This window comes from Bombus vancouverensis, unplaced genomic scaffold, assembly GCF_051014615.1.
Source record: "Bombus vancouverensis nearcticus unplaced genomic scaffold, iyBomVanc1_principal scaffold0066, whole genome shotgun sequence".
Classification (NCBI taxonomy): Eukaryota; Metazoa; Arthropoda; class Insecta; order Hymenoptera; family Apidae; genus Bombus; species Bombus vancouverensis.
In genome coordinates this window covers 233,804-374,091 of record NW_027468957.1, presented here as the reverse complement: position 1 = coordinate 374,091, position 140,288 = coordinate 233,804, and the positions used below count along the sequence as shown (strand labels likewise).

Below are 140,288 nucleotides of genomic sequence, written 5' to 3'. Positions count from 1 at the left end.
AGCTTTTAGCTTGTTCTAGCCTTCCGGCTAGATGACAGTTGTGGAGCAGGAGATTCTCCACAAATCCTCTCATATCCTTAAAGTAACGCATTATCGTTGCGGTTTGCCCTTGTTAACTTTGTTGCTCGGGTCGTGGCAGAATGGTAGGACCCTCTTTTCCATATCGCTAGCTCGTTCCCTTATGTCGGGTATTGGCCGCGATTCTTCTTTAGTATCCTCCTTCTCTTCATCAGACCGCTTCTTGATTTCTGGACTGTTTTGCTTTATCGGTGCAGCGCTTATATTAATATCTTTAGGGGTTGACCACTCTGCTCCTTTTTCAGGCTTTTGCGTTTTCAAGGGTTGCAAAACCATGCTTGCATTCGTGGCGGGTGGCGGGTGGCGGGTGGCGTCTGCCCACGTGAAGACATCTGGATTACATTCGTGGCGTACTGTTTGTACACACGGACAGTGTACGAAGCGACGCGAACACAACCTATCTGCATGCCGTCATCTTGGGTCAACGCATGCTGTCAGGAGATCTTTAAAATGTGTCCAAGGATGTTGGCCGATGTAATTGTTAACAATGACTTGGCTTACTTAGAACCAGGCAGGCAACCGCCAGAGGCAAGCGAGGTGAAGAGGCTCTACAAGCATTTCTGGGGTAGAACTGCACCTCCAAATCCTATAATCCTAGGAAGTAGAGCCTCGGAGTTGTCATTATGTGAATACTTTCTTGTTTCACATGATCTAATAAACCAACACTTCTTTCAACTTTTTTTAAGAAACTGTTTTGAATCGTGCAACATTTTCGATCGATTGCGATATCTCTGGTAATTGCATAGTTTTATTTGTCAATTTTACACAAGTAAATATTTCGTTTTTTCGTTCAGATAAACTGCAACGTGATATTATTTTATATCACTGTTGCTTGATCATATTGCACAATTTTTATGCCAAGAGAAATATGCTAAAATTCTACATGTAATTTCTTGAGAGATAGTTGTACATTCAAATCATACAAATATATTCGTCTATAAAGTGATGAAAATTTCCATAATTAGGAGGTTGGCGTATGCTGCGTTTTATATCGCGCAGGAATAATTAACTCCATTTCTTCCAATGACGTTATTACAGAAATTCATACTAACCACATGATCATCTGATTTAAGTGCACGAACGAAAGAATCCATCCGTTATTATTTTTTTCCTTCCATATATCTATAAGTGTCATTTCTCCACTACCCAACATGTTCATATTCTAAACGTATCATGCGCATCTTCTTTCCGTTTCCGTCCCAAAGTTCGCAACGCAAGTATATCATTTCTAATCTTTCCACTTTTCTTCTCCTTTTCTTTTATCTGAATAATGGTTTAGTACTGCATGATTCTTAGGAACATCTAACGCATTCGAGTCAAATTATTTTCCATCACTAAATACATCCTTTCTTCGATACTTCCTACACTGCATACGTACTTTCGTAATTTCTATAGCTTTTCTCTACGGCGAGAGGCGAGAAATATCCAGCGTTTCAATGTTGGATGTTTCAAATGTTTACATCGTTGCAAAAGCGTCGATCGTTTAATAAAAGATCGTTTAATAAGACCTACTATTTTGGCATATCCTTTGGCATTCGTTGATACCGGCGATTGCTCTCTGCTCACCCTTGTGTTATATTTCACAGACCTTTCTAAGGATTATGTTACCATGTTTCAATATCCATTAATGAATTTTGTAATTTTTTAGACGTTACAGTTATTTGTAATGTATATATAGTCTTACTTTGATTGACTAACTGATTTACTTGCATAATTCAATGAGAAGTAAAACAATAAAATATTGCGTATAAGCTATCATTTTGCATTCAAAACACCTTAATAGTAATCAATAAAAAATATAACAAGATTCTATTTAGATTTCCTTCTATAACTTTCATATCTTTTCTGCATGTATATAATTTATAAAATATAACATTTAAAAAATATAAACTGGTAAAACATATAATATTCTCATGGGAGAATGTTCTCATTTCTCCTTGTACCGTACATCAATTAATGTCAAATTATACTACAATCAATAAAAATATAGCAGCAGAAATGGAAAATGTAAATAACCCATGGGAGAAAGCAGGGTATCTCTTGTGAAGACACCACAACTCCCATGATCTATTGTCGCAATCATAATTAACTAGAAGTGGTTAGAATGAAATAATTACGTAACTGTAACGCTGACCGTATGTTATGCCAACAATGGGAGCCGAGGCAGTAAAACTCGATAGCGACACATATACCCGTACGGCAACACGTGCTTGCGTGGCGATTACGAAAAACCGACGGCCAGTAGATGAAAGAAGGCCACATGCAGTCGAATGAAATCAAATATTAAAAACAGGGCCTAGGCTAATTAAGATTCTCTTAAGATGTTCACTACCAGCATCACACTATTATGATGCGTCGATTTTCATTCAGAGGTAAGAATCATAGATATGAGAAGACAGTCTCACGTACGACTTCAGGAAACCCAAACTGCAACATCCCGATTCCCACGGAAGTGAAGCCCCAGTGGACCACCACTCCGTGGGGGATGGCATTATAAATAAGCGTAGCAACATAGCGCAGCGCTCATTATTATTTTAATCATTCTTTGTGCTCATTATAATTTACGTACCATATTGTGCTCATTATTTTTGTATTCATTCTTAGTGATCATTGTTATTACGGTTCATTATTATTTTGTTCACTCTTTGTGTTCATTGTTACTACGTTCGTTATTGCGCTCATCATTGCGTTTAAAAATTTTGTATAGTATTTTGCGTTTCGGGGTCTTTAGTTTTTCGGCCAAGAAAAGAGAGCCGCGACTAAGTAAAAAGAAAATTTTATCTTTGAAGTCCTCATTTCATCGCTTAGACAGAAACGGCCATTGTAATTGCGGTATTAATCCAGTTAGTAAATTGTTCAGTCTGTATCGAAATGGATAAATAAAGTAAAAGTTGATAGTAAACTATATTCGAGTTCAAGTAATAAACCCAACAAAAACATCGACGACCACCGGAGCAGCTGAGGTAATGGCGCCAGACAGCACCTACTCCTCAAGGTAAGAAAATTAATTTTGAAAATTTCCTTCTTCTCTGATAATTTCGTTGCCCTCGAGAATCGAATTAGAACTTCCTATCATCGATCTCGTTTTATTTTCGTGAACGGTTTTGAAGATAGAATCATTGTTTAAACTTTAAACAAAGGGGTTGTCCGCTGTGTCGGCTTGTGCGAACGGTGTTTTCAGCTACTCAAACACCCACTGATCTTCGCATTCCTCCTCCCACTGTTGTCAAAATATTGCCCGTCTTTGGGCAAGGCTTGCGAAACCACACGAACCCCACACAGAGAGGATCGTTGGAATCATCCTCGATTATTAAACTCGAAGGGCAAGAAAATTGTGGCAATAGAAACCATCGTAGTAAATGAACTGAGCTTTGGTTCTAACGACAAACTACTATAGCGAAATTAAAAGAGAAGAAGAAGGCAAACGTAGGAATAAATTTATATCAAACAACGAAAATTCACATTCTTATCCAATCCATCAACGCGAAAATTCTTGTTCTACCTCCTCTAACTAACTAATATACACATATATATACACACACACACACACACACACACACACACACATATATATATATATATATGTATATATATATATATCAACTATACTAACATCGATACTAAGTGCACACAAAATTCTCTAAAGCATATGACGACAAAATGGACAATTACATAAACTCGCTTGCCAAAAATAGTAATCCTTACTTGGGCTTTCGGTTCGGTTCGGGCCGAGGGTAACACAAGGACGGAGATCTCTGGGGAAAAAGTGAAGTGTGAAGGGAAAAAGGAACAGGAAGCATAAAGAGGCATGAAGAAGGGAAAATAAAGAGTGAGCATACAAGGAGAAGGCAAAAGAAAAGCGAAAAAGGAGACAAGAACGAGAGAAAGCTACAAATAAGAAAAACTAGAAAAGAAGAGGTTAGGAGGCTAGAAGCGCGGCAAAACAAAGTAAGGTAGGGAAACGGCAGATGGCGACAAACAGGGGAAGACCAAGGAGTACTTACCAGTACCAGCAGTCTTCAAAAATACACTGGACAAATACAGTTCGACAGAAAAAGAGACACCAGCCAGAGAGAAAGTAATGGAGGCAGTGGTGGAAAAAATAGAGAAAATGGAAAGAGGATTGGAGGCAATGATCGAGGAAATAAAATATATATATATTGGAAAAGCAAGTGGAGGAGCTGAAGAGAGAAATGAAAGAGGAAAGGGAAAGAAGGGAAAGAAGGGAAAGAGAGACAGACAGAGAGAAAGGAGAGTGGGAATGGGAAAAGAAAGAATTATTGGGTAGAATCAGAAGAATTGGAGAGGATCAGGACAGGGCAGAGAGAGAGAGGAAAGAAGAAGAAACATAGTAATCAAGGGAGTGGACTGGAACGAAGGAAGCAATGAAGAGACAGTAAAGGAGTTCATAAACGAAAAAATGAGGATAGGGGCAGAAGTAGAAAAAGCACATATGATAAAGGTGGGGTGGGGGGGGGCAAGAACACAATAATAGTGGCAACGATGAAATCAATGGAGGAAAAAATAAGGATAATGAAGGAGAAAAGCAAATGGGAAAAGGGTGTATACATGGACGATGATCTGACAAAAAAAGAAAGGGATGGGAAGCAACACATAAGAAGGGTAGCCAGAGAAAGAATGGAACAAGGCGAATATGTAAGGACAGGATACAAGAAACTAACAATAGAAAACAAATGGTACAGGTGGAACGAAAACGAAGAGAGGCTGGAGGAAGAAAGAAAGAGAGGAGAAGGAAAATGAAAAAAGAGGAACAGGAGGGGGGACTACAATGGGGATGAAAACGTGCTTCTGAAATGTAGCAGGGCTAATAAGTAAGGACAAAAGAGAAAAGTTAAAATATAGACTACCCAAAGAATTCGACTGGAAATGCAGGGCAGCAATGACAGTAAGGAAAAAAGCAAGAGCAAAGGGAAGAATAACAACGGGTATAAATAAAAACCTAAGAGAAATAGGATATAAAGGAATTAGTGATAATATAGTTGGAAGAAAAATAATATACAATTACAAGACGTATAGGATAATGATGGTTTATAATCAAGATACATAAGGGACATGGAAAAAAATAGAGGAAAGAGTAGACGGAAGAGAAGAGGAAGTGGTGATCATCGGCGGAGACTGGAACGCAAGAACGGGAGAAGAGGGAGGGTCGATAAACGAGGACGTAGGGAAAGAAAAAAACAGACGATCAAAAGACAAGACAATAAACGTGGAAGGAAGAACACTGCTAAAGATAATCAATGGCAGCGATAAAGGAGAGGAGCGGACCTATATTGGCGAGAGAGGAAACTCAGTAATAGACTATGTGATTGGCAATCAGGAGGCGACAGAAGAAATAATTTACATGAAAATAGGAAAAAGAACAGAGTCAGGCCACATGCCGTTAGAAATAGAAATAGGGGGGGGGCGCGGAATTACAAAAAAATGAGGAAAAGGAAGAAGAAGAGAAGGAGAAGAAAAAATACTTGGACGAATGTAAAGACTGGACCTGCAACGGAAGAACAGTAGCGGAAATGTGGACAGAAATCAACCAGAAGATAAACGAAGCAATGCAAAAGAAGAAAGTAAAGATAAGGAATAGAAAGAGAGGAAAAGAGAGTAAAAGAGAGATGAGAAGGAAGGTGACAAAGTTTATGAAAGGAAAATACAGTAGAGAAGCTCTTATGGAGGAAAAAGGCATTCAAATAGAGATGCAAACAAAGAAAGGAAAGATACGAAGAAGAAGAAATTGTGAAAATCAAGAAGATCAAAACAGAACAAGAAGCGTGGAAATACATAAATAAATACAGAAGAAGAAGAGAGAATATAGATGAAGATTATATGAAATAAGCGAGGAAGAGTGGAAAAATCATTTTATGGAAATTTTAGAAGGAACGGAGCACAAAGAGGGCAGGAAAAAAGAGGAGCATCGAGCAGAAGAGAAAATAATGGAGGAGAGAGAAGATAATATATAGAGAAGGAAGAGGTGATATACAAACTAAGAAACTTGAAGGAGAAGTATGCACCGAAGGAAGTGGGTGAAGCGTTATGGGCTCTGTTAAGGAAAATATGGAATGGGGTGGGGATACCAGAAGATTGGAAAAAAGGAGCAAATATGTCCGATATATAAAAAGAGGGACAAGAGAGTAGGGAAGGGTTACAGAAAAGTAACATTAATGGATACAGCATACAAGATCTGTGCAGGGATACTGCACGAACGACTGAAGGCAGAGATTGAAAACAAACTGAAAGAGAGCCAATTCGGATTCAGAAAAGAAAGACGCGGTATTTGTGATAAACCATATCATAGACAAACAGTTGAGTAGAGAAAAAGAAAAACTACATGCCTGCTTTGCGGACTTAAAAGCGGCGTTCGACAGGCTAAACAGAAAGAAATTGGAGGAGAAAATGAGAAAAATGGGGATTAACGAAAACTTAACCAGAAGGAATAAAGAGATATACGCAGAAACAAAGAATGTGGTAAGAATCAAGAATAACAACACAAAAGAATTTTGGACAGTGAGGGGAGTCAGACAAGGATGCCCGTTGAGCCCTATTTAACATCTACGTGGCGGGGCTGGAAGAAGAATTAAGGAAAGGACAAGTCGGGGGGGTGGGCACAGTGGCAGGAGAAAGAAAGGTATGGTCATTGACATATGCAGACGATATTGTGCTGATGGCTGATAGAGAGGAGAAGCTAAAGGAAATGCTAAAGAGATTCGAAATATTTTTAAAGGAAACCGAATTGGAACTGTGCACGAAAAAGGCCAAGAGTGTAGTTTTCGAAAAAAACGAAAGAACAAGAGGAGACAAAGAAAATGGAAATGGGGAGAACGAGAATTAGAAGAAGTGGACGAGATAAGATACCTAGGGTACATACTACTGATAAAACGGCAGTGATGAGAAACACATAGAAGACAGGAAAAAGAGAGCAAGAATAGCAATGAAGAAAACATGGAGCGTGGAAGAAAAAATTTCCAAACAGGACAACAAGAGGAGAATGAAGATGTTTGGAACGCTGGTAGAGAACGTGGCGCTGTTTGGAGCATAGGTATGAGGCTGGAACATGGAAGAAAGGCTGGATAGAATACAAAGAAGATATGTGAAATGGAGCTTAGGTTTAGATATGACAACACCGAATTATATATCGATAGAAGAATGTAAGCTAACAGAAATCAAAGAAACAGTATTAGGAAGAGCAGCAAGGTATGAAGGGAAAGCCATAGGGTCAAAAAAGGAACTAGTAAAGAAGTGCATAAAGGAAAGAGAGAGAAACTGGGGAAATGGCGAAAGAGAGAGAAACTGGGGAAATGGCCAATAACGGAAAAGAGCAAGAGAGAGAAAGAAGGGACTAGAAAGGATGAGAAATGGAGGGACACAGATGGAAGTAAGAGAAGAGCAAGAAAAGATGACACTAGACCAAATTATAGAAGAAAGGAGAAAGAGAGAAGCAGAAGAGAGGGGGGAAAGGATAAGGGGATCAAAATATGACAAACATTATAGAAAAATCGCCAAAGAAGAGTTAGCAAAATACTTAGAAGGGAGGATGAAGTGGAAGGACAGAAAAATATTAGCAAGATTCAGATGTGGAAACGAGACTAAATCAAGGGAATACTGGAAAGAAGAGGGAGAAAAAAGATGCAAGCTATGTAAAAAGAAAGAAGAAGACCTGAGACACGTAATAGAAGAATGAGAAATAACAGGAGAACCAAGGGACACAGAAAATAATAATAATAATAATAATAATAATAATAATGATGATGATGATGATGATGATGATGATGATGATGATGATGATGATGATGATGATGATGATGATGATGATGATGATGATGATGATGATGATGATGATGATGATGATGATGATGATGATGATGATGATGATGATGATGATGATGATGATGATGATGATGATGATGATGATGATGATGATGATGATGATGATGATGATGATGATGATGATGATGATGATGATGATGATGATGATGATGATGATGATGATGATGATGATGATGATGATGATGATGATGATGATGATGATGATGATGATGATGATGATGATGATGATGATGATGATGATGATGATGATGATGATGATGATGATGATGATGATGATGATGATGATGATGATGATGATGATGATGATGATGATGATGATGATGATGATGATGATGATGATGATGATGATGATGATGATGATGATGATGATGATGATGATGATGATGATGATGATGATGATGATGATGATGATGATGATGATGATGATGATGATGATGATGATGATGATGATGATGATGATGATGATGATGATGATGATGATGATGATGATGATGATGATGATGATGATGATGATGATGATGATGATGATGATGATGATGATGATGATGATGATGATGATGATGATGATGATGATGATGATGATGATGATGATGATGATGATGATGATGATGATGATGATGATGATGATGATGATGATGATGATGATGATGATGATGATGATGATGATGATGATGATGATGATGATGATGATGATGATGATGATGATGATGATGATGATGATGATGATGATGATGATGATGATGATGATGATGATGATGATGATGATGATGATGATGATGATGATGATGATGATGATGATGATGATGATGATGATGATGATGATGATGATGATGATGATGATGATGATGATGATGATGATGATGATGATGATGATGATGATGATGATGATGATGATGATGATGATGATGATGATGATGATGATGATGATGATGATGATGATGATGATGATGATGATGATGATGATGATAATAGTTATCCCTACTCATCCTCAATTATTAACAAATCACACACCCATACATTCTAATTAAAACGTTAAAAACCTTCCTTGTTTTATTTTGTTTTTTTTTATTATGGGTAATAGCACAGAAATCCCCATGCTATAGTAATTAGCAAATGATACAAAAATGTAAGTATTTGTAGAAACAAATAAGAACGTTTAATAAAGGAAAAATTAAAAAGAAAATGATAGATACTTCTACCTCTCAGAGGGATCAAGCAAAAGGACCAAACGCATCGAGATCTACAGTAAGACACGGTAAACCGGCCTATCCTGTTCAATATCCATGTTTAGTGTCCTGTTATAAATGTATGGCATGAACAAGAACGGCAATCAAAATAATAAATCAGCAATAGCATTCGTAAATGATATGTTAATAAACAATAAAACAAGAAACAATAAACCGTGACAAATAAAAATCCAGTTGCAAGACCTAGTCAAGAAAGTAGAAAATTACGCTTTCCAACACGGAAGCTAAGAATCTACACCCATAAATGTGAAACAATCTCGTTCAGTCCATATATTTCAAAAACTTCAAAAGCAAAGTACGACGTGAGAATAAATTCGAAAATGTTCTTCCATACAACAGAAAATATCAACGGAAAATTTTCCGATGCAAACAAAGTTAGATGCTTCGGAGTCCATCTAAACTTCGGGTTAAATCACAACGACAACATAAAGACACAGTTATAGAAAGCAGATAAATTCTTCTTATACCTCATAAGACTACCTTACTCGAAAGATTCGCACAGATCAATAAAACTTCACTGCTACAAAACACTAATTAGACCAACCATTCTAATGTATGGTCGTTAAATCTGTTTCAATTTAAGTGTCAACGCCACGGAAAAATTAAGAATCATTGAAAGAAAATACATCACAGCATGTTTAGGAATATATAGATTGCCAGAATTGAAATTTAGTAAATATAGCAAATCACAAGCTATACGAAGAGCCCAAATTAATCCATATCGATTCTTCATTCTTAAATTAGTCAGACCACTGGTCAAAGATACACAAAATAATCATAAACTTCATCGTCGCCCACAATCTATAGTCAAACCCGTTATACCATAAACACGTTCAAAAAACAGGTTATTTCCCCCCGGAATCCTTCACCTGTTTAGATAGCGTGAAATTAATCCAAAACAATAATAACTTAACATTATTCTATCACTACAGCAGAAACGTAATAATAAAAAATGCTGTACGATAGCGACATAGACCATAAGGATAGCAATATAAGACTTATGTATAAATTGTCAACCGTAGATTTAAGTGAGACACTCAAAGACAATAAAGATAAATATTGGTGGCTAACCACCGTAGAAAATTAAATTATAGCAATAAGAAAACCGTATGTTTAGTTAGTAAATGAACCAAAGATTGTAAGCAAAGATCACAAAAGAACAATGCAAATGTCACGTAAACTTGAGGGTTAGACGATAAAATAAAATAGCTGAGTCGTAACACAACTATTAATTTTGTTTTCATTAATCTTTATTATGAATTCAGCAACCACAATGAAATACACACTGAATTAACACACACAAATCACAATTCACTCCAATCACCTTATGTAAAACCTAGTTACACTGATACGTTAAGTACGCGACTGTTATAAGGATAGAGACCGGTAAAGATATGTTGACTATTCTAAGGATACGGAATAAGTGAAGTTTTACTGACGATACTGTGTCTGGGGAAAGCTAGGGATGGGTGTGTCTAAGGACACGGGACTATCGGACTTGTTGATGATAATTTTTGTTAAGGAAGTGAGGGTAGTAGACATCTTTCTCCGATTGGATAATAAGACGGTTGGTGGACCAGGAAGGGTTTTAGCCGCCCTCGTGAGAAAGTTGCTAACGCAACATAGCAGACGCGAGGAAAACCTACTTTCCCTGTTAACCCGTAGTAAACAATAAACGTAAAAGGAAATGTAAGACAAGAGATACTCGCTTGGCCTGAAGGACCTTAACTATGAAAATTCCAAGACCCCTGGTGGGTACTTAGGACTACTGAGGGCACGCGCCAAGGATGTGCAGACATCTGGGCGCCATCCTGCCCGCGGTGTGTGGCCTGGTCTCTGATGTGAATTGACAAACACAGTTATACAAACACAGTTAAATTAAGAAAATGTTCCCTGCAATTGTGTAATCATATATACGTAATTATATATCTCATACGTTTATTCTCTTTCTTCCTCCTCCTAAAATGTCAGCGATCCATAATACAATATCGGGCCTCCCTATACTAGTTTGTAAGTTCATAGTCTAAGGAATGGTTACATTGTAAGTCAATAAATGGTAGTATGAAGTGCAACGTTTATGTGAGCACCTATACTAGGCGTACATTACGCAAACATTAAAAACTTCCCACAAGCTGAGACCCTCAACTCATAAATCAAATTCTTTTTATTTTTGATTCATTGTAGTAAATGAAATCATTTACCAACATATTTGTCACACTTTTCTCATTCAGATAAGACCAAGCACGATATAATTTGGAGCATATTTGCTTACTGAGTAAATGATAATTAAATACATATCAATAAGTAAATCTAACATCACAAATATATTAGTAAAAGTTTAATTTTGGAGAAATTAGAAATAAAAAAGTTTTACTTTTGATTCAGCACATAGATACATTGTCTCCGCGCTATCTGCCACTTGTGGTTTAATTTGATAATCCACGATAAGATAAACTTAAGTAGATGTTTATGTATTGTTGTATATTATTATATAAAATTAATTTTAATAAAAATTTAATAAAAAATTTTAATTCAAATCAAAATGTAGTATATTTAAGAATTTATGAGTTATAATAAATTTAATTTTTTAATAATTATATTTTAATATTAATTTGAAAGAGGATTCAAAAGTAAAATTAATAAATTAATTAATTTGAAAATAGTTTTGAAAAGTGTACAAATTGCCCGTCAATTTCATTTGTAGAATAAGTCGTAACATAGTAAAAATATTGGAAAATGTTTTTAGATAAAAAATTAGTTTTTATAATATTTCATTTTTAATGAAAATTATTTAAATTGAATTTTTTTTAAATAATAAATTTAATATTTTAGTTTAAAATTTATTAAATTACATTTTTGTAAAGTTGTATAATAAATAATTGTTAAAGTAATAATTTATGAAATAATATAATGATTTATAGATTTAGTAATGTGAATGAAATTTTAAAGAATTAAATAAGTAAAATAAATTTTGTACCTTTTGTATCAGCGTTAATTAATATAATTTAATAATTTTATTATTCTCGAAAGAAAAAGAGTTAAATATATAATTATGTTTTTGTTGAATAAAAAATTATAATATATATTTAGAAATTAAATGTTAATCGATTTTTTTTATATCTAGTTTTTTTTTAAATGAATTTAATTTATATATAAAAAATATAAAAAATTTATTTTATAATTTTTTTTATTTTTATATAAAAAATTTATGGGATAATCTATAAATTTAAATATATAATTAAATTATTATTATTATTTAAAAATTTATATTATAATTATATTGATTTAGTAATAATTTTTATTAATAAATACTTAATAATTTAATGATTTTATTTCAAAAATTTAAGAAATTTATATAAAATTGAATAATATATATTTATTAAAAAAAATAATTTATAATTTATTTAAATTAAGTATAATGATTATATTAGTAATATTTTATGTTTAAAATTTTTATTTTTTAATAAATTTTGAAATATATATATATATAAGGAATTAGGCAAATTAAATATATTCACCTGTTTATCAAAAACATGGCTTATTGATTTTAATTTTAAGTCTATCTGCCCAATGATTTAATTATTTAATGGCTGCAGTATAATTGACTGTACAAAGGTAGCATAATCAATTGTTTTTTAATTAAAAACTAGAATGAAAGAATTAATGAGATATATACTGTCTCATATATATATAATTAATTTAAATTTTTAGTAAAAATGCTAAAATATATTTATGGGACGATAAGACCCTATAGAATTTTATATTTATATATATTAGATTTTAAATTTTTTAAATATAAATATTTAATTGGGAGGATTAGTAAATTTATAAAACTTTATTTTAAATATAAACTTTAATTAAAGAATAATTAATGATCTTGTATTATAAATTAAAAGAATAAATTACCTTAGGGATAACAGCGTAATATCTTTTTAAAGATCATATTAATAAAGATGATTGCGACCTCGATGTTGAATTAAGATAAATTTTAAATGCAGAAGTTTAATAATTAAGTCTGTTCGACTTTTAAAATCTTACATGATTTGAGTTCAAATCGACGTGAGTCAGATTGGTTTCTATCTATAAAAAATAAATAAATTATTTGTACGAAAGGACTATAATTTTTAATTAAATTATATTATTAACTTTAATTAATAATTTTGATTCTATTAGCAAATTAGTGCATTAAATTTAGAATTTAAATAAATTATAATAAAATTATAATATATAATAATTTTTTTTTAATTTTTTATTAATAATATTTATAATTTTGATTAGAGTGGCTTTCTTAACTTTATTTGAGCGTAAAATATTACGTTATATTCAATTACGAAAAGGTCCAAATAAATTAATAATTAAAGGTTTATTTCAACCTTTTAGAGATGCTTTAAAATTGATATCAAAGGAATTTTTTTTTTAATTTTAATAATTTATATTTATATAGTCCAATAATTATATTTTTTTATCATTAATATTATGATTTATTTATCCTTGAATATATTCTTTTCTTTTTATTGATTATAGAATTATTTTTTTAACATTAATTTTGAGATTAATGGTTTATCCAATTATAATAATTGGTTGAGTGTCTTTATGTAATTATTCAATTTTAGGTTCATTACGTTCAGTTTCTCAAATAATTTCATTTGAAATTTTATTATTTTTGGTTTTTTTTTTACTAATAATTTTAATTGAGAATTATTCTTTATTTATATTTATAAAATTTCAATATAATATATATTTTTTTATATATCCTTTATATATTATTTTTATAATTAGAGCATTAATTGATTTAAATCGAGTTCCATTTGATTTGATAGAAGGTGAATCAGAATTAGTTTCTGGATTTAATGTTGAATATTATAGAAGATTATTTGTATTAATTTTTTTTATCTGAATATTTAAATGTTATATTTATAAGATTATTATTAACAATAATGTTTTTTGGATTAAATTGATGATCATTTAGTTTTATTTTAGTTTATTTATTTCATTTAATTTTATTAATTATAATTCGTGGTGTATTACCTCGTATTCGATATGATAAATTAATAATAATATGTTGGGTTGAATTATTAGTGTTAATTTTAATATATTTGATATTAGTTTATTTAATAAAAGAATTTATTGTTTTGATAGTATTTTAATTTGTATTTTAAAAAATATTTAATTTTTAATAAATTTTTTTTATAATAAATTATTATGAATTTAAAAATTATAAAAATTTATATGTATGTATATATATATAGATTAAGTTTTTAATTATTATATTTAAATATATAAAAGTTTGTTTATATAAATTTAATTAATTAAAAAATTAATTTTTATTAAATTTATATATATACATATAAATAAATTATTTAATATTTATTTATTGATTTTTAATTAGTATTATTAATTTAAAAATTAATTTTATTTTAAAAATTATATTTAAATATGTGTGTGTGTGTGTATTTTATATATATATTTAAATATGTGTGTATATTAATAAATTTGTATGTATTTATATAAATATATTAATATTATTAGTAAGTTTGTGTTTATATATATATATAAATATAAATAAGTAAATTTGTGTGTGTATTTAAATATATTAAATATGTATATATAAATTTATGTGTATTTAAATTTTAAAATATTTATATATATATATATTTATAGATATATATATATATAAATTAAATTTTTCATTTTTTATATTTAATTTATTTATAGGTTTTATTAAATAAATTATAAATTTATTAGATAAATTTAAAATTAAAAAAAATGTAAATATAATTAATTTTGATTTAAATTAAATAAATTATTTATGTTTAATAATTATAATAATTTAATTATATAATTAAATTTTAATTTATAGTTAGATAATTGTTTATTTAAAGTTAATAGAATATTTTATTTCTATAATATGATTTCAAGTCATATACTTATTCAAGTTCATTAACTAATTATTTTTTTTAATAATATATCTCAAATATTATTTATAAAAAATGATAAAATTAAATATATAAAATATAATGATGTAAATAATATATTTAAATTTGTATATGGATATTCAATTATTTGTTTTCCTAATCAAGTAAGTATAATAATCGTTAAGAATCAGCCGACGTTATTTGCAAATTGTCAGTTGTTGTTATCTGTTTAATAAACATTATTGGTTAAATATCACCTAGTGTACTTCAGTACCTATTACACCATTCCACCTCATATTCAAGAGATAAAAACAAAACACCATTAAAAGCTGTAACAGTTATACTTTCAGACCAGAAGAATAAGATGAGAGTATAAGTAAATGAAAAGATATGGAACATTTAAGGACACTAGATATAGCATTGCAAAGAAAGGACAAGATCATACATGATCTATCACAAACGCTATCATACTTTGAGAAAAATATATTTTTCATCTTTCTTAAAATCCTTTTTAAGAAGGAAAAATGATTTGAAACAAGAACAAAAGAAACTTTCAATCATTTTTCTTGCCTTAAATCGCAGTGTAAAAATAAAGATGAAAAAAATGTTATAGCGGATTGTAAAGAAAATACAATGAACGAACATACCTTGTTGTCGCGAATTGAAACGTTGCTCGTCACCGTGTGTGTCTGATTTGGCGTGCAAGACATTTCCTTGCGGAAGTTGACCCTCTAGTTGTTGGCGCGAGGTTCGCCGCTAACGGTTGCTGCGATGCTGATGATGATGTGATCATGTGGCACTGTATGATTTACTGCTGTATCTCTGTTCACTTGATCGTCCAATGCTCGTGATCCGGCTCGAAGGACCAAATGTTACGACCGTTCGCGTAGAGACGCGATCGCGAGGGAAACGTGTGAGCGGGAGACGTAAATTTTTGCTACGATTATGATAATCGACGCCGCGAATTAGTCGTTCCCCTGTTTCGTTTAGAATAACAGAGATAGTTCAAATGATTTTAACTTTGAATTAACACGGTTAATATAAACGTGTATATTTAACGATATTTAAAGTTATAATGAATACGTCACAAATGATTCAACGATGATACAATTAGTTTGTTACAGTAATTTGACCCGATTTTATGATATTTCTCGATGTATTCGTTAGACTAAGCGACTTTGATTTTATTCGTCTGAACCTTTCGATGCATCCCGTTTGAATTCTCATTTGCCACTGACTGCCCTTCCATTTTGTCCTTTGTCTTCTCTGAGATACGACCCCCACTACGCTCGGATCACGCCACCGTTCGCGCCTATGATCACGTATACCAGCTCCTCTCTTTATGCGGATAAAATAACGCACCGAAGGCGAATAGATGTTTCTGGAACTCGCTGCTTGACGACAACTATGCGTTTATCGCTACTTTGTGTATATCTCGACGGTCATGTAAGACGATCTGTTTGCGACGGTTAGGAACACGGCCTACAGTAAGCCTTGGGGCGTAATAAACGGAGAGAATAGAATAATCTACAGGATTATCAACGGTGAAGTATATAAATATACTAACGACTCAGAAAACATAATTGAAGTGAGTTGCTTAGATATGAAATTATTGTTAATAACTAAAAGAATAATAGTACAAGTTCGATTAGCAGAGAGACAAACGTGATTGTGCAGTGAGTCTAGGAAACAGGATAAAATATAGAACAAATAAAAATGGAATATGCAATACGTCCTATCCAAGAAGATTGGATACCAACTAATGCATAATAAAAGAATGTCCGCAATATTTGGAATTAAGAACAAAATTCTTAAAATAAACAACCACCATCTTTATGAACAGAGAAAATTGATTATTGAGACTAAAGAATTTTATTAAGAAACAACATGACGTTCAGAGCATAATAACTGAAGTTATTATAACCTGAGCACAACTCAAAAACTTAGCTATGACCCTTTTGTAATAACTAACAAACAAACATTTCAAACTTAATTAATTATAAACAAGCTACAGATAATTTGAAGTTGGATATGAAGAAGCTTAATAACAAAATTAAATAAATAGAATTTTTCTTATTTAAATGCGACAGTTCGTAGTACAAAACAAATTTTGTTCAGGAATAAGGTTTTCTGAAAATTTCCAGCGAAAATTTTTGCAAAAATTTCCTAAAGGAATTATAACCTATGAGATAAATGAAATAAAAATACAAAAACCAACTGATATTAAAAGAAGAATGATTATTTTACAAGATAATATGAAACTGTGTAAGGGATTACATATGTAACATATTGTCCCGATGTACACATATCTGCGAAGCGACTTATTACCCTGTATATTCCAGAAACTTCTTAGTTTGCCCCAGCCTTAGCAATTTGAAACTATTTTATTAAAATTAAGAATTTTCCACATTAGATCGAACGCACTTCTAATAGGTACCAAACAGTATATATATATAGCAAGATTTTACATATCTCTAAATTATTCACAGAAAATTAATACGGCACATAAATTAGACTTCGGATTGTAAATATTAAGAATAAATAACCGATACAGTCTCACAAAAATAGAAGGATAAAGATAGAGATAAGGGATCAAAAACAACAGTTATTTTTCAAATTTGTATGAAAAAACAAATTTGTATTTGTTTTTATGACTCACTTTTACATGTAGTATAGTTTCCACTGCTATTTTAGCACAGAACAAATTTTTAGGTTAAAATTATTCATACAAAGCTAGTACGTAGTTGAATATTTTTTCATTTTATAAACATTCGTGTAAAATATTTACCTCACTAAACTAATCGTTCTTTATAGAAATTTCAGAAATCAACCTTCTAATAATCAAATTGTGTTCTTCACTCATCAGATATTACCAATTAATGCTTGGTAGGCAAAAGAATTGTTTCAGTAAATGTCTATACAATGTGTATCACGTATCCGAAAGACGACTCAACTCAGACGATAACTGATTCCGCGACACTGTGAATCTGACGACAACAGACTAATGCTGTATAAATACAAATGACACTGTTATTTTGCGGCATGCTTGTAAAGTCTAGACGTGATTCTATTGTTAGCTTTTCATGATTGTACTACAAATTTTAGACTGATTAAATAAATATCTAATAACGGTTTTAACGCGTTGACTGTCACGCGTGTTTTCAAAGAAATCTCTGTCAGGCCACGCGTACAGCAGTACCGAGCGTTTTCTGCTAGGTGCTCCCCATCGATGTTTTAGTAATACGAGTCGCTCAAGTGGTGATCTCAAGAATGATCTTTCGTTTCATTTGTTCGCAACATTAAAACCACTATCTATCGTTGAATATAATGAAGGAAAGTGTGGTATAGATTATTCCGACCAAATGGTTTCTTATGCCACCACAATTAGAAAAGGAATCAAATGGTACAGAAAACTTGGCATTCAATTCCTTCTGAGAATTTCTGTTGTAAACGCTTTGACGGTTTAGAAAATTGCAACAAGGAAAAATATAAATATTAGAATATTTAGACAATTATTAGTTGCAAAATTATTAAGGTTGTCTGAAAATACAAAAAATCCTTGTCTTCGACGGAGTCAGCATAATATCGCCATTCGCAAAAATTATTCCGGAAGAAGCATTAGACGCGCATGCAAACTATCTATGTTATGCAAATAAAAGACGTCGAGTGGACCGAACAATGGCACAAAAGAATTTGAAGAAAACAACAACTTATTGACCAAATTGTCCCGACCAACCTCAGCTACGTATAGAATGCTTTAAGGTTTTACATTCTAAATAATTTTTTAATGAACCATTTTCGTATTTTTATTTTATAACAATTCAACAGTTTTATTATTATGGAATATCTTTTCAAATACCTACGACGATCCTTCGCAAGTAGTCAAATAAGCGACACCCGAATATGGGTTACGCGGCCAGGTCAGAAACTTTGCTGACACCCGAATACAGGAGTCGTGGCAGTCAACGTGTTAATACTTAAAAATAATGATTATTATACTACGAATTTTTATATGGATAATAATATAATAAAATTTGTAAAATATGTATATGTCGGTCCAACCATCGCAGCTGTTACGACCGTTCGCGTAGAGACGCGATCGCGAGGGAAACGTGTGAGCGGGAGACGTAAATTTTTGCTACGATTATGATAATCGACGCCGCGAATTAGTCGTTCCCCTGTTTCGGTTAAGATAACAGAGGTGGTTAAATGAATGTAACACTGTATAGTAAGTTACATATCACCGTTTATTCTAACAACTTGTAAAGAAGACAGTTACGCTGATGCGTATGTATAAGATGAGTGAGTGACTGATCTACGGGTGTATTCCCGGTCAAGGATGTTGACTGTTCGAAGGATGGAAAATCAGTGCTGTTCGGAGACGATGCTGCGGCGGAGGAAAGCTAAGGATCGGTGTGTCTAGCGCACGGGACCATCGGATTTGTTGGTGACGATTTTGGCTAAGAGAGTGAGGGAAATAGGCTTCGTTGTTAATTGGTTAAACGAAGGTTGGTGGACTAGGAAGGGTCTTAGCCGCCCTCGATAGAAAGTTGCTAGTGGGAAGCATCGTACGTGAGAAAAACTAACTTTCCCGTGTCAAGCCGTAGTATACAATACTCTTAAAAATAGCGATTTAGAAAAAAGATATTTGTTGGGTCTGAAGGGCCTTAGCTAGAAAATTCCTTAGATTTACGATGGGTCCTTAAGACTATTGAGGGTACGCAGCAAGGATGAGCGGACATCTGGTTTCTGTCTGGCCCGCGGTATATGGCCTGGTCTAGGTAGAGAGTCGCTCGACGTAACAGCCTCAAACGAAAAATTTTTATTATATATTTCCGACTTCTTTTTTCATAATGTACATGATAGTTTTGGAGAAATATTAAATATTAAAAATTGCAAAAATTTTAAACGGTACAACCCGAAGAGACGAATCGTGTGTATTCATTTGTTGTACGAATCGGATAATTTGGAATAATTTCCTGTCTTATTTATGATAAGTCTTGGTGTTTGGAACAGGAACCGGGAAACCGTTCTATTTGCCGATCGGCAATCTCCAGACAGTTGTTGGCCTTTTACAGACAGTTCTTTAAACTAGCAAAGAGCGTCGGCCGTTAATTTTTTAAACTTCCGCGTCTGGCTTTAACTTTCTATATAACAATCCTTTAAACGGTTTAAACGTTTGCGTATTCCGAAAAATTTAGAGGAATCAACGAAAAAGGAGCACGCAGGGGCATAAATCGGCGAGCCGTGCTCGGTTCGCGTCATTGCAAAGTATTCGGTCATTGCCGAATCATCTGTCATCTGCGGTTGAACAATTAGAAAAGTTCTAAATGCCTATTTGCCTTCACTCCTTGTAATCCTTGACTAGATTTCATAGACGCGCTCGGTATATCTGATTATAATCATTTCTCGTGTATTGTTTCATTATTGAATTTTGTTTTAAATAAATTTTGATTATGAAATTGCGACGTCGTGAGTGGCGAGATCATTTCTCGCCAGTTTTAACTCTCCGTTTAGCGTATCGTCGGAGCTCTGACGTGTCCGTCCACGAAAAAATTTCTAACATGTACTATAAAAAACATGCATTCTTTGAATAGAAAATAGTATAGTACCTGATTACTGTTTCCGAACGAGTGGCCTTTTTGCGCATGTAACACAAACACCAAACGATTGGTCCAAACACCTAGAGACAGCGCAGAGGTACTTGAACGCATCTCCCAGCAAAAGTACGAATGTTACTCCGTTCCAGCTGTTGTTTGGAACGCGGATGAGAATGCGGGATGATCCGCAGATCAGGCAGCTGATCGAAGACGAGTGGGCCGCGATGTTCCAGGAGAAGCGAGATCAGTTGCGCGTATCAGCAAAGAAACGGATCGAGGAGATTCAAGCTGAAAACAGGCGGACGTTTAACCAGAGACGTAATGAGGCGACAACATACAAGACGGGAGAACTAGTGGCCATCGAGAGGACGCAGGGCGGTTCTGAGCTAAAGCTGCAGTCGAAGTTCCTTGGGCCGTACCGCGTGGTGAAAGTTTTGGGGAATGACCGTTACATGGCACAAAGAGAAGGCGAACACGAAGGGCCGCGAACGACCTCCACGGCGGCTGATCACATGAAATGGTGGGACGCTGTTGTAACCTCAATGCACATCAGAGACCAGGCCACACACCGCGGGCAGGATGGCGCCCAGATGTCTGCACATCCTTGGCGCGTGCCCTCAGTAGTCCTAGGTACCCACCAGGTCTTGGAATTTTCATAGTTAAGGTCCTTCAGGCCAAGCGAGTATCTCTTGTCTTAGATTTCCTTTTACGTTTATTGTTTACTACGGGTTAACAGGGAAAGTAGGTTTTCCTCGCGTCTGCTATGTTGCGTTAGCAACTTTCTCACGAGGGCGGCTAAACCCCTTCCTGGTCCACCAACCGTCTTATTATCCAATCGGAGACGGTGTCTACTGCCCTCACTTCCTTAACCAAAATTGTCATCAACGAATCCGATAGTCCTGTGTCCTTAGACACACTCACCCCTAGCCTTTCTCAGACATAGTATCGCCAGAAAAACTCACTTATTCTGTATCCTTAGAATAGTCAATATATCTATACCGGTCTCTATCCTTATAACAATCGCGTACTTAACGTATTGTTGTAACTAAATCTTACATAACGTGGTTGGAGTGAGTTGTGATTTATGTTAATTCAGTGTGTGTTACATTGTGATTGCTGAATTAATAATAAAGTTTAATTAAAACAAAGTTAATAGTTGTGTTACGACTCAGCTATTTTATTTTCACTAATCAACCCCAAAAATTACGTGACACTGTCGTAGTCAACGACGCGAGTGAAACTAGCGAAGATCAGCACATCTGAGGGCAGATGTGATTGCCAGTACGGCAGAGTGTAGTATCGTGGACGAAGGGTCTAGCGAGAGGGGGGGGCGTGCGAATTATAAACAAGCGGTTGCTGAGCATGTGCGTGGTGCGGCTAAAACAAAAGATATAAGGTTAAGACAAAAGACAGGGGGTTGCTAAGGGACGATAAACGAATTAACAGCAATATGAATTGAGAGGCCAGAGAGTGTGGGTTGCGTTGTTGAGATAGTGTTGTTAGCGTTGTGAAGAGAGAGTTGAATCTGTGTTGACGAGAGTTGTTAATTAATTATCTAGTTGTCTTAATTATAATACGTTTTTGCGATTAGTTCATGTTAAATAATCATTGTTTTCTGTTTAATTAACATCTGTTTAATCAATTTATTATTAATAAACTAATTATAATAGTTTACGATACTACAATATATTTAAATCAATGACTTTATGTACATCTGTATCAAAAAACTGTATCAAAATCATTCACGTATATAGTGAAATCATTGACGTTGATGTTTGTATTAAAAATCATCTTATATAGACATATAAAGTGATTCGGATAATATGGGAAGTACGGAGGCCAATTCACCACACTAAAACGAGGAGAAAGGTCTATATAAACATTTACCCAATATAACCGGGGTTTCGAATGACAGCTTATTTTGTGTTGTAGCATGTAATTTTTCACAGAAATGCGACGGAATTGGTGGTTGGTTTAGCGCTTTTTTACGTTGTTTGAGTATCATGTAAACATTGTGTTATGTTAACGTACAAGCTACATTCACTGAATCAGAGTCTGTATGGGAAACGATTTTCGAATCGCCGTTTGCTTGAGAGGAAAATGTTACAAATAATAAACGAGCGTTTCCGAAATACCCGTTCTTAGAGGAAGCTTACAACAAAAGGAAATGCGCGTGTCGGTAAAAGTGTTAAACAAGAACGAGGTTAAGCAGTACGTCGGGGGGGGGCGGGAGAAAAAGAGGAAAGTAAAAAGTGATATGCAGCTTGGTAGAGGTTCAGAAGAAAAGTCTGAGGAAATTGTGAAACGAAAATGTCTGACATAAAATGTGATGATTAAGAAAAGAGTGGGGCATGAAACATGTTATATAAAATATATCTTATATGTTCTATTTTGGTTCATATATATGTCGGAGATAAAAGAACATCGGTGCCTTCCCTTTGGAACTTCAGGAAAATCCCTTAACACCGTAACCTAGATTCTATCATAGGCATAATTAAACAATTGTCGTCTTTTAATCCGATTGTATTTGTTCGAGATTTGTAATAATGAGCTTGGGCTCGAGGCGACAGCTAGTCGCCGAACGTAGCTGCGATCACGGGATGAACGCTTTGTCTAACAAAGGTATGGAGTAATTCTATAGCTCTCCTTAAAAGAAATATTTGTGGCGGCACGCGACAGTAAGCATTCCAACGGTTTCTGTCCCCTGACTCGCCACACGCAGACCCTATTCTTCGAGTAAGATGATTGCCAGATGTCGATGCGTCTCCGCAGTACATGTTCAGCTAGCCTGAGGAGCCGCTATAAATCTTAGGATTTAGTTAACTAAAGTCCTTCAAACAAACAGTCTTTGTCCCAGCTACGGGAAGATAGGAGAGACCTATTTTTCAACGAACGGCGTCTCCGACTAGCAACATTCCCTCGAGGGCGGCTAGCATCTTTTTCTAACCACCAATATGGAAATTGACCAATTAGCAGCAACGTCAATTTCCCTTACTTTCTGAACGAAGGCTATCCTCGACGAATCCGATGATCTCGTGTCCTTAGACACACCCCATCATAGTTTTTCTCTGTGGCATCATCGGGACGGAAATTCATTCTTTCTTGGGATCTCATCGACGAAAAGAGTAACCCCATACGACCAGTGAATATTACGCGTTTTATTAACAAAGAGTCCGACTTAGATTTTGTGAGCCCGTACATCTACTATCCCGTTGACCACGGATTCGTTATTGCACTTAGGATCATTGTCATTAGTTTCTCGAGTATCTAATTACCACGGTTACTTGTCCGATTCTATAATAATCGCAGTTGCACTAATCAATGTCTTCCCTATTGCACAACGACAATGTGTAATCCAAATGAAGATTCGTTTCACGCCCCTAACCCTAATTCTAATGTAAACCCGACATTTATAATGTAAAAAATGTATATGTAATACAAAAAGAATGTAGAATATAGGTACTAATGTTTAATCTGATTTTCTGTAATTTTGACAGTTTTGTAATCTTTTATTTTTATATTTTTATATTTTCTATATCTTTGTGCTCTTGTATTTTTTATATAATTCTATATTCAAGTAACAGTATAAAAAGGATACGAAAAGTATGGAATGGCAATGCATGTAACGGTACGTGAATGTTACGCGTGCGCAAGATAACCAGGAGAGGTTGTATAGGAATCAAGAGGTCGTTGGACAAAGAGAACGTTTTTTAGCATTACCTTATGTTTAATACATTCATATATTCTGCAGATATTAGTTCCTATCAGTATACCCACGTCGTTATTAACAAGATGTTTATGTATTTCCATTATCTTTGTTTTAAAATTCACTGTTATTTTGGGAATTTGTTAAAAAATCTCTTAATCCTTTTAGGAGATGTATCACTCTAAACTGAGATCTAAACTCAGATCACAGGTTTTTTTTTATTTTATAGATTAGATTCACAATTTGTCCAGTTTGGACATTTGGTAGAATTTTTTAGCTGTTAGATTATTATGTGGGTAGCTACCCCCAGTGGGATACCATCTTCGTGTTTGTTTGGTTGTGTCCTTTGTGAGGTCTGCTGGGTATTTCCCTTTCAGCCTTCTATCCATGTTTGAGGTGTTGATCGTTTCCGCAGCTAGCCAGTTTGGCTGTGTTCCTATTCTTTCTTTGTATTTTTCTGCGTGTCTGCTAATTTTCTCTTTGACCATTGGTATTCCCAGGTCCTTCCGTATGCCTTCGCTTCTAACGTACCATGGGGCGTTTACTATTGTTCTAAGAATTTTAGCTTGTACTGTCTCTATTTTGTTTATATGGCTCATTGCCGCTGCCCCCCATAGTGGTATTCCGTACGTCCAGATTGGTTGTATGATCGTTTTGTATATTTTTAATTTATTTTCTATGCTTAATTTGGATTTTCGACTTGTTAGCCAATGCATTTGTCTCCCTGTTGTCTGTATTTTGTCTATTATTGATTTAGTATGCTGTTTCTATGTGAGTTGTGTTTCTAGGTGGTCTAGTCCTAGGTATTTGACTTGCCTTGTTTGCGGTATGTGCGTGCCGTTCAGTAGGATGTTTGGTGGTGTCTGTTTTCGCAGTGTGAGTGTAATATGGTTGCATTTATCGGGGTTTGCTTTTATTTGTTTATCTTGCAGCCACTTTTCTATTTTTGTGATATGTTCTTGTAGTAATTTGACTGCTGTTTCTGGGTTAGTGTGCCTGACTAGTACAGCTGTGTCGTCCGTGAGTGTCAGTATTTTGCTATTGGTAGTTGTTGGTATGTTTCGTGTATAGTATTGATCCTAAGACGCTTCCTCGCGGAACCCCTGCCTTTATGTCTTTAACTTCAGAGTATGTGTCCTTAATTTTTATTACGAAGGTTCTGCTGCTTAAGTAAGATTTTATTAATTGGTATATTTGCTCCGGAAATTGTTTCCTGATTGTTTGTAGTAGGCTTTCGTGGTTTATTTTGTCAAATGCTTTATCTATGTCCATAGAGAGGGCTGTACAGTATTGTTTGTTTTCTAATGCTAGTATTATTTCTTTAATGAGCCTGTGCATTTGCTCTATAGTGGAGTGTATGTTTCTGAATCGAAATTGGTGATCTGGTATTAATTTTTCCTTCTATATTATTGGTTTTATGCGGTTGCATATTATTTCCTCTAGTATTTTGGAAAACACAGGAAGTAGTGATATTGGTCTGTAAGATGCAGTTTGGTGTGGTTCTTTGCCTGGTTTAGGTAACATTATGTCCTGTGCTAGTTTCCACAGTTTAGGAAAGTATTGGATTCTTAGTATTGCATTGAATATTATTGTCATTAGTGTTATCGCTTTTGGCGGAAGGTTTTTCAAGATTTTACCATTGATTAGGTCGATTCGTGGTGCTTTATTGTTTTTTGTTTTCTCGATTATGTTTCTAATTTCTTGTGCTGTTGTTTTAGGTATGGTATAGTGGTTGTCAGTTGAGGTACTAGTGGTAAACGCATCCTCGTCCGTATGACATTTGGGGTTGCTGTTGTTGATATTATGTGGTATAAATGTGTTTCAAAGGTGGTTGGAAAATTCTTCAGCTTGCTCTTCGTTGCTTCTTGCCCATGTGTTGTCTGCCGTCCTGATTGCTGGGACTAGTTTTATTGGTTTCTTTTTTTTCGTGGCTTTCCATAGGGAGTAGTTGGAGTTCTCGTGAGCAGAGAGTGACTCTATGAATTTTGTGAACTCGTTATTGTTGTGCACTTTTATTTTGTTTTTATTTCCTTTGCAAGTTTGTTTAGGTGTTTTTTGTTTTCTCGTGTTCTATGTTTTTGCCATTTTGCTTTCGCTTTTCTTTTTTCTCTAATTTTTTCAAGTATGTCTGATGGAATTATTTTTGTTTGTCTGTTGGTTGGTTCAGGTATAGTGGTTGTCCATGATGCTTCTTGGATAATTTCTGTCAATGGTGTTACTGCCTGTTCGACGTGTTCGGGTGTTTCCAATGGGATGCTGCAACTGGTTTTGCTCTCGATTATTTCTTTAAAAATTTGCCATTTGGTTGTTCTGTTGCATAGTGTCCCTGGATTGCTATAAAGTATTAATTTGTTTCTGTAAGCAATTGGGCTGTATGCAATGAGGCTGGGTGTTATTTTTAGTTTATTTGCGTTTAGTCCCTTTGTAACTGCAAAATCGAGTAGGCCAGGTATTTTGCTCAGGTCTGTCGGCCAGTATGTCTTCCTGTGGATAATATATTGAGGTTGTTGTTAATGTATTTTTCCAGGGTTCTACCTCGAGGTGTGGTAATTCTTGATCCCCATAGCGTGGGTTTGCATTGTAGTCTCCCGTTGCGATATACTTGTCACCTAAGTGTTGAAAGTACTCTTCCCACGTTTGTGATGTCATTTTGTGTCGCGGTAGTACATATACTGCTGACAACTGTAAATGGTTGCTGCTAGTTTGTACAGTAACGGTGGTTGCTTGTATATATTCCTTACTAGCTTGGCTGTGTTAGTGGTGTTTAATGTCGTTTCTTATTATTACTGCGGTCCCTCCGTGTGATTTTCCTGAGGGATGCTTGGTATCATATATTGTGTAGTACGGTATTTTTATGTAACTTTTTATAGTAAAGTGTGTTTCCGATACGAGTAGTATGTCGATATTATTATTATACAGGAATGTTTTAGTTTCTAGGGCCCTTTGTTGTAGTACGTTAGAGTTCCAGGCTGCTATTTTAAGCATGTCCATTTTTATTTTTTACTTAGCAAGTTTGTGAGTAGTTGTAACATGACTGTTGTTTGTTGTACTTGTTGCCTTAGTATTGTGTTTTTCTCACTTACCATTTTTCTTAATATCTCTGTACCTTTAATGGATTGTCTGAGCATTTCTTTGATTTCTGTATCGTCTTCGGTGTTGTTGCTTTGATTCTGTTTGTTTGTGGGCGTTGTTTGTCTAATGTTTTGGGTTACTTGCGCGTAGCTGCGGTTTCCTTGGGGATCGGTGTTTCCGTTTATAGCTTTTGGTTCATTTTGTGCTTTCAATGTTGCTTAATTATCCGTTATACTTTGTTGTGGTTAGTAGTTGTTGATTGATCTATTGCCAAGTGGTGGAAACTGTTTACGTTGTGATTGTTTTCTGATTTCGCATCCTTTATAGCTGGCTGGGTGGTTTCCATTACAGTTGTAACATTTTACTTCATTTATTTTCCCTGCGTATGGACAATGTGTTGTTAAATGCTTCGTATCGTATCTTGTCATATTGTTTATTGCTCTTGTTTGATGACCAATTTTTGCTAATTCGTCACTTAATTTTTTTGTGTTAGTTTTTGAATGTAGTCCTCTTATAACTATTTCGTAGCTCCTTTCCGTTTTCAGCTGGTATGTGTGGTACACAGCGTTTTTTCTTTTAATTCTTTTATCACTTTCCTATAATTTTCTGGGGTGTTTATTTGAATTTTTACTTGTTCTAATTTTGTTTGTTTTATTGTGTAGTTTTCCTTCCCAACTATATCGTTTAGTCGATCAATAAGCGGGTCTATTATCTGGGCGTCGACAAATATTGGTGGTGGTTTTGTAGTTTGCGTTGATTTAGTTGTGTTTTTGGTTGTTGGGTCGTCTATTTCTTCCGTAAGTGAGCTGAAGGAGTTTCTTAATGGTAATCCTTGCAGCCATTGCTGCTTTTCTGTATCTGAATTTCCTGTTATTTTTCGTTTCTTGTTATAACTTGCCACCTTCCAGCTTTCATCCTGTTGGGTTAATTCGTTATTGGTAATATTCTCTTCATTGTTTGGTATTGTTTCCATATCAACTTCGTTTGTAGCTGAGCATTCCTGTTCTTCGTTTATTGGTTGGCTTGGTTTTGATATGTTTGTTGTTTTATTTATGTAGTATTGTTCGTCTTTGTTAATTATTTTTATCGGTGGGATGTGCTTTTTCATTTTAGTTTTGCTTGTAGTCTTCTTAGTAGAAGACACGAGTTTCCACCATTTAGCTATGGGCGTTGCCGTTCGTAACTTTCTCTTCCCCACTTGCCGCACTTTTTCTGAAGCACTGTTTTACACGTCCGTTTGGCTCGGTTGCTCTGGCAGAACTCGATTTACAACATTGAGAACATTTATATCGAAAATTCTTTCTCGCATGAAGCTTCTGTATTAATACAAAAGGCACGAATTAAGATATATGATTGTTCACAAGTATTAGAGCACTTGCTGATCTTATAGATTTTATAGAAAATGTGATACATGATTGACCAATATTATTAAGAAAATGAAGTTTACATCCGTATGAGATTAACGATCCGAAATACACACTTTGTGAAAATTCGTGACAGTTGGAGGAAAAGTAATGAATTAACGATTATGTGACAGCAATTAAAATCCATCGATCTAAGGTCTTTATTAAATTAAATAGTTCAAAATCGTTTACATATTAGGTGATCCCATAAGTTTTTGTGTATATATTTATACACTTTTGTGTATATATTTCATGTGTCGATTTCTAAACATACGGCCATACGGGACCAATGCACTTGAGCTTAGCTGATCGAGAACAGGCTAGAGTAGATCTTCGTGGGCATAAGATCGTAATATAGTGAACACAGTGACTTCTAACAGTAAAAAATCACAAGTGAAGTGCGTATCCATTTTCGACATCTCATGTTATATGAATTTCGGAAAGAAAGTTCGGTAACAATTGCCAGGAAAAACATATGTGCTGTTTACGGAGAAAATACGCTTTCATCTCGCACCTGTAGGAAGTGGTTCCAACGTTTTAGAGCTGGGAATTTCTGTTTAGAAGAGGAGGTACGCTCTGGGCGTCCTCCTCAGACAGACGGAGATAAAATTCGGGATCTTGTTGAAAAATCACCAAGTTTGACAGTTCAAGAGATGTCAAATGTCCTGAAAATACCTAAGACAACGATTCATAGGTGTTTAAAAAAATGGGGATGGTGTCAAAGTTGAACGTTTGGGTGCCCCATGAACTTACGGAACGGAACCGTCTTGAACGAACGACAGCGTGCATATCATTAATTGCACGTAATAAACGTGAACCATTCCTTAAACGCCCCTGGTAACTGGTGATGAAAAGTGGATACTTTTCGAAAACCCTGAACGGAAACGTAGCTGATCTCAACGAAATCAGCCACCTGAACGCTGTGCAAAACCAGGGTTACATCCACGTAAAGTTCTTTTGTGTGTATGGTGGGATTATAAAGGAATACTCTATTTTGAACTTTTATCTAGTGGTGATACCATTAATTCAAACAAATATTGCGCTCAGTTAGAAAAATTAAGGGAAGCACTAGCTGAAAAACGGCCAGGTTTAGTGAATAGGAGCAACGTTATCTTCCATCACGACAATGCTAAACCGCATGTCGCGAAAAGCGTTACAAAAAAATTGTCTGAATTTAATTGAAAAATTTTACCACATCCCCCATATTCCCCAGACATTGCCTCATCTGATTACCACCTGTTCAGAGCATTACAACACTTTTTAGTAGCTAAAAAATTTGAAAATATTGACACTCTCAAAAATAGCATAGAAAATTATTTTAAAGAAAAACAAGAGAACTTTTATCGAGACGGAACCTACCAGAAAAATGGGAAGAATTTGTACAACGAGAGGGGGATTATATTTTTTCATGAAACTGAAAGGTATGTAAACGATCTTAACATATATAACCTCTCGAAAAACGGCACGAACTTATGGGATGACCTAATAATTAAACAACTATAAATATATCAAAAGATTATAATAAAAGAATGTAATAGAATATCTAATGTCCGTACTTGTAAATACAACGAAAAACGTAACGTGTAGATTGCAGATGTTTATGAATGTAAAATTTGCGAAAAGCATATGAAAGTTATACACATAAAATATACAAATATTGATATATGCACGAAAACTATGCGTATATGCACAAAGATATGTACAATTTATGAGTAATATGTCTAATATTGATTTATTAACGTTATGTGAATTGATACAAAAGGATATTTAACAATTTCGTTTTAAATAAAAATCTATTTATGACGACGCGCCAAAATTCGCATTACGATAAATTACGATAAATTATAAATTGCTTTTCCGTATCTGCAGCACTCGAATTGTACAAGTAATGTGTGCGTTTGAGGGCCCGACCTTTTGGTCGACCGCGCCATACCTGCAGTAAAAATGCATACTGGCTTCGCATTTAGATGTTCGCGTTCGACTTGGGAATGGCGCGCATAGATGGTCGGCGCGCGACTTGCCCTCTCCTTGCGGATCATTGGACAAGTTAAACCTACCCTTTCGGGCGGCAGCTCGCTTAGCTGGCGCCACGCGATACCTGCCACCATATAGCTCGGTCCCAGCAGGTTGGCTCTCCAGCCGATTATTCCTGCTCGGCAACCATTTTGTAGGCTTACCGCTTGCACCGACGGTCACAGGTTTCCTCTCCAGCTCGCACGCTTCGTGCTTTTTTCTGCGCCTCGGTTCTTCGTTACTGTTGTTTTCTTGGTTCTATCTTGTTTATTGTTCTATCTTCGATCCAGTGTTCTGTTTGTTGTATCCGTTTATTTCTTCGTTGCGATTCTTTGTTTGGTTGTTGTTGTTGTCTCTATAAACTTGAAATATAAATGCAATTTCCTTTTAAATACAGTAACGAGGTTTATTCAATTTCGATAACATTGTATTAGTAAGATATCGAAGCTAGCAACTTTTCGTTGAAGTTTATTTTATATTTCTTAAATTATTCGGGTAAAGATAACTCCACACTGACGGCCTATTGTCCACAGACAGATGTCGTAGTAATCGGCGGACAATGTCTGTCAGTGAAACTTAAGGCGCGTACGGGCAGACTACAGGCGTCTGTAGACATTGCCTGCCGACAACACATGCCAAAACATGTATATAAACTGCCTGCAAGCAACGTCGCTTGTCCACTAGAAGTTTGCCGGGTATCACTGCGTATCGATGAGTCGAAGATGCCTTGGAGATGCAACACACAGATCGTTTAAATCTACCTGTAATCCAATCAAGCTAGCCTAAAAAAAGACAAATTCAACATTAAATTGTATCGGACATTTTGCTACAACGCTCAACTGATAGAAATCATGCTCAGGAACAAATATATGTCTTTGCTAACTTTCTAAATATATGTAGACGACGTTTTAAATTGCTAGTAGTTGAAACAAACAATATGATATATTTTTGAGTGATCTATAAGGATTTACAGGCCCACTGGGAAATCTTATTAGTGTTCTCTTGCACTATGTATTAAAGCGCATCAACACCGATAGAAGCACTGTACACGCGATATCGTCGCGTCGTGTCTCCTGAAAATCGCCGATAGGTCGCTCGAAACTTTACTGGAAACATTTCTCCATGTTCTACTGACAATCACATAGCATGTGTCATTGCTGGAATTTGATAAATTTGGTTGAGAACACGAAAGAATTTTCCGTTTACAGTAAAGCAAGGGACTATCGAGTTGGAACAATTCGTGTTTGAAAATAGCGTTCTATGCTAAAATAGCGGTGGAAATTATACTACATGTAAAAGTGAGTCATAAAAACAAATACAATTTTCTTATTTTCTATCTTTTTTACTTTTATCGCAAGTTTGATTTCTATACATATAACTGTTTTCAATTTAAGGAGGAACTTATTTTCTTAAGGGCTTTTCATACAAATTTGAAAAATAACTGTTGTTTTTGATCCCTTATCTCTATCTTTATCCTTCTATTTTTGTGAGACTGTATCAGTTATTTATTCTTAATTTTTACAATCCGAAGTCTAATTTATGTGCCGTATTAATTTTCTGTGAATAATTTAGAGATATGTGAAATCTTGCTATATATATATACTGTTTGGTACCTATTAGAAGTGCGTTCGATCTAATGTGGAAAATTCTTAATTTTAATAAAATAGTTTCAAATTGCTAAGGCTGGGGCAAACTAAGAAGTTTCTGGAATATACAGGGTAGTAAGTCGCTTCGCAGATATGTGTACATCGGGATAATATGTTACATATGTAATCCCTTACACAGTTTCATATTATGGTGTAAAATAATCATTCTTCTTTTAATATCAGTTGGTTTTTGTATTTTTATTTCATTTATCTCATAGATTATAATTCCTTTAGGAAATTTTTGCGAAAATTTTCGCGCGTATTCCAAGTTGGCCCGTTGACTAGTTGGCAAAAAGAATTCCGCCGGCAGACGTACGCCGGTGCCGTAAATCATTTCGGCCGCCGTTGCGTTTAGGTCCTCCTTTATCGCGGTTCTTATACCTAATAAGACGATCGGGAGAATTCCGACCCAGTTGCTCGTGTCGTGGCATTTGATCGCCGCCTTTAATTGTCTGTGTAGGCGTTCTACCATCCCGTTAGACGCTGGATGGTAGGCCGTTGTACGCAAGCCGCGCTGGAAACACTCGTTCCCGGCCGATCACGAAAGTTAAGCAGCAGCGGTCACGGAGCGGTCTAGGATGGGTGACCGCTCCGTGAGGCGTTGACGAAAGAAGGAAGGAGGCGCACCGAAGCCATTTTTCTGGGACCATCCAAGGAGCACGAGGCAGGCAGAAGCCCCCGGGACACAGGACTACCCTGGGAAAACACCGATGGATCTGATATTTCTTATAGTCGGGTGGCGGCTGGCCGGTGCCCGCGACACTAGCCAGTTCACCGATCCGGTGCGGAAATTTCGGAGAAGTTGGTGGCCCCCACGGAGGAGTCCTGTGAGCATCCCGACGGATCTGATATTCTCTCATAGACGGATGGCAGCTGGCGGTGTCCGCGGCACCTGCCAGTGCGCCGATCCGGTGCGGAGAATTTTCGGAGAAGTTAGTGGGCCCCACGCCTGCCAGGACCACGTCGAACCAGGAAGAGGCGTCAGGGGACGGGGTCCCAGGATGACGCAGCAGGAGCGAGGCGCTGGGGGGCGTGGTTCCCCCCCAGCGGTCCAAGAAGAGAAGGACGCCTCCCTTCGACAAAGAAGGAGAGGTAGACGCCCGGGGGCAACCGGAGTAATTCGGGAGAGATCCCGGGTGCATCTCGACTCAGGCGTCAGGACAGGCCACCGTGGAGGTTTTAGCCGGTAAGAATCCGGCACTACCCAGCGCCCTCTCCCCGGAGGGGCGCGGGTGCCTATGAAGGTTTCCTCCACGAAAAAAAAAAAAAAAAAAAAAAAAAAGGCCGTTGTACGCAAATGTTTGACGCCGAGCAACCGGCATAATTCCTCGAATAAACGCGATTCGAATTGACGTCCTTGATCAGTCGTAATTTTCAAGGGTACGCCGAAACGAGATATCCAGGTAGAAAGGAGGGCCGAAGCCACGGTTGACGCTTCCATATCGGCGATAGGTATGGCTTCAGGCCAACGCGAAAAACGATCGATACACGTAAGGCAATAACGGTATCCTTGCGAATATTGCATTGTGATGATATCTACGTGTATATGCTCGAACCGGCCCGCTAGCGTTCCGAACGTTCCGACGGGCGAGGATACGTGTCTGGTGACTTTGTTGCGCTGACACGGTATGCATTGTCGTGTCCACGTTCGGCAATCTTTATTTACCGACGGCCAGACGAAGCGCGTCGCTACCAATTTTCGCGTAGCTCGCATCCCCGGGTGGGAAAGTCCATGTAGCGCTTGGAATACGGTGCGGCGTAACGGTTCCGGTACGTACGGTCGCACGGTCTCGGTTTTAATATCGCAGTATAACTCGACGTTGTGATCGGGAAATCGTACTTTTCTCAGTTGCAACGCGCTCGAGCCAGCGTTAATAATTCTGCGTAGCTCGCTATCCTTTTCTTGCGCTGCAGCTAGCGTATGGTGATCTATTGGTTTTCCGATCGCTTCGATGCGAGATAGAGTATCGGCTACGTTATTTTCTACCCCTTTTATGTGACGGATATCCGTCGTAAACTGTCCGACGTAGTCCAGATGTCGAAACTGTCTCGGCGAACACTTATCGAGGTTCTACAAACATTGTGGCCTTTTTCCTACTTAGTTCGGTAATTTTCAATTTTAGGGTGTTGAACAATTTCGTTTCGTTGTAATTTAAGATTTGTTAACGAGCACTTTTCACAAACTGACCGCTGTTACTTGTCTTTGGATCGTTGTTTTGTGAATACGGTGAATGTAGGAATAAGAAAGAAGAGAAGCAATTGAGATACAACGAGATACCTTACAGATTTTATATCTAGACAAATAAAGTCAAAAGAAATGTAATTTAACCAGTGTCTGGATCCATTTGGACTAGTCAGCAAATAACGGAAGTTGTTTAACTTAGTGTCATAAGAAGCCAAGGTATCTCTAAACGACGGATTTAGTATCAACATTCATTGTAACTTCAAAGAATTGTGTCGGACTTAGGCATGGTCTTCTGTGCAGTTGACCGAACGTTGCGCATTTCCAGAGTTTAGCTATCGTCCAATATCATTTTGATCGTGAGATTCTCGAAAATCCAATTAAATCGTTTTATAACAATGAAATAAAAAATATGAAAACTTCGTTTTTCTTATTTTGGCAATTTATGAGTAATTGCGTTATCGCTGGAGCAGACAAAGAAAACACCGGAAACTACTTGCAGTGATCAGTTCCGCGAAGTAGTGGGGATAACTCGTATCCGCTTAAAATTTGAAGAGACAAATTTTCGACTCTCTGAGCGACGTTTATTTCGTCAGGACTATCAATTGTCGTTTGAACGTTGTGTTTCGATCGTTCGCGGAGAGACGCGATCGCGAGATAGCACGTCAACGAGAGTTGTAAGTTCCCGTTACGATTAAATAATCAACGCCACGAACTGATCGATTCCCTTATTTCGATTAGGATAATAAGGGTAGTTCAATGAATTCCACAGAATTAACACAAATAAATTAACGTTTATTTTAACAAATTATCAACTAGGAAGACATAAAGAGAACAACAAAAAGAAATGTAACTGCGTTTTGCTTGATAAGTAATGCGCGATATAAGAGATGTGTTGACGGTTCGGCTTCTCTAAAAGTTCTGCACGCCTTTCGATATTTTCCGTTTTTTCTGGAAGGCGACCCCCACTACGTTCAGATCACGCCACATTCTTTTACGCGAGGTAAAATAACGGCCACGAATCGACGTTTCTGGAGGTCGCCCTGCTTAATGAACCATGCGCTTGCCACTACAATGTTTGTTTGCCGGGCAGCCGCGACGATCCGTCTGCGACATTATAGTGCCGCGATCGACAGTTAAGAATATGACCTATGGTAAGCCGCATGGCGTAACACGTTGCATTAATTTCTCTAATGTAATTTCGCGTACCTTTAACTGTAACTCAGTTCTTTCGGTACTTAACGAGAGAGCCGAAAATTTCGTCGTTTTAAAGTTTGACGATCTCGATAATTGTTAATTATGTAATTTCGTGCTCCTGATAAGGATCGATAACTTACAATTAATATGCATAAAAATAATTACAAATATTGTTAAATATGCCCGCCTTGATATTCAGTACATTTATTATTTCTTCGTAACATGTTTTTAAAGACGCTTAATAATATCTCTTCACTTATTTGTGACATTCGCCTTTCGATATTCTCCTCAGCGGTTTCGATTTGTACACATCAGTCTCTAACATCCCACAGAGAAAGAAGATTATTCTATTCTCTCCGTTTATTACGCCCCAAGGCTTACTATAGGCCGTGTTCCTAACCGTCGCAAACAGATCGTCTTACATGACCGTCGAGATATACACAAAGTAGCGATAAACGGATAGTTGTCGTCAAGCAGCGAGTTCCAGAAACATCTATTCGCCTTCGGTGCGTTATTTTATCCGCATAAAGAAACTGGTATACGCGATCATAGGCGCGAACGGTGGCGTGATCCGAGCGTAGTGGGGGTCGTCTTCCAGAGAAGACAACGAAAAGGATCGAAGAGTAATCGGTCCCTTCTGAAGAGTCAAACGTTATAAATTGCTTAGTCTAACGAATTCATTGAGAGATATCGCAATGTCGGGTCGAATTCCTATAACATATCAACTGTATTTATCGCTAAATAATTTGTGACGTTCTTATTATTACATTCATTATTTTTAAATATACAAGCTATATTAACCTGTTAATACAGTGTTAAATTCATTGAACCACCCCTATTATCGTAACAGAAATCAGGGGATCGATCAGTTCGTGGCGTCGGTTATCTAATTGCAACGGGAATTTACTACTCCCGTTGACGTGCTTTCTCGCGATTGCGTCTCTCCGCGAATGCTCGAATAAACACGGATTGCTTTTTAACTAAACGTATGCATACCCTGTTTTCTCAAAATCGAAAGCTTAAAACATCCGTTCTTACTGATGTTATTTCAATTATATTTATATCGCGTTATTTCAATTATCTAATATATTTTTTACTTTTTTCATGTAAAATCATCATTTTACCAATTGTACCATAATTATTAGGAAGCTCTGTTAGAATTTAATCTTGGAATTAAGATTAATAATCTGTGGAAGACACAATGTTTGTGTTGAAACAATATAATGTGATATTTATTAAACAATTATTACAGGAATTATAAGTGTGTGTGTTCTGGAATGTAGACAGTTGGCTAGTTATTCACAGATTGACTGGCTTAGTGACCCATGGCCCTTGAAAAGGTTTTGAACCCCACTCTCTATGCAGTAATGAGTGTGACCTGTGTGGGTGTCTGTGTGGCGTCACATGTGCCACAGAACCTTCTAGTAGCTTCTCGACGTGCCCATCGGGAATGTTCCATCCATATTCCTACGCTTCTTCCGCCGAATTCTCGAAAGAGCATGCACGTGCTAGCCGCCGTGGTACATCTCACGAACGCACGCTAATGAGGATATCGCTGAACAACGAAGGAAAGAATCCGTTCGATCAATCACCTCATCTGTATGCGATTAATATCGTTGTATTCCAACAAACTCTGAACAATAACTTAAACACGAAACTGTAATTTGTGTCTTTATAATTTGCAACGTTGTTAAAATTTTGTATCTCCCTTTGCAAATGCAAATAATTTAAATGAAAAAATACATGGTTTTTAAATCGTTTCTCTTATATTCGTAATAATAATTTCGTTCTACAGTGAATGCATTTATTATTCAACGACGTGATTTTCGGTTGTTTATTGGAAAGTTATAATGCTGCTGATCTATAGAATTAGTACTGACTGTTATAGTAATATGCACAGCGAGTCATTTGTAATAAATTGTAATTACTTGTAATGTATATCGATTGTCATTACTTGTAAACCACTCAATTCATAAATGCATACATATGTGGCGGCACTCGACAGCACAAATACGACAACTCGACACTAACTAATACCAGACAACGGCAGCGCAGTGGTTAGCGCCTCAAGTTACGAACGTTCGGGATCTGGGTTCTTAAATCCCGGCGACCGTAGTCCGATTTTTCTTCCACGATTCTTAAATGAAAAGAAAATACAGCAGTACCCTAGCAGCGACATCTACAGCCAGCAGCTACAATTATCATTTGTGTCTTTGTTCTCTCCTAAAGGCCGTCCAAGGGACTTGAGAATGCAAAGAAGAAGTGCTGCAAGAACATAACAAATATATTTACAAACCAAAACCAATTCATTACAACGCTCATCCTTCAATTACATCCTCCGTCGCGAAAATCCTCCGCTTCCTTTCTGTCAATCCATCTTGCCCATATGTGGTTCCATAGCTGCTGAATCGTATATAGACAAACAACAACTTGAGTAAGTAAGGGGGATGGATGTAGAGCCGACAAATAAAGGAAAAGGAGAGAGAAGTGTTTCGTCCTTGAGTTTATCATATTGTGTGGGCCGGGGTATTCAACGCTATGTCCTCGATTCGCTCTAAGTACTCAGGTTCGAGACACCCTTGGAGGGCGGTAGATTTTTCTTCATCGCCCGCGATGCGCGCCGCCGCGAGCTATCTCTCTAGTAAGGAGAACCATAGCACTATCTTCTAGGGCATTGTCACGGTGGTCGTGAGAACGCAGCGAAAGGATAATTATATCTCACATACCTTAGCTAGTAAAATAGTAACTAAGCAGTAATAGAAACCCTATGTGACCGGCATCCAGCGATAACCCCTCTACAGGAACCAAGTCCTTGATATAAAAAAATACCTCTCAAGTCAGTACTCGACATTCTTTTCTGTGCTGTTTACCATTCTGTATCGTTACTCTGTCAGTGTTTAATAAATTTTCTAATAACAATCAAAATTGAAGTACGAATCTATCACCTTGCGTGCGGAACGTGAAATTACCCCGAATCGACGTGACAGCATCGTCAAAGGCACGCGGACTCTTCACTGCTCGTAACTGTCTTATTCTTGTTTGACATATCGTTAGCGCGCCCGGAATCACGATCATTGAAATCTCATTAGCTCGATCACGTCAGGGTCACTTACACCTCACATATTTCAAATAAAATCTGCATAATTCTGAAGGAAACACAACTACATTTGGGTTATCTTGTTTTCACAGAAACCTGAGAATTGCTCAGAGTATTTTAATAAAATATTCAACTACTTTAAAACGCAAAAAATAGTTTATTGTATGGAATATATAGAGTGGTTCACGCAATTGTTTCGGCATAATTGGAAAATTCGAAATGTGTAGCTTTAAAAATATTGCAGAGGAAAAATCGAATTCGTCGAGGACAACCTACGTTCAGAAAGTAAGGGAAATTGGCATTGCTGCTAATTGGTCAATTTGTATATCGGTGGTTAGAAAAGGATGCTAGCCGCTCTCGAGAGAAAGTCTCTAGTCGTTCGGGAGACGTCGTTCGTTAAAAAATAGGCGTTTCGACCGTTCGCGGAGAGACGCGATCGCGAGATAACACGTCAACGAGAGTTGTAAGTTCCCGTTACGATTAAATAATCGACGCCACGAACTGATCGATCCCCTTATTTCGATTATGATAATAAGGGTAGTTCAATGAAATTCCACAGAATGAACACAAATAAATTAATGTTTATTTCAACAACTTATTAACTAGAAAGATATAAATGGAACAAAAAAAATGTAACTGCGTTTTGGTTGATAAGTAATGCGCGACATACCACATGTGTTGACGGTTCGACTTCTCGAAAAGTTCTGAACGCCTTTCGATTTTTTTCGTTTTTTCTGGAAGTTCGTTCTACTAACGAACTACGTTCGGATCACGCCACATTCTTTTACGCGAGGTAAAATACGGGCCACGAGTCGACGTTTCTGGAAGTCACGCTGCTTAATGAACCATGCGCTTGCCACTATAATGTTTGTTTGCCGGGCAGACGCGACGATCCGTCTGCGACATTATAGTGCCGCGATCGATAGTTAAGAATATGACCTATGGTAAGCCGCATGGCGTAACATTCTCCCCCCGTTGAGAGGGGACAGATCAAACTAGCGAGGTGTGGTTGAAGTTCCCATCTTATTTCGTCTCGGTGGCTAGTTGTTCGGGTTTCTCGAGATCGGGTTGAATTGGCAGTGGGACAAGCCTTTTGACGCCCCGATCCAAAATGCTCTTTACCGTCTGAACTGTAGCTGTCCGGATGACACCATCGGCGCCTGGATGAACCTTGATAACTCGGCCCAGAGGCCAATGCATGGAGGGAACGTTGTCCTCTCTGAGGATGACGATTGTGCCCTTTTGGATGCTGTGTCCACCCTTGCTCCATTTATTGCGGTTGGTTAGCTCGTTCAAATACTCCTTATGCCAGCGGTTCCAAAAATGTTGTTTAAGCTGTTGGATATGCTGCCATTTGGAGAGTCGGTTCGATGGAATGTCCCTGAAATCTCGATCACGTAAGCACATTAATGAATCGCCAATAAGGAAATGTCCGGGAGTGAGGGCTAGGAGATCATTTGGATCGGTGGAGATAGAAGTTAGCGGGCGGGAATTGAGGACTGCTTCTATTTCTATGATAACAGTATTACGGTGTTGAGCTCATATGTTTCTGTTTCTCCACTCGCGCTGCGCCATAATATCCTTTGATATTTTCGATCCTCTGGTCGTACGAGGAATTGCCGATACATTTTCTCGATGTCGCCAGTGAGTACGTACTGATGAGCGCGGAATCTAATTAATATACAAAATAAATTGTGAATTGAGTCGAGAATATAGGATTTCCCCATTTTCATGATTATCGTGATTTTTGTATAAATATATTTTTTAAGATACTAATAATTAGGTACTTATAAATTAGTATTATCAATTATTTTGCATTTATAATTCCGCCTCTAGTATAAGTGTTAATTGAAAACTAACTTTATGTTTCAAAAAGTACTAGCAAAGTCGTTGAGTAACAAGCCACTGATGCTAACACAAATAGCATTGTCGTAATTAAATATTTCTAAATATTCATTTTTCATTTTGAACCTGTAGAAACAATTTATTATATATACTATTAGCTAAGTAATTGCATATTTAATTAAGTCGAAATATAAAACTTAGTTACTTTGATAATTTAGAAAATAAAAAACTGACAAACATTTCAATTTAATTTATGGTTGGAACAAAAGACAGTTATTTTTCATTAATTGAAATATTGCAATGCAGAGTACTTTCCAAAATACGCCGAGAGTATTCCTGATGGTGAAACGAGCGTTGCTTCATCGAACGCAGCTAAAGAAAACAACATCTATGTAGTTGGTGGTACGATGCCTGAAATAGAGGGCAATAAATTGTACAATACCTGTACTATTTGGGGTCCCGATGGAACTTTGATAGCAAAACACCGAAAGGTAAGTAATATATTCCTTTATGGCTTTGAATTTGAAAATATTGGGGTGAAGAAAGTGACTCTATCTAGGAATAATTTAGGAATATACATATGTACATACGTATACTATAACCAATTCTATAATTTACGGTTTATAAAATACGTTATGATACGGGAAACGCCCATTTTTGTTGTAATGTGTTTGTTGTTGTATAAATTTTTCACATACGAAAATACTTATTTTTTCTCCTTTTTAAACATTATTAAATGATAAGATTTTTTAATAAAAGAAAGTGATAAAAACGCTGGCAGTTATTAAATAAAAAATAATTAAAGTTTAGGAGTTGGTAACTTTGATATTAATTTACAAAAGTTGCAGCAATAGAATTAGCGATTACATTTTTATGTTATTAGGTACATCTATTCGTGTTAAGGAAATTCGAGGATTTGGGAATACAAATAATTGACTATATTTCCCACACAACGGTTATATATCTATATTACACTCTGAAGAACGTCTTGCACGCACGCTTGTCGCCAACCGACTATCCTAGATTCTTCTAACATCTGGCAACAGTCTTTTGTCTCAACTAAGCCCTTGACGCCCTCTGACCCTTACACACACACTCTCATGTACAGTGTAAATGTACCACTTCCCTAACAATTTTTATGATTAGATTTAAATTATTAATATTTGTATTTTTAGTAATATTAATTAGTTCTTTTATTTAATTATATAGAATTAGATATATAAATTTAAATAATAAATATTTAATTAATCGTTTTTATTATTTAATATTAATGTTTTTAATATCAATAATTTTTTAAATTTTGAGACCTAATATATTAACTTTATTATTAGGATGAGATGGTCTGGGTTTAATTTCTTATTGTTTAATTATTTATTATCAAAAATTTTTATCATTTAATTCAGGAATAATTATAGTAATTTTAAGTCGTGTAGGAGATTCTAGTTTATTAATAATTATTTCTTTTTTAGTCATTTTTGGTACATGAAATTTAATTTTATATAAAATAGATTTATTAATTTTATTAATGTTCTTTTTAAATGTATTTACAAAAAGTGCACAATTAATATTTATGATGTGATTACCAGCTGCAATAATTACTCCTACTTCTGTGTCTTCATTAGTTCATTCATCAACTTTAGTTACTGCTGGAATTTATTTATTAATCAATTATGAGATAATAATTGATTTTAAATATAAAAGATTTATTTTAATAATTTCAAGAATAACAATATTAGTTTCAGGAGTTATAGCTAATTTTGAAATAGATTTTAAAAAGATTATTGCTTTATCAACATCAAGTCAATTAGGTCTTATAATAAGAATTTATTCTTTAGGAATAACAGATTTAACATTTTTACATTTATTTATTCATGCATTTTTTAAATCTATAATATTTATGTGTGTTGGAAGATTTATTCATTATATAAATGGTATTCAGAATTTTCGTTTTTATTCTGGTATATTTTATTTATATCCAACAAAAGGATTATTAATAATATTTTCATTATTAATATTATGTGGATTTCCGTTTTTAGTAGGATTTTATTCTAAAGATTTAATTGTTGAATATTATTTTTTAAATATGAAAAGAATTTTTAGTACAATAAATTTAATTTTTGGAACAATTTTTACAGTATCATATTCTTTTCATACAATATTTATAATAATGGGAAATAATTATATAATAAATTTAATTTATTTAAATGAAGATTGTATTATAGCTGGAATTATATCAGTAATTTTAATAATTATATCAATTTTAAGAAAATTTATTTTCAATTTTTTCTTTTATCAATTAAATATTAATTTAATTTATAGTTATAAATATCTTGTATTTAAAATAATATTATTAGGATTAATATTTTTAGTATTAATATTAAATATTTATTTGAAAAAAATTAATATTTATCAAAAGATTTTTTATAATAGAATTTTTTTATAAGTTTATAATGAGTTATTTAACAAATAAAATAATTTATTATGAATTTTATTTTGAAAAATGTTTAGTTGAAACATTTACAGGAAAGATTATAGGATATGTTTGTGATTTATTAGAAATACATTTTAGATTAAAAATTTCTTATTTATTATTAATATATATTTATTTATTAATATTAATAATAATAATTTGATTATAAATATATTTATAATTAATTATTTAATTATTATTACTAATTTATATTTAAATTAAATAAAGAGAAAGATGAACTTGTTTAATTGAAATAGCTTATACATTTGGAGCATAATATTGAAAATATTAGGGAAATTTAAAAAATTTTGAATATTAAAAAAAAAATATTTAAAAATATTAATATGTATGTCGGATTAGCACTGGCAGTAGGGTTGTGGGCGTCAAATGAATCTTCACGGGAATTAACCATTGGTACGGTACACGCAGGTGTAGTTTATTACAATAATAGAGTTATTACAGTCTTGACAATTGATCACGACAATTGGCACTCGCGACACTAGTGACGATGGTCTCAGGCCCGATAACGAATCCGCGGCCAACGGGATCACACAAGAACGTGTCGGAGATGAAAGGAAAACCGAAGCCTTCCCTTTGCAATTTTGCGAGAGTCTTCTGGTGCTTTAGCCTGGATTTTGTCATAGCTGTAATTAAGCAATTGTTGTCATTTGTAATTGTTCGATATATGTGATGGCGAGGGTGGGTTCGAGGTGGCAGCTGGTCGCCGAGCGTAGCCGCGATCACGGGATAAACGTTTTGCCTGACGAAGGTGTGGATCGGTTGTATTGTTCTCCCTAGAAATCACATAGAATTGTACTTTGGAGATGCTGATATAATGGGACACACGTTGTATTAGGAATCAATCTCCAGACAGAAACTGCCTAGTATCGGCGTTTGGATCTTTCTCGATGTTTCCAAAAAGTATACAACAAACTTTTGACAGAAATTGCCTAGCAACAACGATTGGAACCTTCTCGATGTCTCCAGCGAGCATATAACAAACAAATGCAGTCGTACAGCGAAAAAGATTTTCATCAGATATTCATTCGTGTGATCGCCTTGGAAAGTGATACATCGAGCAATTTACCGAGTGCCTCAGCAATCGTATTTTTTTTTGTGTTTAAATTATTCTACGCATAGTAAAGAGTTATCCCGTTGACCGTGGATTCGTTTGGAATCATTAGTTAAACTTATCATTTGTTAATCTTATCATTTGTTAATCTTATCATTCATTAAACTCAATACTCATAATATTTTGTAAAATCTTGTATATTCGCGTAAATATAATCTCTGTTTCATAAAACGATGGCTAATTCAAACGAAGAATCGTTACACGCCTTAAATTCTAATGTTAACCCGACATATATATATATATATATAAATATTATATTATTTATATATATATATATAAATAATATAATAATAAATCAAACTTGCTCGAGCCTGCTTGAATCTCTGTATCATTGTATCATAATGTGAGAACTTTCACAAGCCTAAATCCTGGCAGTCTGACGATCGAGAATATTGCTATCGGAAGAATCGCTCTCATCCGTAAACAAGATATTTCCAAGGATTGCGTTATAATTTTCTTAGCGGCTAACCATCGAATATTCGTCAAACGACATAATTTCGCACACGGCGAACCTTATAACGTACACCTTTTTGGCGTATTATTTTTCCCACTTTTTTTTTTTTTTTTTTTTTTATTAACGTGGAGGAAATCCGCACGGACACCAGGTCGCTTCTGGGAAAAAGCGGCGTGGTAGTGGCAGACGCCAACGGACTAAAGCCTCCACGATGACCGTCCCGGCAGCGATCTAGAGGGGCCCGGGAACTGGTGTGAGGGATACACCCCCTCCGCGCTCAATACACCCCCTAATGGAGCGATATGCGGCCACGTCACACCGCGCCTCGTCGCCGGAGCCGCCGTGCCAGACAGTCCGGTTCCCCTGCCGGGCTGATTTGCTGCCCCGGGGCGCTGAGTTGCCAGCGCCTAAGTTTGCACCCCACCGGGGGGCGCGACGGACCTAGCGCGCCTCACCGAAGCGCTTCCATGGCCTCTGCCGCGCCCTCGCCGGTCAATTCTCTCAGGGTGAGAGTATTATTTTTCCCACTGCTGCGTGTGAAACCCCTATTGGACAAACTGTTCTTTGCAATACATCGATGGATAAATACGCGCACAAACACGCAATACGTGCAATAGAATGCTCGAGGTCAATTTTGTGATCCTCTTTTTCAACAGATCTTCGCAAATCCGAAGGTGTAGAATTACCTCCCAAAGACATAAGATGACAACAAACACTTTCTTGACACACTGTATAACATTGAGGTATCCAGTTTTGCCACATACAATTTTGTCATTGTCACGTTTGACTTTGTTCATTGTAAAGTCAAATTTGCACACTCCATCTGTGAAATAGTACGAAGAAATCATAGTGACTTGTATTCCTTATGATATCATGATGCCACATAATTTATAATACAATACAATAATTCGCGAACAGATCGCGAACAGTTAGGTTATTAAACTTATGTTCTTTCATTGAAGACATCGATGGACGCTGTGTTCCAGAAATCGCCAATCACACTTGGCGAAGCATAATAGTAATTTACAATAACAAATACTTAGGAATGCCTAATTTTGTTAAACATAGGGTTCAATTTACAATTATGTAAATATTACTTCTTGAAAGTAACTTCTTAATCAATTTTAACAAATTTTGTAAAAATAAATCGCGTAAAATTTTGTAAAAATTTGTATTAAGCTAATTGCCAACCGAACATGTTCAAACTGTATTTTTTTCAAAACGGGACCTTAAGCTAAAAAGCTTTATTTCACATATTCGACTTGTTCTTGTATGTGGTATCAGCACCTAGTCGGATGCCCGCGTTATGCAGGACACCCTGATGGCGTTGAACGCAACGATTCAAATTGAACTGAAAAGTCGTTATGTTTTCAGAGGACTTGTGTGTAGAGGATGGTTGATCGTGAGATTTATTGGACAAGATTGCTCGTTGTTGAAACCTTCAAGTATATTTTCAAATGATTAAATAAATAATTATAGATAATGTTCGCAAAGACGGTAGATACTCGTAGATACTGATCCATAACTCTCGTGAACTCTTTACGATTGCGTCCGTTTAAACTGGTATAGTATAAACAGATCGGGGGAGAGTCGGAGAATTCAAATTCGTCTTTGTTCGACGGTTCGACGGTAACGTAACGGCGACATATATATGTCGTTTTGCCCGGAGTTTATTTATTAATATATTATGTATGTCCTCACGATCTTGATACTCCGAAGCAAAAAAACAACAACATGATTTGAAATGTTCTCTAGCTCATGTACCGCTACGTGTACTTTCAAGGAGCAAAACTGACACAGTTCCGCTTGTGACGCGATATGGAGATTATCGTTTCACTTCCTTTAACGCATTTTTGCCATTGAAAGACACTAATTTCTGTGACTTGCTTTATCTCTGTTATAAATCTCTCTTTATATTTAAAATTTTATAGTTTTTCTGCAAACGTAAAAGGTAAGTAAATATTAATAAATATTATAATAATATAATATAATGCTATATAATAATATTAATAAATACTTTGCTATTTACTTATTTTATTTCCATTAAGGTATATTGTATTTTTCATTGCATTACTTTCATTTTTATTTAGTGTAATAATAAACGCATACGTTAATATTCATTGGCATTAGTGTAATTGTAAGCTTCACTGTAAATTTAATAAAATTTATAAGAACGGAATTATTAAAAGGGTATATATGTGTAATTAAACTAGATTCTATTCACAATGTTACTTCATTATTTTATTATTGTTTCATATATATATATATATTTTTTTAATTTACATGTGCTTCTAAGTTAATAGAACTAAACACATGTGTATGTATTAATTGCTATATACGTCATAATTTCAACCATAATATTAAATTATGGTATGTATTATTAAAAAGTATAGTTTAATGTATATATTAAATATATATCATTTATTCGTAGATTTTAAATATGGATACTGGATCAAAGAAGGAGATTAAAGAAATGATTACCAAAGATATATCGAATATACATAATTATTCCTTGGATGTTAAAAAATATATTAACAACCAGCTTGAAGACACTCTGGATTATTTACATGGTTTAATTGCTGAAATACCACAATCAGTCCCTGGCCCTTCAACTACAAAGAGGCCCAAAAGTTTTGAAGAAAAAAGGTTATCGCCGTAAAGAGACTATCCCAGAAAATGATATTATCAATATTGACAATACAGTAACAGATTCAGCAGTACATGATAAAACAGAAAATAAAGATGTAAAAACTGGGGATGTGTTGGAAACAACAATTGACCGAACAAAAAGAAAGGCTGCAATAAAAGCTGCAATTAATATTAAAAAGCAGCAGTCAATGTCACTTGTTACAAAATTACGAAGGCTAACTCTTGATGATGACAGTAATGTAAATGTTTGTGTCATATTATGATGAAATTTAATACTTTCAATCTTACCCCATATCTTATGTTACTAATCAATACTAACCCTTATATGTAGTACCCAATAATGTTTGATATCGGTTAATTAATACGTCAAAATATAATTGCTTATACAATTGTATGTACATTGTGTATATAAATACTACTATAACGTTGTTAAATATATTCTAAATTTTTAGAGGAAACGTGGAGGCCGACCTAAAAAAAAGGAAAGTGCTAGAAGTAGTTCAGATGAAAAAAACACAAAAGGTCCTACAAAACATAGTAAGACAAAAAAGAATGTTTTAAGCGAAACAATTTCAAAAGAAGATGCAGTACAGCCAGAAAGGATTGAACCATTAAAGTCTTCAATGACAACAAGAGATAGTAATATAAAGAGAACTTTTTCACGGAGTGAAAACACGAAGGGTAAATATTCTAATATTATTGATGATACAGTAATTCCATCAGCAAGAAATGATATTGAAGATCCTTCAATGTGCGAGGATGCACTTGAGAAATTTACTCCTCTTATGAATTCCACGATGGACATCAATTCTACTTATACGCAGAAGATGATGGACGCTACCGCAATTGTAGAACCTTTATCACCAATAAAATCAAACGAAATGGTAGTAATTAATAAAAACTTGGCTAGTAGTATAGGAAAAAATAATGAACCTAAATTTACATCACGGTCGCCAATAAGTCTGCAGGAGGAGGTTCAGCAGCTGAATCAAGCGATTGGACTCACCGAGTTCGAAGAATTATTCGCAGAAGATGAGCCATCCCGTGAAAGGGAAATGTCTAATAGAAACATGACGAAACAGGACATTCAAAATGAAATGAAGAAAAATGTGCCCGTAAGAAGGAGAATCGAGGCCTTTGAAAAAGAAAAAATTTCAGAAAAAGCCATTGTTCAAAAACTGGCACGAAGATCTGTCGAAAAAGCAAAAAAAATCTTATTAGCGAAACAAAAGAAGGAGACTCAGATGATGACATCGCAGGTAACATTACAAACAGTATCAAAGTATTCTTCTGTTATAAAAACACAAGCTATTATTCATTCGATATTTTATCCAAAATATAGCTCCAAACAGTAAGGTCCACTTCTGTTTTGCACAGTAAACCTGACGACGACACATCGGACGATGAAGCCAGACCAAGGCGTACAATTCCACATTAGGCGCAATGTAAGTGTTGTTTTACTTAATGAGTTAATAAACATTATAATGCATGGAGTACTCGAATTTTTATCAATTTTAGCGTACATACGCGAAAATGAACTTGCAATGCAACGATAAATTCCGAAGAAAGCAGTCTATAAATTCTTTGATAGAAAAATGTGCACACCAGATTTAACTGAAATGTTTGAAAATATAGATAGGAGTAGATTACAACGCACGTCCAGTGCAATATGGAAGACACCACCGCGTTATTCCATGATGGAAAACGAATAGAAGTTATAATTTGTTAAACTGAATGTTGTTGATTTCAAATTGTGCCTTAGAGCAGGAATACTTGCCATACCTTGCGTGTAATATAAAAATGATGTTACATTGCAACTATCGTTAAAAGATGTATGTGTTCTTAAAATATACCAATGAACGTAAGACTATTTCACTTTTTATATTTTAGAATGATCATAGGCATATATTACTTTTATTATACTAATCAAATTTTACCATTTTTTCTTATTTATATGTATCTTCTTAAGAATTAATAAATAAACCAATTAATAAATAATTGTTTTGGTACGACTTTTTAATGAGAAGTAAATTTTATTAGATTTGCCTTATTATCACCGTCGTGTAATAATTCGCGAGATACGCGTGATATAATTCGCACGATTAAATAGCACTGGTGATTTCGTCTCTTCGTGTAACGAGGAGGGTCTGGTAAATGGGTCGACCGTGGACGTTCAATCTTGTAAGAGAACAAACGGCGGCACCGTATCGTCGAGCATTTTTCTTTCGGTCAACAGCCATCCATTTTATATTTAGCACATTCGGTTGCGACGCTAAATTTTCGTTACACCACCAGTTGTTTCGTCTGAAATTCGCATGACGTAAGTGCATTACACTCTCGCACCCGTCAGCCATTCCTGCGACCACTTCGCGTGCGTTAACTCGATAATATTTCGTCTCTGTTACCTTGTCGCCGTTGCTGCTTGACACATCTCACTTGCTGGACGACTGATCGATGAAAATTAAAACGGGACGCTGATTTACCGTATCGTTATTTTTGTGTCAGGTATTCTCTTTTTGCCGTTTCGGCGAATTATTTTCATTTCGAACTTTTTTAGTCTTATTGTTACGTCGATTCTTATATTTCAAGATCTAGTCTTGTATGTACGCTGGGGAGCACTTTTATTTATTGATTCAACAAAGAATATCGTTGTAGGTGTCATACATGCGAGTAAAAGTAACGAAGTACGAACAGTTTCACTGTAACATACTTCCTGATAATTTCTCGTTATTTATACCATAAGAAAGTATCAAAGAGGAACTCTTATCTCGAACGTGGATCTATTTGTCGATAATGCATGCGTGTAATACTCGAGTGTCGTTCATACAGCGTAAATATACGTGCAGATACGTAAACCTTTTATGATTTTTGTATCAAAGGCAGACCTGCTATAATACTCGCAAGTGAAATATAATTCTACGAAAGAAAATGGAGCAAAAGAGTTTCGTTCGTAATATATTCTTCCTTTTTCATCACAAGTTTCCTCTTTGTTGTGCTTCTGTTACATTATAATCCTGTTAGATTTACGCGCGTAAAATTTCACTTTGTTGCACTATATCTCATCATCGCCATCTGCCGAACACCTGTGAGAAACGCGGTTTACTTTGTCTCAAAGCGAGCAAACGTCTAATTTCACAAATTGGATTTTCATCAACAGCGAGAAGGGCATATGCGATGTAAAGGAGGCTGTAAGGGCGTCCTAGGGCTTACGGTGGTTGTCACGATGCCGGAAGTGGCGCCGAGCAGACACGTCAAGGGAGAATCAGAATCGCTATTGGGAAAACCATCACGAACATTTGTCCTTCGCGCCACCAAAATTCTATCTTTTGAGATATTTTTCGCGTTTCCGAGGTCATCGCCACTCTCCTTAACTTTGCCTTACGATGTATAATATCTCGATGTTACGGTAGTTAGAAATTTGTATTAATTTGGAGAACCTTGCAAAAGTACGCAAATCTGCTACGATAGTCGGATAGAGAGTATCGGCAGAGATCTGTTCCTTTATCGTGAAACTCTCTCGGACAACTTAGATGCTACCAGATGTCGATTCTCGCATCCAACCATTTCGTAATAAACGTAGATCACCCAAGAAATTTCTCAATTGTCATCCGTTAATTTCGCGCAACTTTTGCTTTATTTTAGCTACGTGGGAACCTATTAGTGCGCAAATGTTACCCCGAAAATGTTACTCCTCTGTGCCAAATATCGTTCACGTGTATAATCAAAGTTGCATAAAACCGCGTACAATTGCATCAGCAAATTTCTAATAATTTGCTCGTCTCGCAGGACGAAAACAGGCTCACGAAGGATCCCTCTGTTCTGGCTATCGAATGTACCGCACGTAGTTTCAAGTGTCCGTTCTCTAGAAAATTCGAAACAATTTATGGTCGATGGTCGAGTGAACGGTGCAACGGTCGAGTCGGAAAGATCAGAAAGACAAATCGTCATAGTTCGAACAGACCGGGAAGCAGAAACGCACTTCCATGATCATTTGTATCGTTGCTCGATCTGTTGCTGCGCAATGACCGAGCAAGCTGTTGATTTTTCTTTTTCTGCGATGCTACTATACTCTACACTCTATGCTTTATACCGTTCTTTTGCCCGCTATTTACCTTGTACGCGAACTTTTTATCGCTAGTGGATTGCAAAAATCCTTTTTTATCACGAATTTTACGTGACAATGCGTAGGTCAAGGTGGACGTAAGACAAAGGAAGGTGTAGATAAATAAGACAGGATGTATTTAAAAATAATAAGTTATTTATTACAGTTTATTTAATATGTATACAGGCTATTCGTATTATAGCAGCGATAGCTAGTGTTAAATTAACAATGACAGTTTCTATCGTAGTTAATATTATATTGGTTATTGGCCATGACGAAGGCGAATTTTGATAGCCCTGGTCGAGGTCGGTGGTCTGGATCTATAACAAATAATACTATATTAATATAGCAAAGAAATGTCGTAAATATCGATATCATTTGCAAGGCGATTCTTTTTGGGCATAGTGAAATTATGTTGATCAGTTTGTGGATATTAGGTTGAAATTAGATAATAAAGTTATAGATTTACCCGTCTTAAGGGATTGTTCAGGCGCCGTTAATTCACTGGATATGTCGCCCTGAAGCAGGATGTTTAAATTTTAGATCATATATTGTACTGATAGGAAGTATTTTATCGATACAATTATGAGTTTATTTGATTAAAATATCTAACGTAGTGTCTAGTCACCAAACGAATTAGTAGATCAGCCGTGAACAATGGCAGTAATTTGTATAATAACAAAGGATAAGCCAAATATAGCAGAATGACTCATCGGCTAGCGGGAGGTTGTGTCTAATTATCAAAAGCGAAAGAAATATGAAAGATCCTAGTTTGTAGGACTTGTTGACAATCAATGTCAACAATTTTTTCGTTTGGTCCATAGAATGTTTTGAGTGGGCTGTATTTCGACACACGACAAAATTGATAACGTAAATAAATCTTATATATTTGTTTCAAGAAATGATAGCTTGTTTGTGAGCGGTATCTTTAGACAGGTTGTTGAAAACTGGATGTTAATTCGGATTTTATATTTTCAATAACTTCGCATGAGTATTTTAGTCAAATCTAGCACGAATCGAACAGGTGAAAACAATCTATACGGCGTTCGTGCTGAGGTGGTATGGTGATAGGTGCGTAAGGAACTACTCTTGGTGGTTTTAACGAACAATAGTTTATTTAGAACTAATCAACAATCAGAGTTAACAATTAACAATTAACAATTACACTTAACAGACAACTGGTAACAACTAACAAATAACGATAGACACCGAGAGATCATACGACGCGTTGCTATGCAAATAATACCGAGGAGTAATGGCGTAAGACAGACTTCCTGTGCTTTTGTTTCGGATCGCGCAGATTCTTCCCTTCGTAGCCCATCGATATCGTAGCCCAGTGCTGGCACGTGTATGCTCTTCCGAGAATTCGGCGGAAAGAGTGTGAAGATATCGATGGTACATTGGGCACGTCGGTGTTGCGCTTTGGCGGCGTCGCGCTTTGCATCCGGAGCCGTTGAAAAGTTCCGTGGCCCGTGCCGCCACAGTGCTTGGCAGGCTTTTATTTTGTTTACCTAGTGGATCGGTATGATAGAGTTCGAGACATGTGGAAAGTACGGCTTCCAGGCAAGCAGGGGCTGATTCAGCGTATTAAAATAAGAAGAAAATTTCGTATAAACGTTTTCGAGTAGACGCTTGCTTTGTGTCACAGTACTTTCTTACCTATCTTTAGAAAAATTACTCGAATCGACCAGTTCCAGTTTCTACGGAAACGCGAATGCGTCGCGTCATAGATCGTCCATCTTGTTCGAACAGCTTACACGAATTTGTCGAAAATTTTGATCGTCACGTCAACTAACGTTTTATAAGTAAGAGATTTTAAACGTCCCCGTATTTAATAATCGAACGGATTCGGATCCGAAGAGCGTATTGGTCCGGAAATAAGGCCAGCACGATTTATCTATTTTCCAAGAAATCGTTCATCTGTGTAATGTTTAGCATCGCAAAATAAGCTATAAGCGGAACGTATGGTCATATTAGGCATATTATGTTATATAAAATTTTCTTCTTATTTCAGTATTCAGAATCAACCTCTGCCATATTTTCCACGTGTTCTGATTCACCTTGTATAATATATAAGAATGATAATTGCAAATATATTTGTATAATAACTCTATGATAAGCGCTTAATAATACATACAGTGAACTTGTACAGAGTAACGTTTGCTGACTGTCGGAGGCACATTGTTGCTGTCTATGCAAAGACAAGTGCCCATTTCTTGTCGAAGAACTCCAGTCAATTCTAGCGTTTCACCCACATAAGTTTTCAACGCTGAAACATGAAAATATATAGTCGTTATTTTTTAGCTTTGCCTCTATTTGATCTTCATCTTATCTGCTTACGCGCTTAATAATAGAACTAGGTTTGGTCTACGTAAAAAGTAACTTCTTTTTATTAAGACTCATATTTATTAAGATTTAATAAGATACAATTTATTAAGATACATGTAACGAAAGGCAGGAAGTAGTAACATTTTACGTGAATTTGCATTCATCGAATATGCTGATGTGCTTACGAATAAGAGATTATTGATCGATAATTATTAAAGCCAATTGTTTGTGACATGGGAATAAGCAAAAGTCATTTTTAAGTTTAAAGATCTTTAGTTTAGTATTGAAATGTGTTTAATGTATTTTAGCAAAAGTAGATAAAATAGGAATATTAAAAACATTAAAAACTTAATATCTAGTTCTTGTATTATCCAAAGTTGTGTTTTGAAGACAAAATTTGACAAAAATGATGCATATACAAATGCTATCTGTGGTCATTAATATATTTTTTCGTTATCGACAGAACATTTTCCCTTGATTTTATTGACATATTGGATTAATCACTTCTTTAAGTTACTCGTTGTTGAAACAACATCAAAATCGTATATTGTTTCATGCTAAAAAATCTACTAAATCCATTGACAGTGAAACGATATTTCGTATACGGTTCTTACAAGAATTATTATTATTTAAGACTTAGGAAAACGTATATACAGTAGCCACGCACACTGTGCGTATTTCTGGCGCGCGTTTCCGTTCAGTGACAGTACTTCGGCGGACTGGATTGCCGAAGCGAAAGGGTTAAAAAAATACGATAAAATCACATGTAGCTCTCTATTTGTCTAGTCGCTTTTGTAGCAATATCACTATGTCCTCTGACATACTTGAGGTTTCTTACAATTCACAAATTAAATGAACAACTGTGCAGGCGAAATCGCTGCTGTAGAATCCCCGCTTCTGTAGAATCAGTCGTATGGATTTCAAAATTTAGTGTGTCGCCGGGATTAGCGTTATCCAAAGTACGCCACAGGAATAGAACATAAAGATATTTCTCAAAATTTGTTATTGCTGGTATGATATTGCTGAAATACAAGGCTGCAGTTTCTTAATGTCGTCAAAACATTCAGTTCTTTTTTGGTCAGTCACTTTTCGCGTGTGTCACGACCGGCATACTTCAAATCCGACGGACTGACGATAGAGATAAAGATGTGGCGGCACTCGGCGACAATGTATATCGCTGAAGTGCCTAATGAACCATCAATATCCCAACGGTCCTTCCACCGAAGGTTCTAGAAGAAAGAGCACGTGGCAACGATCGCGGACGCCTAGCAAATGCATGGACGGTGGGGATGTTGAGGGATGACAAAAGAAAGTAATCGGATCCGATCGAAAGTAAAATCATAAGAGTCAGTCTTAGAAAGTCACGCCTAGAGTTCGGAAGTAGATTGTAAAGTGTATTGATGTTAGAAAAAAAATAAAGTTTTCTTTTTTTATTTTTTTACCTCAAATTCCTTTTTTATTTTGTTATTTTACGTGACACATACATCGACACTCTGTGTTACCACAGATTTTATACGAAATAGTGAAATTGGAAATTGAATACTGTATTCAGAGTTAAAATATAATGCTATATGGAAATGAAATAGCACTTCAAAGACTTGATAGATTTCGTTAATAAAATAAAGCAAAATAAATCTTTAATTCACTCACTACGAATTTATGGTATTGATTAAAATCAATGAATGTAGAGTTACTTCCGATTAAGGGTACAACTGTTATAAATTAAGAGCATAATTACATTGAATTAATGGGAAAATGTTGTTATAAATTATTGGTATAACTGTTAAGAATTAATGATGTAATTGTTTTAGATTAATGGCTTAAATGTTATAAATTAATGGCTTAGAAGGTATAAATGAATAGCTTAAATGTTATAAATTAATAGTTTAAATGTATAAAATAACAGTTTAAATGTTGTACATTATTGGCTTAGATGTTGAAAATTAATAGCTTAAATGTTATAAATTAATGGCTTAAATGTTATAAATTAATGGCTTAAATGTATAAAACAATAGTTCAAATATTGTAAATTAATGGCTAAGATGTTGTAAATTAATAGCCTAAATGTTATAAATTAATAACTTAAATGTATAAAATAACAGTTAAAATGTTGTAAATTAATGGCTTAGATGTTGTAAATTAATAACTTAAATGTTATAAATTAATAGCACAAATGTTGTTGAGAATTGTGGATCTTTGAAGTCGAAATAATGTTATAAGAGCACTAAATTTATACTGAGGATTAATTTTAAAATAGTAATATATTTATTTCATGGACGATTTCTTATATATTCATCGATACACACTAGCACGCGTCTCAGCACTTTCTTCTATACCCGACTGCTAACGGACTGAACAGTTTACATTCATCTGTTTTCGAGACGCCGCGCACACACATACATCCACACGCTGATATTCACATACAAGTATCTCTACTACACATTTAACCCAGTCCAACACAGAAAATTATACATATCTCAACAAATGTTATAAATTAATAGTTTAGACGTTATAAATTAATTGCTTATATGTTATATATTAATGGCTTAAATGTTATAAATTAATAGCTTAAATATTATAAATTAATTTCTCAAGTATTGTAAATTAATGGCTTAGACGTTATAAATTACTAGTTACAATGTTGTTATTTGATATTTTTTTTTATTTACCTTATATTTAAATTCTTCTTGGATGTTCACTGTCCGGAATTTCAGGCACGAAAGAGCTCGCGCGCGACTTCCGCGTTCCTTATATATCTTGACAAGGTGTCGAGATGTCAATCAAACGTTAACGATCTCTTGACATAGCAAAGGACGGGTTTTCCATTATAACAAAATAAAATTGAACAATTTCTTAATTTTTATCGTAAATTGGCGCCTTCGACGATTTAATACGCTATCCATTTTTATCATTTTAATAGTTTCTACAAACTAAGACTAAATTCACACCTCCTTGATACTAGTTTTCGACTATCAATTAGTTTGAACAAAAAGGGAAAAGAGCCTAACGGCAGTCGATAAGGTTACTGTGAAATATGTTATGGTATTTAAATAATCAGCCAGATAAAATTCATATTAATCATTATATTATATTATCGATATTCGTTCATTTACTCGTGCTAATTACAAAATAAAATGTTCTCTTTTCTTGAATAACACCTACATCACCGTTTGCGATATTTAAATTTCTTATTTAATGCTTATTTAAAAGTCAGGTACCTTTTTAATTCCTCTCAAGTTAAACGAGTAAATTTACTCGTTATAGTTGTAACATAAAATGGCTATTTTCTTCAATACCACTTGCATCGCTGTACGTGATACAAATATTAATTATGTATCGAATAATATGTACCAATTGGCTGTAATCGCGGTTAGGTATTTCTTCGTTTGATCTATCAAGAGATCTATTAGGCTATTAGCGAAAGACTTATTGATTCCTCAAAGATGTATCTTAACTTAAATCTTAAAGATTAACTAAATGATTATATTTGATTAGTATTCGACAGTGTCTATCATATTCAGCCATCTTCTTTTATAATTGATACTGCTCGGATCAATTATTTTATAATAATTTGCAGATTATGCCACGGTATATTATAAGATATTTGTCTATAGCTCTTTTTTTCTAATTCATTGATTTTATTATTAGTCTCGTTGGTTTTTCCTGTGAGTATCTGCTGTACGTACATTGGAAATACATAATGGATACGTACATTATATATATATTTTAAAATATAAAAATAAAAAATTAACAATACTATTATAAATATTGCTATTATAATTAATTAATAATAATTTAATTAGATAATTAAATTAAAATAATTTATAAATATTTAACGTAATAAAATAAAATTTTTTAATAAAAAATTGAAATTTTTTAATAAAATTGATAAAAATTGAATTATCTTGTATATAAGTATATATTAATATATAATTATTAATTTTAAATATATTAATATTAAAATCTTTATACATATATTTAATTTTATAAAAAAATTAAAATATAAATATAAATATTTTAACTTTAAATTGAAAAAAATGCATTATATATAATTAAATATTTATATATAAAAATTAATATAAATTATAAATATTTTATTATCTTGAAATATATAATTAAATTATTATTAATAATAGGTAATATTAATTTATAATTATTTATTTATTTATATATATATACGTCGGGTTTAGATTAGAATTAGGGTTAGGGGCGTGAAACGAATCTTCGTTTGGGTTACACGTTGTCGTTATGCAATAGAGAAGACATTGACTAGTGCAAATACGATTACCATAGAACCGGACACATAACCGTGGTAATTAGATACTCGAGAGACTAATGACAATGATCCTAGGTTCAGTAACGAATCCGCGGGCAACGGGACGGTAGTCCTACGTACTCGCAAAAAATCTAAGTCGGATTCTGTGTTAATATTCGCTGACCGTAAGGAGTTAATCCTTTTTTGTCGATGAGACTGCAAGAGAGAGAGACTTTCCGACACGGTGATACCCCAGAGGAAAAATATGACGGGGTGTGTCTAAGGACACGAGATCATCGGATTTGTCGGGGACATCCTACGTTCGGAAAGTAAGGGAAATTGACGTTGCTGCTAATTGGCCAATCTCCATATCGGTAGTTAGAAAAGGATGCTAGCCGTCCTTGAGGGAGGGTTGCTAGTGGGTTCGTGGAAAAATAGGTCTCTCCTGTCTTCCCGTAACTGGGACAAAGACTGTGTATCTGTTGAAGGATTTTAGGTAACTAGATATTAGTGTTTATGACGGTCCTCGGGCTAGCCGATCACGTACTGTGGAGACGCGTCGACATCTGGTAAACATCCTGCCCGGAGAATAGGATCTGCGTGTGGCGAGCTACGGGACAGAAACCGTTGGAATGTTTACTGCCATGTGCCGCTACAAATCTTTCTTTTAAGGAGAGCTATAGGATTACTTAATGCCTTTGTTAGATGGAGAGTTCGTCCCGTTGACCGTGTGACACCAATTACCTCTCAGAGAAAAGACATCGACTCCCGACTGTCGGACGCCAACGCCGCGACGCATCTTAGTCCCCATCAGAGATAAGGCCCCAACCCCGACTTTCGGACTCCTTGGAATCCACACCAAACCCCCCAACATCCCCAAGCCAGGGTGTATATAAGCCGAGACTTCATCCAGCCCGGGGAGTTCTCGTTCTAGTTGCTGTTCTTGTACAACACCCCTTTCTCTGTTCAACGTTATTCTACTGTAAGTGCCAAAGTCATAATAAAGTTCGATAAAAGAGAATTAATAGTTGGGCTACGACTCAGCTTTCTTTTCTCTCGCAACCCAAGTATCCATTTTACGTGACATTTTGGCGATCCGTGCCAGGATCCATCAACTTCAAGAAAACGAAATTACGCATTTCGGATGCGATCGACTGCAGATCAGCTCACTTTGCGTGAAAACGACTTCTACGGAAAGCGGACTACGGTCATCACCAAAACTGAAACTGGTCACGAAAAGAAGAATATTCAGGTAAAGAACTGGATTCTTTTAAATATTATCGTACTCGTCGCAATAGCTTCGCTAGTACAGACTCCAACAACAGTACAATAACCACTATGAGCAAAAAATCAGAAGACACATCTTCTGTTAGCCCTATGGCTACTGGTGTGGATCCAAGTATTCGGGCCATACTAGACGCTATGCAGAAGCAGAACGAAATCAAGTTAAGAAAACTGTTAAAGGAGACTATTAAAGCAGCGACTAGTCGGAGTTATCAGGGTAGTTTAGTTTCTAATAATTTGAACAAAAGCTTGGAGAAAACAGACGTTACTGTAGGAAATGAAGAAATGGTTTTGAAAGAATTTTCAAAAGAATTGCAGTCTAATGTAGAAAATTCTTATGAAAAGAAAGTATCAATTGACACCGCTTCACAGGATTATATTTTCATTAAAACAGACTTAATGTTTGATGTCAATAGCTCAACAGAATACCAGAAAGAGTGTGTGAAACGAAGGAAAGAAGATATTGCAGTATTGTATAATGATTTGTCACCATCTTCGTCACAAGATACTCAAAATTTACAAGAATGGTTTGACAAAAAAAGTAAAAGTTTAGGAGAAGCAGAAAAAGATCATAACAAGAAGGATAATATTTCAATGAGAAATATTTTGGACGGCGATACAAATAAAGAAAACCAAATTGAAACGAAGGAATTAGAAGCAGTTAGTAAATCAACTGCTGAAAATGATACAAACCAATTAGCAACGTTGAACAAAATATATCATTAGAATCCATACAAAAAGCAAGAGATAATGCTTACAATAATGAACATTTGCTTATAGAAGAAGACCAAATGATGACAGCGAAAAATGCGTGTGACACTACAGAATCAAAAACTTCAGCAGATCTTATGTCGAGAAATTTAGATGCTAATACACAAGAGAAGTCTTTAGAGAATAAAGATGACAAGAATCCATCTCCATCTATGTTAGATAGTAGTAAACGGAGCAGTCGTTATAATGTTGCTGCAAAGCCTGCTACTTCGTCAAAATTTGAAGAAATTGTTTATAATCAAACCAGACAATCAAACACAAATAAAATTTTGCGAAGCGCTTTAAAGACGAAATTAATCGAAGACAAATCTGAAATAATTAATAAACAAAAGGCATCGGAAAATGTAGAAAATAAATTTGCCAAAGAAGAAAAAAGAGGTGTTAAACAAAAATCAATTTCAGATAGCGAAAACGAAACAACTGATACTCGTCAACGAAGGGAAGTTCTTTTAACGAACACAGCTAGTGATAGCGATAGGTATAAATCTCTAGAAAATGATAATGCAGTAACGGGTGTAATAGCAACTGATGAAGCGAAACATAGAGGCAGACCTAGGAGATCGGATAAAGTCGAAGTTAAAAAAGATGAAGATACAAGGAAGATCCTACAAAATGAGAAGGGTGGATTAGAAGAACAAAGAAAACTCGAAGAAGATACAAAAGAAGAAACTACAGAGACAGAAGTCAATTCAAAAGGTATATTCAATAATAAGTGCGATTTACTTGATACCGAAAGAGCTTTTGAAATTAATGATACGGTTCAAGATATTAAATTTACTGAAGGTAGAAGCCGCACTCAAAATGATATGGAAGATGTAGTAGAAGATTCACAAGAATTATCTAATAAAACTAAGTTATCAGAAATAAGGATTGCACTTAACAAAATTGAATATACAAAAACTATTTTACGGAATAAAAAGAATTCATTAGAAAGAGAAAGAGGAGTAAGGAAAAAGAAGAAAATGTACAGACAGAAATTATTTCAAAAAATATATCAGATGATAAATGTGATTTGCTTTAGAAAAAAAAAAATATTATCCACAAACTACATTAGGAATTTATCTATTTTAGTGAGGAGAAAGAGAAAGGATAGAGGAGTTGATCAATAGACTGTGGATTTTGAAGCGTTTATGAAAAACTTACAATTTTAATAAAATATTCAATGTAAAGTCTTTGTTATAATATTCAGATAGATAGATGAAAAAAAACTGAATTTGCATAATTACTCATGGCTTATTGATCAATCATGCGACTCGTTCAGAGGTAACTCGAGTTGTAAAGGCGACAATTTATTAAAAATGGTATATCTGACGTACGATGCATTTGCTCATGTTAAACTATTTAAATAAGTATAAAAATCACGCGAAAAAAATCTACTGAGAATAATGTTGAACTAGTTAATAATAATAAATCATATAGTGAAACACAAACCTTAAATCAAGATTTTAAGTTCAAAAAAAAAAAAAAAGAAAAAAAAGAAGAAAGAAGTTGATAAAATGACAGCAACATGTAGCAGCAGGCGAGAGAAAATAAGCCAAATTTCTAAAAGAAGAAACGATGCTCAAGAACTCGAAATTTCTCGAGTGGATATGCTAAACAACGAATTTAATGAACAGTTGAAAGAACGTGAAACAGCAATAGAAGACTTACATCAAATGTTAAAGCATCAATCGGAAATTCATAAAGTTACCTTAAATGAAGCAAGTTTGAAAATAGGAGAACTCTCTGATAAAATTAAATGTTTTAAAGGAAAAGATAGCCAGATACCGAAACGTAATGAATTACTCGAAGAAGAACAGAATAAATGGAGAAGTTTAGAAAAAATGATTACAGAAAAACTTGAAGAAGAAAAATCCCGTTAGGAAACAGCTGAAGACGAAGTGAGAAAGCTTTCCAAATATAACGAGCAACTTCTAAAAGATTATCAAGAAATCCATAAAAAAAAAAGGTAAAGAATTAAACATGTACCTCAACTGAAAGATAAAATCAATCGACAGGATTTATATGCGAAGAACATAAGAACACAATATATAGAACAGCACAAGATGATCGAAAAATTGAGAGCAAAAGGAAAACGTGTGCATAATAAAGGTAAAGAGAACACATAATGTATCTTCACCAGGGGCGCATGATCCAAAATTAAATAATAAAATAAAAGGTTTTGTTACTAAAAAGTTAGAGAGATTTCATGACAACAAAAGCATTGCCTGTGCAGAGTGCAGTGTATCAATGTGCACTAAAAATGCAAGCAACGTGACGATTACTTTTAGAACACCACAAGCACCACGAAAACACAATCAGACCAAACAAGATCAAGCTCAAAAGTGAAGTTACGTGAGCTTATTACTGCTAACGACCAAAAATTGAATTACGATCCCGAGCATCAACTCGCTGATCTTCAAGTAGAATGTTCCGACTAAGACAGGACGACACAAGAGTTCGAGAAGCACATAGAGGACATGAAGGAGGAAGTGCAAAAATTAGAATTGCAAAATTAGAATTACAAAAAAAAACACACACGCACACGCACGTAAAAAGAGTTCAATCTTTTGGAATACAAATTCAAGAACTAACAATAAAATTAGAAGAAATAACATAAGTCACAAATATGAAGTTGACTTGCTGGAACAAAAAAAAAAGGCCAAACTTAATTCATGTGTTAGTAATTCAATGGAGGAACGTGAAGCTGGAGCTAAAGATGCAAAAGAGATAAAATGTAGTTCTTGAACCACAAGGACAAATAATCTGCCCTTCAATGTGAACTAGACGAACTAAAGTGTGAATATGAAAAAGTGGGTGATTTTGGATATAAATATGAAGAAGAAACTAATAAATTGAAACTGGATTTTGAAAAATAAGAAAAATGATCCTTGTCAATGAACGAATATGAACGAACAAAATAATTTTCTTAGAAAAGAACTGGAAAACGTCCAAAAACTTTCCAAAGATGTTAATAATCGCTTACTCGAGACGAACCAAGAATTAAAAGATTCACATAGAAAACACACTCTTATTTGAAAATTGAAAAAAAAGAAAAAAGAACATCAGGAAGAATTAGGTGATATAATAAAACTTCATGATGAAGAAAAATATAAACTGATACAGCATTGGTGTTCTGTAGAATGTCAAACTGCCATAAAGGGTTACATTGATGGAAAAGTGCAGTAAATATTTAAATAACAATCCATGACTTCTTAAGTAATTGTAACAATCTTGATGTTTTACTATGGAACAACTAGATGAAGTGCACAGTGACATTAATAAAGTAGAATCATCGATAAAAGTAGATGTATCTTCTTCATTAATATCAGAATCAACGACTGATATTATAAAGAATGTGCATGATATTCCAGAAAATCAAAAAAGAAAAAAAATAAGTCACAGGAATGTACAGATAATACAATTCAAGATGGTTTAGTAGTAAATAAATGTGATGTAACAGATTTAAATAAAAACAAAAAAAAATTTTTAAAGTAAGGAAAGTAGTGAGACAGAGAGCATAAAGAACGCTGCGATTAATGAAGTAGAACAAAAAATAATAAATAAGGACCCACAAATTGATGATCAATATAAAAAAAAAAAAAAAAGATGAGAAATTTCAAGAAGAGCAAGCAGAGAATACAACTGAGATTGGAGATCATTCAAGATATGCAGGTGACACATCTTTAGATAAAGAAAGTACGAACGATGTTGAAATATTTAATACAATTGAGGGTGAACAAAACATTGAAAAACACAACGTTTGTACAGTGTTAAATATAGATACAGTTAGTGTTACTAATGCTCAGTGTCAAGCATTAATTAAAACACTTGGTGAAACTTTTGATGATAAAGCCCAAACATTGCATGTCACGGATACAGACACAGATTTGTCTAAACTAGTTGATAGTAGTTCAGAAGTAATGGTACTGACTGTAGAAACTACTATATATTAATGATATGAATGAAAGTACAGAAGAAAATATTGTTTTAACTGTACATGAAAAGGATGCTGTTGTAAATTCCAATGAAGAAACAAAAATGTTTCTGCAGAACAAAAAGGAATGAAGAACGCTGAAATTGTAAATGAAGAATTTAATTCGATAGGTTAAGCACGAGAAAGTGATGGAACAATTATAGAAGTAATTTCAACAGAAATTGTGGCCCAAGAAGTTTCTGAAAATTGTAGCCAGAAATACAATTATGACATATTAAATCATACAAAGACAAGAAACGATTCTATAACTCCTATTACCTCAGGAGTAATTAGTGATCTAGAAACTGCAGATGACATTGATATTAAAGAAAAGAATAACAAGAAACAACAAATGGAAATGGCAAGATTGATCTTTTGATAGTTCATATAAAATTAATGTAGAAAAGAAAATTATTCATAATAAAATTGTCGTACTTATACATGTTGCTAATACAGAAGGAAGGAATAAATCTATAAGTGAAGCAGATAAAGTGCGCATAACTAACAAAAGAAGTGTCATTCAGGATATCTTTGATGATTGGGGCATTGAAAATGCAGAAGATGACAGTCAGTCGGTATCTAAAGCTCCAGATACTGTGGAAATTGAATTGAAAAGTTTAAATGACACAAAAACACGAACTATAGAGGAAAGCACAGTTGTACTGGTTGAAGAAGAAATTACATGCATGGAAAAAGAACCAGTTGTAGATGCTGAAAAGGCTTTAGAAGTTGCTAAACAAAACAAAGAAATGCAAGTATCAAAGGAACAACTGGATAACAATCAAACTATAAAGAAACAACAAGATAGTATAAAACCATTACTCAAAGACCACTAACTCATTCTATATCACAGGCTGTTAGAAAGTCTACAAAAGATTCAACACGTGATACTGCGGCATTTCGTCAAACTTAGCAAATTATCCCTATTAATCGTAGTCGAAATTTAACCAGCCAACAACCTTCACAGGTTGAAATAGCAAAAGCATATACCACGACGAAGAAGAACAAGTACAAGTCGAGCCAGTCAGAGTCCAATTCCATCGCTCCATACTGAGGAAACACTAAGATTTTGGAGGACCAAAATCAATCTAAAGAGGGGGGTATGTGACATCAATCACATCTCAACCTACATCAGTGATAATACATCGACACCCGACCTTCGGACACTTTTGGACACATCACCACCTTATCATCATAGCATACACCAAGACTGTGACGCACCTTAGTCCACATCAGAGATAGGATATGGACCCCCGACCTTTGGACACTTTTGGATACATCACCTCCTTATCATCGTAGCATACACCAAGGCTGTGATGCACCAAAGTCCACATCAGAGATAGGATATGGACCCCCGACCTTCGGACACTTTTCTACATCATAACCTACACCTATCCCCTCAACATCCTAAAACCAAAACGTATATAAACCGAGACTTCACCCAGCTCGGGCAGTTCTTGTTCCTCTTCTAGTTGCTGTACTCATACAACCCCTATTCTCCGGTTCGGTGTTATTTTGTAAGTGTTTATAATAAAGTTTTATAAAGGAAAATAAGTAGTTGGGTTACGACTCAGCCTTCTTACTACCACCCAAGTACCAACTTTACGTGACAGGAGCCGCCTCGGACCTAAGACTGATAATATAGGACTTGGGTTAAGTAGTAGAAAGGTAGTCGCGATACACTGTGTGGTTTTTAATAGTTCTTACACACGGTGTGTACGCGAACCTTTCCCACCAAACTAGATTAAGAGTGGGGCCGCTCCACTGGGATACGTCGCAAGAGAGGGTAGGAGATCCGACCGGCCTTGGATACAGTGTCCGGCCGTGGGAGGGAGGAATCCGTCTTCAATGTCTCTGCCATGTACATAGCTTTGTTTCCCCCTCCTTCCATTGTGTCTAAGGCATGAGCCTGCTAGGTAAGCCTTACTGATGAGTCCACTAGCAGGCTCTGGACGAAACACACTTTTTTTCTTCTTTTTCTCCGTCTTCCTTCATATATCCGTGATAATTGTAGCCTGCTGGCTGTAGGTGTCGCTTGCCGGGGTGTAGTACTGCTGTATTTCCTTCTTATTTAGATGTCGTGGAAGAAAAATCGGACTTTGGAAAAGTACGAGGCGCCGGGATTTGAACCCGGGATCCGAACGTTTGTACTCTATGGCGCTAACCACTGCGCTGCCGTCGTCCGACACTAGTTGGTTTCGAGTGGTGAGATTTGCGTTCTCGTGTGCCGCCACGAGAGGAAATCTCAGTGTGGGTGTGCTTTCTGAACGAAGAACGCGGATTCGTTGTTCACACTTTTCGTTAGGAAAGTGAGGGTGCCCATTGATTATAGCCAACGTTAATGAATGAAGATAGGAGGAGGAAGCCTCCTACCAACGTGGCTCGGGGGTGACATTGTTTATTGGAAAAATAACTACCCGCTTTCTCCGTTATTTGTAAGAGTGCGCAATAAACCTAAGCATTGTTCTAAGGACCATCCATAAACCGAAAACACTTACAGGGTTAGAGATTCCTTCAAGCTATTAAGATTACGTCAAAGGATTCAGTTTATAGGATATAGTATGTAGTAGATCAGTATATAGTATAAAGTTTCAGACGGCGCACGGACCATCGTACGCGCCGTAACAGAGAGAGTTATAAGAATATACATAAAATGTAATTAAACATCGCAAAAGTAACTTAATTAGAAATGACTAGAATGTATGATGTATAATATAATGAATTCAAATTGTCTAAAAAATATTACAAATTTATAGAGATTTTACTATAAAATGTTTTTAACAGAAGCTGATACAGTTATATAGCATTTTCAAGCATTTACGAACATTAATGTACGAATTTGAAATTAGCAATATTGAAGCGCGGTACTCGGAAAGACGAATGTACATGGATAATTGTATGCACTAATCAATGATACGGTTATAATTGCATGCTTGATAGAAAAATATCATCGTAAAATTGATATGATTTCATGGAAACGCGTCTAACTTGGTATCTCGAAAGTATCTTAAGCAAACTAATTAGCGTGCCTGTTATGTCTTTTAAAATGTAAATTAACATGTAACAAAGAAACCTTCATCAATTTGATTCGCTTCAAACTGCGCAAATAAGTAGTATAAATAATATTTGTGATAGATTTGGCATCAATTCCATGTTTCCTTTAATATTTGCCTTTAGAAAGTCCAATTCGTTTCACGATTATACAAATTACTAAAAAAATGTCTATATTAGTAATTTATTTATTTTGCATTAATCGTGACATGTTAGTTGCATTATGTTATATGTAAACTACCACAGAGGAAAAATGATAATCTTTCAGTTATTAGTTTTCTGATTTTAATGTCATTTTATGAGTACTTTAACACGAGGTACTTGTAAATGAAAACAACCAATTAGGTCTAAAAACATAAGCCTGTTACCAAGACTCTTATTAAATTGAACAAGCTTTTCAAAAATCGAACGTGTATATTAACGCGAACTTATTATTTGACTGATTTGACTGACATCCGAAATTGGTGAGATCATATGAAATTTTGCTTTTCGCGGTTCGGTGTATAAGAACGCGTCACCGATTGCTCAACTTTCGATATAAAAAGCGGATCAAGTCTACCGGATTATCCTACAGAAACGCATTAATTCGTAAGAGTTAGTCATCATCTGGATAATAATTATCTGAAGAAACTTTCAACGTGAAAATATAAAATTTTCATTGATTACATATTGCGTTCGCCATAATTGAAAAAATGGTAAACCTTCGATCTCATCTTTCTAATACACATTTTCTTTACCTCGTGATAAATAAATTCTTGGAAATTTAGGAAAATTTTCAGTGATCATTTTAAGGAATTTGACAAATTTCCAACGAGACTATGTGACACCGTTAGGTAAAAGTGATTCAAATGTAGTAGCGATATTAAACGAGAAATCTATAAAGGTGTCATTAGAAATTCTAAGAATGTCTCTGCATCTTCATCTTAGGTATTACGCCAATAGTTTTCATTACCGTGATGTAATATTTATCATGCTTATTTTGTACGTAAAACGAATCGTTGGAATATTCCCGAAGCTAACGAAGCATTTCCCAAAAGTTAAACCGAAGAAATTAACGCGAATAGTTAAGTGAAATTTTTCCATTAACTTGCTGACCAACCGGCAAATAAAAAATCATAAAAATTGTTTCAATGTGTTGAGGTCACGCATAACTTCTTTTTTCATTGACGATTACCAAACAGGTAAAATTTCGAAATTGTACGAAGGCCACGTGACCAGATCGTATTGGAATTTGAAGTGCATGGAAAAAGACAACTCGAAGTACAAACCTTGAGCTGTACTACTCGAAGTACAAACGTGAACTAATGGATGCAGAAAAGCAATTAACGCCAAACATCCGAACAGCATCTTGGAGCCCGTCATTGTTCTGAAATAAAAGAAGTGACGAATTAAAAAGACGCAGGACTAATAATAATAAAGGAAACTTAGTTCGTATTATAAATTGAATTTACATCAGAAAAGAAGCACGATCAAGCGAAACAGATCGTAGAAATGACAAATATCATCTATATACGTTTCAGTGTAATTTCACTTTTGAAAATTATTTAGTTTAATACGATCGTATTCATCGCTCTGAAACTTTCATTGTGCTGCAATTTGTGCTGCGTCTTTTTAATTTCTCTATCTTTCTGTGTTTTCGGAAAAATTACTTGAAAGATTAAGAATTGCTTGCCTTATTTTATTTTCGATTAGTTAGGATTTGATTATTCCAGGTAAGCTTTATTATTTATAACAGGTTTTATCACTTGTTTATTATTTAGGAGTTTGTTATTTTAGGATTAGTACCTTTTAGGATTTCTTATCCTTCGAGTTTCTGTTTCAGATATCTAGGTCTATTTCAAGATGTTTTATTACATTAGGATTATTTATTCGATTAAGATAATTTAAGAGTTTCACAATGTACAAAGAAATAATCGCGTGAAATTTAGATTTATGCTTTAAACGTATTAAACACGCGGTAATTTCAATGTCTATAGCCTCGAACGTGTTCTGATTAGTTGTGTCATTGTCTGTGACATTGAAATCACAAAAATCCATTGCAAGTGTGCTGTCATGCAATGTGGATGTAATTGGGTTTTTTGGGTATTTCCTGTATCATCTGATTTGTACAGTACTATTTTAACGCAAGGACAGGAAAGTTATTATATATTTCCCGTCCATTATTTGAATCGTTGTGAAGTGTAACGAATTATATTCGATTCGAGGAGATGTTAATGAATTACCCATTTCATATGTAATTACATGGAAATAAAAATCATTGCAAAAATAATTGATCTAATGACAACGGAATTTCCAATATTATTTTGTTTCGTCACGTCTTTTTCATAATATATCTTTTATAGGTACGTGATTTATTAATCGTTCGAATGGAAATAATTATTCGTATAATATTCAAATGATTCTAGCCATAAAATAAATTAAAACGATACCTGTAATGCAATCTGCGTATGACGTCAACCTCGATCTTTGCTTATACAAGAAATTTTATCAATCAATGACTAGATATACAATAATCAAATATTATAAAATTTCCTGAAAACCTTTAGGTGTTAATATTAAGGTGTTAATATCTTTAATATTTGCAAGTTATTGTTTAGCGCTAATTAGTTAGAATGTAACAAGTGGTGTACCAGAATTGAGATAATTATGCCACACGAACAATCTTATTTAGATCTTTTTAATTTTTTAATTCTCTTTTGCTCTAATACTTCGTAAAATTAATCTTCATTAGCTACTACACTTCATAGAATAACAAGAGATAATTTTTCTTATATAACGTTTCATTCATAAAATCTATCATTAAAGTATATCTTCATAAAAATATCATTCCGTACTAACGGTATATTTGGTGTCATACGAGATAACAGTTACCAGTGATGACATATGTAACTTTATAAAGATATCTCGTTTTATTATATATTAAAAGAATGTACTCATTGCTGCTATATTTCAGATGAAAAAAAGGAGGCAACGATTTTACAGTAAAATCGTTCGTTTACAACTGATTCATTTACATTTCATGATAATACTGTGCATTCTGAATATGCTATGATTTGCTTTAAAATAATAAATAGTCCATTCTTGCATACTATTGCTCCGGCTTTACTTGTATTTTCGATATTGGTATAAATAGAAAGACAATTAATGTCGTTCGAGTCTATTTTCGGATCATTTATATTACGTTTAATCTGTGGCGGATCGGTATCAACAGGACGCCGACAGGTCGAGGCATCAACGCGGCGCAACACCTCCCGGGCGATCCGCGGGTACCAACCGCCAACACTAGAGGGCTACGACGACAACGAGTCTGTCTGTCTAACTCGCTAGCGGGTTGAATATACGAGCGATTGATAGAAATACCGCACCTAGCGAGACTCCTCTACGTCTAAGGCAGGGACTACCGGGCATAGCCTTACTGACGAGTCCACCGGTAGTCCCGGGACGAAACGCACTCTCTCACTCTCCTTCCATCAGCCTCAAATCCATATAGTTATTATATGAGACATAGTATCGTAAAATTTGGAAGAATAAAACGTTCGTACAGGATGTACATTTTATAAGAACTCCAACAAATCTGCGTGTGCACCTAAAATACAAACTGATAGTGATTGTTCATAAGTTTATATACATTATCTAATGTCAATCGAAGGTATCAATTCTTTTTCTCCATAAGAGTACTTTTTCATTTATATGTGTTCAAAAATACACGTGTTCAACCGTGAAGCATATGTCACCTACAACGAAAAAGAGTTTTCCTATACTTAATATTTCCTTTATATACCTATGAAAGTCTATTCTTCGCGTAGTATGAAATTATGAATAAATCTGGAATATTGTTCAATCTGAAAAGAAAAATAACTTATTGACATCATTCATTGATACGAGATTCAGAATGTTTGTTTTGTCTTGCAGAGAAAGAAGGCAGCCCTTTCTTTTAATGTGAAATAGAAAGCGAAAATTTGAAAACAGATTTTTTGGAAATTTACTTGCAAATATCGTTTTCAATATCGTGATTTTCTTCCCAATGGTACTGTACTTTCAAATTTTCCAGTATCCCTCTAAAAACAAAAAGTCGAACCTCGTTATTATTGACGTAGGCATTACAAGGAAGAGAAGTATTAGAAAGCAGCTCTTTTTTATTATGGATTTCTTTATAATCATGTAAATAAGAAATTCCGGAAATTTTTTCCTCAAGAATTTAATTCTTGTGTTTTGATTGATAATTATTACACTGCATACTAACTTTTCGCATACTGTTCGCGTCTAACAATTTCCTAATAATAACTACTTCAAAATTACATATGTTCTTGCACGAATTCAAAAGTACGTATGATACAATTACAATTGATTCTAAAATAATAATTATTTAAAGATATTAAGATATTAATTAAACGTTTCACTATATTTCAAAATCTGGAACAACAAATTTTTATTTATAAAAAATGAAACTGTGGTTATATGTTCTTTGTCATGATGCTATTTCTTATTACCATGTCGACATTTTTTAAAATTCATTTTGTTATCTCTACGCAATATGAAAATTCATATACTGCTTAATATTTTTTACATATTATCCATCCACCGCATGATATCTCCTGAAAAATCAAAATATTAATGTTATATTATTACAATGCTTCTTAAATTTCAATTTTTGACAAATTTGAAATCCAATATATTTTGCACAATTATTATTTATCAAAAAATTCTAAGTTAGTAACTTTCTTTTCAAATGGCAAATAACATATACTTTGACTTACCTGTAAGTTTTTGTTCCTAATCATCATTTCCTCTTATAGAACATCATTATTGATCTTATAATTACTACCGGTGTCATAGATATTGTAGTGGCTACAACTGAATTAATAGAAAATGATAAATAACTGTGTATAACACTAACACATAACTGTGTATAACAATGACACATAACTTTTACTTACATATCAGTCGATAAGGGATTACTGTGATATCCTGTTGATGTTTCTTAAGGCACTTGATTAGGTGTGATACGGTATCATTCCTTATGGTATACTGTAGATAAGTATTTTAGAAAATGACAAGAATAAATCTAAATTATTCAGAGGTTCCAGTTTCGGCTTAGACATAAATACAGGACCATTTGCAAAGAAGAAAGGGTGCGTTTCTCCAGCCTCGTTATAGTAACCATGAATACCAATCTCTGAATTACTGGTTACTAAACATAAATATCCTATAAAATTTAATATATTTCTTTAATTTTTAATACATACATGAGTTAGTAGTTCTAAATTATGAATCATCCTACCTGTGATATTACACTTTTCCTTATAATATCATCACTCAGGTGAACAACATTAAGATCATGTAAACCATGTCATCCTATCTTACTGTGAGGATACTTAGTTATGTTATCTAACATTATAAAAATATCATCAAATTCAAGTCCTTTTATTCACATCACATGGCCACGACGATCTGGTTCTTCGTTATATAATGTTCTAAAATTTGTCGTACATATAGGATGTACAAACCGTGATATCAAGGTATCAGTTCTTCCTTTCCAAGGGACAGTTTCATTAAAATTCTGATAGAATTAAAAATTAATTATTAATATTCTAACAATCATATATGTTAAATACATTATAGTCAACGATATATACCTGAGCGAATGTAGGGGTGATTCCTTGATAATTATAAATGTCATCAGCCCACATCATTGTGCCACTTCTTTGTACTCCAGCCTCTAGATTAACAGCCTAAACAAACATACAAAATTTTATAGAAGCTGTACAAAATATAGTATATATGCGCAATATTGAAGCGTTCAAGGGGATATAAAGGTAATGTACATCACATACACGTGTACTCTCATGCAACAAAATACAATTAGATTTAATAGTATAAGCTCTTTTATTCATCATAATAGATTGGAAATTTAAGTGTCTTACGAGGGTGAGTAAAAAGTTACCCGCTCTGTCGGTGTAGAATTTATTTTAAGCAATTGTCAAAAAAGACATACATCATTTTTTGACATAATCACTCAATTTCTGTATACACTTTGTCCATTTGCTGAAGGACCTTCGTATTTTCTCATTAAAAAATGTTTTGGGCTGAGCTGCGAACCACGAATGCATCGTCGTCTTCACCTTTTCATCAGCTTTTTTGGCATCCATCTCGCACAAACTTTTTAAAACCCAAATCTGTCGTGCACTATTGCATAAGCAGAGCCGTGGCTGATTTGCAAATGATTTGCCGCATTATCCAGCGTCACTCGTCTATTCCATGGAGCATAAGTTCATGAGCACGTTCAATGTTGTCATCGTGGATGTGGACCGGCGTCCAGCTGTTTTTTCATAACACTTGTGCGATCTTCTTTGAACTTTTGTGCCCATTCAAACACACTTCGTGACAAAACACTTTCTCCATAATGTGCATTAAATCTTTGATAAATATAGGCATCAAACATAACCTCCGACCACAAGAAACGAATCACAGCATCCTGCACTGTTTTCCTGCAAATCACCATTGCAAAGCGCCATTACTCGCGCAACGGTCACAAACGAATTGACGTAACACAATGAAACCTACGCATCAGCACTGAACAGATATTGACGTCATACGAAGAGTGCAGATGGATCAATACGGTCAACAGAAGTTTTAACTATCTGGAGTGCGGATAAATTTTTACCGAGAGTCGTATAGGAATCTATAATCTGTAAGTACACCTTTGGCTGAATGGAAATTTCTCTTACATATAGTCAAAAATGCAGAAACAGTGTATTGAATTGGAAAGTGATAAAAAATAAGTGAAGTTTCGAGGTTGCATGTGATTGCATGAGTACACAGGACGTTTTTAGCGAATAAAAAATAATTTTGAAAGACACGAGACTTATCTTGTATTTTATGCACTCTCTGTGTCCGAATTTCCAGAAGCTCTCTATCTTATGAAGTGTTTTAGATTAGCCGGAAAATTTTGTATGTACATACAAGAAGTATACGATCTAAGTGGAATATTCCATTATTCTCTTGATACAACAGAAACGAAATTTACAGAACTTCTCAGAAAGTTGGTTTATTATTACCAAATTAATAGAATTAATATACGTTTATCATCTTTACATACCTAAGTCGTGGAGGTTTATCGTGCGTAAAAAGTTAGTGTCGTTTCAAAGTTACATTTCGTACATTTTAAGCCTATAATTTGTAACGTACAAAACAATGTAAATTTGAGCTGTTTCTTATCTCCACAATAAGAAAATCCAACTTTACGTTTTTTACACAATGATATTTATGGAACAGTAATATCATATTATTGCATCGCTTGGAGAATGAAGTCAAGGTACGATGTGACCCTAGTGTAAACGCTGGGATACCCAGCTGTGCCGCACTTATAAGCATAAGACACAATACCTATTAAATACGAGGTTAATTCATGTTGTATCAGCAGTGGTCCGCCGCGGTCAGCCTGAAAGGATCGTTAAATTTTTAATCAAAGATACTGAAATATATCGATCGAATTGTATTGAAATTATACTTATATACAGTAATAATCTTCTATTGATTTGTGTATTGAAATACTCCAATTTATAATGTACATGTTATATGTATTTTGAGCAAAACTAAGATTAGAAGGAAATTAGATTAAATACCATAATGAGGTGTGAGAAGTGGGCAAAACTGTTGAATTGTGTTTATCTATTATTTCTAATGTTTAAGACGTCGATTTGATGTTAATTCGAATTGACGTGTCTTCAGATACCGTATAGTTTGTAGTAACTCTGTAACTTAATTACCGTACAAGAATCCTCTTCACCCTGAGCATGTTCGGCGCATATTATACCATCAGTGATATCAGGTGCATTACGAAATTTGGAATAAGCTATTTTGCATTCGGCGTTCTTAATCACTGGCATTTGTACTTCCATTAATGCATTACGTCGTGGTCGTCCTACGAAGAAAATAAGAAAGATATTTAAGACTGGAACTGTTTAATTTTATTATAAAATTGATATCACTTACTATATCTTAATGCTCCCTATCCAGCAACAAGGGGGTTATAGCCGACGAAGTTGCTCTTTCGTAGGGGCTCTTTCGTACAAATGGGATATACGTACCCTGAAAAATAAAAAAATAAATGAAAATGCAGGAAACGAATGACCAAAAGTATGAGAAAGAATTGTACACGCTTTATGACACAATATATGTGTACAGTAAGAAATTTCAGGATATGATACTTCAGTAATACTCAATAGCATATATATATATATATATATTTGAGGACTTACTCGAAAATGGCACCTCCTCCACCGATCTAAGAATGGCAATATTATGATTGTGTATGTTTTCTATTCCATCCATATGTGCACAATGTGCTGCGGTCAAAACATGCCTAGCCGTTATCAGGGAACCTCCGCACTTCCATAGTGATTTGTCTGGGTTTCTGGGATTACGAAAACCTAATGCAGCGATCCATGGCCAAGCGCCTAAAATGCAATAGTCATAGTTGTGAATATACATAATTTTTTCTCACATAATGAGTAACAACGATTATTATCTATTCGATATTCGATCATACAGCAGACGATAAGTACATACGTACAAATACTCTGAAATAGAGATTTGATAAAGACAGAAATTAAATTTTTATTCCACTGGAATAGAAATTATTAGATAATTCTATATAATTTCTATTTGAACTATACTGAACTATAAAGTTCAAACGTGTAATTTCTGCCCTAACAGTTTTTGATCTCTATCTATATTATTACTCCTATATCAATTTTTTATTTCAAGCAAAAAGATACTCTTCCTAACATGGAGTAGAAGAAAGAAATAATTCAAGTTAATAAGTAAAGTTACTACCGATCAAATCATAGCATTATTATTTAGTCTAATTGAAATGTACATTGATGTGCTGTTTAATGCCTTTAAAGTTCATTCTTTGCAGTAAATGGCTTATTATTAATCGGAAAGAAAGACATAAAACGTACCAAGTTCAGCTGGTTTACCATCGACCAGCCTGGTATGAGAGACGTTGCTAAAACCACAGTATGGTGGTCGCAAAGCCTTATACTTGTACACAGTTTTTATTAAAATTTCTCTCTTCTCTTTGTTTGGATCGTCCGGACAGCAAACGATCGTAACATTGCCCTGGTATCTGCACACTGATCGTCTATAAAAATCGGTGGCTGTACGGTACAGTATCTGCCATATTTCTTGCAGAGGTTTACATTTTCTGTAGTCAAGGCACCTGCCTTCTTGATTGTCCGGTGTGGTACATTCTGGATCAAACAATTTTAAAACATTTATACAGTTCAAAGATGCGTAAGAAAGCGACACCGATTACTCAACTTTCGAAGTAAAAAGCCGATCAAGTCCACCGGATTGCCCTACAGACACGTATTAATCCGTAAGAGTTAGTCATCATGTTGATAATAATTATCTAAAGAAACTTTTCACGTGAAAATATAAAATTTTAATTGATTAGATATTGTGTTAGCCATACTTAAGAAAGAAAATGAAAATGAATGAAATGAAAGAAAAGGACTACCTTCAACCTCATTTTTTAAATAAACACTTTGTCAGTTTTGCGGTAAATAAATTCTTAGGAATTCAGGACAGTTTTTAGTGAATCATTTTGTTTCGACCGTTCGCGGAGAGACGCGATCGCGAGATAGCACGTCAACGAGAGTTGTAAGTTCCCGTTACGATTAAATAATCGACGCCACGAATTGATCGATCCCCTTATTTTGATTATGATAATAAGGGTAGTTCAATGAAATTCCACAGAATTAACACAAATAAATTAATGTTTATTTCAACAACTTATTAACTAGAAAGATATAAATGGAACAAAAAAATGTAACTGCGTTTTAGTTGATAAGTAATGCGCGACGTATCAGATGTGTTGACGGTTTGACTTCTCGAACGCCTGAGTTCTGAACGCCTTTCGATTTATTTTCGTTTTTTCTGGAAGGCGACCCCCACTACGTTCGGACCACGCCACATTCTTTTACGCGAGGTAAAATACGGGCCACGAGTCGACGTTTCTGGAAGTCGCCCTGCTTAATGAACCATGCGCTTGCCGCTATAATGTTTGTTTGCCGGGCAGACGCGACGATCCGTCTGCGACATTATAGTGCCGCGATCGATAGTTAAGAATATGAACTATGGTAAGCCGCATGGCGTAACATTGAGAGGGTACCGATCAAACTAGCGAGGTGTGGTTGAAGTTCCCATCTTATTTCGTCTCGGTGGCTAGTTGTTCGGGTTTCTCGAGATCGGGTTGAATTGGCAGTGGGACAAGCCTTTTGACGCCCCGATCCAAAATGCTCTTTACCGTCTGAACTGTAGCTGTCCGGATGACACCATCGGCGCCTGGATGAACCTTGATAACTCGGCCCAGAGGCCAATGCATGGAGGGAACGTTGTCCTCTCTGAGGATGACGATTGTGCCCTTTTGGATGCTGTGTCCACCCTTGCTCCATTTATTGCGGTTGGTTAGCTCGTTCAAATACTCCTTATGCCAGCGGTTCCAAAAATGTTGTTTAAGCTGTTGGATATGCTGCCATTTGGAGAGTCGGTTCGATGGAATGTCCCTGAAATCTCGATCACGTAAGCACATTAATGAATCGCCAATAAGGAAATGTCCGGGAGTGAGGGCTAGGAGATCATTTGGATCGGTGGAGATAGAAGTTAGCGGGCGGGAATTGAGGACTGCTTCTATTTCTATGATAACAGTATTACGGTGTTGAGCTCATATGTTTCTGTTTCTCCACTCGCGCTGCGCCATAATATCCTTTGATCCTCTGGTCGTACGAGGAATTGCCGATACATTTTCTCGATGTCGCCAGTGAGTACGTACTGATGAGCGCGGAATCTAATTAATATACAAAATAAATTGTGAATTGAGTCGAGAATATAGGATTTCCCCATTTTCATGATTATCGTGATTTTTGTATAAATATATTTGTGAAGATACTAATAATTAGGTACTTATAAATTAGTATTATCAATTATTTTGCATTTATAATTCCGCCTCTAGTATAAGTGTTAATTGAAAACTAACTTTATGTTTCAAAAAGTACTAGCAAAGTCGTTGAGTAACAAGCCACTGATGCTAACACAAATAGCATTGTCGTAATTAAATATTTCTAAATATTCATTTTTCATTTTGAACCTGTAGAAACAATTTATTATATATACTATTAGCTAAGTAATTGCATATTTAATTAAGTCGAAATATAAAACTTAGTTACTTTGATAATTTAGAAAATAAAAAACTGACAAACATTTCAATTTAATTTATGGTTGGAACAAAAGACAGTTATTTTTCATTAATTGAAATATTGCAATGCAGAGTACTTTCCAAAATACGCCGAGAGTATTCCTGATGGTGAAACGAGCGTTGCTTCATCGAACGCAGCTAAAGAAAACAACATCTATGTAGTTGGTGGTACGATGCCTGAAATAGAGGGCGATAAATTGTACAATACCTGTACTATTTGGGATCCCGATGGAACTTTGATAGCAAAACACCGAAAGGTAAGTAATATATTCCTTTATGGCTTTGAGTTTGAAAATATTGGGGTGGAGAAAGTGACTCTACCTAGGAATAATTTAGGAATATACATATGTACATACGTATACTATAACCAATTCTATAATTTACGGTTTATAAAATACGTTATGATACGGGAAACGCCCATTTTTGTTGTAATGTGTAATATAAATTTTTCACATACGAAAATACTTATTTTTTCCCCTTTTTAAACATTATTAAATGATAAGGTTTTTTAATAAAAGAAAGTGATAAAAACGCTGTCAGTTATTAAATAAAAAGTAATTAAAGTTTAGGAGTCGGTAACTTTGATATTAAATTACAAAAGTTGCAGCAATAGAATTAGCGACTACATTTTTATGTTATTAGGTACATCTATTCGACATCGACATTCCTAATAAGATTACTTTTCGAGAGAGTGATTCACTCAGTCCTGGTAACTCCCTAACGACGTTCGATGTGAAGGGCTGCAAAATAGGTATTGGCATTTGCTATGATATTAGATTCGAGGAAATGGCACGTATTTATCGGAACAAAGGTACAGTAACTTAATCGATCAATACTTAACTAGCAAAAAATTAAATATCTTTCTTAAATATATTCTATATAAAATTAATATAATCTGTAACTCTGTATGAAAAGAAGCTTAATTTAAAAAACCAGTATATTTGCTGAAAATGAAACAAATAAAAGAATTAAAAGCACAATAAGAGGACTGTCCTCGCATATTCAGAAATGATGGAATGTGAACCGTGCAACTACGAAGTTAATTGGTATTCGGTGGCTTCATATTTCCTGCTTCTCTGGGTTAGGTTGCCAAATGCTGATATATCCAGCGGCATTCAATATGACCACTGGACCACTGCACTGGTCATTACTTCAGCGTTTCAGAGCGAATGATAATCAATTATACGTTGCCTGCATATCACCGGCTCGTGTTCCTTAAGCAAGTTACGTCGCATGGGGACATACACAGTTGACCAATCCCTGGGGAAAGATTCTTTACGATTTGGAAACTCAAGAGAATATGGCAGTCACCGATATCGGTAATTTACAGCTTAAAATTAAAAGCGAGAGATCCATGATGTAATTAATTTTTAGTCTCGTTAATTTATCGATTTAGCCATCTTCCTCTGTATTTGTTGAATTTATTAGTGAGCATTACTTATTACTTCGTATGTTTCTTTTTTCTATCAGATGTAAAAGTTGTTGAGGAAGTAAGGGCTCAGATACCTACATTTTCTCAGAGACGTACAGATTTGTACGACACTGTCTGTAAGAAGGAATAACTCTACACTAAAACAGAAAATGTTTTTTTATAATATTTCTACTACCATATCCTTTTTTTGTGAATTATTACTAATTTCTTATCATTTGTACTAAATGAATGACTCAATTAAGAAAACCAAAACGTTATAAATAATAATCTGTATATCTTGTGTATCAACATGTAATTGGATATTATAATAATATAGGATAATATTATAGGAGAATAATAATATAGAAAAAAATACATGCTTTTAAACACCTTTAATATCGATCACATAAATTGTTATAATTCACAATGATTACGCATACACAAAAGACCCCTTGATAGTAAAATTTACGATCAAAAGGCACTTACGTATCGTTTAACAACATTTAATTTATAACACCTTTTAAACATTTAGACAGATTAACACATAACACTTCTTATATATAAACATCAATTTGAAGTTATCAGCTTGGAGAAATTGGTCGATTAATACCTGTAGATTGTCTGTCTCGATGAAAGACTTAAAGAGAGCAAAAACATGATAATGCCGCTAATATAATATTCCTTCTTTCTTGTATCTGTCTGCCTCTCAGGTCGTTTTACTAATTACAATAAGTAATTTCGACTTCTTTGCGCTCTCTTTTAACGCATTCGAGACCGAAAGAAATTCATATCAGTCAGTAGGCAAGGGTATAATATACATATTTTATATATAACTTATGTAGTAATGTATATATCATGTTAATTTTATATTTTTTCAATATAGAATTATTATATATATATATATAATTATAATTATATATATATATATAATTATATTATTATATATATATATATATGTCGGAGATGAAAGGAAAGCCGAAGCCCTTCCTTGGAAATTTTGGGAACATCCTCTAGTACCTTAGCCTAGATTTTATTATAGTTGTAATTGTTTAAGATTTGTAATAAGCGAGATTGGGTTCGAGGTGACAATCGGTCGCTGAACGTAGCCACGGTCACGGGATGGATGTTTTATCTAACGGAGGTCTGGAGTGGTTGTATGTGTTTTCCGAGAAGTGTGGTTGTGGCGGCATGCGGCCTCGAGAGCGGGCCGAGCCACGTGTGATGTTGCCTCGGAGGTGCCGATGCAATGGGACATACATTGTATTTAGTAACCAAAACTCCAGGCAGAAACTGCCTAGCAACGGCGTTTGGAACTCTCTCGATGCTTCCAACGAGTGTGCCTAGCAACGGCGTTTGGAACCTTCTCGATGCTTCCAAACGGGGATAGAAAACAAAATGCAATCGTACAGGGAGAAAAATCTCCACGAGGCTGGCATTCCTGCGATTGCCTTGGAGAGTGATACATCGAGCGTTTTCGAGGATCGCATTTGCGTCTAAGTTAGTTTCGCTTAGTAAGGAGTTATCCCGGTGACCGTGGATTCGTTTGAACTCAAACATTGCTAATAGTATTATTTAATTTAATTATTCGTAGATCGTATTATTCATTAGGCTTAGTGTTTGTTAGACTTATTATTAGTTGTACTTATTATTTGTTAAGCTTAGTGATAGACCTGTATATACGTGTAAATAAAATCTCGGCTTTGTGAAACGATGGCTAGTCCACATGAAGAGTCGTCGCGCGCCCAAAATTCGAATCCTGATCCGACATCAGAAGTGGGATCAGAACCGTTTAAAGTGCTACAAGAGCAAATGGACCTTATGCGCGAGTTAATTCAGACGCTAGCGCACAAACCGGGGGAGCAACGACCGAGTACGGAATCTAAGGATGCAACGTTACCACGTTTTGACCCCGAAGGCGCGGGCGCCGATCCATCCGCGTGGTGCTCTCATGCTGATCTGATTTTGAAAGACCACCCGATGCAAGAGAGTGCGTTACTTTCCGCTCTAAATCGCGCCCTAAGGGGTTCTGCTGCGCATTGGCTTTCACAAATGGTGCGCGGTGGAAAGCTTACCTGGCCAACGTTTAAGGAACAATTTCTTTCGCGTTTTGGTGGCAGAGAGACAGCCGCTTCGGCGTTAATAAGGATATCCAGAGAACGACCGTCGGAGACTGAATCTCCGGGAGCGTACGGTAGTCGCCTCCGCTCCATGCTGCAGATGAAGTTGCAAGATCTAACGATGCCCGAAGTGATCAATGCCCTCGCCCTTTATATGCTGAGTTCACAAGATCGACGCTTTCGGCGACTAACGCTCGCGAATAATATCAGGACGGAGGACCAATTTCATGATGAAATGAGGATTCTTCCTTACAACGATCAGCCGACATTTTCGCCAAGAAATTCACTAACGGAACCTGAAGCTAAACGCAGCAGGCTATCAGTTCCTCGGATTAAGTGCTACCGCTGTGGTGCTCACGGACATAGGAGAACGGAGTGTCGCCTGCAAACACAAACGGGGAAGGAGCAGGATATACGAAACCCGAAGGAAAAACGACCAGCCGCATCGTCGAAGGTGACCTGCTTCAAATGCCACGAGGAGGGACATATCGCGCCTAATTGCCCATCATCGCGGAAAAGAAACTACGATTCCATTGACGAACGCCGGATCGACTCCTGTGTAGTGGATGCTCCGGCTGGTAGATTAAGCCATCTGGGTGAGTCGTATCCATTTTACTTTGATTCTGGGGCCGAGTGTTCGTTAATCAAAGAGTCCCTAGCCTCGAAATTTTCGGGCAAAAGAATAACCGATGTGGTAGTGATGCGGGGGATCGGGAATACTTGTATTAAGAGTACACTTCAGATTTTGTCCACTGTTCGTATTAACGATCTTACATTGGAGATAGTTTTTCATGTCCTTGCTGACGATTACCTAAAATACGACATCATGATTGGTCGCGAGATTTTGAGCCAGGGATTCGACGTAAATATCGCGCAAGATAGCCTCGTTATTTGTAAAACAAAGGTCGTTAACGCTTGTGGTAAAGTCGCGGAAGATGCGGTCAACATTAACGAGGTTGACACTGATGTGATCGGTAACTATAAAGATCGATTAATCTCTGTTCTCGAAAAATTTAAAGAATCATTCATTACGGGTTTCCCGCGTACTCGCGTCAGTACGGGCCAGTTGGAAATACGGCTAATCGATCCCAACGTCACCGTGCAGAGAAGCCCTTACAGGCTTAGCGTGGAAGAGCGAAGAATAGTACGCGAGAGGATAGACGAGTTAATTAAAGCACAAATTGTAAAACCTAGTAATTCGCCGTTCGCGAGCCCTATAATACTCGTGAAGAAGAAGGACGGCTCAGACAGATTGTGCGTAGACTTTCGAGCGCTGAATAAAAATACGGTCGCGGATCGGTATCCCTTACCCCTTATTGCTGACCAAATCGCGAGATTGCAGAGTGCGAGATACTTCATTAGCCTGGACATGGCTAGCGGATTTCACCAGATCCCCATTCACCCTAACTCGACGGAATATACTGCGTTCGTTACCCCCGACGGTCAATACGAATACGTGACGATGCCGTTTGGGTTGAAAAATGCACCAGCCGTTTTCCAGAGAGCCATTTTCAAGGCCTTAGGCGACCTCGCTTATTCGTATGTCGTTGTTTATTTGGACGACGTTCTAATAATCGCCGACTCAATAGATCAAGCTCTAGAAAGGTTGCACACTGTACTAAACACTCTCGTAAACGCCGGATTTTCTTTCAATTTCGCTAAATGTTCTTTTCTGAAGACGTCGGTACTTTATTTGGGATATGTAATTCGTAACGGAGAAGTTCGTCCAAACCCGGGAAAAATACAAGCTTTGAATTCTTTACCTGCACCGTCGACCGTCACACAGCTTAGGCAGTTTATAGGTTTGGCCTCTTACTTCCGAAAATTTATTCCTAAATTTTCGCAAGTGATGAAACCCTTGTACACACTCACTTCTAGTAACAAGCACATAACTTGGACGGACAGGCACGAAAAGATAAGACAACAGATAATTTCCTTTCTGACCGACGCGCCGGTGTTAATGATATTTGATCCCAATCGTCCCATAGAGCTACATACCGACGCTAGTTCGGAGGGGTATGGAGCTATTTTAATGCATAGAGTCGAAAAGGAAAACAGAGTCATCGAATATTATAGTAAAAGGACCAGTCCCGCGGAATCTAGGTATCATTCGTACGAACTGGAGACACTAGCAGTAGTAAGCGCCGTCAAGCATTTCCGACACTACTTACATGGACGGAAATTCTTAGTAGTTACCGACTGTAATTCTTTGAAAGCCTCCAGCAACAAAGTAAACTTAAACGACCGGGTTTATAGGTGGTGGGCTTATTTGCAAACATTCGATTTTGACATCATGTATCGAGAGGGTAAACGAATGGCCCACGTAGATTTCTTTTCGCGAAACCCCGTAGACTTGAATCGCCGTACGATAGACAAGGTCGCAGAGAAAGAGATTAATCTGGCCGAGATCTCCGAAGACTGGCTATTAGCGGAACAACGTCGCGATCCGCAAATCTCCGAAATCGTTAATAAATTACAGAACGAAGAGCTCGCGGAAGATATCGCGAATACCTACGAACTGCGATCCGGTACACTTTACCGTAAAGTACAACGAAAGGGCAGAACCCTTTGCTTACCCATTGTTCCGAGAGGTTTTAGATGGTCCGTCATCAACCATGTGCATCAGTCAATTATGCACTTAGGATGGGATAAAACGCTCGAGAAGCTCTATGAGTATTATTGGTTCGAGGGAATGGCGAAGTATGTTCGCAAGTTTGTCGAGAACTGCCATGCTTGTAGAGTTTCGAAGGCTAGTTCAGGTAAAATACAGGCTGAACTGCATCCTATACCTAAGACCGGCATACCGTGGCATACGGTGCATATGGACATAACGGGCAAGCTGAGTGGCAAGAATGACTCGAAAGAGTATGTCGTCGTCTTGATCGATGCCTTTACGAAATTCGTGCACTTATATCACACACGCAAATTGGATTCGCTCAGCGTTATCAAGGCACTTAAGTCCGCCGTGTTTTTGTTCGGTAGTCCCTGTCGGATAATAGCAGATCAGGGTAGATGTTTCACGGGCCGGGAATTTCAAGAATTCTGTGCAAGCAAACAAATCAAAGTTCATTTGATCGCGACCGGTGCAAGTAGGGCCAATGGGCAAGTAGAACGTGTTATGAGCACGTTAAAAAATATGTTCACAACGGTAGAAACGACCGGGCGTTCATGGCAAGACGCGATCGGGGAGATGCAATTGGCTTTGAATTGCACCATCAACCGCGTAACCAAATCGAGTCCTTTAGAGTTATTGATTGGTAGAGCAGCAAGACCGTATGACTTATTACTACCTGATAACATCGAGGAAAAAGAAATAGATATCTCCAGTGTAAGACAACAGGCAATAAAAGAGATGGAAACTAGTGCTAGGTATGACAAAGAGAGATTCGATAAAACCAAAGCTAAAGTAGTTAGGTTTAATCCTGGTGATTTGGTACTACGCCAAAATGAAGAAAGGAACCAGACAAAATTGGATCCAAAATTCAGGGGTCCGTTTGTGATATCGGAGGTCCTGGAAGGAGACCGATATACCTTGAAAACACTGGATGGGAAAAGGTCATACAAGTACAGTCATGACAGGTTAAGGAAAATGCCGGATAGTCGCATTCCTGCGGAGTTGGATGTCTGTTGTGATGACGAGAACAGTGACCATGGCGATGTGAGTACCCCGATCCCAGAGGATCGTAGAATTATATGAACCCAGGTGCGGCCATGGGACGGAGTTCAGTGCGGTCAGGCACTGGGAGTGACGATGTCACGAAGCTGGGAGCCGGTTTAGTACCGACAGCGACGATGTCACGAAGCTGGGAGCCGGTTTAGTACCGACAGCGACAATGCCACGAGGTTGGAGCTGGTTTAGTACCGATAGCGACAATGTCACGAGGTTGGAGCTGGTCTAGTACCGACAGTGACAATGTCACGAGGCTGGAGGCGGTCTAGTGTTGACAGCGATCGTGTTACGAAGCTGGTTATGTAACGAACTTTGAGAGTATGTGCGATTCGAAGGATGAGACCCATTTGGGTGTGAAATCGAGAATGGTCCGTCATGTCATTACGACCCGACTGAAAGCACGCAGAATGCAACTGGCACTTTGAATGCTAATCACAGTGACACTAATCTTGTTTCCTTTTGTTTTGTTAACGAAGGTACACCCGAGGACGTGTGATAGTCAGGATGGCCGTGTCGGAGATGAAAGGAAAGCCGAAGCCCTTCCTTGGAAATTTTGGGAACATCCTCTAGTACCTTAGCCTAGATTTTATTATAGTTGTAATTGTTTAAGATTTGTAATAAGCGAGATTGGGTTCGAGGTGACAATCGGTCGCTGAACGTAGCCACGGTCACGGGATGGATGTTTTATCTAACGGAGGTCTGGAGTGGTTGTATGTGTTTTCCGAGAAGTGTGGTTGTGGCGGCATGCGGCCTCGAGAGCGGGCCGAGCCACGTGTGATGTTGCCTCGGAGGTGCCGATGCAATGGGACATACATTGTATTTAGTAACCAAAACTCCAGGCAGAAACTGCCTAGCAACGGCGTTTGGAACTCTCTCGATGCTTCCAACGAGTGTGCCTAGCAACGGCGTTTGGAACCTTCTCGATGCTTCCAAACGGGGATAGAAAACAAAATGCAATCGTACAGGGAGAAAAATCTCCACGAGGCTGGCATTCCTGCGATTGCCTTGGAGAGTGATACATCGAGCGTTTTCGAGGATCGCATTTGCGTCTAAGTTAGTTTCGCTTAGTAAGGAGTTATCCCGGTGACCGTGGATTCGTTTGAACTCAAACATTGCTAATAGTATTATTTAATTTAATTATTCGTAGATCGTATTATTCATTAGGCTTAGTGTTTGTTAGACTTATTATTAGTTGTACTTATTATTTGTTAAGCTTAGTGATAGACCTGTATATACGTGTAAATAAAATCTCGGCTTTGTGAAACGATGGCTAGTCCACATGAAGAGTCGTCGCGCGCCCAAAATTCGAATCCTGATCCGACATATATATATATATATATATATGACTGTACATAATACATTATAGAATAACATAGTATATAATTTTATATTTTAAAAATATGAGGCATACTATTTAAGATTGTCATCGATTTAAAATCAAAGTATGAAAAGGATACCCTGGAGAGAGTAAAACACAGAATCATTCTAACTAAACATTCAGATCGTACTGACACCTCGGTATCGTCTTACAATTAAATCTCGGTCTCGAATGGATTAAAATGAAATACATACTTGCAGCTTCAACATCTTCAATATCGAGGAGATTCAAACTTTACAAATAAATGTAAATTGCGATGTAAAACAAAGCGATGTAAAAAGGGAAAAAGGAGGAAAGAAGGAACAGGGAAGCAAAGAGAAGAAACGAATTTTTCATTTTCTCGAAACTGGATCAAGTTTCAATGCGTTTTTCCTTAACAAGCGAAACCATTTTCGCGAGGACGAGAGTACGGAAATGACGTACTGGCAATTTTGTTTTGTGATAATACAAGCAGCTCGGTTTCAGTGAATTAAACTTGGCCCCAAGCTTCTACTTATCTACCTTCCTTTCCTTTATTTTCCCTTCTATATCTGTTTTGCGGTTTTCCACATTTCCATCAGAATAAACCATGTTTTTTCTCGATTTTACATGTTAGCCAATGATTCACGGCAAAAGCGTCGACTGTAAAGATATTTGTAGTTGCAATAGCAACAAGTATGTTTTCTCAAATAGAAAATATTGGGAGCGTACACGCTGGCAAAACAATTCATGAATAGCTTGTCCTCTGCTTGTTATTTGTTTCGATACTGTTAGCAAACAAATTCATGAAACATACTGGTATAGCGTAAAATGAACATAAAAGTTTTGCGTACACTTGAGAGCTGAACTTTGGTTGTTATACGTATATTATACATATACGCATATTATACATATACGCACACAGTTATGTATATGTATATATATATATATAGAAAATTCCTTAGAACTTTGAGCTTAATAACATATTAAAATCATTAACATTAAGGAGGTGAACTTTACTTACCAATTACCAAAGTTTCTTCCGCCAAATAATACATAAAAATTGAAAAAGATAATGTAACTAGTTTTAACTTTTTTTTGTGTTATAATTTGAGTCACTCGATTTATCCGACTGAGGATGGTCGATCGCAATCTCAATTTATACGTATTCTCATCGCATGAAATAGATCACATGAGGGATTTTCAAAAGTCGATGGAATATTAATCGCGATTAATTATTTGTAGGTGTATTCTGTGCGGCTAAAGCAGTCACCTAATGAATTATTGAGTACCAGGAATGTTAGCGGTAAACAGGATGGCGGCTATGAATGATTCTCTAATGTGTATATTAGAGATGAATTTGATAATTTATCCTCATAATATGCAATCCGCTTTTAAGTGGAAATCATAATTAACAATTTCTGTTTGATTAAATATGAAGAGCAGATAAATCGATACGCTTAAATCAATATTAGAATTTCTTAACATTTTTATCAAATATTTTAGCACTGTAAAAGCGTCGTAGTAGAGAAATATTAGGTTGTTCCAAAAGTTTCTTTCGTTTTATAAGAAAGTAATAGATGTACATTTTTCGTTTTATATTATTTTATTGAATTACGTGTGGTCCACCTTTTTCCAATTTAATGTAAAATAATATAGAATAACATAAAACAAAATATGTTGTGCATCTGTCATTTCTTTATAAAACGAAAGAAACTTGGGACAACCTAATAGAAATTTACTTTTATTATCCATTATAAAAATGGATTGTTAATCCTCTAGGAGATACGAACAATATAATTGCAATTAATAAGGAATAAGTTAGCATAACTTAAACCAGCTTTTGCAGAAGGCTATTAGCTAAAGATGTTTATTAAACAATGACAACATGAATTTTCTTAAGTACCCCATTTGGTACTTAATCTACTTCGTAAGTACTGTGTGTCCTAGCCTTCAAAGGATGCAATTTTAACCAGAATGTTTCACATTACTTACCCGTATTATTTCCTTGTAATATAATTTATATTTACATTATCTACGTTACGTTACATTCTACGCGTTAATGTAATGTGATTTTTATTTCTAATCGAAGTTATTCAAAATTTGTAGTATCTCAATAAAAAATTAACAGCCTGCAAAAACTTCACAGAAGCATTAGTATCTTCGAAACTATTGAATTCAAATGGCTAATATTTCTTAACAATATGCACTCGACGACGTTTATCGAGAGAAGTATGTGGCGTAATAGTTAAACTTTCAATTCATATACATATATCGTTTATGAAAAAGTAGTCATTCTGCTTTTGTGATCTGTGACACACTATAAATTCTCATAAGCTAACTAACGCCTAATCTTCTGTAACGTATTAATATAATATAGGTATGTATATCTCGACTTTGAGCAACCAATTGGTGCTAAATAAGCTTTAGTACATACTTCTTACACGTAACAAAAGACCAGTTAACATCTGTGCTCTTAAAAGAAAAACGAAAGAAGCTCTGAAAAGCTGCAGAGTTCAGGTCGAATAACACCAGCTCAGATAAATGACTCTAACTTACCTTTGTCCTCATCGACGTCAGTGATTTTAAAGCTAGTTATAAAGTGCACTTCTCAGCCAGCGTCCACGGCAGTCAATATTATTTAATGGGCCTTAACGCGATGTAAAAAGGGAAAAAGGAGGAAAGAAGGAACAGGGAAGCAAAGAGAAGAAACGAATTTTTCATTTTCTCGAAACTGGATCAAGTTTCAGGCTGCTCGCCAAAGAGTCTGTAGCTAACGAGACAAGATTAGACAAACCACGCTTTAAAATTCCCACAGAACTATAATAATCCTCGAAATCAATACGATTCGTCGATCCATCGCCTGATTAAAAAATGAGATAGGATGAAGCTCACTAGTCGGCCTTTGAACTTTCAATAGCGCTTACGGCTCGTATACTCTAGTTCGAATGCTACAATGTAAGCCAAGTCAGCTGTAACTAGCGTTCGCGTGATTGTCGCTATCTATTATTCACGCGTTCTTGAAAAGAAAGAAACACCTGTTACCACTTTGAAATATGAATTAAAAAGTTATGAAATATTAGCAAAATTGTTAAAAAAAATGTCACCTACAGTTATGCAAATAGATAAATATGATACGTGGAACAAATAAATACGCAATCGTAAGGACAAATATTGAAAAATATAAATAAATGGATTATCGTTCGAGAAATCATTCGCATGTGTGTGCATGTGTGTATGCGCGCATGTGTGTCATGTATGTGCGTGTATGTGCGCGCACGCGCTATAAGCTAAGTTTAAAATGTTCGGTTGTATTATATCCTTGTATTATATATGTCGGAGATGAAAGGAAAACCGGAGCCTTCCCTTTGCAATTTTGAGGAAGCCTTCTAATGCTTTAGCCTAGATTTTATCATAACTGTAATTAAGCAATTGCCATTTGTAATTGTTTGATATTTGTGAAAGCGAAAGTGGGTTCGAGGTGACAACTGGTCGCCGAACGTAGCCACGGTCACGGGATAAACGTTTTGCCTAACGAAGGTGTGGATCGGTTGTATTGTTCTCCCTAGAAATCACATAGAATTGTACTTTAGAGATGTCGATATAATGGGACACACGTTGTGTTAGGAATCAATCTCCAGACAGAAACTGCCTAGTAACGGCGTTTGAATCTTTCTCGATGTTTCCAAAGAGTATACAACAAACTTTTGACAGAAATTGCCTAGCAACAACGATTGGAACCTTCTCGATGTTTCCAGCGAGCATATAACAAACAAATGCAGTCGTATAGCGAAAAAGATTTTCATCAGATATTCATTCGTGTGATCGCCTTGGAAAGTGATACATCGAGCAATTTACCGAGTGTCTCAGCAATTGTATTTTGTGTTTAAAATTATTCTACACATAGTAAAGAGTTATCCCGTTGACCGTGGATTCGTTTGAACCCCGGAACATTGTTAATAGCGTTAATTAAATTCATTATTCGTAAGACATATTATTCGTCCCTCTTATTGTTCGTTAAACTTATTAATCTTTAATCTAATTATTAGTTAAACTTATCGTTTGTTAATCTTATTATTTATTAAACTCATTATTCATAATATTCTGTAAAATCTTGTTTATTCGCGTAAATATATTCCCCCGTTTCGTAAAACAATGGCTAATTCAAACGAAGGATCATTACGCGCCTTAAATCCTAATGATAACCCGACATATATATGTGAGTGTATTTTATCAAAAATATGTTTTTTATGTTTTCTTATCTTAGTAATTATTTTTAAAAAAGTCTTAAAGTCTTATATGAAAATAAAGCTGTTCTTTATTTCAAATAATTGAAGTAAATAAATACAATGAGTTTTATATTTTATTATATCTTATATTATTGTTATATTGTTATTGAAAAAATTGATATAATCAACAGTTCTTTCTGTTCTCTTGATTGTTTCTTGCTTGTTTCAAACCATGATAATAACCTACAAAAGAAATAACATAGTCCATTGAAAATTTAATATACAATAAAATACTTATATGAAATAATTACCTGTGTAATATACCATGTAACCACTAATATACCATGACATCAACATACTTGAAAGTGCGTCTGTATCATTATCTGGTAATCTAGTACATTTTATTAAAATTTCGAATTTTTTTTCCAAATAAAATGTTAAACTTATTCCAAATTACTTATTAATATTAGAAGTATTCAGCATTCCATTAGAATTTTTAAATTGTACTTACTTGGCCATTAATTGTGGTGGTAAAGGAGGTGCAGGTGGCATTATATCAGTCATCGAATTGAAAGATGGTCCCGGTATGAAGTGATGTTTATACGCATTTGCTTCTTCAGAGTCACAATCCATTTTTTCTACATTATATTTTTTCGAATTTACATTTGTAGAAAAATTAGTCTCACAAGTCTCATCGTTCTCTTCATTGAATTTCTCTTCCAAAGCTTTCTTTTGTTGTGCTATTTGACTTTGCAAACCTTCTGATTCTAAAAGAGAACTCAACTCGACTTTCTCTGTATTACCATAGCCTAAACACAGAGTAAAAGAAATTTTTGTCATTTAATAGAATGACTGAGTGCCATTCAGTTACTGTCCTTACAGGCAATGTATTAGAATTTCCCGTGCATAAATGTATATGTATAAATGTTTGCCTTGATATATGTAGTAATAATCACTCGTCTAATGAGGAGAATTATATTCCAAGCAGCTAATAATGAACAATAAGTAACATGCATGTTTATGGTTCATGACCCTATATCCCACGGGTCTCCCCATAGACATTGACAGGTACTCCTACCCAGTTAAGGACCTGCTGAATGACACTGTGATAGACTATGCGAAAGCCTTTACTTCATATATATATGTATTTTTAGTACATTTCTTAATTGACATAACCATCATGCTAAAAGTATTACCTACAAATTTTACAACACACGTGCTGTTGAGGTTATTCGGTGTGTAAACAGAGAAAACACGTGGATAAATTGTAAGGTAGAAAATATATTTAAGTAGAAGTGTAATAAGTAAAAATACAATTTGAGCTGGTCCAGATCCGCACGCTAGCTGTGTTACCTAATAACTGAAAAACCCCGAAGCCAACGTCGCCTGTCTACTGTTTATGGCCTGACTTCGTCGCAGTCTTTTGTCTACACGCTGTCGATGGCTTCAGTGCTTGAGAAAACTAAAAAAGACCAGATGTAGAGTTTTCTTAGAAGTGGTAACCACTTCAACACCCTCCCTAAAACTCTACATCCCTACAAACAATTATCTCAAATTTACAAATTATCTCTTAATATTTTCTAACTCTTGTCGTAAATATCTGAAAATTAATTTGTCAATGCCTTCTCAAGTACATTTGCCAGCCGCCTTTCTCTTTTCCATACAAATTAATTTATTACACAAAAAAAACTAGAAGGCTAAACAGATCATGTAGAGTTTTTCCTCTTTTTTTTTTTGAGAAGTAATAATCACTTCGACACCCTCCCTAAAAACTCTACATGTTTACAAACAATTACCTCTTAATATCTTTTTTACTTTTCAAACCTAACTTTTTCCTTAAATATTCAAATCTCGGTTTTGGCAACGCCTTTGTACATATATCTGCCAATTGCTCTTCGCTTGTTACATACGTTATATCAATTTCGCCTCTATTGTATAAATCTCGCAAGAAATGATATCTTACGTCAATATGCTTACTTCTTTGATGGAATTCTGGATTCTTAATTAATTTCACGGCACTAGTATTGTCTACACATAGCATATACTTGAGGATCTCTAATTTACATTCAAGAAATATTTTCTTTAGCCACATAATTTCTTTCGCTCCTGAGGCTGCACTGACATATTCAGCTTCGGTCGTAGATAGAGCTATACATTGTTGTCGCTTACATTGCCATGTGATGGCCGCATTCGCATACTTACATACAACGCCTGATGTCGACTTTCTTGTTTCTTTGTCGCCTGCATAGTCAGCGTCGCTAAAGGTTTCGAGACTGCCTGCTTTTGTATATAAGAGTCCCATGTTTGCGGTCCCTTTTATGTAGCGCAAAATTCGTTTGACTAATTTCCATTGATACTGGTTTGGATTCTCTAAGTGTCTCGCCGCTATATTTATTGCAAAACTAATATCTGGCCTACTTACGGTTTGTAAAAATATTAAGTTCCTTACGGCTTCTCTGTATGGTGCGTTACAATCATTATCGCCTATGTTACTTTCGTTCCAATTAGTCTCGATAGGTGTAGAAACACTGTTTGCCTCATTCATATTAAATTTTTCCAATATGTTTTCGATATACCTACTCTGATGAATGAATATTGAACCATCTTCTAATCTATTAATTTCAAGTCCAAGAAAACTCTTTACTTCTTTCGAACTCGTAATTTTGAATTCTTTATTTAAATCATCGAAGAATTTATCAATTAAAGATTCGTCTGAAGCTGCTACCAGTCCATCGTCTACGTATATGGTCATCAACATTAATTTGTCGTCTTCTGTATAAATATAAAAACAAGGATCTGCGTTACTCTGATAAAATTTTAAGTTCGAGATAAATTTTGTGAAACGTTCCGTCCAACATCTTGGAGACTGCTTTAAGCCATATAGGCTTTTTAGCAATTTACAAACCCGATTTGTACCATCATCATAACCTTTAGGTTGGTTCATATAAATATCTTCTTTCAGACTTCCATATAAGAATGCGGTTTTAATGTTGAACTGTCCGAGGTGTAAATTATTTTTGACTGCAATACTGAGCATTAATCTAATTGTGTCAAACCGAGCAACGGGACTATATGTTTCCTTATAATCTATGCCTTCTTTCTGTGAACACCCTTTTATTACAAGTCGCGCTTTGTATCGTTCCGAGTTGTCCGGATTTAGCTTTATCGTTAAAACCCACCTATTGCTAAGTACCTTCTGATCTTTAGGTTTTTCTACAAGTATCCACGTCTTATTTTCATGGTGCGATTTCATTTCATCATTCATAGCTGTTTCCCATAACTCTTTCTTTTCGGATCTCATCGCTTCGTTAAAATCCACCGGTAATTTTTCCGCTACGTACGTTACTGGGTTACCATAAAAATCGGTTCGTTTGATCTTATCCCTATCTCTCAATTGTCTCACATTGTCGCTAGTTCCATGAGGTTGTTTTTCATGTTCACTCTCTGCACTTTCATACGTACACGCTCCATCGCTCTGCGCACTCACATCTTCGCGCTCGACAATTTTCGGTAAACTTAATTTTACGAATTTCGCATTTTCTAGTTCAGGCTTAAATATTACGTCACGGCTTAATATTACATTTTTTACTGTTGGCACGTACACTCGATACCCTCGTCCGCCATCTAAATAGCCTACCAAATATCCTTTGTTAGCTTTTTTGTCAAGTTTTGTCCTTTTCTCCGCAGGTATGTGAGCAAAGCACTCAGTACCGAAAACCCTAAACTTTTCTAAATTCGGCGGTTTCCCGTACCACAGTTTATATGGTGTTTTCTTATCTTGTCTTGTCGGCCCCGTCTTATTTATGACATGTACTGCTGTGTTCATGGCTTCGGCCCATAAGAACAGCGGTAGATTTGGTTTCGAATATAGCATCGACCGACCTGCCTCTACTATTGTTCTATTTTCCCTTTCTGCGACACCATTCTGTTCAGGAGTGTATGGGACGTTAATCGTGTGCCTAATTCCCTGACTTCTTAAAAATTCTTTGACTTCTTTATTTTGGAATTCTTTCCCTCCATCACTATGAATTTCTTTAATTTTATCCTTAAATTGATTTTCAACTTCTAGGCAAAAGGTTTTTAGTTTTTCAATTACTTCTGACTTACGTCGTAAGAAGTAAATCTTTGTGAATTTTGAAAAATCATCTTTAAATGTCAGAAAATACAGTTTCTTGCCTAATGACTCGACTTCCATAGGTCCACATACATCCGTATAAATAATTTCGCGAGGTTTAGTCGCCCGATTGATTTTCTCGTGAAAACTCGATCTATGCTGTTTCCCGTACGCGCAACCTTCACAGAAAAAGTTATTATCCTCTACAACTTTCATATTTGAATTCTTTAAGAATTCTTTAACATGTCTGATGTTCTGATGACATAGCCGTTCGTGCCATAACTGCAATGTGTCCGCGTTTGACTCCGCTCTATTGCTAAAATTACAAACTGACGGTATGATAACTCGCATATCTACTTTATACAAATTTCCGATAACAGAACCTCTTGCTATTATTTTCTGATTTTGTAAAAATATGCAATTGGTCCCTTCCTTTGAAATACAAAAATCTATGCCCCTTCTTGCGACAGATCTAATCGAAAACAGATTTCTTTTCATACCTGGTACGTATAGAACATCGTTCATTGTACATGTTACCCATTTGCCGTCCACAAAAGTCTACTCTGATTTTTCCTTTGCCGCACGCATCCATGAACGTACCATCGCCGATCTCTATCTTCACCGTGTTATCGAATTCTTCGAAAACGCTGAACCATTCCCGTCGTCCTGTCATGTGATCCGTAGCTCCTGAGTCGATTATCCAAACATCAGGGTTTACCGTTTGTATCGCTGAGGTACTTCCTAATAGACCAATTCCGCTGTGATCCCGATTTTGGTTTCTAGGTTCCTGGTTGTCTCTACTGTTGCTTCTTTTGTTATTTTTAAAACAGTTTTTGCTGGTGTGGCCTTTCCTTTTGCATATAAAGCATCTAAAGCAATCCTTCTTTAGATGGCCAACTTTTCCACAGTTAAAGCAACTTGGTCCTTGTTTCTCGTATTCGCGTTTACTTGACTGCTTCTGCTGTTCCCTTTTATAATTATTACCTTTCGTTACCAGTGCCACCGATGTTTCCTGGTCGTCTTTCTTCCATCTAATTTCTTCCGTCATCTGCCTGGTACTAAGCCTGTCTAAGGTCTTCTTTTCTTCTTCTACGGAATCCCACGCACTGTGAAAATGATCGAATTTGTTTGGTAACACCGATAAAATGCGTGTTATCAGCATTTTCTCGCCAATTTCACTCCCAAGGACTTTCATCTTCGCCGCTATGAGTTCCAACTTTGATAGGTTGTAAGAGACATTTTCAGATTCTTCCCATTTAAAATCGAAGAACTGCTTCTGGACCATATTTAAATTCTCATCCGACTTCATGTCATATACTGTATTCAGCTTTTTTCACATTTCATGTGCTGTCGTGCAACATAAAAGAAGATCCAACGGTTTCTTTCCTATTGAGGTCACGATTAATTTTCTCGCTAATCGATCTGCTTTCAAAAATCTTCCACGAGCGATTTCTTTCTCCGCGCTGTTACCTGGATGACACAAATTCCCTTCACACACGTTGATCAGGTCGTCGTCTTCCTCCAAAAGTGTACGCATAACAAAACGCCACTGGAGCCAATTTTCTTCGCCGCGTAACATCTCGACCTTCGCACTTGCTGATTCCATTTTAGCACTATCCCTTATTTTACTAAGCACAACACTTTAACAATTTATTCATTTCACGTTGCTACCTTGCAATTTACAGCCCTGGGCCCATAACCTGTTGAGGTTATTCGGTGTGTAAACAGAGAAAACACGTGGATAAATTGTAAGGTAGAAAATATATTTAAATAGAAGTGTAATAAGTAAAAATACAATTTGAGCTGGTCCAGATCCGCACGCTAGCTGTGTTACCTAATAACTGAAAAACCCCGAAGCCAACGTCGCCTGTCTACTGTTTATGGCCTGACTTCGTCGCAGTCTTTTGTCTACACGCTGTCGATGGCTTCAGTGCTTGAGAAAACTAAAAAAGACCAGATGTAGAGTTTTCTTAGATGTGGTAACCACTTCAACACGTGCCATTGTTTTCGTAAATTTTTGATATTATAGCTTCATAAATTTCTCCATCCTCTGAGTATATTGCACGATAAGGTGCTCCTATGATCCATTTCTATAGAGAAAAGATGTGTATACAAATAAATATAAGTAAATAGCAAAATAAAATAATTTGCTTCTTAATCAATATATTTAATAATATTCTGTATCAAATTTGTAATATTCTATCAAAATCACAACCTTGTGTAATTTACTTGCGTGTTTAGGCTGCTTAAGATTTTGTAGGTTTTCTTTCGGTTGAGAATTTCCAACATCCATTCCCATTCGCTTGATAACTTCTTCTTTTGCTAAATTTATTGCTTTATCATATGCTTCTATTAATGCACTATCATCCCAAACATTATCATTGGCTGTGTCTGTATCCTTTCGAGATAGCAAATTATACGTTATTAATATTGATACAAGTATTTTATTATCAAACTATTGCAAATTATCATATATGTCATTTTTCAAAAATTGACTAAAAGGTAGTGGATACTGTTAATTACTATTATGCTAAGATCTTGTACTAAAATAATGTTAAAACCATTACGTTTCCATTACCATACATACGTTTCCATTTCCTCGTATAAAAAGAACATTCATATCATCTGCCATTTTAAAATAACATCACTTAAATATTGAATTTGCTTCTGAAATATTAATTTGTCTCATTTCTTTAACTCTAACACATTGTAAACAATGATGACATTATACCAACTATAATACTAAAAATCTATTCCCCATTCATTCGAAAGATTATTTTTTGAAGCAAGGTTAACATTGAATGTTCCCAAACTTCAATAACTGTATTTTACTTTCTTTACAATATCTAATAATATATTAGAATACTATAAAAAAATATTGTATGCACAAGAAACTGTTTATAGCGAAATAGCAAAAGAATTAATCACATATTATAACTAAAACGAGATTGTTAAGTAGATTATATTATACTGCATATGCGTTAGTGTTTCAGCTGGTAAATATAGTTTTTATATCTGAAGATAAATAAGATTTAATTCTATAAAATTGCATAATGAATTATACATCTATCTATTACTATTCGTATTTCCCCTTAGTTGTATGTTGTCAATAGCATCAATCACGAACATATAAATAAATATAGAAGAAACCGTTCGGAAATGGAAAGGGAAAAATGAACATGGAAGACAAGAAAGTTTTCTTCAGGTTTAGCGTATGCGTGATACGCTTTGAATGTCTCAGATAAAGATAAAGATACTCTGCTCATTTCTATTTGTTCCGCAGAACGAGAAATTTGTTGTCTTTCATATTGGTTTTTACGATTCAATTTTTGGGCAGTTTTCCCTAGCGAGTGTCGGTCCCTGTTTGATATAACCAGACCGTAATTTATACAGATATGTATTATAGATATATATTTGTAAAACTGAAATCAGATGAAATAAATGTTGCCTGAGGTTTTAAACGTTTAATAAAAACAATATTTCATTTGGAAAAAATGTAAGATATGTAAAATTACACATTGATCATTTTGCTGGTCTTGTATCATAAAACGTGTGGCCCGAAGAGCACGTGTCCGGTAGGGATACGTCACTTGTGTTAGGAATCGTTTTATAACCTATCACAGTAAAGGAACGTCCCAGTATAGCAGCCGAAGAATGCCGTGAAAGTTTTTGTACAAAGTACAATTGATCTACAATTGATATTTTCCGCAATACTTATCTGGTGTTCGGTCAGGGTGTCCCATACTCATGATATTTATGACAGTGGAATGGCGTTAGTAAATCAATTACAAAAATTTTCGAGATCAATTCTCGGTATTGCATCAAATTATTCAAAATATACAAGCAACACAACGTTGCCCTTTTTGCAGGCAACAAGAGGAATATCGACCACGCAACCACTTTCAGAAAAACAAGAGTAAGTGATACAAATTTTCTTGTGCTTTCCTTCTTTTTTTAATAGAATTTCAGTACTTACCTTCCAATATAAAATTGGTGTCAAAATAATAATGCTAATAATAATGTCTAAGAAATTTTTCTCTTTGTAGGAGTATAACATCTAGAAAAATAACATAGTATTAATAGAATAGTATTAATAAGAACAACATTGACAGTGAACAACTAAAAATATAACACTGTTATAAATATATGATATACGAATTTTATTTATGTATTATTAAGACAAGTATATCTTATTTTTAAATTATTTCTATTATCATAAGTGATACATATAATTAAGGTATAATTAAGAGAAGATTAATTGAAGAAGCACAAAAAATAAAGAAAATAATTATATTGAGATAATTTTTATCTTTCATAAATATTATTTTCAGAGTAAATATAACGTTTGTTAAAGCAAGTGGAGAGAGAATCAAAGCAAAAGGGAAAGTTGGAGATACTATATTAGACATAGTAGTAAATGATGAAATTGATTTAGATGGATATGGTATGTTTTAAAGAAGCGTAATTTACTTAATTTAAAATAAATAATTTTGAGGTAGAAAATATTTGAAAATTTTCATTTTTATCAAGTTTAATATTCTTATTATTTTTAACTTTTGATACTTTATTATATAAGTATGTTGTAATCTTAAAATATAATTGATATAGGTGCTTGTGAAGGAACATTAACTTGTAGTACGTGCCATTTAATATTTTCGAAAGAAGTTTATGATGCACTTCCTGACAAACCAACAGATGAAGAATTAGACATGTTGGATTTAGCATATGAATTAACAGATACGTTAGTTCATAATAATCAGTATCAAATCATTCACATTATTAATTCTATTACCTTTTAATATTTTATAAAGTGAATTTTTCTATTTAAATTTATGTAAAAACAGGTTAGTATTGGGTATTTCGAAATCTGCATCTCAATGTAGAATTTCAAATCGCTATCTCTGAATACTACGAAACTGAAATTATAATAAATTTTCATAGTTTTTTATTTATGACCCTATAATCATTACAAATCTATGTTGGAATTAGCATATTTACAATGTTGATTTTCAAATGGATAAATAGAAATCTTATTGTGTATTAGTATTAATTTGTATAGCAATAAATATATTTATTGACATATTCAGTTATATAATATTTAATTTCAAGTCACGGCTAGGCTGTCAAATAGTAATGTCTAAGGAACTAGATGGAATTGAGGTAAGAGTTCCATCAACAATTAATGATGTAAGAGCATAACTGAAATTATCTATAGGTTTTTGAAAATTTGTATACAATGTTGTACATCTCTTGTTAAAAAACCCTTGTTATAATTATTAAAATATTGGTATTAAAAAAATATAATAAAGAATCTTGTGTTTAAATGTGAAGCTTATATATATACATATACTATAGTATAATTGCAATTTTGATATTTGTACATTGCCATTGTAAAAAGCCTATCCAATTATGAAGAAAATATATCTTTTATTTTTAATATACAGGGTGTCAATTTTAAAACGTTCATCTAAATTATTTTCGTTACTATTAAAGATAAGAAGAAATTACTAAGGAAGACTTAAATGGTTTTAAGATGTGTACTTGGTTATGATAAAAAAGACTCTTGTGGAATAAATTTTGCAACTTCTGAAAGATTAGATAAAAGCTTAGAACCTAAAAAATAATTTGAAATTAATTTCGTTTAGATATACTGTTTGATTTCTTAGCTATGGGCAAGTTTAAAAGATCATCAAACTCATGGTCAACAAAACAACAGAAATGTACATGCAATGCTTTTTCGTTTCACAACAAGTTATCTGACACTATCATCATTTTCGTGGCACATGCAACATTATCGATTCAGTATAGTAATGTTTTGGATTAAAACAAATGTCTCGACATTGGAGCAAAATATTTCAACCTTTAAGGACTAAAATTAAAACTTATGAGTTTGTTTATAATTTTAATAGATTTTATTAATATTGTGTTTACTGGTTTATTAATTACAAGAAAGTTTGTAAAAGACTGAAGTTTTACGTAAAAAGTACAAATATTCTTTCAACAAAATTAGTCAAATCACATCATTATTTATACATATTGTATATAAATAAAATATGCGGATATATTACTTTACCCTAGAATTAAAATTCAATAATATTGAAGAATCTTATTTATTCAGATTTTGTACATTATCGCTTCTAACCTCGGATAATAGAACAACAAATTAAATATTTTTAAACAAAAAAACTGTGTTCCTTTGTTTGATTTCCCTTGCTCGCGTTTCTTAACTACTTAGATATAAAATACTTACGTTTTCGAAAATTCATACTTCACAAGCTACTAAACGCTTTATCTGTTCAGAATAATTTATTGTTTTCTTAACTAGGTACATACCAAATACATCTATTAAGTTGGTATTTCTCATAATTACCAGTACATAAAGTTAAAACACTTTTGTACTATGCTTGTTATACATGGATCTAACAAATAATTTAACTTGTGTATTGTCGTTTGTATATTTTGTTACGTGTAAAATATTCTATTTCTACACTACTTACAAATTCGATAAAGTGTACATTACACATCGTGAAATTTACATATTTTCACTTGGTTACCCTGCCCAATTCGAATAAAATTCAGAACGTATGTGCTATATTTATATATTCTGCATTTGTTTTGTATATTATGTACACTGATCTGATCTTTGTAAACGCGAGTTTTACGATATTAATGAGAAATTTGCCAATTTAATGGAAGTTGTTAATTTTTTCTGGCACGTTTCACGTTAGCAGACATGTTTCTTAAGTTACAGTCGAAAAGTGTTTTTATGTAAAAGAATAGGAATGATCAAGTTATTTTAAGATGACAAGATATTTCACGTCTTCTATTTAAATATAGCGTTAAATTTTAATTCCGTCAATTCGTATATACTCATACATCGAATTTCCTTTTCTCATGTCATTTCTTTTCTTTCATTTCACATTTAATTACAAAGATAAAGTGTAAGTACGTTCCTCATAAAATTAATATCAAATGTCGCAAAATATACAAAAGTAAACTAAGAAGAGGGGTACATATTATTACACAAACTGTCGTTCATATTGCATATGTACATATGCAGTATAAAAACAATACTTTTTAGTTTTTAATCTCTTGTTTAAATAATCCTAATATCTAAATTTGTATCGGTCATTGATTCGATATAACTGCGTTTATTGGAAGTAATTAAGCTATAGCCTGCGCACAAGAGAAGAAGGAACAAACACGTATAGTATACACGCTTAAATAACAAAATTAAGTCAGTTTACGTTCAATGTGAACTTGATCAAAGTTCCAGTCTCGAATTATAGAGTTTCTTACTATCAGTTTACAAAATTCGATATTACGATTATGTACCGTATTTGAAAAACATAAAATGCTTTGTTCAATTTTAAATAAAACTAATATTTACCAAAGCGAATACGAAAAAAATGTTATCATCAAACTCAATTTTCAATTATCAAACTTAATCCAGCACAAATACAAATGTTATTCGTGCTTTTTTACTTTTACTACTTTTCAACTCTCTATAGTTCGAGATTTGAGTTCCGCTAACTTTCTTTCTACTGCGCATGCGCAACAGGAAAACTTGAATTACACGTAATAGTCAAAAATTCGAAAATCTTATCCTTTCGTGGCAGCGAAAGTAACCTAGGACTAGAGGTTCCATAACATTAATAATAATAAGGCAATAATATTAATATTAATAATAATGTAATCAAGTACTACTAACAATATTAATAATAATAATAATAGTATGGTAATGGCAAGATACAGGCGGGTATAAATTAATCATTCCTTTCGTAATATCTACGACGTCTTCGGGATATTCTTTAGAAATTACTTTATTTCTGGTCAATATTCATTAACGAGCAACTTTTCTCTCTGTTTCTTATCACGATTTTTTTCACTTCATCACAATTGTACCGTTAGAAATTATTCAAAACATTGTTAAAATGTCCATGAAATATATGCAATTGCCGTATTGAATAAGCGAGTAATGAAGTTGCTGTTTCACTGAATAAAAGTGAAATCTCCAATGCGTGTGCTCAAGTATATAAGTTAAAAAAAGATTGGTACATCAATGCCTATTATTCTTAATCAATATTCATCATTTAACAATTAGGACCGAATTTTTACAAACCAACTCTAAACCACGACCCAATTTACAAATAAAAAGATCGATGTGTAAATTAACTATCAACTATTAATCTACAATCCTATGTGAAGATATAATGTTCGGACCAAATTTCTAAACTAACGTGGACAATTCATGCGGACTATTGGTGGTTGCTGCGCTACTTAGATCCAATGTGGCAGCCGGAAGACCAGGACTGACGCTGCCGGTTGCTTCCCGTGGCAAATGCTGCGATCTATTTAGCTTATTTCCAGGACTCGGTGGCGATCTATCTGCTGGTATATCCGGTGGCGTAACCACGTTTCTGTGTCCGCTCACGTTCAGATGATTGTGCGTCGCCGCGATCGGAGCTGGCGATGAGAGCAACAAGGGCGGTGGAGACATTGACACGTGTCGATGATGATGATGGTGATGATAGTGTTGGTACTGTGCAGCTCGGCCGTGCGTTGCGTGGCTGGTATTTAGTTGGTTCGTCACGGGCCCGACTTTCGTTGGGCAGCCAGCATGGTGGATGGTTAACGGGCCACGTAGTTGTTGTTGCTGTTGTAGCTGGGGCTGGTTCTGGTGCTGTTGCAGCTGCTGCTGACGCTGCAGCTGTACCGCCGCTTCGCACTGTTCGCGCGCTAACGCCTTCACGGCATTCGTCTTCTCCTACGAAATAAGAATGATAGGTTAGGTTGTATTCAGGGGCCATAACAAATTAAAAAAGTTATAATATAAGAATTTACATTTTAGTTGAAATGATTCTAGTTACGAATAAGTATTAAAGATGATTCAAATCTTTTTCGTTACCGATAACCATGGTGAAAACTCTTTTGGATTACTTTCAGCCATTGTCAATCTTATTGTCAATACTACATGCTTGAAGTAGAAGGAGGGGTACAGAGAAAAAGACTTTTTCTCAGCAAATATAATCGTTACTCAATTATTTTGTTCAACAGTTTTACAAATCTCCCAAAAATAAACGAGAATACGAAAATACACTGAATATCGTGTGTATGGTTATTTATAAAATCCCCTTGAAATAGTTGCGATCGCGGATCACATAAACAAACGAACCTGTCATTCTACAGAGTATCTTTTTCGGTGAAATTATGCAAACGTAAATGTAACTTCGGTAGAACTCCTCGAGAACTTGTAAGCTTATATGACTCTGACCCAACCAGTCCATTCTAAAGTGTATAATTTATAAAAGGGGATTATATTAATACGCGGAGGATGTGGTAGGTGGTAAGTTTTGCATATGAATGTTTGTTGATACAACGAATGGTTAAATGGAGGTTTTCATGAATGTGATAAGGACTAGATCGAATGTTTTAACACTTATAACTAGAATGCGTATTTTTATACAAGTTTGTAGTTTTACGAACATAATCAAAGAAATAAAATTTTAATCGAGATTTGTTTTCTTATATACGTATCTTTTAGCGCATTTTATGCATTTTGCGCCATTTGCGTACTTTTCAATTTCGCACGAACGTATAAAGATCAGCAATATAATTATAAAATTAAAATGTGCTTCTTAAAAATGTGAAAAATCCTGGTTTCCTAAAAGCTTGCAATTGATTTCAGAAAAATTTTTATGAACTCTACCAGATAAATTATGGTAACTCTGAAAAACAAAATTTCACGATAAAATGATTTCCGGGTAAAATATACATAAAAGATGATTTAGACGTGTTTGAACGTGTTCGTTTTCTTTTTTAATAGCGATATGTTCTTACCCTCTGCCACACGAAGACGTTATGGACCATTGCGCATCCACAAAACACGATGCCAAGGCCTATGAAAACCGACGTAACGATTGCCGGTGTGACACCAATTACCTCTCAGAGAAAAGACATGGACTCCCGACTGTCGGACGCCAACGCCGCGACGCATCTTAGTCCCCATTAGAGATAAGGCCCCAACCCCGACTTTCGGACTCCTTGGAATCCACACCAAACTCCCCAACATCCCCAAGCCAGGGTGTATATAAGCCGAGACTTCACCCAGCCCGGGGAGTTCTCGTTCTAGTTGCTGTTCTTGTACAACACCCCTTTCTCTGTTCAACGTTATTCTACTGTAAGTGCCAAAGTTATAATAAAGTTCGATAAAAGAGAATTAATAGTTGGGCTACGACTCAGCTTTCTTTTCTTTCGCAACCCAAGTATCCATTTTACGTGACACCGGCGTCGAATGAAACTAGATGAATGTATACAATATCATACCTGAAAGCATTGTTAGAGGATCATTATAACACGTATGCCATAACAAGCGGGACAAAGAATCAGCGCAAATACATATTCTCAATACATATAATTCTCGAAGCGTAAACTATATACATATGCTTTTCATTGAAATTTTCAATACTAGTCGCAAATTATTTTTCAATTAATTTATTATTTAAGTCTTTATATATCAATTCTCGACGAATAAATTACTTAAATTATAGAGAATCTATCTTCAGACAATAGAGAATTCAATATTTTTGGTCGTTAAGTAATTTACAAATTTCTAAAACGATTACGTTCGAAGTTTTGGACAGTATTTGAAGTTTCTAACATGACATTAGAAAAAAATTAATGAATTTTATGATATAATTAAAAAAACATTGTAGTCTATCATAATTTCTATTCCGTCAAATTTATTAAAACGCAGTTTTCTTCTGAACAGAGTCAAAATGTCCGTCTTGAATCGAGTTCAACAGCTTAACGATCGATCGAGCGAATGATAGCTGTGTAAACTAGCATGACACAACGTAAACTTTAGATTAGATCTCGATCCATCCACCAGCCGTATTCATGCATGACATGAATATTCTGTTTCAGCTCTTTATAAATTAATCTGTTAAAACTTCCCTAAAAGACGATCATTTTTTATTTTTCTAAGAAAAATAATGACTATTCGGCGTTAAAATTAACTTTATTTCCATTGGATTTCTAAACTGATTTCATACACTCAGAGATAGTTCACAGTATCTTTTAGATTCATGCCTGAATTCAAGAAAAATTAAACGTATAACTTATGTACTAGTATCTTTCAAAAGGTTAAAGTTGACAGAATTGAAGGAATTGGTTCTTACCAGTTAGAAAGACGGGAATGCTAATGAAAAACCCTCCGACAGCACATATCCGGCTGATGGATGATTTTTGCAGGTACTTGTTACTCCTGAAACAGACAAAATTTGAAGTGAAAGTCAGTTTCACGATTCTATGATAATTGAGCGAAATATAAAGGAACCAGTTTTTTGTTTAACAGCCAAGAATCTTTCAAAAATTCTACTGTAATTGATACTTCAAATATATTTAGTCAGACAAAGGATAATCATAATCGCAACGTTAATCTTAACTTTAATTCAAGGATCAAACAGTATCATTATACATATAAAAGTAAACATAAAGTCTATCCACATTATTGTTATTATTATTATTATTATTATATGTTATTCTATAATTGATTTTTATTTCTTTATTATCAATATTATTCTATTTTCTATAATGATTCAATTATAGATCTTATTTTTTGTCAATCATATTTCACTGAAAAGATCACTTTGAAAATAATCTAATAGTAAAAAATGAAAACTAATCTTTTTCTACCTTGTCTTCATTTTTTACAAACTCTGTCCACCGCCGTAAACCTATTAAATGCATGAAACGACAAAGCAAAGCTGCTTCACATAATTCCCCGCTCACGCAGTGTCAATCAGCTCACGACCGCAAACGATACTGCTAATTTCCAGCGACCACGAACGATTTCACCGTAATTGCCGGTGTGAAATTTACCAATACGTGCTCGAATTGGTCAATAATGGATAGAGCGCTCTTGCACACATTAATCTACCAACAAATAATATTGACTCAATTGAACAACAGCGCATAGATTAACGGACAAACCGCATGTTCCAAACAGATTTACAATCACAGCAGAAAATACATGCCGTTATAGATGTTTCCTGGTTAAGATTAATTTCCACGCGTTAAGAACATTGTAACCGGAATCTAGGAAGAACTAGCACTTCCTGGAATAATACTATTGTGTCCTCGATGAATGTCTCTCCGCAATGCCCTCGAGTGAGTTGTTTTTGTCTTTGGTCGTACAACGTCCGGGATGAGAATTCGGGGAACGGTTTTGCGCTGCTTTAATACTCGCACAACCATCCATCCATGGGACTGCATCTTTTTAGGAGGACCAGTGATTAATCTTTTCCCACTCATTTTCATCTCTAATTTCTCATGAGGCTAAGATTCCTGCATCTTTTATCATAATAATTTATTAATACTATTAATAAATTGAGACAATTTTACACGTCGTATTTTGCGTTATAAGATGACTTGTAATTTGTAAAATTTACCTGTAAAATTCCTTTGTTTGTTTTACCGAAGCAATAGTTGGCATTTCTATACAATAATAATTTGTTAATACTAATAATTTGTAAGGTTATCATGTTATCATTCTTCTAATGGATAGTATATTATTGAAACTTTTTTAATATTGAAACGCGATATTTTTTTGGAGAAGAAGTGCATAGTAATAAAGAGTTGAATTCGTAACGAATTCGGACGTAAAAAGTGGACATAACATTTTCTGTACATGGAGTCGCCTGGCCTAAACATTTTATGATTTCCGGGCAAAATACAGACGAATCCAGCGCTGATTTTAAAGCAACTTCGTCCAAATAAGCCACAATAAGAAATTCCCACGAAACAGTTGCGTTCATCCCCTTTCGAGGTCGCCGACCTCTTTGAATGCGTTTCAAGAGCGTCGTACCAATGAAACTTCGAGTTCTAAACTAATTTCTCGGCCTTTTGCGTTAAATTTAACCTTCCGCGTTAGTGTATTTCGGACGAGCTCCTATTTTACGCTTTCGTCGACTTCACCAACGTAACACGCAGCATCTGCAAGTAAAACTGTCTCTTAAATTTGATGTGACACCAATACACGACGAGAAGAATCACAATGCCATTTTTATTCCACTTCGTTAATTTTTCGTCGTAAGGTTTAGCTGTAAATAGGATTAAGAAAATTTAGATTAACGAGGAATTTAAAATTGATCTGTTAAATCAACAATTTCCATTAGTTGTCAATAGATTTTATAAGCCTCAGATTACTGAGAAATTATACACATTGCAAAATATTTACCATTGGTTACCCACGCTACACGTAAATTTGATCAATCTACCAATGCACTAACACTGCAATAAATTTCTATTGCAACATTCCACGCTCCTTTGCCGCACCTTAAACTCCTCGCTAGATTTATTCCACCTTAAAGTGTCACATAACTCCTACGACACCGATATCAAATCTTAAACTCCACCAAATTCCAGAGAAACTTGATTTCGTCGAAAGTAAGAGATTAAACTTAAAAAGCAATTTATTTCATCTTTAAACTATCCCAAACTTCTTAAATATAATTTATATATATAAAATATTATACACTTATTGTGTGCATTATATATTTCAAGAACTTTGCAATAAAAAATAAAACTTATTACATTTAAGATATGGTTATATCGCACAGGCTCGAATATGATAAAGAGGTTAAATAAATGTCTCGAATCTCCGCAACAAACTCACACAAACCACCTAAAACACGTATACACAATGTGCATTCACTACGAACTCGACTCCCATTCCCTGTCAAAATCACAGGCATGCAGAGTCAATTTCACTGCTCGAGCTAGTTGAATAGGGAAGAAGGTCGAGAGCTGGAGTGAAGGAGCATAGTTGGTAAAGAATCGCGTGCCGCCGCGCCATTAAGATCAAGCCCACGATCTCAACAATAAATATTAGATGGTTCTCTGACCTGCATTTCGCGTGCGACTCGGAACGATTCAAAAACGCGTAAATTTCCCATGAGTCGAATCAAACGTTCGCGATTTATCGCATTTAGGTTATATCGATATTGTCCACGAGTGGAGGCATTCAAACACAGATTGCTTTGTGTCACTCTATCGTAACTGCCCGTAATACATGATAATTTAATTTCGAATTCTTTCGAATATATGCACGTAACGAAAAATTTGTATTGGTTAGTCAATTGCAGACCAACCAGTTGTTAGCCAGTGAAAATAATGTAGATAATAATAGTGAAGAATTAGCTCGAGAAGAGTAAACAAACAAGGCGTCTTAATAAAAGGCACAATGTAGGTCCGCAAAGTGGTGGGATTTCGGCGCATGCGCATTGTTTCGCATCAACTTACAATTAGACATGCACGAAAGCTTCATTTCTGCCGCATACATACTTGGATTCGCGTGCATGAAATTCACAAAGTAGGTTATTGCTTGAAAAACAGCTTTAATCGAGCGAAGCTTTTAACCAGACTGAAATCAAGTCTTGGTTTCTTTAGAAATTCAGATGGAATAAGAGAAACCTATTTTATCTGTGGATAAAGGTTAGGCTGCATCGGTTGGCTTATATGACTTTCCGGTGACTTTGAAGGGTAATACGGCGCCGGCGGTCGAGAAGGTAACTTCTCTATTGAACGAGATCTCATTGATCTCGTCTAAGCAGGAAGAGTCTGTCGGCCCTTTGATTTTATACGAGTCTTTCCATTCACGATCGTGCGAGCTGGCTACAGGCGACGACACGGACCCCCGACAAAACTGTCTGAGTCTATTCAAGGCGACGTCAAATAGTTTCACTCGGAGAGATGAATGGAGATAAGAATCACCGGAGCGTCTCTGCGCTTCGATGACAATGATATTTGGTAAATCCTCTTCTTGTTTCTCGTTTTGAAAGAAGGTTGTAAAGAAGAGTGCTACTAGATCGTCTAGGGAAATCACACGGTATATATTGCGTAATGCTATTGATTTATCAAAAATAACAAGAGGTTAAGGAGCTTTGGGAAGGTTGATTCAATTTTTTATAACCTGACATCTCTTTGAACAAATGTCTTAAGAAACGCTTGAATAAAATGTTAAAAAAATAATAATCTTTTAATGAAATAATCATCTAAAATGAAATCTTTTCCTGTATTTTTAGACAATAAGATTTACTATATCCTACGCCATAATAAGAATCAATTTGCTATGAACTGGTATCTCGGAAATTGTAAGAATTCAGAAAATATAAGGAGGCCGGAAGAGGTAAATGAAATCCACAGAAACATTGACCCAACCTCAGCCCAGTTAGCCAAGAAACTAAAATATCTCGTTGCCTTTTCTATATTTACGACCAGAACGTGGTCATTAATTGAGTCTAGCGACTGCACCGTAGACGAGTCACTGACCGATGTTGCTTTAATGGATATGCGGAAAATCACGTGTTCCAGGTTCCAGGGATGTAGTTGTTTTCATTTCCGGAGAATACGGTCGACTCGCGTGTGTATACCAATCTATCTGAGGATAGGTGTTCGTTAGAATTACTAACTATATTACTTTCAACCTTGTGATTAAAATTTTTAAACGTCACTTAATAGCAATTCAGTCGAGTAAGTACAAACTTTCAAATGTCCTAATTTTCAAATCTTTATATTTTTTAACCTCAAAGATATTTTATTATTTGCCGTAGATCAAGCTTCGTGTTACCGGTACTGTAACATTACAATCCTACGAGAAGCAGAAAATAGTGAAAAAATCTGACCTAATAGATAGTAGTCAATATTCCTTTGACGCGTCTTATGCGAACCGCAGTTAGAGGAAATGCAAATAAGCTCTTGCGAAACGGTTTGCCGCACGACAAGCCTACGAACAACGCCCAATGCAAGTTCGGTGGGAGTTACAGGAAGAGGGACGTCTAAAATCAACTAGGAATCCCTATTCAATCGTCTAATTTTCGATTCCGGCATTGAACTTCCCGAAGAAAATTAAATACAATTCCGACTCGAGATTTAATTTCAGTCTCGTAGCTAATGCAATCTAATCGCGTTTGCAAGGCTACGCTTCCGGTCAGAAGCCACGCGCTTCGATCGCGTACTTTCCGCATCGGAAGCGTACGCTTCGGTACGAACCGCGTCGATTTTCAAAGGAATCATTGGACACCGGAAGAAGAAGAAGGAGGAAGAATAAAAGCACGTAAACCGGCAGGAAGTCAATCGAGACAAAATCGATATCGTTGAAAGCCGAAAAAAGACCCGAATTTAGGCTACAGTACATATTCGAATTGAATATATTCAAGGTTTAGATTTTCTTCTCCTGAAAATTATAAACATAAATGAGTCGACAAGCGATCTTGAAAAGCGTCTGTTCCATCTAGATTATGTAAATTGCGTGAATTACCGTTAGCCATAATTCATAATTTATCGAAAAAGCGCGCTTCTTCTCAACCACGCTTTCCCCTACCAGCACCAACATTATCGGCAGATCGATAAGTATCAAAATACCACAAAGATATTAATCTCATCTTTCTTCTAACCGCGAAAAAATGCCGCGCAAATGATAAAACAACAGATCAGCCAGAAACATCGAATTCTCCACGCTTCCGACTGCAACAAGAAAAACAAAGTTATTTGTGTATGATGAAAACGTCTCTGGACGATGCTCTTGTCACAGACGAAATTCGAGCAGCTGTATATAACAAACCGAAATTCCGAACGCCTTATCGCGTGAGACCGTCCGGTCAGCATCCGTTCTCAGCCGCCTGAGTGGCATTCGATCACTCCAGCCGTTCTCCGAATTTTACACTAAGTATAAACAAAACCTTCTCCCACTCCAACGAATGGAAGAATATAAATGCTCCCTTCAAAATCATCCAGTCAGTCTAATAAAAAAATTCTTAACTAATCCAAGTATCGAAAGTGTATCATCGCGAACCGAAAAAATTGTATAAATTGAGTAAAAAATAAAAAGAACTTTATCTCCTTGTCGGAAATTAACAAGTTCCTTATTTTTTACCTTAATTTTACACGACATTTTTGGCGATCCGTGCCAGGATCTATTCACTTCAGTGCAAACGAAATTACGATTTCGGCGTACGCGCATCATTGAAGATCGAAGGATTAACGGACCCAGTGCGAATCTTTGCTGCTACGAAGCCCTGCAGCAACTTTCAACATTCCACTACGGTGAAACTAGACGAGAGGACTACGGTCAGCGCAGAGCAAGCCTACGAATAAGATTCGGAATCTAGAACCAACCAGAGAGCAAACATCCCTGAGACTCCTCAACGGTCATAGCTACTACGGTAAGCTGAAAAATCTGGATTCATTTTCACGATACCGTGTGAGAAAACCCAGTTTCTCAAGCGCTTCGAGTCCAAATAGCAACAGTAGTTCAGACTCAATAAGCTCAATTAGAATCATGCCCACATCACGAAAAGACAAAGTCGAAACTATTGAAACCGTTTCTACAAACGGAGGTACGGACAATTCGATTCATGCCATACTCGACGTGATACAAAAACAAATTGAAATTCTTGCGCAACGTGTAGAAGAGACACAACGGACGGCCGACAGTGAAAATAAGAAGCGTGCAGCGGAAATAGAACTATTAGGCAAAAATATCTCCAAAATAAAAATAGGACGCGACGCTACTACAGAACTAGGCTCCCTTATTACTATGGACGAATCTGTTGCCGCGAGAGATAGAACTTCCCCACCATGCGTTCCAATTCGAACAGAAGAAGACAACCATCCCTCTTACGAAGACCGTCCACCGCAATTCGCCTCTCCGAGCTTACGGGCCAAAGACGCGATAATATGTATTCCGCAATTAAACGGCGAAGACAATATCGGAGTAGAAGAATTCATACGCGAAGTACGCGAATTACGAGCCATGTGTAGCGAACCCACGCTACTATTAAAAATGATCAAAATCGGGAAAATCACGGGTAAAGCCGCAATGACCATCTGCAATATACCGATATACGAATACGGACACCTGTACGATGCCCTAAGACGAAACGTAGCCACCCAAGACTCTGTTAGAGAACATCAAGACCAGCTACGCGAAACGAGACAGCGTCACGACGAAAGTGTGCAAAGTTATATCATCAGGTTCCGCAGAGCACTCAATAAGTTACAATACAGTATAACGAACGAATACCGTGAAGAAATTACTAGACGAGCTATGAACGACAGGATTTTAAAAGACTCCGTGATCGATTTTATCCGAGGCCTGAAAGGCGAAATAGGACAATTACTACTCGCCAATCCACCATACAATATCCTTGAAGCCGAAAAGAAAGCCACCGACATCGAGCGATTCTTCAGGGAAGATCGAAATCGACGACCAAAACCAATAGAACGATTACGACTCCCTGAACAGCAACGACTAACAACCAATAATCCTAATCTGATCACTAAAAAACCAACTCCAACACCCAATCCAATGCCAAGAAGCTTCCGACAAACCGAACAAATACCACTTGCCCAAAGGACACAATTAAAATGCTTCAAATGCAACCAGATCGGACATGTCTCCAGTCAATGTAAAAATTTTCGAACACCCAGCCAATTTCCGAGACCACCAGCAGTCCACAATCTCGAGACACACAAGGAAGAAATAGAGAAACCAATAGACCAGACCTACGAATTAACGCCACAACAGGAAGACTACCCACAGTACTTTTACGATCCGACGGACAGCGACATAAATTCCTCATTGACAGCGGAGCAGGAATTAATATACTCAAGCGAAGATGCGTATTACGACCAAGAATAACAAAAGAACGGAAATTCTCGATGGGACACTCTAAATTTAAAACCAACGAACACGCTTTGATAAAACTATTTGGCAAAACTCTAGAATTTTTTGTGGTAGAAGACAACTTTCCAATTATAGAAGACGGCATATTCGGTTTGCCAGCCCTATCTAAATTCAAATTTGAACTCTCGAATCAACAATTAAAACTTGACAATAATATACTTTTATTGCAACAGGAAAACGACGTACCTCCAAAACAAGCAGTGTCAAAAACAGTCTACCTGGAAGGAAAACCGACAACGATATGCTTTATCAATGGTGGTGAGTGCCCAGCCAAAATGACTAATTTTATCGAAAATTCAAATACGTACGATCAAGTCTCCACGTTTAAAGATTTAGTTAGACTTTCGCATATAGAGAAAACCCTCCGTGAACCAATCGAAAAGATATTGCTGTTCTACCTCGACGTATTCAATCTAGAGACCGACTTATTACCATGCACTAACCTTGCTAAACACACAATAACGTTAAAAGAAAATAAAATCATTAACGACAAATGGACGAAATGCTACAAAAGAACATTATAGAACCATCTGATTCTCCTTACAATTCACCAGTCTCGGTAGTACCAAAAAAGGCAGACGCCTCAGGGAAACAGAAATGGCGAATTGTAATAGACTTCAGAAAAATAAACGAACTAACTGACCAGGACGCATATCCATTACCTGACATATACGACATACTATCCCAACTAGGCAACGCAAAATTCTTCTCAGCCCTCGATTTATCCTCCGGATTCCACCAAATCCCAATGGACATAGACTCTAAAAAGTACACAGCATTCTGCATACCACAAGGACACTATCATTACAGTAGGATGCCATTCGGTTTAAAGAATGCACCCGCAACATTTCAACGCATGATGGATACCGTGCTAAGAGGACTCATAAATAAACATTGCTTCGTATATGTAGACGACATTATAATATTCGGACAGTCGATTGAAGAGCACAATAGCAACCTCGCGATAGTATTGCAACGCCTACGCGAACTCGGACTCAAAATACAGTCGGACAAGTGCGAATTTCTCAAACCAGAATTAGAATATCTTGGACATATAGTAACCGCCGAAGATGTAAAGCCAAATCCCAAAAAATTAGAAGCCGTTAGCAATTTCAAACAGCCACGTAATCCCACAGACATCAAATCGTTCTTAGGACGAGCAGGTTATTACCGTAAGTTCATCAGAAACTTTTCTAAGATCGCGAAACCATTGACCGAACTTACAAAAAAGGAGACACCATTTCATTGGACAGATAAAACCCAGGAAGCATTCCAGACATTAAAAGACAAACTCTGTTCATCACCCGTACTAAAATTCCCAGACTTTGCGAAACCATTCACATTAACGACTGACGCCAGTAACGAAGGTATAGGTGCAATCTTATCACAGGACGGACATCCATGTTGTTATATCTCGCGAACTCTGAACCCACCGGAACGAAATTATTCCACTACAGAAAAAGAACTTTTAGCAATAGTATGGGCCGTGAAACGCTTCCGACAATATCTGTTAGGACGGAAATTCCTCATCCGAACCGATCACCAAGCACTAAAATGGTTACAGAATTGCAAAGACCCCTCATCACGCTTGATGAGATGGCGATTAAAACTAGAAGAATACGAATACGACATAGAATACACGAAAGGAAAAGATAATACTGCAGCCGACGCACTATCTAGAATACATGTTCTGACCAGACGACGCGAAAATTTGAACATAGAACTCGATAAAAAATATCACGATTGGGAAAAATCTACCGACGCGTTACCCAAAATTCTCAAAATGACTCCGAACCGTAAATCTTTCTATCAATTATCCAAAACAGAGCTAGGAAATTACGACAGAATCGAATGGTTAACTAAATTAAACGAAATTATTCATATAAACGAAAAGATAGGTATAGGCGACGACAGTTTCACAGAGACCGAAAAGAACGCGATCAAACAAATTTTACTATTCCTGAACGACACCGTAAAAGAATTAAATTTTGCATGGGAACCAATTCAAACATATAGCGACGAAGAAATAGACGAATTATTGAAAGAAAATCACGATTTAGTAGGACACCCCGGTATACAAAAGACATACGATCGCATTCGTGAACGGCACAGAGTACCAGATTTGATGAAACGCATACAACAACATATAGAATCATGCGACACCTGTCAAACATCTAAAACTACACGTATCAGACCGCGCGAAGAACCTTGTATCACCGACACACCCCTCGAACCAAACGATAAAATTGCTATGGACTTATTAGGCCCACTGAAAAAGACGAAAAAAGGCAATCAGTACATTCTATCCATACATGACGAATTGACAAAATACTTAATACTCGTATCACTAAAAACTCAGCAAACGGAAACAATTTGGAACGCACTCTTGAATCATTACATTTACATCTTTTCCGCTCCAAAAAAGATATTAACTGACCGCGGACAGAATTTTATATCTAGTTTAATGCAACAGTACGAAGACACGTTCAAAATCAAACATATCAAAACGACATCCTTCCACCGTTAGGATCGTTAGAACGGACACACGCAGTAATAACGGACATGTTAAAATCGATACAGCGAAATTCGGATGAAGAATGGGACGATCAACTTAACTTTGTATGCCTTGCATATAACACAATGATACACGACTCTACTGGTTACACGCCATTCGAACTCACATTCGGACACCAAGCCAATCTTCCCTCCACAATATCCAAGAATCCCCAACGCACATACGCAGACGAAGTCACGTTCCGCAAAAAGGAATGGGACTCTAGATTCCGACACGCTCGCGAAACATTGATCAAAAGTAAACAGCGATATCAGCGCGATCAAAAACGTAAAATTATAAAACCTCAATCAGTTTTCAAAGAAGGAGACTCCGTTTTAATACATAACGATCATAAAAAGCATAAACTTGATGTGGAATGGTTAGGACCGTACACGATTGATAAAGTATGTACTCCGTACTATCTGATTCAAGACAAAAAGATACACGGTAATCGTTTAAAACCTTACTTTCCAGGTCGACGCTCCTCTTTGCCGGAATAGTATCCGCGCAAATAAATATTACACCATTAGAAGGAAACTCTGTATTCGTAGAAAACATAGGAAAAGGATATTTATACAGCGACACTGCCAATGTAATAGTAGGATTAGACACTAGCGACATATACGAACAGATAAGCGCAATAGAATCATATAAATTAACAATAGACTCACGTGCAATCAGCAAACAATACGTCGAAGAGTTAGGCGGATTACAAAATCGCATCAATAACCTAAAATAACTCGCAAAACACTTGAAAGCGTTAACACATACCCGGAGCACACGAGGTTTGCTTAACATCATAGGTTCCGTATCGAAAAGTCTGTTCGGGACTCTCGACGATGATGATCTTACGCTCATAAACAAAAATATGGACAAACTATTCGATGATAATAATAAAATCAAGACCATAATAGCTAATCAAACAGCACTTATTAGAAAAATTGTAAACTCAGAAAACCTAAACCACTTAGAGAGATCATATAGTGATATATTAAAATTACAACAGCAGGCAAATATCGATAGATCTATGCTTAAGATGATCATGAAAGTCCACACCGCGATGCAAACTTTACACTTCCAATTAGATGAAATACTTAACGTCATGATATTAGGCAAACAAGGAATAATTAGTCCACAAATACTTGACCCCAATGAATTCATAGAAAATTACGTCAAGGCAATAGGTAGCCAGATGTACAACACCGCGATGTCTGCCAAAACCGAACATTTTCAATTCATACTCGACATCAGTGATCTTAAAATCTTCACAATAGATGACAAAATATTTTTCAAAATCATAGTACCTTTAGTCTCTAACACAGAATGGAACATATTACAAGTATATCCTATCCCGAGTAAAAGAAATGGAGTATTTTTGGCTCCAGTAGTCGAACATCAGATATATTTAACTTCAGGTCTTTCATTTATAAACGCTGATATCGAGTATTTCAACAAACTTTGTAAAAATCGAGCCGGAACCACTATATGCAAACAAACACTACCAATCCATGACAGAAATTCAAGAACCGATTGTCGCAGCGAAATAATAAATTTCAAACCACACATTGAACATTGTCAAATAACTGTACTTAAGATTGAAGACATTAGCTTTATACCGCTCAAAACTAGCAACTGTTACATTGCGATACCAGCAAATCCGATAGAAATAGACACAATTTGCCAAACGAAACATACCTTACAAAAACTTGACAAGCCTTCCATCATAAGAGCCAACACTTCTTGCGATATATTCTACAAAGACGAACACACGCGTAAGGGCGAAACAACAAACGAAGTCAAATACGAAATCAAAACAAAAACCCTAGCGCTCAAAACAAACGATAGTTTCACTCATCTATTAGATAAACTCGAGCGAGGACCGAAAATAATAGATAATTTACAAGGCTATAAAACAACGATCGATAAAATAGGCGACGAGATAGAAACTCTTAATTTCGAACACAGAATTAAAAATATACAGTATTGGGGACTAACCACGCTCCAGATATTAGGGTACATAGCATTAGGCATACTAGGTATATATGGATTAAACAAAATAGGGGTATTCAAATGCATCAGGAAATGTATACCGAACAAATTATGTATCAATTTATTTTGCTGCCGAAATGAAACTGTAATCAACAGCCAAAATGCGACAGCCCCACCAGTACCACTCACCCTGGGCTCAACACCCAACATCTATATTCCAACCAACACATACCACTCAGATGAAGAGGAGGAATCAGCTGTAATTTTCAAGCCACGTCAAGTCCGATTCCACAAAAGTCTTCTGAAGAAAACTTGAGGGATCAAGTTCAATCTAAGAAGGGGGGAATGTCACAGACAAAATTCGAGCAGCTGTATATAACAAACCGAAATTCCGAACGCCTTATCGCGTGTGACCGTCCGGTCAGCATCCGTTCTCAGCCGCCTGAGTGGCATTCGATCACTCCAGCCGTTCTCCGAATTTTACACTAAGTATAAACAAAACCTTCTCCCACTGCAACGAATGGAAGAATATAAATGCTCCCTTCAAAATCATCCAGTCAGTCTAATAAAAAAATTCTTAACTAATCCAAATATCGAAAGTGTATCATCGCGAACCGAAAAAATTGTATAAATTGAGTAAAAAATAAAAAGAACTTTATCTCCTTGTCGGAAATTAACAAGTTCCTTACTTTTTACCTTAATTTTACACGACACTCTTAAGCGGTCGAGTGCGCGCGAGAATAGCATCGCGGATCGGCATTTCCACGGTGAGGATTGTAAAACGGTTACGCAGATGATGGATCATACGCATGGACCGTAGAGACTATCGTGAATGATGGATCAGACACACATACGCGTTCTTCGCTCTTCCGATATTCTTCGTAACAACTGCTGCGATCTCGTCATTGGAAACGATCTCGGGAAATTCAATCGAATATCGAGGAAATTTATAGAAAGCTACAGCTGTGTTCGAGTATTATTCTAGAGAAAAGTGGTTAACTCTATGAGACTAACGATACAATACGTCTCAAGATAACTTTTAGGAAAATGATTGTACCTTTAAAATTCTTTCGACACTTTTCGGTATATTCTTGTCATTGATTCTGAAAGTATTTGATTGATTTGCTGGTTAATAGGAAGTTGGTTAAAACCGAAGTTAGTTAAAGAAATAAGTAAACACGAAACCCGTGGATACTCTAGACATATGATTCTACCTGCACGCGACAAAAATATTCATGATCTGAACAAGGAAAGAAGTATTGTTAGATTCGCGTCATGCTGCAAATGAAAGATTTACAGCTCGAACCCAATTATCTGTTACATTACATTCTCGGGCACGTGTAGGCTGAACGTCATGATATATGAACACAAGTATAGAAAGAACAACATGGATATTTCGCGCGAAGAAAACGAAGCTTCACATATACAGTGTATAACCACTCGACAGTATTTGCTCACGAAAAATAAGAGTTGTTAAAGTCTAACAAAAATTACGTATACAGTGGCAAAGAAGAAAACTGTTATGCCGTTTACTCTTATTTCTAATTGACAGAAAGTCGTCAACGAACAAAGAGCGCTTTTTCTTATTCTCTGTACCTTCGCGAAGCAATCACAGAAATTCTCCAAAATGCTTCGTGTCGACTAAACAAAGAAAAAAAAATGGCAGCTGCTAAGAGCAAACCACCTCCGGAATTTTCTTCGTTTCTAAGTGAACCAGGAAGAAAGAAGGGAAGGGTTAATGACGCCGAAACTGAAGGGTGGCCACGGATCGTTTGAAAGGGGCCACGACAACTGTTACGATTCAGTCGCACCTGTTCCTCTTCCTAGGTTACCACGCCGAACCATTGCGCGCTTTTACGAGCGTTCCCGCGATAGTTTCCTGGCACTTGCTCGTCCTTTCAACGAAGGGTCGATCGATTAATTTAAACTCTCGAAGGCTTTGTCCAGTCGGTAACATCGATAAGCTTAAGTCGAAATACGGATTTCTCGTAAATTCAGAATTTTATTGCCACCAGGATGTATATGGAGGCGACAGATGAAGAACACGATGTAAATTAGATTTCTTGCTTTTATAGAGAAGCAATTTTTAAATTGAACACCAGTCGTCGATCGGTTCTGTAGATCGTTTTTAATAACAAAATAAATTTGGTTAGTCCACAAAGGTTTGTTCGTGTGAATCTTCCCATAGATCATCCGTAACGTAAATACCGCTATAACCGGCTGCAGATACATTTTCCTTGAACATGTGGCGGCACTTGACAGTAAACTTCCCAACAGTTTACGTCGCGTGACGCACGACACAAAGACCCTATACCTGCGGACAAGATGATTGCCAGATGTCGATACATTCGTATCGAATATTCCCAGCTAGCCTAAGGACCGCTATAAATCTTAGGATTTATTTTAGCTAAGGTCCTCCAAAGAGACAAACAGTCTTTGTTTATCAGTCTCGAAGTCGACCACCTACCACGGGGACACACGAGAAATCTGCTATCTCTCACGTACGACGCTGCCCGCTAGCAACACCCTCTCAAGGGCAGCTAGCATCCTTTTCCAACGATCAACACGAATTAGCCAATAAACATTAACGTACATTTCCCTCACTTTCCGAACCAAAGCTTTTCTCAACGAATCCGATGCCTTCGTATCCTTAGACACATCCCAACGAGTCTTCCTCCGCAGCAGCATCGCGACAAAAATGTCAGTCTATTACCGCGAGTTACCGCAGTATATCACGATCGTTATACTTACACGGTTCGAGCCGAATAATTATCTAAGCTCTCGACATCTCGTGCAATCATTGTCCGCACTCGCAGCGTATCTCGAATCGTAGCTATCCAAGCTCTATCTTATAACCGCGCATTCGCGAACCGAATACAATCGAGAATCCTGCATCAAGTGTACTCATTGACATTAGAGTGAATAAACATTTATCGTTCAAGAAATCTGAGTTTTCCTTCCGACCCTATCACGACATACCACCTCAAATTGGTGACCCCGACGTGATTATCCCCGAGTGCTCGTGAAACGTAACACAATGAATCTAAATCAGTTCGAAATGACCAATAACGCCCACTCCGCACGTACGAAGGCCGGCGGGGACAACGCAGACTCGATTAGCGCCATTCTCCGCGTGCCACCGTTCTGGTCTGACGACGTCGACTTGTGGTTCAAGATGCTGGAAGTGCAGTTCGAAACTGCCCGGATCACTAGTGACCAAGAAAAATACCAGGTCGTCATCGCGAATCTCGACAAGTCGCACGCGAGATTAATTAGAGACGTATTCGACGCCGCACCGGCGACAGAGCGTTACGAGTACGTCAAAAAGGAGCTCATCAAGCGATTGGGAGAGTCGTACGCCAAGAGACTCCGACAGGTAATCGAGAACGAGCAAATGGGGGACAGGAAGCCCTCTCAGTTTTACCGTGATCTCAAAAGCCTAGCCACCAATTCGTTAGCAGACGATGTCATTTTCACCGTCTGGGAAGGTCGACTTCCACAGCGCATACGGAGCATCCTAGCCTCTGTACAGAACAACGATCCGGACTCCCGCATACAAATTGCCGATAACATTTACGAAGCCACCCTGGAATCAGGGCAGATCGCCGCGGCCAGCGCAGGCCGACTACCTGCGATAACCCTCCCACCTGGCCAGAATAGCGGAATAGGCGACGCCATGGCAGCCTTCGCCAACTTGGTCACCGAGCGGGTAGCGCGAATGGACGCCCATATGCGCGAGATGCGAGCGCTAGTAGCCGAGCAAAGAAGCAATGAACACCGTAGGGCACGAGTACAATCACGCTCGCGTACACGATCCCGCCGCCGTTCGCGCCCTCGCGATACGCTGCGGCAAGACGGGCTGTGTTACTATCACACACAGTTCCGAAAAAGCGCGAGGAAGTGCACACCCCCTTGCTCCTGGAACTCGGGAAACCGGACCAGCCGTCCGTAAAAGCGGCAAACGACGACGGTTTGGCATCTCGCCGCATATTCATAACGGACAAGAACTCGCGGATCTCCTACCTCATCGACACCGGCGCAGATGTTTGCGTATACCCGCGCAACAAGCTACACGGACACGTGAACAGAAGCGAGTACGAGCTGTTCGCGGCCAACCTGTCCCTACCTAGACCTGTCCCTACGCAGAGCATTTAAGTGGGATTTTACTGTAGCCGACGTCAAAACACCCATCATCGGCATGGATTTTCTAAGCCACTACGGGTTGCTCGTGGACCCGCGAAACAAAAGGCTTATGGATACGATAACACAGACGTCATCAAGGGGATACACCGCCACAACAGACGAAGCGTCCGACAAGACCGTCATCGGCGAATCACCATACCACCAACTCCTGGCAGAATTCTCGGTCCTCACCCGCCCACCGATCTTCGGAAAAGAGAGAATTCGACACGGTATGCTACACCACATCGAAACTACACCTGGTCCACCAGTCTACAGCAAACCGCGTCGGCTTGCACCTGATCGACTTAAAGAGGTAAAAGCGGAATTCGAACACATGATCGAGCAAGGCGTGATGCGACCACCGAAAAGCCCGTGGGCATCACCCCTGCACGTAGTGCCGAAAAAGGACGGAAACCTGCGACCATGTGGCGACTACCGTGCGTTGAACGACCGCACCGTACCCGACAGATACTCACCGCCACATATCGAAGACTTCGCGCAAAATCTGCATGGTAAGCGAATCTTTTCAAAAATCGATCTAGTCCGCGCTTACCACCAAATTCCGATTGCGTCCGAGGACATTGAAAAAATCGCGATAACAACGTCTACCGGACTTCTCGAAACAACAAATATGATGTTTGGACTTCGGAACATGTCAGCGGTTCGTCGACGAAATCATACGCGGGCTCGATATCGTCTACGCGTACATCGATGATTTTCTCATAGCCTCGGACGACAAAAACCAACATCGCGAACATCTGAAAATCTTGCTCAACCGTCTCAATAATTACGGCGTTGTGATAAACCCCACGAAATGCGAATTCGGCGTGCACGAAATCACATTCCTCGGATACTCGGTAAACCCCGACGGAATTAAGCCGCCGCCCGAAAATGTCGAAGCGATTGTAAAATTGTCGAAGCCCGCGAACGCCAAGCAACTACGTAGGTACCTCGGTATGATAAACTTCTACCGACGTTTCATACCGGGGGCCGCAAAAACACTTAAGCCGCTCAACGACCTGTTAAAAGGCGCGAAAAAGGGCAACGCGCCCATCGAGTGGTCGGAGCAGTAGGAAAACAGCTTTCGCGAATCGCAACGTGCACTCGTGGACGCCACGATGCTGGCGCATCCGATACCAGGTGCGCCTATCAGCCTCACGGTAGATGCGTCCGACTACGCAATGGGGGCAGTATTACAACAACGCGCGAATAACCAATTACAACCGCTAGGATTCGCAACGAAATCTTTGACCCCCGCTCAGCAAAAATATAGCGCGTACGATCGCGAACTACTCGCGATATACACCGCAGTCAAACATTTTCGACACGCCTTAGAAGGCAGAAACTTCACAATATAGCGACAACCGTTGCCTCGGCCCTCCTCTCTACATAGATAGCTCGTTTCGGCGTACCTTCAAAAATAACGACTGATCAAGGACGCCAGTCCGAATCAAACCTATTCAATGAACTATGCCGGTTGCTCGGCATTAAGCATTTACGCACAACAGCCTATCACCCCGCATCCAACGGAATGGTAGAGCGCCTACATCGACAATTAAAAGCAGCAATAAAATGTCACAATACGAGCAACTGGGTAGAAGTCCTACCAATTGTTTTATTAGGCATAAAAACCGCTATCAAGGAGGACCTGAACGCAACGGTAGTCGAAATGGTTTACGGTACTGGCATACGATTGCCGACAGAATTCTTCGTACCAACGAAGCAACAGGCCAACTCGGAATTCGCGAACCGTTTAAAGGAGCGAATAGAGAAAATCAGTCCTCACCCGATTACGCGACAGGGCGAGAAGAAAACCTTCGTGTTCCGCGAGCTCGAAACATCACCATACGTATTTATACGCCATGACGCTCCAAGCTCTATCTTATAACCGCGCATTCGCGAACCGAATACAATCGCGAATCCTGTATCAAGTGTACTCATTGACATTAGAGTGAATAAACATTTATCGTTCAAGAAATCTGAGTTTTCCTTCCGACCCTATCACGACATACCACCTCAAACAAATAAATCAAAATTGTAAAGTATGTTATAAATAAAATCTGACTTCACGAGGTGTTGATCCCTCATAAAAGAAGTCTTTTATATCTCGCAGATGATTCATAACATGACGTCTACTTTAACTTGTTCCTTATACCTCCTTGTCGAAAAAGTTAATAGTTTACAAATTCGAACATTACATATGTGACGGAAGAAAAGAGAGAGAGAGAGCGTTTCGTCCCGGGACTACCGGTGGACTCGTCAGTAAGGCTATGCCCGGTAGTCCCTGCCTTAGACGTAGAGCGAGTCTCGCTAGGTGCGGTATTTATATCAATCGCTCGTATATTCGACCACTAGCGAGTTAGACAGACAGACTCGTTGTCGTCGTAGCCCTCTAGTGTTGGCGGTTGGTACCCGCGGTTCGACCTGTCGGCGTCCTATTGATACCGATCCGCCACACATATCTACATAACATCGGCTATTATATTTGCCAAACCAAATTTGTTTTCTTGTAACATTCTGTGATTAATTAATGCTACAACAAACTTAATATAGAGTGTCACGTGCAAAATTTGCACGATAAATCAGATGACTACGATACAATCTTCAAATACGATCGTATCTTTCGTATACAAATTGATAGTTTCCACCTAACTGACAGATTTTTATACCCTTGGAAAAATAACGTCTTGACGAACAATTCACGCCAATCAACGCCAAGAATGAATCACGCAAATTCTACTGGAAGTCCTCTATTCACTTTTTCGATTTATCATCAGCTGGAAACATCAAAATTATCGGCTGGTGATTGGGAATTAATCGAAAAATAAATTACAAGCATTGAGACACGAGAGTGCCCGTTTCTTTCTCTATTTTTCTGTCTGCTTGTTGGAATATTAAGGCGCAGTCACGGCCCGCCAAATTTATTCCCGTTCCGTAGTGCCCTGTGTCGGTGAAAAAATTTGAAATGCCGGATTCGAAGGCGTGGAATGCCAACAGCCACGACAGAGAAGCCCTCTTCTCTCTTTCTGGTGGAAAGACGAACGGATGCACGCGTATGCTCGGACGCTCTGACGCACGAAGAACCGCCCGTGAACAGAAACCAGACACGCGTGTAACGTTAAACCGGGCTGTCGATGAAAAACGAACAAGACTTTCGCGACCGATGGGCGTTTTCAATGACGGATCGAATCGTTCAGTTTCACGGTTCGTTCGGGGTCACAGTAGCGTTCATCTTGGCATAAAAACGCGCTAGAGACGATTTCTCATACATTGGTTAAAGTTGATGTGTGTTTCGGCGAATTGTCGTTTGGAGGAGCGATACACCTAAAGAAACGCACATATTCATAAGAATCTACGTTTCGTATTCTTCGTATCGATTTCTTTATTTTTATTGGTCGTATCATGTTCGATGTAATAGTTGGTTTTTCAGCTAGTGAATTAACAAGATTTAATAAGAAATTTAGTACAAATGCTCCATGCGTCGTGTTTGACACGTCGTTGTTAAACTCTCATTTATAGGAAATTCAAAGCTGTATTTTCTCACCTAGCTTAAACCTTACGAACTCTTTTCACGCGTTTCACCCGTCATTGAACGAAACGATGAAAACGTTCATCCATCCACGTCTCTCCAGTAATAATCCAATTAACCTGTTTCCCCAATAAGTCGAAATCCGCGATCGAAACGTGAGATCGCGAAGAAAAATGCGCGCCTACTTTAGGATCGCGCCATCTAACAACGAAAGAAGAAAACTTCGTGAGCCAGCAACTACTTTGTCCAAAAGTGGCTTTATTCGAAAAGTCTGTTGTTCAGCGTGTTCGCGCCAGCAGCACCAGAGATCCCTTATCACGGACCATTTAAGTAATGAGCCGGCACTTAGCAGCGCCGCTTGTCTTTCATTCTTCTCGTGTCTCTGTGATCGTCGTCGCCGTCGTTGGTGTCGTCGTTGGACCTGTGTCATACTTCGGCTTTTTTTTCTTTCATCCTCGCGTCTCAGACTCGGTAGCGTGGTACGGAAGGAGGGACGGGCACCGAGCTTCGAGTGACAATGAGCAAGCGAAGAGGAACGGCCGTCTACTACTGGGACCCACCATTAAAGTTCGTGCTTCTTTCGGAGCACGTCTGCACACCCCAGGGCTCCTTCTCCTTCGCTAACAATGCCACTTTGCAAACTTCGCAGTTATCTTCAGCCGGACGACCTTCGGCTGAGGCTTCCTAGCTGGCGTGCACCAGAGACACTGACCGAGAACCCTTTTGCTTTTGGTCTTTCGTTGCCAGTTGACTCATTCATAGGGAACACCATTGTCGGAGAATTAGTTTCAGAACGGAGGAGAATTGTTGGTGATCTTTAGTTAATTTAGAGCGGAAGGTTTCGTAATTTGTAATTTGTAGTTTACAACAGAAATTCCTATTGTTTATTAGGGAACTTATGCCGCAGTTCCTTACATTTGAGGGAGGTCTATGGTAGAAATTTTTATGGTAGAAAAATATCGTAGGAGTCAGCCTCCATTATTAATAATACGGATACAGCTGTGCATCTTTTACTTTGTAATTTTAACACGAAAATATCCGGTAATCTTCGGAGTATTTGAAAACATTTTGGAAACAATTAATTTGTTAACTGCGGAGTTTATTTCCTTACATATGGGGGAGAGGTCCATGGTAGAAATTTTTCAGGACCCGGAAAAATATCGTAGGATAATTAATTGTTAATAATATGGATACAGCTGTGTATATTTTACTTTGTTATTAATTTTAACACGAAAATATCCAACGATCTTCGGAGTACTTGAAAACATTTTGGAAACAATTAATTTGTTAACTGCGAAGTTTATTTCCTTACATTTGGGGGAGGTCTATGGTAGACATTTTTATGGTAGAAAAATATCGTAGGAGTCAGCCTCCATTATTAATAATACGGATACAGCTGTGCATATTTTACTTTGTAATTTTAACACGAAAATATCCAGTGATCTTCGGAGTATTTGAAAACATTTTGGAAACAATTAATTTGTTAACTGCGAAGTTTATTTCCTTACATTTGGGGGAGGTCTATGGTAGAAATTTTTCAGGAGCGCGAGTAACCCGGAAAATATCGTAGGATAATTAATTATTAATAATACGGATACAGCTGTGTATATTTTACTTTGTTAATAATTTTAACACGAAAATATCCAACGATCTTCGGAGTATTTGAAAACATTTTGGAAACAATTAATTTTTAACTTTTTAAAGTTTAATTTCAAAAATGCCTCTATGGGGTGAGCAGGTAAAATCAAGCAATAACGAATAAACACGTCGAACGTAGTTAAGTGGTTAAGAGCACAAGAAGACAGTTCTTCGCATACCCGTCGACACTCGGACTATTCCTTCTAGCTAAACAGCTCTCTATGAGAAAATCGAGCATTCCAATTCAGCAGAATCTTGAATTGTCTGGAAGCCCCGGAAGCAAAGCAGGGGAAACAACCGTTGAGCGAAAGGACGAGGAAAAGAGAGAAAGAAGGGAAACGAGAAGCGTCCGGTGACGTTGCAATTTTAATCGTCCTCCGGTTATCTCTTCTGGGCACACTGCGATAGTGTGACACAACCGGTAATATTAACTTGGCAGACAGCTGTAAAAGTTAGTCGTGGTGATAACGTAGCATAAAGAATGGCTGTGTCCTGTGTCATCGAACGATCGATAAACCGCTAGTTATCAATGTCCAAGCTAGATCTATTGTTCAGAAAAGAAAACAAAGGATGGTCGACCACAGAAAACGGTACACTTTCTTCCCTAAAGGCCATTCTGCCAGATGTGGTTAATCGAAGCAGTAGCTCAGATGTAAACTGTCCTCTTCTCTTTACTCTTAGTTAACCAATAGTTGGGCGAATCACCAGAAATTTACAACAGGAGCCCCAATCGGTGACCTGAAAATTCTGGGGCCTGAATACCTGTCTAACGAACACCTGTCTACTTCGATCAGTGTTTGCGTTACCGTTGCTTACCACCAGCCAAAATAAATAATTACAAAGCATGATTTAACACTAACTCTACCAGGCCTGGTCAAAAGGCCGTGTTTCAACATTTAATTTAGAATTGTACAGTCATTGTTGTTTCTTCTTTTCTTCTAACTTTATGTAGATTCTTACGTTAACAAAAATTGAGAAATTGATTAGTCGGATAATATAAGAATTTACATAAAGTTGGAGGAAGAAAAGAAACAACGACGAACGCACAATTTCAAATTAAATTTTGAAACCGGTCATTTGACCGGGTTTAGCAAGGCTAGCCTTAAGATAATAAATTCGCACTCTTATAAACCGATTTATAGAATACTGCTCCCACTATAGTAAAATGAAATATACTATAAATAGACGAAGAATTTCATATGTTGCTTAAAAACGTTTCTCGCAAAGAACCAATCTTTAATCTAAATATATATATATCCAAACTCCGGAATATACTCTGCCCGTTCCCAAATCTCATTCTATGCTAATTTGATTATCTGAAATCGCAGTGCACGAGTTTCAAGATCGACAGCTAATTTCGTCCGTGTCCAACCTTCATTATTCTCTTCTTCTCTGTTATTTGTTCTCGAAACAAAAGTTACGATACGTCTCTGTAGTTGCATACATTACAATGTTAACGGCTCGTTCTCCAACATTTCGAACAGCTTGAACAAATCTCGTTCCAATGGCCTGCCAATCAAGCCTAGTTGTGGAATAACGCAACACGCACAATATCAGCCGCATCTTCGTAGTTTGGTACATTAAAATAGTCAGTGGAATATAGTAGCATAGATTTGACTGCGAAATCCTGGGACACTCGATATAAGGAAAGGACCCTATCAAGGGAAGAACAAGATTCGAGTAAAACCTGATCGAACAGTAATATTCGTTGGAAAAACTTGTTAGATGGTAATATTTGCAGGAAAACATCGTCGCACAATTACGGTCACAAGAGAGACATGGTCACACGGTAACATTCGCAAGAAACTTTAATATGCCAATCACGCACAACGTCTGGATGCTTTAAGAAACAATGATCTTTCTATCTGCCGAAGAGCACACGACATTTTCCCACGCGAATCAAACTCGCCACGCGATAAAAGACCCGCCACTGGCCAAAAAACTGAGCGAAAGAAAAAGGACGGAATTAAAGAACCGAAGAGAAAACTCAAAACGGCGTGTCCGTTGAGGGTAATCACAGTGTTACGACCGTTCGCGGAGAGACGCGGTCGCGAGGAAAACGCGTCAGCGAGAGGCGTAAATTCTCGCTACGATTCGGTGAATCGACGCCGCGAAGTAGTCGTTCCCCTGTTTCGGTTAAGATAACAGAGGTGGTTAAATGAATATGACACAGCAGAGTAAGTTATATTTCACCGTTTATTCCAACAACTTATAACGAAGACAGTTACGCTGGTGCGTATGTACAAGATGAGTGAGTGACTGATCTATGGGTGTGTATACCCGGTTGCAGGATGTTGACCGTTCGAAGGATGTAAAATCAGTACTGTCTTGGGAGACGATGCTGTCTCGGAGGAAAGCTAAGGATGGGTGTGTCTAGCGCACGGGACCATCGGATTTGTTGGTGACGATTTTAGTTAGGAGAGTGAGGGAATAGGCTTCGTTGTTAATTGGTCACACGAAGGGTCTTAACCGCCCTCGAGAGAAAGTGGTTAGTGGGAGGAAAGTTGCAGCGTACGTGAGAAAAACTAACTTTCCCTTGTCACGCCGTGGTAGACAATAGTCTTTGGAAATTCTTCGGAAACAGACGTTTGTTTGGTTTGAAGGACCTTTACTAGGAAACCTATAAGATTTATGGAAGGTACTTGAGACTGTTGAGGGTACGCAGTGAGTATCCGAAGACATCTGGTCGCCATCTTGCCCGCGGTGTGTGGCCTCGGCTAGGTAGAGTGTTACGCGACGTAACACACAGTGATTTGGCCGACGATTTCGGCCAATCTGCATAACTTAACGCGCGTTTCCATTCGCTAGTAATTAGAGTCGGCGATGCTTACTTTGTCTCGGTCGGCAACGAAAAAGATAAAAAAGAAATCCGATTGACCAACGATAAGGGAACTTCCGAGCAGAAACCACAGATCCCATCTCGAGGAGTATGTATCGTCTTTAACGAGCCTTATTTTCGCTTTCGAGTTGCGTGTCACGGGAGACGAGCATATCTATATTCCCTTTGTAACTTGATCCGCACTGCACTGTGTGTATTCGATAATATTTTTCGCGAACGTGCGTGCTGAATTTGCTGGGAGAATTATTAGATAAAACGGAGAATATTGCAATTTCTACACAAAGGGCGTGTCACGATCTTTCAGCTTGGTCACAAATTAATATAGCGTAGTCTATATAAAAAAAATCTTACTAATAAAATTATTATACGATTTCCTGCGTGCACGACGCTCGAGGAATAAACGAAAGTGTAATTTTCATTTTCAAGGTTCGCGTCACGAAACATACGCATTTACGGATACATCTCACCACACAGTATCGTATTGTGATTGCAGACACGTGTTTGATCAGTAAAAACGGGACACGCGGTCGGTGAACGCTTGCACGTCAAGTACAGGATGTGAATTTTTGCGTTTCGTCCTCCAGGCCGCGTGAGAAGAAACACTAGACAGGCCTCTGATATATCGCACGGGATACGGGACACTGCGTTTGTTCCAGACGCACACAGATAGGCCACGCATGGACGAATGAGAACTTATATTCCGGCACAAGGATAATGATTGAGGATAGCGTCGCCAGATTATAGAAATTAATGGTAATCATCGTCCGACCGCGAATCCTGCGAATTCCCAGCTACCAGGAAAATGCTTATTTTTCTTTTCTTTATCAATACCTAAGTAAGTTTGAAAAGTTACATGTACAACAGCAACAATGTAAATATGGATGCTGTTGACATTTAGGAGGGAAAATGTCGATGACTATGAGAGTCCTCTTTCCATCATATGTATAGTTCGGATTAAAGGATATTTGTATCTCAACGTTTATTTGCACTTTTAGAAGTTTCTCTTTGTGTATTTTGTTTGACTTCCGGATTTTCAAAGATAACAGTATCTTAAGGATACAAACTTTAAACGTATATATTTTTCACACCTTGTTCGACCTTCGGGTTAAGTAAAGTACGGATTATGTACAAAGGTATTTAAAGCGTTATAAATCACAGATTTACCCAGCGTGGCATAAAACGAAAACTCAACTCACCAATGTCCTTGATACGAAGTCTTGACGAGTTTCACAGTGAAGAGGAACTGTATAGCGCACATGAGGAGACAGCAGAGGTTTAGGGAGAGGGCGAGTGCGCACAGCGCTAACGTCACCTCGTAGACAATCGTATACTCTTCCGGGCTGATCAGGCTACTCGGCGTCACCGTTAACGGTGAGATCTTCAGCAAGAAGATCAACGAGAGTAGCGCCAGTAACAACGACACTAGACACAATAAACCCAAACTGGTCAACGTCTCTTTCGCGCCAACCTCGTGGTCCTTGTGATTCCTTGACAGGGACGACGACCAGGAAGCGTTCAAGGGGTACGCCGTGGAACCGGGACCGGTTAACTGTCCCCCGGTAGTCGTACCCTGAAGAGCAGGTGCAGGCGAAGGTGTCGCCTGACTGGGTAATCTGGACAGTCTCGAGATATCAAATCCTCCATTCGCTTTAGGTCTGCTGTCCTGGTGCAGCGGCGCCGGGGATATCACCCCCAATGTAGTCGACAGATTATTATTATTGTTATTGTTATTCCCACCGGCAACAGGACTGACGCTGTTCACAGAATGCTTCGACGTGGACAACGTGGACAGATTAAGAGCGTGCGAGTGATTCAATCGTTGAGAAAGATTGTTCACGCTCAACTGAGAATGATTCAAAGGGTGTCTGTGAGTGGAAGATGGCGTGGTGGCAGCCTGATGCACGTTGGCTCTTTGATGGACCACCGAGTCGTAAACGTCGACTCCCCGTCCTTGGCTGCCCCCTGTCGTTCCACGAACGTTGCTGTTTTGGTTGTAATGATGGTGTTGCTGTTGATCCTGTTGGTGACCAGAATGATGGTGGTGGTGGTGGCCGCCGTGCAACGAGCCCGAGCTCGCCTGGTAGTCATTGTGCTGGTGCCTGGAGCCCGCTGACGACGGTTGCCCCGTCAGGATATGCTTCAGCATTAGTCGAGGCTGGAATGCCTGAGGAAGACTGCGCTTCTTCCTGCTCCTCTACATGGCGCTACGCGGGACTCGCTTCTGAGCACGTCTTTCTCGTTGGAGGTTTCTTCTTTCTTTTCTTTCCCAGTAGAATTTTTACACAATTCTTTCTCCCTTTTATCATTAAATTACCTGTAATTCTTAACGATCTTTAATCTTTGTCGCTTCTTCCCTATATATATATTTTTGTTTACTTTTCTCCGTAGCGAATTTTGTCTTTCTGACGCAGGATTAGGTTCCTGGACTTAGGGAGTTGCTACACGCCAGCTCCACCATGGCGACGGCATTCACTAGGCAGCCTAGATAGCCACCTTTCAGCTCACGCTTCGGGACACTTTTTTCGCTGAGATTCTCCGCGATGAGGCATGAAAGCAGAGACCACCGCCTGCGGAGGCATGATTATTCTATTGTTCCTTTTAACGAGTAATCGTTTTACTCGAGTCCTCTTACTAAACCGTAAGTACAAAATACTATTATACTTAGATAGGTACTTGGTCTCAAGAACCAACTTATTTTGGTCTTTCGATTAAGTTCTTAATTAAATGCTCAATTAGATATTCATAAATATATCTTCATAATATTTCCCTCATCTATTTCTTTGACATTCTAGCAACCTCGTTAAGACGTCCGCCACTTCAACTTCTATCTACAAGTGGCAAAAACTGAAGCTGACCTTCTTCATGGAGAAACATGCCGGAAATGGCATCCGCACGTGTGAATAATTATACTCAGTGTCCAGGTAGTTCTTTCGATCATCCGATAGAAGTCGTTTCTGTTTTTCAGAGTTCGTTCACGCCTCCAGAATGTAAAAATATCCAAGGAAGTACCATTAGGAAGCAATGAAATTCAGAGCTTCTGTGGTTATTCCTTTTTCTGATTGTTTCTTTTCTTTGCCCAAAATGGATGATTTCTATATCAAATTGTTTATTCGTATTTTTTTTTTAATATTCCTTGAGATTTTCAATCAACTCGATTTCGAATTTCTTAGCACCCGATCTTCTGGTTGACGTCGTTAAGAAAGAGGAACGAGTGCACAGGAAGCATGGTCGGCGTGAGCATGATTAGATCCGGTCTGCCCGATGACCTTGCCAGTGATAATAGCGGTTCGTTAAGGTGGTTGCAGTCTTGGTTTGCTTCTGTTTCGATTTCCAGCGAACTCGTCAGCCGGCATGGCTTCCGAGATGCTCCCCCTGAAACAAGTCGAAGGGAAATAATTAATGGACTCTCTGTTCGATTGTACGTGGATGACAAGCTGACCGTAAAAAGAAATATACAAATACGATTAGAAAATATAATCCGAACCCCTTTCGGTTTGATCTGAAGGTTTCTTTTTCTACACGGAACCAAAGATTCTTATCTGGTTTATGGTGAGCTAAGGAACTCTTTGAAAACAGCATTTATAACTTTCGAAAAAGAGACAGGTATTTCTTGCGCGAACAATTGAATAATTAATTCGTTCTCTAAATATCCTTATTTGTTGTTCCTAAAATACATAATGATTGGAAGCTTCTTACGGGAAGCGCAATCAGCCGCTGATATCATTGAAGTCGAAACGCCATTAAAACCATATTACGATTCGCATGCGACATGCTCCATTCATGAAAACACAAAAGCAATAAACAAGTACAAATCAACGAAATAAATCCTCCGAGAACGAGACGTTACAGGAATTATACCATTGCGAGGATACAAAAGACTTGCTCATGAGCTACTTCCTTCAAGTAGTCGAGCGGTGTATTTTCCGGTCGTTAACTTCCATATAATGGGATATTAAAGAGTACGGACACAACGCTGCTATTTTTCAACTGTTCATTATCAAATTACGCAGCGGGAATCGTTGCAACGACAAAACTGTAACGACTCGTACCTGCGTATCTTCCATTTAGCTACGGTAAACGCTGACTTGTCTGCGTTTTTTTTCACTTCCTCGTTACGGAAACCAGGAAAAGTGATTCACAATACAGTTTCTAACTGTACTTCTCGCGATTCTTTCTTAGAAACAAGCAATTGCTTCTTTTCAATTTCCTAAACCTATAATAAAACAGTCCATTCCTTGAATAGAAATTAACTTTAAAACTTTAGGCGCATACATTGTACGTATCGTATGTATGTATTTTGATTTGAAAAGAAACGCGGCAAACGCCTTTGAAAAGACGTTAGGTTTTCAACACTTTAACTAACTTAATTCCACCGAGTCGTAAATCTGCTGCATCTCCAACATCTGAATATCCATCTTTTACAATGACTTGTTCTCCAACTTATTAAAATTACATCTCCCCCGTTGCACCGACCTTCTTTAAAGGTTCCCGCGGCAGGTTGAACCCGCATCACGTATCTTCCCTCTTCCTTCCACCCCTGTTCCCTTTCTCTTTCTATCGGACGGGAAGAGCGGGAACGCTTAAAACGCGCGAATCACGCGAGCGCCTCACGATTTGCGAAACATCACGTGAAAATCACCGATCCGATCTCCGTGCGCGCGGTGCACCGTGGGGGTAACGATTAAATCGACAGGATATACTTTATTGGCTATTCCGTTATTACAGGCTGTAGTTGGCGGGGAAATAGTCATTATGGATCGATGAACTCCATTGTAACAACGCACCTTCGAATTGCATCGGAAACACTTCTGTATTGCGTGCACCGTATAACCTATCATCGTCTGTTTAGGGTAAATCAGTGGATCGGAAGTTACGTTTCTATGTTTCTCGCCTGTCAGTATAACACTGTGCAAGAGATACAGCAAGATCCTAAAATCATTCGAGTACAAGTAGCGTAAAATGGTCGTTTAAATTTCAATAAATTAACTATTCATACGTTAATTGTACGCGGTCAGGATTAAGGGGTACGGCGATGGAGAAGATTTTGTTAGCTAGATGTTGAGTAAATAATCGAAGATGATAATTTTATAAATGTTTCGTATTTATGATGATGGAAAAGATTTAATTTGAGTTACGTTACGTTTGAATACGATAGACTTTTCCAAGAGTGGAGGATTTGTAGAGATAGTGGACGTAATAGTAGTATGATTTAATACTTGATGTGTCTTTTTTTTCTTTGACATATAGGTCACTGTGGGGAGTAATATTGATCTAGATATAACTATCTTTTCTGAGAAGTACGTATATGCTTATGGGAACTATGTTTGGTTAATCAATAGAGCCATTCTTTTGAGAAATTGAATCTAGAAGAACTCGACGATACTTTGCCTTGTTTCAATAGTACATCATTTTAAAGAAACGCCTGCGATTATAGTATATAATAGCACATAGGTATATGCAAAATTGCATTTTCAAATAATTAAATCAAAAATATAGGAATGTATCAATGGGAAGAATATTTGTTAAAGATCTTTCCGTTTTAATCAAATTCGTCCAACAACCCCATTCTCGCAAACATAAAATGAACGGTGCCTTTCTCAAAGAAACAAGAAGAAAATTGCTGTCGTTCTAAAGTTCTTCTCCATTGCTAAACTACCGTTCGTGTTTCTAGTTACACTCCAATTATTCGATTGTAAGAAGCAAGCAATCCCTCCATCCAAGGGCTAGATATAGTTTCTCGAGTAGTTCTCTTCAATACCGTTATATCGATGAACTGTTTTTGAATAAAGTTCACATTTATAAAGCAAACACAATAATATACGACAGGACAATTGTAATCGATAAATAACATTTTATTGGGATATTATAAGAAGCTAAGTTATCGAGTTCTAATTGTGAATATCAAGCGCTCGTCGTTCGAGGAGATTACCAATATTTTCTTCCTTAACATTATTAATTACGAAGTTTCGATACCGTTTATGACATTAAGATCTCTTGATAAAGTTGTATCGTTAAAATCTTACTGTTCCTAGGGAAAATATATAGTTAATATATATAGTTAAATATATATAGTTAAAACCGGAATATATATAGTTAAAACTTCCAGAGGAGCATCTCGCAGACAAATTATTGATTGTTAGTGTCGATTGACTGTAATCGATATTTGGTGCGTGAAGTTGTATGTTTCGCGAATCTGCGTTGATGCAGGGATTCTGTTGCAAATCATAAACTAAAGAGCCACTGGTCAAGCTGAAAGAGGTTCAATAAATCCAGTGTTAGTGTAATTTGACACTTTATGTGCACCGGGTGTATGCAAACAGAGTTTGATGTTCTGAACACCACGGTTGTAAGATTTTATTGAGACCCCAGTATTGTATCCGCACGGTGTGACCCTCTGTTGATAATTGCCCTCTCCACCAGCCGTTTAGTCTCATCTGTCTATCGTGTCTTACCGGCCAGGGGGTTTCCCTAACATCTGAGATATCAGATTTGCAACTCGGAGAGGACAGATAATTCGGAATATCCCAAAGAAGGGCAAGGTACTGGCCGAGCCCCAAATCACTTACGTAGAATTACTTACATAGAACAATCACTTACATAGAATTTTTTTTTTCTTTTCTTTTCTTTTCTTTTTTATTTTCTTGATGAAATTATAATTAATTCTCACGTCGAGAATTTTCAGTTACTTTACTTAGTATTATGCAATGTTAGCTGATTATTAATAATAAGTTAAGACTTATTATAGATAAATATAATTTACTCACATAGAATAAATTCATTTAATTAATTATGAGATTAATTCACTTACATAATTATGACATACAAGTAAATTTTATAACCACAAATTTTTAAATGTTATACTTTGAATCTGTTCTTACATTTAATTTTAATTTTAATTTAAAAAAAAACCTTACAGCCAGTACCTCTAAAATATTCGATAAAAATTCTGATGAAACATTAATTGAAACATCTAAACGCAACAGAGAATGGATATAATTATACAATTTTCCAATATTTCAACATTCATTCATGTACATCGATTTTTATTATCACATTTGTTTCATATCTGAAGAATATGTATTTGTTGGCATCAAAATATTCTCTGTTTCAATCCTTGGTCATTTTAGATCGAGACTTCAAAATCTTCTTGATTAAAATTCTTAAATTTTTTTAAATGAGAATCATTAATTAGAGGACAAAAAGTTGTTTCAATTATTTGAACATTCTGCTATTCATACAATAACATATTTCATTTTAAATTAAAACGAGAATAAATACTATTGTGTATAAATTTAATAGAACGACACACGTGATTTGTAGTCAACACTGTGACAGTTTGTGCAATTACTTTTTAATCGAGTGGAAACGAGAGCATTTTCAAATTTCTATTAACCAACAGTATTATCAATCAATTTTAACAATGATTGAAGGTTGCAAAATTAAATATAAAATGATTTATTAATAGCATACGTAGTGTTAAATTTGCAAACAAGCAGCGTATCTTTTAAGAATAATAAAGACACCAGAAAATAAAGATAATATTCTAATTACATTGCAAATTAATGAATAATTTAAGAAATGTATTTTTGTTATATTAATGTATCACAGATTCTAGGTAAAGTATTAATTTAATTTACTTATTACTTAGGAGATTGTATTTGAAATATAATTACAATTTGTAAGGTGTAATCAGCACACCTTTAAGCTAGTAGATATTTGGTAGCAGTTCTCAAGTCTTTGTGCAATATAGCACAATTGAGTTTAACCGAGTTTAATCCCTTTGACCAGCCAGCTTCCAATTTCATTTATGGCATAATCTCCTGACAATTTCATGCCCTTCAGAAGAAACACAATGTCCTATTATCGTTTTGTGATCGTTGAATATGATCACTCTAGCGTTTTAATCTCCTTTCTATGAATGATGCGGGTATACCGTTTTCTGTTGTTTTTAGATTCAAGTGACGAAAACTTATGAAATGATATTTTAAGTTTAAACTGATCAATTAATTTAATTAATTGATTTATTGTAGCAACAATGGTAAATTGTTTAAATAGAGAAAGAAATTTACAACGAAAAATGTATGAATGTAATATTTGAAATCTAAAATGATAGATTATTGTGCGAAAATAATAAAACTCGCAATGTCAGCACATGGTCTCATTAGAACGTGTTTAACGAGCGTAGCGTAGGCGTGAAAATGAAAACGTTGAGGCTCTCGTGGTGTAAAAAGGCTAAATTCCTCATAAAAATACAAGAAATGAGAGGGAACGTTCGCCCTTGAACACATAAAACAAAAAAAAAAAAAAATAGAAAAGGAAAAAAACCACAAATTTTAGTGAAGCTATTTTACTGAAACTTATTATATCATTTTAACAGCTATATATAAAACGTTGAATTATTTCCTCCTTCGCGCAGAGCAATTTTACTTCAAATTTCTAGCTTCAGAATGATAATAACGTATTTGTAATTATCAACAAGCTTTAAAAATATGGAATATTCAGCCAGATGAAATATAGGTAAAGTATTTAGAAGAAAAAAGATTGAAATGTTTTATGTAAAACGATTAAATTAAGTGGTTGAGTTTGAAAATTTGACTCGGTTTAATAATTCAATGGAAAAAATATTCGCCCTATGAAAAAAAATTCATGTTCCTGTCGATATATCGGCGAGGTGCTCCTCTACTTTCGACTGCTCTGCAATTCAAATGCAATACTTGAATATACATGGCGAAAGAAATGGAAATTGAGTAATTTAAGGGAACCAATTACTCTCGCGTCGACGTAACTTCAAAATGTTTCACGTGTCGGTGTTTGCGAAATGAAGTTCGTCGTTATCCGATTAACACGCTTGCAGATGCGTTCTTTTTGTTGCAAAGTAAATGGACAAATTGTGAACAAATAATGTTTACAATTACATAAAAATTAATGTCCTAAACTTTACCAAGAATTATTAAAAATCCCTGCGTATTGCTTACGTAATGTTGATATTGAGTAGTACCATACATAACCTCAACATTATGATACTTACAAACATCGCTAAACAAGTAGTGCGAACGATGTCGAGTAAGTATTCACTATGTAAAAAGTATTTATAGATAAAAAGTATGGGAAATATATAACCGAATGTATTTAACTTTTCCAACATTTTAGCATTTCGCTTGGCGTTGGTACAACTTGAAGTAAATGAAGTAAAACGCAAAAATGTAGAGCAGGCAGTTTCCTACATTTCTAGCGCAAAAGAGCACAATGCTGATATTATAGCTCTTCCTGAATGCTTTAATTCACCATATGGAATACGTAATAATTTGTTTTTTTTTCAATAATTTACTATGTGTGTAACAACTATATAGAAAAAGTAAAAGTAGACAAATTACCTTACCG

General features: G+C 36.3%; 4 protein-coding genes and 4 long non-coding RNA genes across 21 annotated transcripts; 4 read left to right on the top strand and 4 right to left on the bottom strand.

The window, feature by feature from the left end:
- The first annotated feature begins 48,510 nt into the window (after positions 1-48,510).
- Positions 48,511-80,767, top strand: LOC143304950 (omega-amidase NIT2-A-like). Of its 2 annotated transcripts, XM_076627499.1 has the most exons (5): positions 48,511-48,801; positions 48,885-48,987; positions 78,624-78,808; positions 79,194-79,362; positions 79,637-80,767. In XM_076627499.1, the coding sequence occupies exons 3-5, from the start codon at positions 78,725-78,727 to the stop codon at positions 79,768-79,770; spliced, it is 387 nt and encodes a 128-aa protein (XP_076483614.1). In that variant the 5' UTR covers positions 48,511-48,801; positions 48,885-48,987; positions 78,624-78,724; the 3' UTR covers positions 79,771-80,767. The 2 variants fall into 2 exon arrangements, with proteins under 2 accessions (XP_076483614.1, XP_076483615.1); XM_076627500.1 differs by lacking the exons at positions 48,511-48,801; positions 48,885-48,987 and adding an exon at positions 73,823-73,979.
- Positions 70,773-74,706, bottom strand: LOC143304951 (uncharacterized). Of its 2 annotated transcripts, none has more exons than XR_013061616.1 (5): positions 74,388-74,706; positions 72,925-73,020; positions 72,570-72,848; positions 72,046-72,494; positions 70,773-71,883 (listed from the first exon to the last, which is right to left on the bottom strand). It is a non-coding gene; the product is annotated as an uncharacterized LOC143304951 (long non-coding RNA). The 2 variants fall into 2 exon arrangements; XR_013061615.1 differs by lacking the exon at positions 74,388-74,706 and adding an exon at positions 73,233-73,372.
- A 10,731-nt stretch (positions 80,768-91,498) lies between the features above and the next one.
- LOC143304937 (uncharacterized) lies at positions 91,499-92,535 on the bottom strand. Its single transcript, XR_013061604.1, has 4 exons — positions 92,511-92,535; positions 91,826-92,123; positions 91,626-91,705; positions 91,499-91,557 (listed from the first exon to the last, which is right to left on the bottom strand). It is a non-coding gene; the product is annotated as an uncharacterized LOC143304937 (long non-coding RNA).
- Positions 92,536-97,170: 4,635 nt separating this feature from the next.
- Positions 97,171-101,779, bottom strand: LOC143304938 (survival motor neuron protein-like). 11 transcript variants are annotated; one of them, XM_076627488.1, is made up of 4 exons: positions 101,679-101,779; positions 99,405-99,485; positions 97,658-97,826; positions 97,171-97,518 (listed from the first exon to the last, which is right to left on the bottom strand). In XM_076627488.1, exons 2-4 carry the CDS (start codon positions 99,483-99,485, stop codon positions 97,460-97,462), a joined length of 309 nt encoding a protein of 102 aa, XP_076483603.1. In that variant the 5' UTR covers positions 101,679-101,779; the 3' UTR covers positions 97,171-97,459. The 11 variants fall into 11 exon arrangements, 6 of the variants coding, with proteins under 6 accessions (XP_076483603.1, XP_076483599.1, XP_076483602.1 ...); XM_076627484.1 differs by having other exon boundaries at positions 97,644-97,826; positions 101,679-101,770; XR_013061607.1 differs by lacking the exon at positions 99,405-99,485 and having other exon boundaries at positions 97,644-97,826; positions 101,679-101,703.
- Positions 99,059-100,642, top strand: LOC117162925 (adrenodoxin-like protein 2, mitochondrial). The gene is made up of 4 exons (XM_076627490.1): positions 99,059-99,344; positions 99,760-99,872; positions 100,037-100,173; positions 100,538-100,642. The coding sequence occupies exons 1-4, from the start codon at positions 99,196-99,198 to the stop codon at positions 100,625-100,627; spliced, it is 489 nt and encodes a 162-aa protein (XP_076483605.1). The 5' UTR covers positions 99,059-99,195; the 3' UTR covers positions 100,628-100,642.
- Positions 101,780-103,103: 1,324 nt separating the features above from the next.
- On the bottom strand, positions 103,104-105,403 carry LOC117162924 (uncharacterized). Of its 2 annotated transcripts, none has more exons than XM_033344905.2 (2): positions 105,269-105,403; positions 103,104-104,195 (listed from the first exon to the last, which is right to left on the bottom strand). In XM_033344905.2, the coding sequence occupies exons 1-2, from the start codon at positions 105,296-105,298 to the stop codon at positions 103,659-103,661; spliced, it is 567 nt and encodes a 188-aa protein (XP_033200796.1). In that variant the 5' UTR covers positions 105,299-105,403; the 3' UTR covers positions 103,104-103,658. The 2 variants fall into 2 exon arrangements, with proteins under 2 accessions (XP_033200796.1, XP_076483598.1); XM_076627483.1 differs by lacking the exon at positions 105,269-105,403 and adding an exon at positions 104,337-104,956.
- A 5,362-nt stretch (positions 105,404-110,765) lies between these two features.
- On the top strand, positions 110,766-112,326 carry LOC143304955 (uncharacterized). The gene is made up of 2 exons (XR_013061620.1): positions 110,766-110,962; positions 111,043-112,326. It is a non-coding gene; the product is annotated as an uncharacterized LOC143304955 (long non-coding RNA).
- A 20,905-nt stretch (positions 112,327-133,231) lies between these two features.
- Positions 133,232-134,411, top strand: LOC143304953 (uncharacterized). Its single transcript, XR_013061618.1, has 3 exons — positions 133,232-133,545; positions 133,700-133,828; positions 134,078-134,411. It is a non-coding gene; the product is annotated as an uncharacterized LOC143304953 (long non-coding RNA).
- The last annotated feature ends 5,877 nt before the right edge of the window (positions 134,412-140,288 follow it).

Bases quoted from the DNA above. Each gene is read 5' to 3' on its own strand.
- LOC117162925 (XM_076627490.1), top strand. From the start codon at position 99,196: ATGGCGTTAGTAAATCAATTACAAAAATTTTCGAGATCAATTCTCGGT. The intron at 99,345-99,759 runs GTAAGTGATACA...TATTATTTTCAG, and splicing joins CCACTTTCAGAAAAACAAGA to AGTAAATATAACGTTTGTTA. The intron at 99,873-100,036 runs GTATGTTTTAAA...TAATTGATATAG, and splicing joins AATTGATTTAGATGGATATG to GTGCTTGTGAAGGAACATTA.
- LOC117162924 (XM_076627483.1), bottom strand. From the start codon at position 104,378: ATGGCTGAAAGTAATCCAAAAGAGTTTTCACCATGGTTATCG. The intron at 104,196-104,336 runs GTAACGAAAAAG...CTTATTTCGTAG, and splicing joins AGTTTTCACCATGGTTATCG to GAGAAGACGAATGCCGTGAA.
- LOC143304950 (XM_076627499.1), top strand. From the start codon at position 78,725: ATGCCTGAAATAGAGGGCGATAAATTGTACAATACCTGTACTATTTGG. The intron at 78,809-79,193 runs GTAAGTAATATA...TTATGTTATTAG, and splicing joins TGATAGCAAAACACCGAAAG to GTACATCTATTCGACATCGA. The intron at 79,363-79,636 runs GTACAGTAACTT...TCTCTGGGTTAG, and splicing joins ACGTATTTATCGGAACAAAG to GTTGCCAAATGCTGATATAT.
- LOC143304938 (XM_076627484.1), bottom strand. From the start codon at position 99,485: ATGTTATACTCCTACAAAGAGAAAAATTTCTTAGACATTATTATTAGC. The intron at 97,827-99,404 runs GTAAGTACTGAA...CTATCTCGAAAG, and splicing joins CACCAATTTTATATTGGAAG to GATACAGACACAGCCAATGA. The intron at 97,519-97,643 runs GTTGTGATTTTG...TTTTCTCTATAG, and splicing joins ACGCAAGTAAATTACACAAG to AAATGGATCATAGGAGCACC.